Below are 141,403 nucleotides of genomic sequence, written 5' to 3'. Positions count from 1 at the left end.
CTTGTGGTTTTAGCATTATCATGGAGCCTGGTCTACCAATGAGTTCAGTTTATGGACTGTCTTGCTGTTCTGGGTGTGCTTTCTTTGTTCTGCTCCTGTTTGATCCAGCAGTGGAACTTGGCCCCATGATTTCTTGACTTATCCAACCATCATCTCCACTTACAGTGTGTATGCTATGGGGAGGTGGGTGGTGTAGGGGTAGTGGAAGACTTACTGAAGATTGGGGAGACATGAGGGGAGTTGAAGAAATGCAAATAACAGAATCTTGCACATGAAAAAAGTATTTTAGCCATTATGAAGTTACTCTGCCTTCTGTCTCTTTTCTTTCTCTTCTGTCTTCTCTTTTTCTCCCCGACTTTTTCCATACCCCTAAGTGAATTTCTAATGTAGAACAATCTTTGTTTATACTGCCTCTTGCTAATCCAAGTTCTCAAGCACTGTTCATAACAACATGTCTATTCATAATAACTCATCAAAGTATTTCCGTCTGAGAAAAATTCTAGTGCCAGCTGTTGAGAAATTGGTTTAACTTTACTACGGTAGCAAGGCATCTTGGAACCAGGGTAGGGTTCTGAGGATAGGCTTCGATCAGATGAGATGTAATCTGACTTACCCAGGAAAGGAAGGAGTCCAAAGCTGAGGGAGGAGGGAAATGAAATAGAGAAACCAAGATCACTTCCAAAGAGTAGTATAAATATCAGACATAAGTGGTGAGTGGGAGGTTGTAAATAAAAGAGGTCAGGGATCTAGAATAAAGAAAATCAACCCAAAGAGCTATATTGTAGACTCTTGACTTATTGTGAGGAGAGATTATGTCTTAACTGTTTTTATGTATGCATCAGTTAATACAGTGTTGAACACAAGGAATGTTTGACAAACTGGACCCTAAACCTCATGCCATTTATGAAATATGATTTTCTTTGTGTTCCTGGGACTTTGCTGTTCTGATATAGATCAATCTACTATGTCTGAACAAATCAAGCAGTATTGGACTTATTTCTAAGCAACCCAGGTAAAAGACTAGAGATCTCCTCAAGAAAGTTAGAGATACCAAGGGAATATTTCATGCAAAGATGGGCTTGATAAAGGACAGAAATGGTATGGACCTAACAGAAGCAGAAGATATTAAGAAGAGGTCACAAGGATACATAGAAGAACTATACAAAAAAGACTTTCATGGCACAGATAACCATGATGGTGTGATCACCCATCTAGAGCCAGACATCCTGGAATGCAAAGTCAAGTGGGCCTTAGGAAGCATCACTGCAATCAAAGATAGTGGAGGTGATAGAATTCCAGTTGAGCTATTTCACATCCTAAAAGATGGTGCTGTTAAAGTGCTGCACTCAATATGCCAGCAAATTGGGAAAACTCAGCAGTGGCCACAGGACTGGAAAAGGTTAATTTTCATTCCAATCCCAAAGAAAGGCAATGCCAAAGAATGTTCAAATTGTGGCACAATTGCACTCATCTCACACGCTAGCAAAGTAATGCTCAAAATTCTCCAAGCCAGGCTTCAACAGTATGTGAACCGTGAACTTCCAGACATTCAAGCTGGATTTAGAAAAGGCAGAGGAACCAGAGATCAAATTGCCATCATCCGCTGGATCATTGAAAAAGCAAGAGGATTCCAGAAAAACATCTACTTCTTTATTGACTATGCCAAAGTCTTTGACTATGTGGGTCACAACATATTGTGGAAAATTCTTCAAGAGATGGGAATACCAGACCACCTAACTGGCCTCTTGAGAAATCTGTATGCAGGTCAGGAAGCAACAGTTAGAACTGGACATGGAACAACAGACTGGTCCCAAATAGGGAAGGGAGTACATCAAGGCTGTATATTGTCACCCTGCTTATTTAACTTCTGTGCAGAGTACATCATGTGAAATGCCAGCACAAACTGGAACCAAGATTACTGGGAGAAATATCAATAACCTCAGATATGCAGATGACACCACCCTTATGGCAGAAAGTGAAGAAGAACTAAAGAGCCTCTTGATGAAAGTGAGAGGAGAGTGAAAAAGTTGGCTTAAAGCTCAACATTCAGAAAACTAAGATCATGGCATCCAGTCCCATCACTTCATGGCAAATAGATGGGGGAAACAATGGAAACAGTGAGAGACTTTAATTTTTTGGGCTCCAAAATCACTCAGATGGTGACTGCAGCTGTGAAATTAAAAGACCCTGTATACGAGACAGCAAAAGAGACACTGATGTATAGAACAGTCTTTTGGACTCTGTGGGAGAAGGAGCGGGTGGGATGATTTGGGAAAATGACATTGAAATATGTATAATATCATATATGAAACGAGTCACCCGTCCAGGTTCAATGCACGATACTCGATGCTTGGGGCTGGTGCACTGGGACGACCCAGAGGGATGGTATGGGGAGGGAGGGGGAGGAGGGTTCAGGATGGGGAACACATATATACCTGTGGCAGATTCACTTTGATATATGGCAAAACCAATAAAATATTGTAAAGTTAAAAAAAAAAAAGACTCTTGCTCCTTGGAAGAAAAGCTATGACCAACCTAGACAGCATATTAAAAAGCAGAGGTATCACTTTGCTGACAAAGGTCCACTAGTCAAAGCTATGGTTTTCCAGTAGTCATATATGGATATGAGAGTTGGACCGTAAAGAAAGCTGAGCACTGAAGAATTGATGCTTTTGAACTGTGGTATTGGAAAAGACTTGAGAATCCCCTGGACTGCAAGGAGATCAAACCAGTCAATCCTAAAGGAGATCAAATCAGTCCTGAATATTCCTTGGAAGGACTGATGCTAAAGCTGAAACCCCAATACTTTGGCCACCTGATGTGAAGAACTGACTCATTGGAAAAGACCCTGATTCTGGGAAACATTGAAGGCAGGAGGAGAAGGGGATGACAGAGGATGAGATGGTTGGATGGCATCACTGACTCGATGGACATGAGTTTGAGCAAGCTCCAGGAGCTGGCAATGGATGGGGAAGCCTGGTGTGCTACAGTCCATGGGGTTGCAAAGATTCAGACACGACTGAGTGACTGAACTGAAGTGTATTTCACATGTTCTGTCTTCAAAAAGACCTACACTATTGCTAGTTTGTATCATGACAAAAATGGCAATAAGCAACTGTTAATGCAACCACCATCATTTATCAAATGCCTACTAGATCTAAAGTACAGTCAGGTATTTACCTATGTTCTTTCCTGTACACCTCATATAGAAAACTTGGTATTGCCTAGTATATGCATTGTAAAGATGAGGAGCCTGTTGCTCAGAGAAGTTCTCTTTCCTTAGGTCATGATAAGTGGCATGGTGTCTGGCTTCAAAACTCCTGACTTCGGTAATACTGGCCTCTGTTTTTTCCTAACTCATTGCGCTGGCACCAGTCTAAATCTTTGAGTTCTTTACATCCCTTGCTTAAAACATTCATTGTTTCCTCATTTGCTCCTGAGCAGAGTCTGCAATATTTAGTGTGGCATAGTTTATTTTTCACAATTCCTGAAGTGACATTTATTGCTGTTTCCATGTATGTACATTGAGTTCCAAGCATTTCAGGTTCCTAGGGACATCCCAAGCTCCTCCATGCTTCCCAGATTTTGCACGTTTCCCTTCTTTCTAGAGTGCTCTTCTTCCTCAACTTGCCTGGGCTTTAAAATCAGGAACACAATTGCTAATCAGTCTTTCCTGGAAGACTTCATAATCACTCTTAAGTTTTAAGTCTTCTATTAGTAAATTGAGACTGTATTTCCTACATTTTGGAAAGAGGTTATCTGGGATGAATTGTGGCTTTGACACTCGCTGTATCATCTTGGGAAAGTTACTTGACTTCTCTAAGCCTCAGGTTCTTTTCTTCATAAAATAGGATAATGAAGGTTATCAGAAACAGGGCCTGACACAAAGTAAGTATTATTATTTTATCACTCTCGTGTGAATTAAATAAAATTAACACACATAACATTCTAACACAATAATTGTTAGCATACTGTGCTGCCTTTAGTGACTTCCTTGTCACCCTTCAAAATTCAGCTCAAATTCACCTTTATAATGCTTTTCTGGAATCATTCTGTACATTCCTCACATGGTTAGCCATTTTCTTAATTGAACTCACAAATCTCTAATTTTACTTATTATATCCCTTGTAATTATTTGTTTAACTTCTTATCTCTGCCAGTCTGGACTCCTTGAAGACAAAGACCATTTTATAATCCAGCCAAACATAGCACGAATAGGTGTTTTATATACATCGGTTGATTGAATGAATTAGTACATACATTAATAAACAAAAATGAGTCTCAAAGAACTTGTAGTTGGTAGTAATACTACCAATAGTACTACTACCAGTGTATAATGTTTATCAAGTATCACTTGCTCAATACTGTCCTAAGCTCTCGGAACTCATTAGCTCATTTAACTCAACAATAGGTCTGTTAGGTAATTATTGTCCCCATTAAAACTTTTCAAAAACAATGAAACCTAATTGCCATTTTATAGATAAAGTAACTGAGGATCAGAGAACATAGTCAAAATTAAACAGCTAGTAAGTAACATGGGGTTTCCCTGGTGGCTTGGTGGTAAAGAAAGTCCACCTGCAATGCCGTAGATTGCCTGTAATGTAGAAGATGTGGGTTTGATCCTTGGGCTGGGAAGATCCCCTGGAGAAGGAAATGGCAACCCACTCCATTATTCTTGCCTGGGAAATCCCACAGACAAGGGAGCCTGGCTGGCTTAGTCCATGAGGTCTCAGAGTCAGACACAACTTAATGACTAAACCACCACCATCACCAGTAAGTAATATACTCAAAATCAAACAGCTAGTAAGAGGTATAGAAAAAAATGTCATGTTTCAGTAGAAAACTTGGTATTGCCTACAAGAAAACTTCCAGGTCACCTTGCTCTTGCTTTTCATTGTCTTGGAACTATTGCACATCCTTCTGAATTATCTGATTGTAGCCACTTATCATCTTTGCTTCATTTTACAACTTTGAATAAATATGTCTTTTTTTTTTTAAGATTCTCTTTTGAATAGGTTGTAACATCTGCCTGGTTCCTTCACTGAACGAGTTAAATAACATCTTTAACTTGTTTGCTTTTCTGTCTGAATCAGTCATGATTTTACTTTTTTTTCTGAAAATCATCTTTTAACAGAGATACAACTGGAATGCAACTCCCACTCACAATGACTTCAAAGCCCATTTCTGTACCTCACAAGCCTCCAACTTCTCTGTGCTTGTTTTCAAGTTGCAGAATTCTGAGTTCCACCTCAAGAGAGTCTGATTCTGTAGCATTTTGTTTTTAACGAAGACTCCTATTATGCTGTTGCAGGTGGTCTGAAAAGCACTGCTTTGAAAAACTATATAATATTGTTTTTTTTTTTTTTTTTAGTGAAAGTGTTAATCATTCAGTCTTGTTCGACTCTTTGAGACCCCATAGACTGTAGCCCACTCGGCTCCTCTGTCCGTGGGATTCTCTAGGCAAAAATACTAGAGTGGGTAGCCTTTCCCTTCTCCAGAGGATCTTCCCAACCCAGGGATTGAACCCAGGTCTCCCACATTGCAGGCAGACTCTACCATCTGAGCCACCTGCAGGTTTTTTTTTTTTTTTAGCAGGATGAGTAAAAATACAAAGCAAGGTACAAACTAAGTTTCAAAAAAAGAGAGAAGAAGAGAGAAACTTTGTCTGAAAGAAACACTAAGTTTTATGAAGACAGTAGCATTTGATCTGGACCTTAAACTAGGGAAGCTTTTGACAGAAAGATATGAAGACAAGATGTCTTGTTTTGAAAGCAGTATGAGCAAAGATAAGGAGGGAGGAAAATGCACAGCACTTTTGGGAGAATGACTAGTGGTTAGATTTGACTAAACTGAGTGAAAATTTAGGGGGATGGTATGAACAATAAGACTAGAAAGGTAAGTTTGAGCTAGAATGGAGGATTTTGATGCCATGCATTTACTTGAAAGGCAATAAAGAGTAATAAAAAGCTTTGACTGGACATAAAAGGATAACATAATCAACAGCAAGTTAAAGGAATCCTGAAGAAGCATGAGGTTAGATGAAGAGAGAGGCAATCTAATGAATGGCCAGGAAAAGAAAGATGAGAGATCACAAGGATATGAAGTCTCTTCTGTAATTAATGAATATTTACTGATGGTCTGCCACATGTGAAATATGTGTTATTAAGCAGTGGGAAGGAAGCTGTTATCCTGGTACTTTGTGTGTAAAGGCTCAAAGAGGGAAGATGTCAGAGAGACATCAGAGGTTAAAGAAGGTATATGGGCCTAAACTTTGGTGAGTGAAAGAGGAAGGGTGCAGGACATAAACATATGAACAATTAGAGAGTAGAATTGTTAGAATTTGGTGTCTACTTGGATACAGAGGGCTAAGTAAGAGAGGAGAGTATAGGAAAATTGAAGTTTCTGGGTTGGGTGATTAGGTGCATAGTTAAGTTCAGTCGCTCAGTCATGTCCGACTCTTCACGACCCCATGAATCGCAGCACACCAGGCCTCCCTGTCCATCACCAGCTCCCGGAGTTCACTCAGACTCACGTCCATCGAGTCAGTGATGCCATCCAGCCATCTCATCCTCTGTCGTCCCCTTCTCCTCCTGCCCCCAATCCCTCCCAGCATCAGAGTCTTTTCCAATGAGTCAACTCTTTGCATGAGGTGGCCAAAGTACTGGAGTTCCAGCTTTAGCATCATTCCCTCCAAAGAAATCCCAGGGCTGATCTCCTTCAGAATGGACTGGTTGGATCTCCTTGCAGTCCAAGGGACTCTTAAGAGTCTTCTCCAACACCACAGTTCAAAAGCATCCATTCTTCCGCGCTCAGCCTTCTTCACAGTCCAACTCTCACATCCGTACATGACCACAGGAAAAACCATAGCCTTGACTAGATGGACCTTTGTTGGCAAAGTAATGTCTCTGCTTTTGAATATGCTATCTAGGTTGGTCATAACATAATGACTCCATAAACTGAGAAAAAAGAGCATGGGGAAGAAGAGGGGATAATGAGTTATGTTTTATTGCATTTGAAGAACCTGAGAACACATAGTAGGACTTTGGGAATGTAGGTCTGGAGCTCAAGAAAGAGAACTTTAGATAACTATTATGGAAACAGAGTTGATAACAGGTGTACCTTGGTGAATTGGGGAAATAGGGAGATGAGATCAGGTCCAAATTGAATGAGGCTGTCACCTGGAGTGGGTGGAAATGAACTAAGCAAAAGGTTAATTGCAAAAATCAGAGCTCAGAATTAAAGCAGGAAAGCCCATATGTTGTCAGGCTATGCAGAAAGTTGTCTAAACTTGGAGATGAAAAGGTCAAGGGGTCAAGAGTACAGGAGTTTACTGAGAAATAAAAGCAACGTAGATGAATTAAGTTAAAGACTGTTTTCCCTAGGACTTATTTTAGGATTAATGCTGTATTTGTTTGGAAGAACTACTTTAGGTAAGCAGTGAAACGCCAGGGATTTTAAGAGACTTAAGATGCCCACTCAATTCTCATGTGAGGAAAAAGGGAGAGGAACACAGAGCTGTTTCACAGATCATTTGACTCCTCAGGAATCTCTTCAATTTTAAGTTGAGTTGGGGAAAACCATGCAATTCTTAGAGGTAATTTTCTATGAAAGCTAGAGGGAGGGCTGAACTCTGGGTCCAGGGTGTTGCAGGGCAGCAGGAGTGTCAGTGAATTAATTCTTTGTGTTTTTATGTTGATACCCAAATTCAAAGAATGATTGGTTTTTACTGTTGTAATGGTTATTACAAACCAAAGAAGGGTGGATCTACCATAAAGCACATCTAAATTATTGAGGAGACATGTGGTTTTAAACTTTAACTCTATTTGTTTGTCCTCTCTCCCTTCCAGATCAATATGTTGAATCTAGACAGTTGTTTTTAGCTGTTGGTTGTAGTTAGTTTTTTCTATGAATTCTTGTATGGCTTGCACTCAGAATTTATGCAATTAAAAATATTTATTCATTTATTTAACTGCACCAGGTCTTAGTTGCGACATGTGGGATCTTTTTTTTTTAAGTTGTGGTATTCAGGAATATTTTAAATTTGGTTAAATGTGACATGTAGGATTTTTTTTAAGTTGTAGCATGCAGGGTCTTTAGTTGTGTGGCATGTGGGATCCAGTTCCCTGACTAGGGATCAAACCCAGGCTCCCTGCATTGGAAGTGTGGAGTGTTAGCTACTGGATAACCATGGAAGTCCCAAATTTATGCACACAGAGAAATGGTTTGTTTGTTTATTTAAGACAGATGTAGGGCAGAAATACACACCTGGAGAGAAGGAGTGTGAGTGTCCTTTCTAATGAGGAGAAGCTCAGTAAGTCCAAAGCTAAACAGAGATACACACTCAGACAGGAGTGTGGGTGTCCAGAATGAGGAGTGTAGTAAAAGGTGATTTAAGTCACTTTTATAGGACAGTCTTTCTGGGTCTTTATTTACCGTTGGCTCTTATCTTATTTCTTTCTTCACACCTGCATGGTCCTGGGACCCACCCCAACATGCACATGCAACTTTTTGTTAAGATGGATCCTCCTGTAAAGGTCTATGGGTGCATGTTCACACTTGTTATGGGGTTGGGCTCCTTCCCTTTCTAACGCCCAAGAAGCCTTCCTGTGCATGTGCAGACAGGAAAGTCTTCCTTGATCTCAGAAGTTGGCACCTTATCTCTTTACTTTAGCAGAGTTCACCATTTGCCACTAGCTTTGTGCTCAGAGTGTCTGAGTGAGAACAAAGCTTCAGTTTTATTCCACTTGACAAACATCAGCTGTCCAGCCCAGGGGCCCATCTATCTCCTACCTCATTCTAACCTAGGTGGCAATTGAGGTCGATTAGAAGATGTGGGAACAAGACTGGAACAGAGGAGACAGTTGCTGTAATGCAGATCCTGAATCTTCTGTGGGGCTGGAAAGGAGTCCAAGGTGTCTTTCAGTTGCTGGTGGATCATGTTGGCCATGCAGAGAGATAGAGAACTACTGCAGATAATATTCCCTCTGCCAACTGGTTATTGCCAAATATCCAAATTCCTATGACCTCACCTTCTATCTATAAATGTTTAGAGGAAAAGTGAATTTCATGTCGACATCAAAAGAAATAGTTTCTATGCTAAAAATTTTTAACATTTCAACTTGGTATATATATGATTTTTGTGAAACCCTTGATTTGTATTTGACTGGAGGAAGAATTCATAGATTAAATTAAATTTCTTTATCCTGATGATCTTTTTCATCATCGATATTATAGTTTCTAACATGCTTTGAATAAATAGTATTAATAGTTAAAGTTTTCCTTACCCCACAATTCATTTCTACCTACTTTTTGGCTATTCAACATTATGTTAGCATTTTGAGACACTCCACATTTTATTATGGGATATATTTGAAAAAGTTTGAAGACACTTAATTTAACAGTCTTTCAAAAATTATTTCTTACCTCATATTTTCTGGCAAGGAGAATTTAAAAATTTGTGACTAGAACCACACATTTTCTGGTGGAAAAAAAATTTCCAATGGATGATTTCTTTTTTTATTAAAGCTAGATTGGCTTCTTAGTATATTACAAAGTATAACAGAAGTATTTTGAAAAGAGATGATATTTTGAAACTGTTACTTACTGGAGGGCAAAAATGTTTTATTTTTCTAAAAGGCAAAGAACACAGGCCTCAAGATTAAGTGGCAGATCAGAATGTTTTCTGTTTTTGTAGAATGTAATGTTTTCAGAATATTATTTTCTATAAAAATAATAATTATAACTGTCATTCGTAATGCTTCTAACTTCTTATATAGAGTGCCTAAAACAGTCACTTCAGTTAGTGATGAACACAGTTTAAATTGTGGGTTGATTATAGTAATACTATCACATGAATGGGCTTCCCTGGTGGCTCAGTGGTAAAGAACTGCTGCCAACACAGGAGATGCAGGTTTGATCCCTGGGTCAGGAAGATCACTTGGAGAAGGAAATGAGAAACTACCCCAGTATTCTTGCCTGGGAAATTCCATGGACAGAGGAGCCTCACAGGTTACAGTCTATAGAGTCTCAAAGAATTGGACATGACTTAGTGACTAAACAACAACAACAATCACATGAACAAAAATCATAATGACATTAGGAGATCAATTTGATTGGGACATATAAGGGAGATATTATGTTTGTATATTAAAAAAGTACTGTCATGAAAATTGCTTATTTTTTAACTTTAGTTACTTTTAGGATAGTTTATATGACCAGTGCATATGAGCATATGACCAATGAAGTAGTTGAATTATATCACTACAAAATTTGATTCTTTTGGAACTGAATATATTTGACAGAGGATGGAGCTAGGGTAGGAGATGTTTATACTAAGGAATATTTCTAAATTCTAAAATTATATTTGAAAACTATGAAAACTACTTATGAATAATTTATCAACTTATTTTTTAAAAAAACATGATTGTTCATAGCATAAGGATAAGGAACATACTGATTTTTATCATACCAATATATGGGTTATTCGTATTTCAAAACAGCAAGCATGAATTTTAGTATGTTGATAAGCAGTAATACTCTAATGTTATCTTCTTAAGATCTGTATGCCTTGTTAACAAAATGTATGGGATATAGAACTTAAAGAAAGACACAACTTCATAAATGTCCCATTTTTTCCCTCAAAATGATGCTAGATAGAGCCACTCTAAAGAGAGTGTAGTGAGAGAATACTGAGAAGGTAACATAACAATCTGTGTATGGATGGGATGAGATTGGTCAGTTGTAGTTTGCTTATCTTTAATGAATGAGGGCCATTTATAATGTTTAAGGGTCATTTTTATATTTCTTTTTATATCTCTTGTCAACATCCTCTTTTCAGGGGGGATGGTTGCAGGTCTTTTTTTCTTCTTAATTTCTAGAAGCTTCATATTATTAAGGAGATTAGCTCTTTATCTGTGATTTGAGTACTAGATATTTTTTCCCTGATTTGTAATTTGTATTTCAACTTTGCTCATGTTATTGTTATTAGTTTTTGCCTTCTAGTAGTTTTTATTTTTAGTTAGATTTATTAATATTTTATGATTTCTAGATTTTGAGTCAGAGAGGCCTTCCCATTCCAAAGTAAGAAAAAAATTCACTTATATTTTCTTAGAGTAGATTCATTTGTGTTCACAGTTTATATATTTGACCCATTTGAATTTATCCTAGTATACAATATGAGATACAGATTTAAATTTATTTTTTCCACATGTTATCTATTTATTAAAAATTCATTTTATACTACTGATTTGAGATGACCCATGTATTTGGGTCTGTTTCTGGACTTTCTATTTAGTTCCATTAGTATCTCTATTCCTATGGCTTATGCCAAAATATTTCATTATTGAGGTCTGCTAGTATTTTTTAATATATATTGGAAGATTTTTTTCCTTTTCAAAAGAGTTTACTTGCTTACTTATTTTTTTCCTTTTCAAAAGAGTTTACTTGCTTACTTATTTTTTTCCTTTTCAAAAGAGTTTACTTGCTTACTTATTTTTTTTTCTTTTCAAAAGAGTTTACTTGCTTACTTATTTTTTTCCTTTTCAAAAGAGTTTACTTGCTTACTTATTTTTCCATATGAACTTTAGAATCAGCTTGTCCTATTCCAGAAAATAGTTTCTTTTGATTTTCATTGACACTGCAATAAATTTAAAAATTAAAATTTTTGGAGAATTGACATACATTGACTTCCTATTTAAGAACATGGTCTGTCATTTCATTGTTTGACTTTACATTTGGGTCCTATAGGAATGTTTTAAAGGTTTTCTCATATAAGTTTTTCATGTTCCTCATTAAATTTATTCCAAGGCACTTGATATTTTTTGCTGCAGTTACAAGTGGAGGCTTTTCTTTTATTTTATAAGTGGGTATTGTGTGTGTATACACATATCTATATATATCACAGATTTTCACAAATTAATTTTATATCCTCCTCCCATACTTAATTTTCTATTGTTTATATTTTTCAGTTGATCTTCTTGGAGTTTTATAATTACTTAATCATAATATACAAATAATTACAACTTATTAGCCTTTTTCTCCCAGTAGTTACTGTCTTTACTTTCTCTCTTTCTCTAGTACCTTTGACTGATACCTCTAATACCACTGTATTAGCAGAGGAAGAGTCGCCACCCCTCTTATCTTCCTCTTGACCTGAGCAGGAATTCTCCAGTGTTTCCCCATTAAAGTTGAAACTGGCTTTGAATCTTTATAAATTTCTAGTCAGATGTTACCACTTACTCTATTTGGAAAACTGAAAATTTGGTCCATTAGTAAGGTCTATGCCAAAGCCTTTGACTATATGGATCACAATAAACTGTGGAAAATTCTGAAAGAGATGTGAATACCAGACCACCTGACCTGCCTCTTGAGAAACCTATATGCAGGTCAGGAAGCAACAGTTAGAACTGGACATGGAACAACAGACTGGTTCCAAATAGGAAAAGGAGTACGTCAAGGCTGTATATTGTCACCATGCTTATTTAACTTCTATGCAGAGTACATCATGAGAAACGCTGGGCTGGAAGAAGCACAAGCTGGAATCAAGATTGCCGGGAGAAATATCAATAACCTCAGATATGCAGATGACACCACCCTTATGGCAGAAAGTGAAGAGGAACTAAAAAGCCTCTTGATGAAAGTGAAAGAGGAGAGTGGAAAAGTTGGCTTAAAACTCAACATTTAGAAAACTAAGATCATGGCACCTGGCCCCATCACTTCATGGGAAATAGATGGGGAAACAGTGGAAACAGTGTCAGACTTTATTTTTGGGGCTCCAAAATCACTGCAGATGGTGATTACAGCCATGCAATTAAAAGACACTTACTCCTTGGAAGGAAAGTTATGACCAACCTAGGTAGCATATTCAAAAGTAGAGACATTACTTTGCCAACAAAGGTCTGTCTAGTCAAGGCTATGGTTTTTCCAGTGGTCATGTATGGATGTGAGAGTTGCACTGTGAAGAAAGCTGAGTGCCAAAGAATTGATGCTTTTGAACTGTGGTGTTGGAGAAGACTCTTGAGACTTCTGGTCTCCAGAAGACTCTGGTCTCCAGAGACTGCAAGGAGATCCAACCAGTCCATTCTAAAGAAGATCAGTCCTGGGTATTCATTGGAAGGACTGATGTTGAAGCTGAAACTCCAATACTTTGGCCATCTCACGCGAAGAGTTGACTCATTGGAAAAGACCTGGATGCTAGGAGGGATTGGGGGCAGGAGGAGAAGGGGACGACAGAGGATGAGATGGTTGGATGGCATCACGGACTTGATGCACATGAATTTGGGTGGGCTCCAGGAGTTGGTGAGGGACAGGGAGGCCTGGCGTGCTGCAATTCATGGAGTCGCAAAGAGTCGGCCATGACTGAGCGACTGAACTGACTGACTAAGGTCTATAAATGTCCAACAGTAAGAGATCAGTTAAATATATTATGATATATCCATTGAATGGGATAGTCTGAGCAATTACAAAATAATATGTACTATTTTAATTCTTCTTGCTGTTTAAAAAATCCTAAAGTATATGTAAGCATGCATGGAAAAGTATCTGGAAGGATAGTCAACAAACTGATCTAAAAGTTATAAACATATACGTGAGCCAGTGATTGGTAATGTCTATTGAATTTTTAACATTTTTTTACAAATTTATGAAAATATAATATTTTGGCACAATAAAACAAAAAATTACAAATTTAAGAAGAATAGATCCATGTTTTTCCCCTTCCTCTGTTTTGGATCTGTTTCTGTTAATTTTTTTTAATCACTTATTCTTTGCAAAGTAGCACTAAAACAATAGTGTACAAAGAGGTTTGCAAGATATAAGTCACAGAAGAAAAGGGGACAAGAGAAAAGTACACAGAAGATGAGAGATCTCAGTAAAATGTGGAAAGCACAAGTTGGATGGAATAGAGATGCAGTCATCCCTTGATATCTTTCCAGGACCTCCCTTGGATATCAAAATCGTCAAATGCTCGAGTTCCTTACATAAAATGCTGATGTACAGTCTGCCTTTCCTGGGTCTGGGTTCTATATCCACAGAAATTACAGGCCAACTATATCTGACTTGGCAAATTGGGAGAGAGCCCCTTCATGGATCACAGCCTTGTCGTGGCGAAGGGGCTTGCATAACTCAACGAACCCATGAGCCATGCCGTGCAGGGCCACCCAAAGAGGATCATAGTGAAGAATTATGACAGAACTGGAGGAGGAAAAGGCAAACCACTCCAGTACTGCTGCCTCAAGAACCCCATGAACAGTATGAAGAGACAAAAAGATACGACACTGGAAGGTGGGCCTCCCAGGTTGGAAGGTGTCCAGTATGCTACTGGGGAAGAACGGAGGGCAGTTGTTAATAGCTCCAGTAAGAATAAAATGGCTGGGCCAAAGCTGAATCGATGCTCAGTTGTGGATGTGTCTGGTGGTGAAAGTGAAGTCCAGTGCTGTAAAGAACAATATTACCTAGGAACCTGGAATGTTCGATACATGAATCAAGATAAATTGGGCCTGGTCAAGCAGGAGATGGCAAAATAGAACATTGACATCTAAGGAATGAGTGAACTAAATTGGACAGGAATGGATGAATTTAAATCAGATGACTATTATATCTACTACTGTGGGCAAGAATCCCTTAGAAGAAATGGAATAGCCCTCATAGTCACCAAAAGTCTGAAATGAAGTACTTGGGTGCAGTCTCAAAAATGACAGAATGATCTCAGTTTGTTTTCAGGTCAAACCATTCAGTATCACAGTAATCCAGGCCTATGCCCCAAACACTAATGCCAAAGAAACTGAAGTTGACTGGTTCTATATAGACCTACGAGACCTTCTAGAATGAACACCAAAAAAGATACCTTTTTCATCCTAGGGGACTGAAATGCAAAAGAAGGAAGTCAACAGATACCTGGTATAATAGGCAAATTTGGCCCTGAAGTAGAAAATGAACCAGGGCAAAAGTACACACTGGTCATAGCAAACACCCTCTTCCAACAACACTAGAGATGACTCTATGCATCAACATCACCACATGGTAAATACCGAAATCAAATTGATTATATTCTTTGTAGCCAAAGATAGAGACGTGCTATACAATCAGCAAAAACAAGACCTGGAACTGACTGTGTTTCAGATCATGAGCTCCTTATTGCAAAATTCAGGCTTAAATTGAAGAAAGCAGGAAAAAGTACTAGGCCATTCAGGTATGACCTAAATCATATCCCTTACGATTTTATAGTGGAAATGACAAATAGATTCAAGGGATTAGATCTGATAGAGTGCCTGAAGAACTATGGACGGAGGTTTGTAACACTGTATAGGAAGTAGTGACCAAAATTATCTCCAAGGGGAAAAAAAATGCAAGAAAGCAAAGTGGTTGTCTGAGAAGGCTTTAAAATAGCTGAGGAAAGAAGAGAAGCAAAACACAAGGGAGCAAGGGAAAGATGTACCCATCTGAATGCAGAGTTCCAAAGAATAGCAAGGAGAGATAAGAAGGCCTTCTTAAATGAACAATGCAAAGAAATAGAGGAAAATAATAAGATGGGAAAGACTAGCCATCTCTTGAAGAAAATTGGAGATATCAAGGGAACATTTCATACAAGGATGGGCATGATAAATGACAGAAAGAGCAAGGATCTAATAGAAGCAGAAGAGATTGAGATGGCAAGAATACAGAGAAGAACTATACCAAAAAGGTCTTAATGACCTGGATAACCACAAGGGATGGTTACTCATCTAGAGCCAGACATCCTGGAATGTGAAATCAAGTGGGCCTTAGGAAGCATTGCTACAAACAAAGCTAGTGGGGTGATGTAATTTCAGCTGAGCTATTTCAGATCCTAAAAGATGATGCTGTTAAAGTGCTGCACTCAATATACCAGCAAATTTGGGAAACTCAGCAGTGGCCACAGGACTGGACAAGGTCAGTTTTCATTCCAATCCCAAATAAGAGCAATGCAAAAGAATGTTAAAAATGTTGTAGAGTTGTACTCATTTCATATGCTGGTAAAGTTATGCTCAAAATCCTTTGGGCTAGGCTTCAGCAGTATGTGAACTGAGAACTTCCAGATGTACAAGCTAGGTTTAGGAGGACAGAGGAACCAAAGATCAAATTGCTAACATCCATTGGATCATAAAGTGAGGGAATTCCAGAAAAACATCTGCTTCATTGACTATGCTAAAGCTTTTGACTGCGTGGATCAGAACAAACTGTGGAAAAATCTTAAAGAGATAGAAATACCAGACCATATTACTCTGAGAAGCCTGTATGCGGGTCAGGAAGCAACAGTTATAACCAGACGGAAAAACCGATTGGTTCAAAATTGGGAAAAGAGTACAACAAGGCTGATTTGCCTATTTAACTTCTATGTGGAGTACATCATCTGAAAGGCTTGGTTGGATGAGTCATAAGCTGGAATCCAGTTTGCTGGGAGAAATATCAACAACCTCAGATATGCAGATGATACCATGCTAATGGTAGAAAGTGAAAAAGAACTAAAGAACCTCTTGATAAGGGTGGGAAAGGAGAGTGAAAAAGCTGGCTTAAAACTCAACATTCAAAAACAAGGTCATGGCATCCAGTCCCTCACTTCATGGCAAATAGAAGGGGAAAAGTGGAAGCAGTGACAGATATTATTTTCTTGGGCTCTAAAATCACTGCAGACAGTGACTGCACCCTTGAAATTAAAAGACACTTGCTCCTTTCAAGGAGAGCTGTGACAAACCTATACAGCATATTAAGAAGCAGAGACATCACTTTGCCGACAAAGGTCCATATAGTCAAAGCTATGGTTTTTCTAGTAGTCACTTATGGATGTGAGAGTTGGACCATAAAGAAGGCTGAACACTAAAGAATTGATGCTTTCAAATTGTGGTGCTGGGAGAAAACTCTTAAAAGTCCCTTGGATTGCAAGGAGATCAAACCAATCAACCTAAAGGAAATGAACCCTGAATATTCATTGGAAGGACTGATGCTGTAGCTCCAGTACTTTGGCCACCTGATGCAAAGAGCTAACTCACTGGAAAAGACCCTGGTGCTGGAAAAGACTGAGGGTAAAAGGAGAAGAAGGCAACAGAAGATGAGATTGTTAAATAGTGTCACCAACTCAATGGATATGAATTTGAGCAAACTCCTGGAGATAGTGGAGGACAGGGGAGTTTGTCATACACAGTCCATGGGGTTCAAAGAGTCAGACACGACTGAGTGACTGAACAACAACAAAAACAGTCAACAGTCTGCCCTCCCTACACCTGGGTTGTACATCCACAGAAATGGCAGACCAACTGTAATTGACTTGGAAAAATGGAAGAGGGGTAACCTAAGTGCTTAGCATTTGGAGGTACAGTGTAACACAGAGGGCAAGGGTGAGGTAAAAACCTGAAAAAGGGAGGTTGCTGAAGGTTGTTAACAAAGCTCTTGGACCAGTAAGTCCATACTTCACACAGCTAGCCTGCATTCTACCACTGTACCACTACCAACACAATCCTTCTGTGAAATGGGAATATATATATATATATATATAGAGAGAGAGAGAGAGAGAGAGAGAGTTTTTGTTTTTTTGGATGGAGAGTTCCCATAATGAAAGAGCTAATCAGAGAATGGGAAAGAAAAATATGTTTGAACTAGAAACTTTAGAAGGTTGGAAGATAAAGTTAAGTAATTCTCCTCATCCAGAATTTCTCAATCTTGGCATGACTAACATGTGGGCTGGAAATTCTTTGTTGTGGGAGGCTCTCCTGTGCATTCTAACATGGTTAGCAGCCTCCCTGGCCTATACTTACTAGATGCCAGTGCATGCCCCTTACCCTGTGGTGACCAACAAATATATCACCAGACATTGCCAAATGGCTGGGGTGAGGTGGGGAGAACCAACTCTCCCTCTTCCCAATTTAGAACCCCTGTCTTAGACAGTAGAAAAGAAAGATGAACAGATGATCAATAAAATAAAAGGACAAAAATTTAGAGAATAATATTAAAGTCCCATTATATGGAAAACTCAGCAGTGGCCACAGGACTGAACAAGGTCAGTTTTCATTCCAATCCCAAAGAAGGGCAATGGCAAAATATGGTCAAACTACTGCACAATTGCACTCATTTCCCATGGAAGCAAAGTAATGCTCAAAATTCTCCAAGCCAGGCTCCCAACAGTATGTGAACTGAGAACTTCTAGATGTTCAATCTGGATTTAGAAAAGGCAGAGGAACCAGAGATCAAATTGCCAACATCTGTTGGATCATAGAAAAAGCAAGGGAATTCCAGAAAAAATATCTGCTTCATTGACTACACTAACACCTTTGACTGTGTGGATCACAACAAACTGTGGAAAATTCTTCAAGAGATGGGAATATCAGACCACTGAACCTGCCTCTTGACAAACCTGTATGCAGGTCAAAAAGCAACAGTTAGAACCAGACATGGAACAATGGACTTGTTCCAAATTGGGAAAGGGGTACGTCAAGGCTGTATATTGTCACCCTGCTTATTTAGCTTACATGAAGAGTACATCATACGAGATGCCAGGCTGGATGAAGCACAAGCTGGAATCAAGATTGCTGGGAGAAATATCAGTAACCTTAGATATGCAGATGATACCATCCTTATGGCAGAAAGTGAAGAGGAACTAAAGAGCCTCTTAATGAAAGTGAAAGAGGAGAGTGAAAAAGTTGGCTTAAAACTCAACATTCAAAAAACGAATCTGGTCCCATCACTTAATGGCAAATAGATGGGGAAACAGTGACAGACTTTAATAAAGAAAGCTGAGTGCCGAAGAACTGATGCTTTTGAACTGTGGTGTTGGAGAAGACTCTCTAGAGTCCCTTGGACTGCAAGGAGATCAAACCAGTCAGTCCTAAAGGAAATCAATCCTGAATATTAATTAGAAGGACTGATGCTGAAGCTGAAGCTCCAGTACTTTGGCTATCTGATATAAAGAGCCAACTCATTAGAAAAGACTGTGATGCTGGGAAAGATTGAAGGCAGGAGGAGAAGGGGATGACAGAGGATGAGATGGTTGGATGGCATCACCAACTCGATGGACCTGAGTTTGAGGAAGCTCCAGGAGTTGGTGAAGGACAGGGAAGCCTGGTGTGCTGCAGTCCATGGTGTCACAAAGAGTCAGACACGACTGAGTGACTGAATAACAAGTTGAAGTCCCAATATCCTACTAACAATAATTCACAAAGGGAGAACAGAGAAAATGGGAGGGAGGAAATTAGCAAAGAAATAATGAAAGGGAAAAAATACAGATAAAGTCAAAAGAACCCTTGAGTATCTAGCACAATCAATGAAAATAGAAACATTCTAAGGCACACCACTGTGAACTTTCAGACTGCTAGAGACAATGGGAAGATTCTAGAAGGAAAAATAGGTCAGATACAGAGAAATGGGAACTTGAAAGGTATTAGATATTTCAACGGCAATGCTGGAGTTAAAAGACAATGGAACGATTCTCTTAAAAAGCAAAGGGAAAATGATCTGCAACTTATCCAAATGATCAGTCAAGGATGAGAATAGAAAAGAGACATTTTCAAACAGTCAAGCCCTCTAAAAATTTACCTTCCATGCACCCCTTCTGAGTAAGTGACTGGAGTCTGTGCTTTAGCAATGTAAGAGAATAAACAACAAGTCATGTATTTGGGCATTAGAAGATAATGTTGATGGCATTTGATAGATGTGTAGAAGCACATGGGTAAAATTCAGGTTAGATTAGATACATTTTTTAAATGTGAAAAAACAAAGCATTTAACTCCAGAAAAAGCAAGAGGTTTTCAAGAAAGCATTATCCTGGTACCTTACTTGATTCAGCAATACCCTGTATTGACCAGTATATTTTCAAGATGATATAAACCTTAATTACTGACTCGAATGAGAGTTGTGATGTGTCTATGTTAGAAGGAAAGTTGGGGACAAAGTGAGTGGTGGTGTGGATAGGAGCTAAAAATCCTCAAATATATGACAAGAAGTCAATAACTAAAGTCTAAAACTGAAAATCAAGAAACCTGGGTATAGGTTTATCATTTAGGAAATGTAGAACACCTAGCAGGTTGTGTGGAAATGGGGTGAAGCGAGGTGTTCTAAGGGGGTGAAGCTAGGTGGTGGAGAAGCTGGTTAGGGGACTGATAGAACTCTTGGGTATTTTTTGTTTAAAGCCTTTAAGAACCACTTGAATTTTCACTTAAATGTATTACTTTCATTAAAAACAAAAATTCAAACAAAGTAAGACATATATATATATAATGGGAAGAAAATTTCATAAAATAAGAGAAACAAAAAGAATACAAGACAGAATCTCATCCACCCAGAGATAACCACTCTTAATATCCTGAAATAGTTTCTTCTTGAAAAATTCTGAAAAAGAAATGAAAGTACAAAAAACCTTACACAAAAGTCTTAATACACTAAAACTACCAATTAAGAGAAAACCTGTAGGTGGGAATAGTCATTACTGACTAACTCAACTTTTCTGATCAAAATGTTTGGTGCCATTTGGTTTTATCTTCACTAACAGAGCAGAATGGAGAATTGAGGAAGTCTCCCCCAAAGTACTTTTGCTTTAATTATCTTGTTATTTCAGGAAGAAACAGCCTTTGGTCTCAGTTTTCCAAACAATTGGCTCTAATTAGAAGTTTAGGAATTTTTGGAAACAAATTTATCAGGAAAATTTATCTGAAAAGAATTTCAGTATTATTTATTTTTCTTTTTTTTTTCAGTGTGGATGGATAATTTCATTTCTCGGAACTGTTTCTTGGAACTGTTTCAGTGAACAAAAATATAAAATGTGCAATCCAGCTTTGCAACCTCATATTCAAAATGCAGAAAAACTTCAGGGTGGTAAAGACAGAATTTGGGGGAACTGTCCTTGAAAAAAATAGTATTGGTTAAAAAAAAAGTTAAGAATAGCAATTAAAGATCTAAATGTAAATAGTGAAATGGATATTTTTGAAGAAATTAAGCTGCATTAAAACTTTGAGGAAAACTAGTTAATGTATTCTTCTACCTCCTGAAGGTCATTGAGTTTTAATTAGTTTAAAAGCTTAAAAATTCAACTAGTATTTACTGAATTCCTCTCATATCTCAGGCCTTGTCGTTGATGTATTCACTTACATGCTCTCTATAAACAATCCTGCAGATTTGATGATGCATCAGTAGAGGCTTAACATGAAGGAGTATGGGGGGACTAGAGGATACTGGATTTCTGCAGGTTTAGATGGCGTTGGCTCCTGCTATGGTGTTAGAGAATATGCATATCAAAGATAATCATGGTGTGTTTATCAGGAAAGGGCAGAGCAACTGTCATGTCACTGAAGACAAGCACAGGACAGAGTCTGGAGGAGTAGTGTTAATGCAGATTCCTGAGATGATAGGTGTCCTCTGTACTGGCAGGGCTGATCGCACAGGTGTGCACAACCATCCTGCCTGTGGATAGTTATGAAATACCCGTGTGCGTATGGGGCAAAAAAAGTCGTCAAGGGCTGTGCACATTGTGAAACAACTGTGACGGGACACGTTGTAGTCAAAGGGCATTGGTGCGCGGGTGTGTCCCTAGAGCCTTAGAGAGAAAAGGTGAAATGTGTACTGGGGGCCTGCAAGATCTTCCCTGTTTGACTGCAGGGCAGGTTTCTGTCTTTTCTATGTCAGTCTGCAGTCCATTTAGCTAGACACTTCAGAGGTGTCTATGAATTATTATCCCGATTATACTAAAAGATGAAGAAATTGCGCCTCAGTGAGGCTCTTTCTAAAAAAATGTATTTGTGATTTTTTTTGGTGTGCAAATTATAACAACCAGAATGTATTTATTATTGTTTTATTCAAAACAATTTTATCGTGTTGATCCAGGACACTTGGAAGTTTCTGAGGCCATATTTAGCAAATCAGAAGAGCTACTGTTTATTGGCAAACTTCTCAGTTAGCTCCCCCTAGAATTCCAAATCCTACTTCCCTGCCCTGACAGCAGAGGGACTCCGCATGGAGGAGGTGTTTTTCTTGGATTCCAGAGGAGGCGGCTTCCAAAGCACTGGCCTTTTCCACAAACGCCCCCTACCCAGTTTGGAACGCACCTGCAGCCCCAAACGGAAACGGCGAGGAACGCGACGTGGCAGGAAAATCAGCAATTGCCCTTTCACCTCCTTTCTGATCGTCAAACCATGGGCTTCATTCACGCAGAATCTGGACAACTAAAGCAGAACATAAATTTATAATCTGAAAACAATGTTGGTTAAGTGGCGAGCCCAGGTACTGACCGCTGCGAGAACGGACTCAGACCGTAGCCCCACTTGCTAGTTCTGTTACTTGCTTCGGAAAGACGCGGAACCGAACACTGTTTCAAGCGAGGTGTGCTCTTGCAGAATCCCATCGCAGCCCGCCTCGCGTGCTCCCGTTTTGAGCTCTTTCCGGGACCCAAGTTCCATCACCCAAAGGTCGGCCCCACCGCCCGCCTCGGGGCCCCGCCCTCTTTGGCCGGGGGTCGGAGTCGCGGGGAGCCGTAGCCGTAGCCCGAGCGCCGCGGCCCCTTTAAGGAGACGCTCTGCGGTAACTCGAGCCCGCAGTCCGGGCGGCCGCGGCGGCAGCAGTAGCCTCCGCTGCTGTTCCAGCGGCCCGGAGCCCAAGGCTCCCCTGGCTCCCGCCGAGCATCTCGCGGGACGGCTCTGGCCGGCGCCAGCCCTCGGGCCGGGCCGGATGACCAGGCTCCTGTAACCACCCGCCGCCCACTCCCGGCCCGGCTCACTGCCGCCCGCGCGCGAGTCGCCCCGGGACCCGGCACAGGTGACGCGGTTTGGAGAGGGTTCGGAAGGAGGGCGGGCTCGCTTTGCCCAGCGGCTCTCCGCGTCGCGGAGCGCAGCCCGCGGGAGGGGCTCCGCGGCTTCCCGCCCCCGGCCTAGTGAGGCCGAGGGCTCAGGCGCCCGGAGGCTGGGTGGGAGTCCCCCGCGCAGGAGGCGGCCGGGGGTTCCAGGGAGGGCTCCAGCAGGTGTGTGCGACCGGCGCAGCATCATCCCGGCGCGGCGGGCCGCTCTGGGCACAGATGGTGTCCCCGGGCCCGCGGCCCCCGCGTCGCCCGGACGCCCCGCGTTCCAGTCGCGTTTCCCGGGCGGTGTGATTTGGGCTGCTTGGGGCTGCCTGGCGGTGCCTTGGGGTCTCAGCTCAAAGGGGCAGGTGTTTGGGCATCCATGGAAAGCTTTCTTGTTAGAGGCCAGTACACGAGATCAGGTGCATCAAGTAGGTAAGTCTCCCCGGACTCTCACCTCCCCGCTACTAAATAAAACAAGAAGCTTTCATTTACCCTTGCAGTTCTCAAGTGGGTCCCATTTTTAGTCAGCGAGTGCTGAAGAGTCTAGTGGGAGAGGGACTGGGGTCAAAGTCAGAGGGAGAAATTGGTTTCTATTTCCAGCTCTACCATTATATCCCGGAGCAAGTTTATTAAACTAAGTGCCTCCGTTTACCCAGCTATGAAATGGGACCCGAAATGCTAGCATTTTCCTATGGCCCTTCGTGAAGGCACTTTAAGTTGTCTATGTTCATGAAAGGGTCGCTGTTGATGGCCAGTGTTTTCTTAGTTGTACACATTCTAAGTGTGAATGTAGTACACATTTTTATACGAAATTATAAAATTATCCTTAAAGAGTGATCTTTGATAATGTTTAAATGAATCTGATTCCAGTTTGGGGACAAGTTGGAAGAGTCTGTGAGGATGTTATGAGTCGGTATGTGAAGTAGGGGGAAAAAAAAACCCGTCACTTTAATAAAATCTTCACCCAGTCATAAATGGAGCTGAGAAAAATGGATCTTAGATTGTGTGTTTTAAGTGAGATACTGCTGTGTGAGCCCAGCAGGGTATAGTTTGGAATGCAGCCTCATCTTTATGTAGCCAGTTAAGATAATATATTACAGAATCCCAGTCCCTTTTTAACTGAGCTGTGTGAAGTAGAGAATTTTCTCCTTGTTTATCTGTCCTTAAATTGGTGAAACTGTATTAGAAAAGCAGACTCTTGCAACACTAGAAAATTTGCAAGATTCCTTTGAGGAAGCATGGATTTTAGTTTACTTGCATCCTCCCTCCTGTGCTGTAAGGTGATCCTGAGGTTAGTATATTTTGAGCCTGCTTTATTTCTCCTTACCCCTGCAACTCCTTTTTGCCACATTACCTCCCTCCAGAGTTTGAATCCTTATTGTGTGATCTTGCACACCTAAGGGCAGATGCTGCAAACCATGCTGCTCAGTCAGTAGTGATTTTTTACACTGTTTAACTTTCTGTTCTTGTTCCTTTCACCCTTAGCCTTCTTTATCTTGCTGGAAAGAAAAATGACTCTTTGCAACTCAAGCTGTATGCTTAGCAGTCCCTAGGAATGGCAGGGATCAAGGGGCTGAAACTTTATAGTAAGTTCCTAAAAAGCAAGTCTTCCACGTAGACCCTAGAATGTGGATTCAAGAGTTTGGCCTGTCTTTTCTTTGATTTTCTAAAATCTCCATCCGAGAGAGATTCATTTGATGAGCAAGATAAACAGAGGCCTCGGGCAGGGAGCCATCAGAAATCTAATTCAGGACTAGATTGATTCAGAGCTTCTTCAGCTAGGAGTAGGGGAGGAGGAAGGGACGATTTGGGAGGGGCTGGAGGGCCCACCCTCCCCAAAACCAGGTGACCAGAGAGATGGTAAGGGAGCTCTGGATTCCTGACTGAGAAATGGGAAAAGGGCCGGGTCACGGAGAGGGGGTTGTGGGGCAGCAAGGAGAATTCTGGAATGTGCCCTAGATGTGACTTACCCTTTCTCCCTTTCACTTTGCGAGTGTTTCTTGCCCTTCCAAGCCTAGCACAGCTGTCCTGCAGTTCTCAGACCTGTTCACCCCCTCCCTTGGTGCTCAAACTGACGTCCCACATGTATGATCCTCCCTCAAAGCTGGCCTTGCATGTGGGAAAGGAAACCGAGCAGTTTGCTTCACAAGAAACCTTCAGACCTCAGTGTCTCTGTGCACCCTTCTTCTCAAACGAATGTCCCACATCCTACAGATGAAGGACTCATCTGGCTTTGTTATCTCTTGGAAGGCTATAAAGTGGGATACCTAGTTTGATTGAGAAAAGTAAACTGGATGATCTACAGGAGGATTACAGAGAATGAGTTTTTCTGTCGAGGAAGATAATGCGTGAATTGTCTCTGTGAGAACTGTGGGCACTTGGACAAGAGAGGGCAGGCCCAGGGTGGCGTTGTGCTGGACAGCTTGTGCCCTCGCCCTTGAGAGAGGAAAGGAGGCCCACGCTCCCACGGTCACCTGGTGATGCTTTCTCTCCTTCCATTTGCTTTGTGAGAGGAAGAAGATAGCAACATGGAGGTGGGCTAGCCATCTGTTCTCAAGGATGGGAGACAGACTTTAATTCAACAGGAGGAGTGAGCTGTAGTCACCTGGCATTGGTATCAGGCACTGTATGTGTTACACCAGGGAACACATTACATCAGGAAAGTGAGGTTACTTTTGTAAGAAAATCTAAGGTTATTTCAAGAGTGACTTTGGTGATGTTTTTTTCCTCATTGGAGATGAAAGGTAGCATACAAAGAAATGGAGTCCTGCTGCTCTGGGTTTGTTATTCATAGTGAAACAGTTGGAGATATTGCTAGCAGATCCCAGACCTGAAAAGAGGGCCTAGAATACCAAAGGTGTGTGTGAACATTGGTCTGATCAAGGAGAAGGCAGTCCCTGGCTGGATGAGAAGGAGCTTGTGAGTCACTGTAAAAGGCCAAGGTTTGTGCAAACAGCCGATGAAGAAGACAGCTGGCAGTCTGTTCAGAGCTTGGGGCCGGCATGGAGAAAGCAGTCGCAGCGGGCCCAGCAGCAAGGGGGTGGGGTCTGACTAGATGGACAAAGGCTTGTTTCAGGCATTTTTGGATTACAACACAGTACAAAATGAGCAGTACAATTTTCACATTGACTTAGGACATGAGTAAGTATATGTGTATGTGAAACAGGTTTCATGAAGCAATATGTACCCTTACTGAGTATTGCTTCTATTTTCGTTTCTATTTCTACTCTATTTCTGTTTCTATTCTGTGTCCTGAAAAACTCATCAACTATTATTGGATCACAGTCCACTATTTGGAAACCATTTGTCTAATGGATGGAAGAACAGGATTTCCCAGGTGCCACTAGTGGTAAAGAATCTGCCTGCCAGTGCAGGAGATGCAAGAGACACAGGTTTGATCCTTGGGCTGGGAAGATCCCATGGAATAGGAAATGGCAACCCTCTCCAGTATTCTTGCCTGGAAAATTCCATGGAGTCAGTCAGGCACAACTGAGCAACTGAGCACACGTTTCTGTTTCTATTCTGTGTTCTGAAAAACTCATTAACTATTAATGGATCACAGTCCACTATTTGGAAACCATTTGTCTAATGGATGGAAAAGCAGGTTGCAGTGGAGTGGGCAGGGCATTGGGCTTGGAGATACTAGAGAGGGTAGGGATGTATAGACGTGGTTGGGAGATCTCTGGACCAGAAGGATACAGGGGGAGTATGGGAGCTCATCTCTATCTGATAGACACCAGACTCATGTTAATGGAGGGCAGCTGGATGGGAAGGTGCAAAAGTAGAACTTCATACCAGTTCTGTCTGCTTCAAAGCAAAACAACTGGTTCTAAGGGAAAAGGAAGTGTGGAAGGAGTAAACTAAGATTTGAAAGTAGTGTCTTTAGATCAGTATGTTTCTCTCCTTAGGTTAAATAAGAAGGCAAATGGACTCAGAACAAGTTGGCTGATGGACTAGGTCACTTTCATCAGCTGGATAGGGAGCAAAGGGCCTCGCAGTGTGTAGTGGGTGGGTGGTTAGGCAGCTTTGGGAAGTTCTTACAGAAGCAGTGGATAGATGTGTTGTTTCAAAACCCCATTTGCTGATCAAACTCCTTAGGAAGTGGCTGCTTGCCTCACAGCAAGTTGGAGAAGTATTCTCATTGCATTTTATAAAAGGGTTAGATTATAAGACTTCCTTTGACATCTATTTCAAGATCTACAATCAAACTGGGATCATTTTCACAGTCTTTGGGATTGCCAAAAAAGCTTTTGGCGAAATAGGTGAGCCAGCACCTTGGAGCTATTTCCACTAGCTCTGCCCTGGTGTTTAATCAAGGGCAGAAGTGATCTGCATGCCTTGGATTTCCTTTTTATAATAATTAACATTTGACTCCAACACCTAACGCCCTCACCAGTGGACAAATACAAAGCCAGGAGGAAGACGTACATAGGTATCAGAGATCAGCCGAGTCGCTTGCTTACTGCTTGCTTTTATCATCTACACTCTGGCCTAGTTGAATCCTTGCTTTCACCCCTCTCTGCCTTGTTTGATTTTCTTACCTTGTTGTTTAGTTGCTAAGTCATGTTTGATTTTTTTGCGACCCCATGGACTGTAGCCCACCAGGCTCCTCTGTCTGTGGGATTTCCCAGGCAAGAATACTGGTGTAGAGTGGGTTGCCATTTCCTTCTCCAGGGGATTCTTCCTGACCCAAGGATCAAACCCATTGATCTCCTGCATTGGCCAGCGGATTCTCTACCACTGAACCACCAGGGACGACCCTTTCCTCCCTTAGTTGATGTTTTCAGTGTCTGACTTCAGCTCTTCTCAGCTTTCTGCTATCTGTCTAATGCTTTCAACCTTGGTTTCTCTGACATCATCTGTGAGGTACAGACATATAGTCTCTACCTGACTGTTCCCATGGAGCCCAGGCTTGGAGTTCACATTGGATCCAGGCCTGGGCTATGTTAGTGTTCACTGTGACCTGCCATGGTCACTTTAGAAGTAACTGGTACATCGGTAGATTTATGCTTGTGGGACTTTGATTTAACTTTAAAATTTGGGGGACATAGAGAAACTATCTTCGTCAAGTTAATTTATTTAAAAGCCTTTCTCCAAATAGGCTTTTAAAAAACCTTTAAAAAGTACAGTTTGAAGGTATAGAAGACCTCTTGTTTGGCAGGTATTTATTTAGTGGAAGAGGAGGAAGAAGGAATTTTCATTTGATAAAAAATTTAGAACAAATTAAAAACCCCTCTTTACAAAGTGTTTCATTTTTAGGGACATATTTCCCCATACTCATGTTACTCAGTTAACATGGTTTTCCCTAATACATGTGAAAATATTGAACCAATTATGAATTTAAGTGCTCTATAATTTGTTACATGCTATTTTGTTGTTGTTGTTTAGTGGCCAAGTCATGTCTGACTCTTTCGACCCCATGGACTGTAGCCCACCAGGTTCCTCTGTCCATGGGATTTCCCAGGGAAGAATACTGGAGTGGATTGTCACTTCCTTCTCTAGGGGATCTTCCCGACACAGGGATCGAACCCAGTCTCCTGCATTGGCAGTTGGATTCTTTACCACTGAGCCACCAGGAAACCCCACATGCTGTTTAAAGGACTTATAAATTCTACAGCTATGTTCTGATGGAGAAAGATTTCTTGCCTTTTTGTATTTTGACAACCTGTATGGGTGTTACTGAACAGATCAATTTCTTATATACTTTGTGCAGAAATCCAGGGCAAGATAAAGTCTACAGGGAGGAAGGCCCCCGTTGCAGGAAGGGGAGGCCTGGCTGCTTGCAGCAAAGGGAGCGTTTTGGGAGTATCCCAGTTTGGTATCTCGCAACAAACTCTTAAGACATTAGGCATTTTGAGAATTTGAGAGTGCATTGTAGCCTCAAGTCTCTAAATGTTTTATTCAGTGTTTTTAATTTTTAAATCACAAGAGTGATACTTGCACATTATTAAAAAATTACAATCAGCGTTCCAGAGAATGAAAGTTCATTTCTTCCCCCCTCCCCCAGCTCTTATCCCACCCGCATTTTGCCTCCAGCCTCAGCCAGTTATCAGTTTGCAGGGTGTAGCTCTTCAGGCCTTCTTTCTGTACAAATACCAGAATGTGCCCAGCTATCTATTTTATGAAAATGTATCATTTCGCAACAGCTTACCATTCCTTTACACTTTGTAGTATGCGACGGACCTTCTTTTTTACCCTCCTGTTCATTTCAGGGTCTGTATAACTTGGAATAGTGTCTTGTGCGTGTGTATTTAACCATGTCCCTATCATTGGACCTTGAGGTTGCTTCTGATAACTAATGCTAAAGTAAACTGTTATATGTGCATCCCTTCACACTCATGTGAATTTGTTCTGAGGATAAAGGATAAAATCATAAGTATATTGCTTGTTTCATAATTCAGGTAACATAATGCTATCAAAATGTACATATTCTGCTATTTAATTCCCCAAATATTTATTGAACAGTAAAAGCACAACACTAGACACCATAGGGATTTTAAAGTGGGGCAACGCTCAGCACTTACTTACAAGAGCTCGCTCTCTCTAGAGTGGGGGGATTAGGCATACACACTGATTATTATGTCTTTAATTATATCCCACCCTGTTCCAAAATGACTAGGGAAGGCTTACAAAGATGTACACAATACGACAAGATAAAGTGAACTTAGGATAAGTAAGAAAAATAAGTGAAAGGAAAATAAGATGGAGGTATGAATGAGGCTGGCAAATGTACTTTGAAGTGCTGTTCTATTCTTCCTGAAAGTTCTGGCCATCAGATTTCCAGCAACCAAAGAGAAGAGGCCAACAATCCAGAATAAGCTCTAAGGTGTCCAGAAGAGAAACCAGATTGGAGAAGCCCATCTATTCCTAATTCGAGGAGGTGAAAGAAATTTCTCCTTTGGATTTGCGTTAAGAAAATGCTGCACTTGCAGCGGCCAGCCTACTCAACCGCATTCCTGGTATCTTACAATAAAACCTAGCGCCCTTGCTTTATGATGTCTTTCATATCATGTTCCTCCGTTCTGGCCAGGGCTGTTATGCTTTAGCACTGCCAGTGAAAAGTCATTAGGGTGAGGTGTAAGTTCATGGGTTTAATCCAGAAATAGCTTTAAGAGGATACATGTCCAATGAAAACAGCCATCCGATATTGTTCTTGGACAGTTTTTTTTTTTTTTTTTCCTGCAAAGTAGTAGAGGATATATAATCTTAGTGGAAGTTCTAAATGTAGTGGAATTTTAGTAGAACTCACTTACCCAAGAATACTAGGCTTGCAAGTTACAAAGCAAGAAGTGAGATGTTTTCGATGACACGGATGTATTTGAACCATGACAAAGATGGAAGAAAAAGTTTTTCTTTAAAACAAAAAAGAGCAAAACTCTGCACTTGGTCCATGCAGGAAGGATGGTAATTTGCTCACTGATCAGCTCCACAAATTAGAAAGGGCAGAGCTACAGTTCCAAGAATCCTTGAGAGCATCACCAAGCTTAGCATTGTTAATAGGTTGCAGAATGAATGTTTCTGGCAGTAGAGAACTACAAGCTGGGGTCGCTTGATCCTATTTTGTAAAGCTGGGGAAAGTTCAACTTTCCTGAACCACCTGGATCTGAGCTTCCATAACCTCAATCACTTAAGCCTGGTCTCATGAACAGTGACCCAGAACAGTTCTTTGTTACCAAGTCTATGGGCCAAGCTTAGGTATTTTATAGGACTTACTTCTGTATTTAAACATGAGGTTTGTAATAAATGTTAAACTTGAATTCACCTGAAGCCACATCAGATTTGTTTTGCACATCATCAACTCTCTGATCTGTGAAATGGTTCAAAGAAACACATCAATGCATTTAGATTTTTTGACTACCTGAGAGTGTCAGATCAGATACTGAGTCAGATAAGTACCATGTTTATTGGAAAAAAGTGCAATTGGGAGCAATTTGAGGCAACAGCAGTGTTATGGCAGGAAGTAAGAAGAGAAACCACTCTCAAAGTACCGTGGGTAGGGATTAAGTGGCTCTTAGGTAACAGGACAAAGGTCCACTTAGAGAATTTAGTAATTCCTTGGTTGTCTTCTCATTGAAGCCACCAAATTCCCTAATCAGGTCATAGGTGTAGACAAACCTCAGGGTCCCTAGGTTAAGGGAAGGGGGAAATGATCACGTTGCTTAAGATACAGAATATCCTGTCCCTGTGTGACTTGGTGCCGTCAGAGAGATAGTTGTAAACATTTCCAGTTAGGAAAGAGTGGTAGTAATAAATGATATCCTTTATTGAGAGGTGTTTTGATCTATTGCTAAATAGCTAGCCACTCCCAAACCTAAGACAGTTTCTTTCTTCTGATTCTGGTTGGTGGTTGAGCAGTTACTCTGTTGGTTATAGGTTCATTAGTGTGTCTGCATTCAGCTGAAGGGTCAGTTGGGCTGGAAGGTCCAGAGTGGACCTACCAGCATGGCTGGTAGTTGGTATTGCATATTGGCTGTCAGCTGGGCAGCCTCAGTTCTCCACATGACCTCTAATCCTCCAGTAGGCCAGACAGGTTTCTTTACACGGCAGTCTCTGGGCAACTCTCCAGGACAGTGAAAGGCAGATGCTACAAGGTCTTTGGCGGCTTCCCTAGACTCTGGAACCCTCTCCTCTACTGTATCTGTCATCAGGTGCCAAGGCCAACTCACATTCACAGGGGACAGAGACAAGGACAATATACCTGTGAATGATGGGATGGTAATGCCACATTACAAAGGAATTTATGATCATTAAATGACTTGCTGCAAGTGGCTGCATATGCCAAGCACTGTGGGAGGCATGTTTAACTCATTTCATTTCTGCCACATAACTGTCTTGCACCTTTGGCACTCTTATCCCCATTTTATAGATCTTGCAGGTCATAGTCTTCTTGCCCAAGACCACTTGATGAATATTAGGATTAGGATTTGATTCTAGCTCTCTCTCAGTTCAGTTCAGTCACTCAGTCGTGTCTGACTCTTTGTGACCCCATGGACTGCAGCATGCTGGGCTTCCTTGTCCATCACCAACTCCAGGAGCTTGCCCAAACTCATATCCATCGAGTCAGTTATGCCATCCAACCATCTCATCTTCTGTCATCCCCTTCTATTCCTGCCTTCAATCTTTCCCAGCATCAGGATCTTTTCAAATGAGTCAGCTCTTTGCATCAGGTGGCCAAAGTATTGGAGTTTCAGCTTCAGCATCAGTTCTTCCAATGAATATTCAGGACTGATTTCCTTTAGGATTGACTGGTTGGATCTCCTTGCTGTCCAGGGGACTATCAAGAGTCTTCTCCAACACCACAGTTCAAAAGCATCAATTCTTTGGTGCTCAGCCTTCACTGTGGTCCAAATCTCACATCCATACATGACTACTGGAAAAACCATAGCTTTGACTAGATGGACCTTTGTTGGCAAAGTAATGTCTCTGCTTTTTAATATGCTGTCTAGGTTGCTCATAGCTTTCCTTCCAAGGAGCAAGCATCTTTTAATTTTGTGGCTTCAGTCAACATCTGCAGTGATTTTGGAGCCCAAGAAAATAAAGTCTGTCACTGTTTCCATTGTCTCCCTATCTATTTGCCTTCAAGTGATGGGACTGGATGCCATGATCTTAGTTTTCTGAATGTTGAGTTTTAAGCCAACTTTTTCAGTCTCCTCTTTCACTTTCATCAAGAGGCTCTTCAGTTCCTCTTCACTGTCTGCCAGAAGGGTGGCATCATCTACGTATCTGAGGTTATTGATATTTCTTCCAGCAGTCTTGTACTTCATCCAACCCAGCATTTTGCATGATGTAATCTGCACAGAAGTTAAATAAGCAGGGTGACAATATATAGCCTTGATGTACTTCTTTCCCAATTTGGAACCAGTGTGTTGTTGCATGTCCAGTTCTTGCTGTTGCTTCTTAACCTGTATACAGATTTCTTAGGAGGCAGGTGGGGTGATCCGGTATTCCCATCTCTTTAATTTGGCTCGAGAACTCAACAGGTGGGAGAAATTTGCCCAGTTGTTCTTCAACATCTCAAACCGATTTAATACAATCTCCTTTTTTCCTGTGGAGAGCAGGCAAGAGAAAAATAGAAGACAAACAGGCAGGCAGGCAAAGCCCTGCCACAGTCCCTTTCTTGCATCTTGAGCCCTTCCTCGGGGGTAATCAGGTGGATAATTTGGAGGTGAGAAGGCCCTCCCTGTCTCCTTAGATTCTGAAGTTCTAGGTTGCTTGGCAGGTGTCCCAGTGATTTCTTTTCTTTCTTTCTTTCTTCTTTTTTTGAAAAGAACAAAACACAGTTGGAAAACTTGCTCTGTCCAGCTTTTCCTGGATTTCCTAGTGTTGGCAGGAAGCCAGTAGTTGTCCCAAGCCAAGAGGTTCCTGCTGTGATCCCTCCAGGAAAGAAAGAGTGGAAATCTGAAAATGAGCACATCAGAAGCCGGGAGAGATGGGATGCAGAACCGCCTCTTCTCCCAGAGTCCCCCAGGTTATGTGGGCCCACCTGGTCCCTGCTTCACCTACAGAGCCTCTCATTCACACAGACCCCATCTAAGGCTCAGGGAGTGCATTGTGTTTGAAATGTTGAGTTCCTTAAAGATGGGTCCTCAAATTCCAACCCCTTACTTTTTGCTTGCATCAGATGCTATATTAGTGTGATCTTCTAATTGTTTCTGTCTTCTGGCTTAAGGCATTCTGGTTTATCCAAAATCTAGTGGCTGTGGTTGGAACTTATAAGTTTAAAAGGCAGACTTCTTTATGAAAGTTTTTGAGTGGAGTAAGATGCTAGGAAGCAACATTTATCAAATAATTGTGCCATCTATGCACTGAGCCTTAAGACCCTGGAAAATATACTCTTGAATTGCCCAAGGAAAGTATTCTTCAGTGGGTTGGGAGCTGGAAAAGAAGGCCTTTTTTGTATTACAGCCTCACTTCTTGTTAGGCATTATAAAAACAAATCCCAAGCCAGGAGTCAATGTAAAATGAAATAAAAATGTTTGAATAAGAACAACAGAGAAGTTGTCATGACATAGATTACCCTGAATGTTTTGCCTGGCAGTGGGTGGCTCTTATAGCCAGTTTTGGGGAACAATTTAGCCTTCTTCTGGCCCTAACACTCTGTGATTGTAATTATTACATATAATCTTGGGGGTAATAAAGGTCAGTTAGAAATGTATGGACATGTAGCCTTACATATTTCATCCTTTGTTTTCATTAAACAATCTATATTCAAAAAACAAAAACCTGTTTCAGGGGATTAACCATAGCCAAGCTCTGTAACAGCAGAATAAAACAGTTTCTCTTTAACTTGAATTCTATTATATGTTCTAGGAAGAGAAAGAGTTGTAAGTATAGGAAAAATGTAAAGGATACCCTTATTCAAAGTTTAGGGTCTTAACTGACAGGGAAGAACTATGGAGCAATCTTTTCTATAGTAATGAGCAATTCCTTCTTAAATCTTAAGTAACATCATATCCTCGAAAAGGAGTGTAACTTATAGGGTTCTTTAGCCTTTTCTGGTTTAGTCTTCATTTCTTTTCACTTGCTTCAGTTTAAAAAGGGATACCATGAATATTGGAGGATTTATAGAAATTAGGTTGACATTTATGCAGCTGGGGTTTTAGACTTTTCCAGTGCTAATGGTTCTTAAACTTGAGCTCAGAAGAAAAAAAAAAAAGAAGTAGATTCTCCTACCTTTTTTTTCATATAGTTCTTAATGCAGAATTAGCAATAATAACAAAACAATAACAAAAGCAGTGACTGCAGTTAGCCAAAAGCTATGTACACATTTGATTAGATGCTCAAATTTTTACATGAATGAAAAGTCAAAAGTGGGTAGTGGGTAGTAGATAAGTTATTCTTTACCAAGTGGCTTTAATGTCTCTGGTTAATTATTGACATTTCGTGAGCACTGAGAAAGATGATTGCAATGTTCCAGCCATATGAAAATGCAAATCAAACCAGAATGGGTGGGGAGCAGGTGTTTCTTTGGTAGGATTTTTATTTGTTTGGTCTGGTGAATATCTCATTTTTTATTGTCATGTGTTCATTTACAGATGACTTACAGTTTGTTAATAGAGACTTTTAAAACACTTTTACATGTTAGGGCTGCTGCTGCTGCTGCTAAGTCGCTTCAGTCGTGTCCGACTCTGTGCGACCCCATAGACGGCAGCCCACCAGGCTCTGCCGTCCCTGGGATTCTCCAGGCAAGAACACTGGAGTGGGTTGCCATTGCCTTCTCCATTGTGTGAAAGTGAAAAGTGAAAGTGAAGTCGCTCAGTCGCGTCCAACTCGTAGCGACCCCATGGACTGCAGCCTATCAGGCTCCTCCATCCATGGGATTTTCAAGGCAAGAGTACTGGAGTGGCTTGCCATTGCCTTCTCCGATATTAGGGCTACTGATAGATAAATTGATAAATAAGTACTTCTGTAATTGGAAAGAATATGAAAACACAGTGCAGATTACAGTTAAATGTACTCTTGAAAACTTGAGAACACATGTCACACCTTGGTTGGAATAGACACCAAATATCATACTGTTGTGGTGTGAATGTTTGTGACTCCCCCACCAAAATTCTTGTGTTGAAATCCTAACCATCAAAGTGGTGGTAATAGTAGGTGGAGTCTTTAGGGGTAATTAGGTCATGAGGGTTGATCCCTCATGAATGGGATTAGTACGCTTTTAAAAGAGATACCACAGAGCTTCCTCGCCCCTTCCATCACATGAACTCTGTGACCTAGAAGAGGGCCCTTCTCCAATCATGCTGGTACCCTGATATCACACTTCTCACCCCCCAGAACTGTGGGCAATAAACATATGGTATTTTAAAGTCTCTCAGTCTGTAGTGTTTTGTGATAGCAGCACAAATAGACTAAGGCACATGCTCAATATTAGTTTGTTTTGTAGTGTTGGTACTCTTATTTTGGATGTTTGGAGGTGAGGATCCTTTTGCAGTCAGTATGTGTTCATGCTATAACACTGCTGCTGCTAAGTCGCTTCAGTCATGTCCGACTCTGTGCGACCCCAGAGACAGCAGCCCACCAGGCTCCCCCATCCCTGGGATTCCCCAGGTAAGAACACTGGAATGGGTTACCATTTCCTTCTCCAATGCATGAAAGTGAAAAGTGAAAGAGAAGTTGCTCAGTCGTGTCCGACTCTTAGCGACCCCATGGACTGCAGCCTACCAGGCTCCTCCGCCCATTGGATTTTCCAGGCAAGAGGACTGGAGTGGGTTGCCATTGCCTTCTGCGCTATAACACTAAGGTTGTCAATTTAGAAAATTCTTATTTCCAGTGTTCTGATTGTACTGGCAAAATGAGGGACCTGTAACTTTGCATTTTACAATGCAAAGCACATGTAAGAATATGAATGAATGTTGTTATCATTATTATATTTCATAGACATTTGTTGAGTGCATCCTGTGTGGCATGGCACTGTGTTAGATAAGAGGACACCATGGTGGGGGGAAATGTTCATGTTTCCCACCCTCATGGGGCTCATATTCCACTGGGAGAGATGTTCATTTAAATTGCATCTGTAAAAGAGAGGGATGTGATGCCATGCAAGCAGACAAGGGGGGGTTTGCTCCAACAAGGCTTCCCTGAGGAAGTGAGGATTGACCTGAGCCTTATTGTGGCAGTGGAGGGGCAGGGTGGGAGTGGGAAGGTAGGCTATGCAGAGGCCTTGAGGCTGGAGGGAACATGGCATCTTTAAGGGACAGAAAGAAGGCCACGTCGGCTGAGGAGGGAAGCAAGTGAGGGTAAGTGCCTCTTGAAGCTGGGGAGAGCAGAGCCCTCATCAGAGGACTGGGTGCCCAGTGAATGTTTTAGGTTGGGGGTATGTGAGGAAGTGTATGAACAGAGACAGCTTTTAAAACTAATTCCCCTGGGGTCCTCCAATCTGTCTTCCACCCTAAGGAGACCAATTTGGAGACAGTCCAGAAAAGTGGTGATAACAGGTTGAGAAAAATGGGTGTTTGTGAAAGTTATTTAGGAAGGGAAAGGATATGGTGGCTTAGTAGGATGGTGTGGAAATCAAGTTATCAGGGATGATTCCTAGGTTTCTGGCTGTCAAATGGGAATGTATGGTGGTACCATTCACAGAAGAAATGAAGAACCTAGAGGAGGAGCAAGTTTGGAGATCAGGCCCTGAGTGGGGTTTGAAAAGCTCTGTGGTATTAACAGCCAGGCAGTTATGTCAGGAGCTCAGAGGGCGACCTAGGGTGGAGTTTAAACTTGAGGTTTTTCTGCATATAAGTGGTAACCAAAGCCACAGGTATAGGTGAAATCAAGTAGAAGAGAGGCAGGGACTGAAACTTAGGGGATTCTATTACTTAGTTTCTGGGCAGAAGAAGTGTGGTGTCTAAAAACAGGGAAGGAGAAAGTGTTTCAAGGAGAAAGTGGCCCATAGCGTCTAATGCTGCAGAGGTGTCAGGGGAAACAGAGGCCACACGCAGAAGCCGTTGCTGATGTTAGCAGAACTGTTTCAGGGGAGTAACGAGGGTGGGAACGAGAACGAAGAGTAGAGAGTTGAGGAATGGCGATATTTACAAACCTTTCTAGAACTTTGTCCTTAGGAAGAGGAAAGGGGAAAGGTTAAGAGATTACACTGGAAAAGAGGAGAATGAAGAAGAGGTGGTGGGTTTATTGAGTTTGTTTTTTTCTGGGAACTTGAGCCTGTTTAAAAACCAATAGCAGGGGCTTTTTTCCCTGGGGGTCTAGGTGTTAAGCCTCTGCCTGCCAATGCAGGGAACACGAGTGCAATCCCTGGTCCAGGAAGATCCCACATGCTGTGGAGCAGCTAAACCCATGTGCTGCGACTATTGAACCCCATGCACCTAGACCCTATGTTCTACAAGAAGCCACTGCAATGAGAAGCCCACACACCACAGCTAGAGAGAGCCCCTAGGCAGCAATGACCACCCAGTGCAGCCAAAAATAAGTAACTAGCTAAATAAAATAAAATCTTTTTTAAGAAACCAATAGTTGAAGAGAGAATAGAGGATAATGGGAAAAAAAGTTTCCCAAGAAGACCAGAGAGGATGGCCTCACTCGCACAGGTGAGAGAGGTGGCCTTGAGAAGGGAGGAGAGATGGGTAGTTTGAATGGTTGATGTTTGGCCAAAAAGTTCATTCAGGTTTTTCCATAAGATGCTGTGGGAAAACCTGAATGACATTTTTCGCCAACCCAGCGTGACAACATACTTTTTATATGTTGTCTTCTATTCTTCTGTGAAGTAGGATGGGTATTTGTTGAAAATGAGGCTGTATGGCTGGAGGTTTGAAAAGAGGAGGGGCAGTTTGGAAAATTAATTGTGCATAAAAGGATTGGTTGGCAAGGGCAATGCATTGGAAGGGCAGAGCAGGATGGAGAGCTGTTTGATCTCTCTGTAGTTTCACACTCACCAGCCTCAGTCTTCTCTGTTATATGACTTTTTCCAACAGTGCTCTGATTGTTTGGGGCTTGTCACTGTGTAAATTGTTGGACATATCCACCGTTGGAGTTTTGCCGGCTCTTGGCAATAGAAAGGGAATGTGGGATGTTAGAAAGACTTATTGAAATGATGGGCTCTAGGATCTAAGCCGATTAAAGAGGGGCATAAACAGAGGAAAGGGCTAGTGGATTGAGGAACAGCTGAGAGGTCAATGACCTTGAGAATGTTGTCATACTAAGCACACTTGAAGGAAAGTTCAACAAAGAATTCTTGAAATATTATTTTGGAGGCAGAAAAGTGATGGATAAGAGATGACAAACAAATGAGTGAAGTCCCATTCCAAATGAAGATTAAGAGACATACTGTATATCACAGGGAACTCTGCTCAATGTTATGTGGCAGCCTGGATTGCAGGGGAGTTTGGGGGAGAATGGATACATGTGTACGTATGGCTGAGTTGCTGTTGTACACCTGAAACTATCACAACATTGTCAATCAGCTGTACTCAAACACAAAATAAGAGGTTGAAAGAAAAGATTAAGGGATTGAGTTGTTAAGGAAACTGGGTCTTCTACATAGGAAGTCACTCAGGATGATGGTGGGGTTTCCCAGGTGGCTGAGTGGTAAAGAACCCACCTGCCAATGCAGGAGACTGAAGAAACATGGGTTCCATCCCTGGGTCGGGAAGATCCCCTGCAGCAGGAAATGGCAACCCACTCCAGTGTTCTTGCCTGGAAAATCCCATGGACAGAGGAGCCTGGAAGGCTGCAATCTGTAGGGTTGCAAAGAGTCAGACTGAATGACTAAGCATGCATACACACCGGATGATGGCAGGGCTTGAGGATGTAAGTGAACCAGGACCAAAGTTTTTGAATGGGGGAAATGTTCAGGAGGTTGGAATATGATATCACTACGGAGTGGGAGAGAGTGTGAATGGAAGGACCTAACACCCTGGTTGTCTGTGGGAGGTGAGAGAAGGGAGGAGAGAGGCTTGAAGTGAACCATGAGGAGTAAAGAGGATGTGGGGTCACTCCTGACCCTGATGGATGAGGGCCTGGGCCAGCTGAAAGGATGCAGAAGAAGACGGTGTCTTCAGAGCAGGCAGAGGAGAGGCCATTGAGAGAGCACTGTTTTCTGGGTGTAGGCCTTCACTTTTAGGGGGCTTGTGGAAGCATGTGGGAGGTGGAGGGGCGATGGGCTGGGTCAGGTGACCAGAAGGAACATTGGAGCATGACAGTGGATAGTCCAGTGGAGGCTAGATTTCTACAGTGGGGCCACCTGCGTTTTGAGTGTTGACTAATGTAAAGGGGATGAGTTAGAGAAAAGAGCCCAGTGGTCAGAAACTGGTCTTATTTCCCTTGGCTGGAGTGATGACAGACCCAGGAGATGGACAGTAGTGGAAGCGTAAACAGTACTCTAGTGTGCAGCACATGCCAAGTACTGTTCTAAGCACCGAGCGTTCCGTGGTTTATTCCCCATGTCAGATTAATCCTGTCCTTATCTCCACTTTCCAGATGAAGACACTGAAATGCAGGTAAGGCAAGGCAAGTGACTCGTCCCAGGTCGCACAGCCAACAAGTGGTGGAAGTGAGGCTCAGACTCAAGTCTGTGACAGGACCTGTGTGCTTCCCACCGGGTAGTACATGACTGCTGTTTTTTTATGCACGTAATTTTGATTTTGTAAAACATAAGTGATAGACTGTTGAGAAGCTAATACAAAATTAACCTTTTAGATGCCAATTCAGTCCTAGAATTCCAGAATCTTACTTTTAAGTTCTTTAAAATTTAGGCTTGTGAACCAACCTTGTGGTCATTTTACCATTTCCATGATGATATTTGTGTGTGTGTTCAGTCATGTCTGACTCCTTGTGACCCCATGGACTACAGCCCGCCAGGCTACTCTGTCCATGAAATTTTCCAGGAAAAATACTGGAGTGGGTTGCCATTTCCTTCTCCAGGGGACCTTCCCAACCCAGGGATTGAACCCACGTCTCTTGCGTCTCCTGCATTGCACTTACCACTATGGCACCTGATGGATGCTTGGGTACTTCTAAATTGTTAGAAGATGCTTCCTTCAGTTAAGGTGAGCTCGTCCCTTTCTGTAATTTTTGCACATATGGGTCATCTGGAGTAGCGCAGAGTAAGTTCTCTCTTTTACTTTTCTATGTGACACTTCTTTAGATGTTCGCAGAATGCCCTTCAGTCCTCTCTAAATAATCTTGTTTCTAAGCTGACATCTCTCAGCCCTTCAACTCTTTATGATATGATATGTTTTCTAAAAATCACATCTTAGTTACACTGCTCTAAAGGTACTTTGATATGTTGTTAATTCAGAGTAAAATAGGGCTGATATTTCTTGATCTAACTCTCTGATTATAAATGGTTCTAAAGTTTGTTTTTGTTATTAGTGTCTTCATTACATTATTATTTCTCATTGGTTTGTGCAAGTTAAAATGGTAAGATTTCCTCCATGTGTATTTGTGTGTATTATGTCACTATTATTCTAAGTCCTATACTTGGGTATTACCTTTTAAAAATGTATTCCTGTTTTTCTGATTGGGATTATTATTTCAGCTTCTGAAGATAATTTTGAAACCAGAATCTGTTAACTAATTATATTAGCTATCTTTCCCAGCTCTGTGTTATAAGCAGAGTGAGTAAACATATAAATATTTATAAAATATTTCTGAAAGAGATCAAAAAGAGAGAACCTTATGTGATAGCAGGAGATATTTCTCAAGTCTCCTTCAGATCACTGAACTTCATGCTGGTTCTAGTTTTGCAACTAACTCTGGAATTACTTGTTAATCAGCCACAATTTTTGTGTTGTTCATAAGGCTCTCAAGAAAAATTGTCAGAACTTCCCTGGAATCACGTTGCTATTCATTTGGTATTCTTCAGTCTCCCAGGACTTGGCAGTTAACTGTGGGAGTAAGAGATAAGGAGTCCGGGATGAGAGAGCTGCTCTAGATTGAAGGTGGAGAGGTGTCATGGTTGATAATGTCCTTCTCTGAGATCTGGAACCCTGGGGGAAGGACTGGAATGGGTTTAAGTTCTGCTTTGGGCCATGTAGATGCTGGGGGTCTCCAGGATGCTCCTATGGAGCCATTGAGAGGGTAGCTGACCATCCAGGACTGGTTCCTTGGGAGATAGTGGGGTTTGGTTGTACACAGTGTAAGCCATGTTGAAAGTGTGGGGCATACACCCCTGCAGAATCCATAGTGTGCAGAGAAGAGCTTCTGGGTTGGGGTGAGGGGAGGTGGTAAACATTGCCATCATCAGAAGTTCACACTTGAGAGCCTACATTTTTTGGTGAATTGGGAAGAAACCTCATCTATTGCAAGACAGGGAGAACAGGAGGTTTGAGAGCAATCAATGTTTGGAATCAGTGTGGGAAATAGGAAAGGGAACTTACTAGAAATGGGAAAAGGACTGCTAAGCATGTGTAGAATGTTCTTCCCAGCTTCCTCCTTCCTTGTTGCCCTTAAAGACAACCACACAAGGCCTTTCCCCCTGGTTTTAAGGATTTTTACTGCTAATCAGTACAGCAGTGGTTTTATCTGGAAGTTGTATCAGAGAATGAAGGAGTGTGGTATGTATGTGTATTACAGATTGGAGGTGACATTGGTGATTCCAGCATACTCCCTAAGGAATTCTTTGTGTTACAGTGGGATAATGAACATGGGGAATTGAGAGCAGCTGTTGCATTTCCAGGTAGTTCGTTCTAGAGTCAGCTGGTGTAACTGAATCTTTTTGGGCTTCAGCCTTAAAGCGTCTTGTTGGGATTTTAGTAGAAGAGAAGATATTCTCTTGGTTTACCCTGAGTACCACTGGATATCTCCTCACTGTTTACATATCACATCTGCTGGGTATTTATTCCCTGGAAAGCAAAGAGTGCCCCCTGAGCACCATGCATTTACCTCTTTGTGTGGGGATGATCAGTCTGTTGCTTACCTGCTGGCCCATGAGCATGTCTCCCATTTTGTATTTGGAGTTGCATCACAGTGCCTGGCGCAGAGTGGACTCATAACAGGTGTTGGGTGAACTGTTGGCCAAAGACTGAATCAGCCTGGCCAAGATGTTTCTAGTGGTCCTGCCTCTGGGAGTCCTCTTCCTGGAATTCTCACAAGTTGATGGTTGAGAGGCCTTCTCCAAACCTTTTCATGGTTTTCTCTACCAAGAAACCAACTTGAATTAAAATTTATGGAACTATCTTAGGAGAAAAAGTACAAAGATCTCTGTATCCAGGAAGCCTCTGGAAGAGTTTCTTTGGTGTCCATAATTCCTGTGAAGCAAGATGGGCTAATTAAAGTTCATGTCTAGACACGCCTCTTGTAAATTGCCACAGAAATATTTCCTGTTCTAGGATAGCTTGTTGCTCTGTTATAGGATAGCTCTGTTCTACCAGCTATTTGCCACATGTAAAGGTGTAGGAACCACGTCTAATACTTTTCTGCTTTTACTGTGTGTTCCTCTACTGAATAACCACTGAACTCTAAAAGGTCTTTAATCTGTGTCAGTGATGAGCATTATTTGGTTTTATCCATTTTTACCATTTTCTTGCCAGATTCAGTGAATGAACAGAGACAGTTGCTTCCTACTGGAAACGTTGGTTTCCTGGGGAATTTTTTTAATTCCTTAAATTAGTCCTTGACTTGGCATGACTGATGAAGCAAGCACCTGCTTAATAAGAAGCAAAGCTGGGAGTTGAACAATTTAATTAGCTTCTGTCTTTGAGCCTTTAATGGAAGCCATAACTTGATTATGTGGAGCTTTTTAGTTTTAAAAGTGGAACATTTTTGCAAAGGGAGAGTCTGAACATGTTCCCTAAAAACCCTAGTTAACCAAACGTCTGTTGAAAATATATGATATCCAGTATAGAAAAATAGCAAAAACTTAATAAAAAGTAACTTTTTTTTAAGGAATGAGGAATTTTTTTTAATGGTGAATTGTTTGAGTGATTTTTTTAATGTTACTTAAATTAACAATTCATAAAATGGATAATGTTACATGACGCCTTCTATGTTTTATAACTTTTAGCAAACACTCATGAAATAAATGCTCATTGTATACATTAAATTTTAACTGAAGTAAGTAAGCAGCTCTTGCCTAGCCACCCTCCAGAACCTCCAGGGAACACACAAAACCCTTAAGGACAAATCTTCACATTTAAGATTAGAGTTTCCGCTAGCTTCTTGTTCCTGGTTTCATTGTCTTTGTTTTTCTGCCCACCACATAGAAGAAAAGCTATGACCAACCTAGACAACATATTAAAAGGCAGAGACATTACTTTGCTGACAAAGGTCCATCTAGTCAAAGCTATGGTTTTTCCGGTAGTCATGTATGGATGTGAGAGTTGGACTATAAAGACAGCTGAGCGCTGAAGAATTGATGCTTTCGAACTGTGGTGTTGCAGAAGACCCTTGAGAGTCTCTTGGGCTGCAAGGAGACCAAACCAGTCAATCCTAAAGGAAATTAGTCCTGAATATTCACTGGAAGGACTGATGCTGAAGCAGAAACTCCAATACTTTAGCCACCTGATGCGAAGAACTGACTCATTGGAAAAGACCCTGATGTTGGGAAAGATTGAAGAAGGGTATGACAGAAGATGAGATGGTTGAATGGCATCATGGACTGGATGGACATGAATTTGAGCAAGCTCTGGGAGTTGGTGATGGACAGGGAGCCTGGTGTGCTGCAGTCCATGGGGTTGCAAAGAGTCAGACACAACTCAATGACTAAACTGATCTGCCCACATGGGATCCATATCCTTACTTGCTTGAATCTTAGAAAAACATTTTCCTTTTCATATCTCACTTAGCAAATTATGATGACATTAATTTATGTATGCAACTTACTTTTATGTATTATTTGATTAATATCAGAGAAGGCAATGGCACCCCACTCCAGTATTCTTGCCTGGAAAATCCCATGGACGGAGGAGCCTTGTAGGCTGCAGTCCATGGGGTCGCAAAGAGTCAGACACGACTGAGTGACTTCATTCTCACTTTTCACTTTCATGCATTGGAGAAGGAAATGGCAACCCACTCCAGTGTTCTTGCCTGGAGAATTCCAGGGATGGCGGAGCCTGGTGGTCTGCCGTCTATGGGTTCGCACAGAGTCGGACACGACTGAAGCGACTTAGCAAACTGAGGCTAAAAGACCAAGATAAATTAAAACTAAAAAGTTTAATACCCAATAAACATTTCTTGAATTAAAAAAATTAAATGAGGAATGAAGTTAATGGAATTTCACAGAGAAGAATTGTGATATCATTATTTTTACTGTGCACACAGGCCAGAAAAAAAGAATGAGGAAGGAATTCATTACAGACACATGAATTCAGTCAGAAGGGGCCCTGTGGGAGACCAATTCTTATTATGATATCCTGGTTGGAAGGGAATGAAGTAGGGTTATTGCCAGTGTAGTCAATGACTTGATTTTTCTCTAGTGAATTGGCTTCAGTAGGTGACTTTATTTCTTTACATTATGCAGCTGGAAATGTGTATTGATTCATTTCCTTTTCATTTGAGGGTCAGCTCTATCAAAGATGGAGTCATAGAAATGCTGTATTTGCTGAATATGAGCAAATGATTTATTGTCTTTTTGGTCTGAATGTTCCTAAGATTTTTAGGAGCCAAATAAAGTTGAGCTCAATGAGATAGAAAATATACTTTGAATGTATATATATGCATATTACTATTCTTTCAGTAATTCTGTCCCTAAAACCTGGAGCGTTTTTATAAAAATGTTTTATTTTAGAGATAAAAAACCATAGAGGATTTTTGGTTCAAGGATATGTGTGGTTGAAAATATTTTTTTTTAGGTTAAATACTATTTTAAGCAAAAACAATGGTATGATTATTTTCCAAGGTGGTATTATTCTTCTTAAGACTTTAAATGTTTGTCCCATGGTACAGTTATTTTTTATTAGATGATTGTGTTTTGTTTTACTATTGCAGATAATGTTCTATTCTTATTTTTGGTATAATTTTTTCTTAGAAATTATCTAACCAACTTTCTCATTTTTTAGATGAGGTAGCTGAGGCATAGAGAAATCAGGTGATTTGTTCTTGGTTTAATTAAAAATATTACTAAAATAATATCTTCAATTACAGTATTTGAAACTCCCTCATAATGTTAAACTCTAGACTTAGATAATTTTGAATACAATGGTGTTAAATTTATCTCCTGACATTTATAATACCGAGATCTTTAAGACAATAGATTTTTCCCTCTTTTAGGTACAAATATGAGATACCAGGACAGATAGCTGGTGAAGGTTTGAATTCATACAATTTCCTTATACTCTTACGTTTGTGCTAAAGTAAATTGCAAAAAAATACAACCACATACTCTTTTAAAATTAAAAAAATAATTTGGGTGTGTTACAAGCAATTTAAAGGAATTTATAGCCATCATTTCTTTTAACAGGTTGAAGAAATATGGATACCAACACCATACTGCTCATCAGCACTTGTTTTGCCAGCTTTTTCACCTTTCAGATTATTTTCCACGTTGTAAGTTATTGGTTTTCAGCAAAGATTTCTCCAGGTTTTAATAACCTCAACTTCAAAAAGAAGATTGAATGGAACTCAAGGTAAAGCATATATGAAAATGTAATTGATTAAAAAAACAGTCTTATGAAACAAAATTACACATTTTAAATATTTCCAAAAATTCTTTTTCACTTAGTGTTTAACAAAATCTTAGGTCAAATTTTTTGTTTGACATTAGAAGTAAAAGGAAAGAAAAGTGGATAGATCTTATACAAGAAACAGTTTTAAATTCTTATTCTGAAAGATGTTAGGGAAAGTTTAACTCACTAGGGAAGTGGTAAGTAGGCTGTGGCTAACTGTGCTGGAAGGCACTGTTTTGCATTCTCCTCCGAAATATTTATGATAACAAATACATGTTCTCTGGAAACGGTAACGAAAGTAATAGTAGTTGGGACTGTGAGTAGCCTATATATAGTATTGGCTGGTTTAGCCCAACCTAAGGCATTAAACACTACATACCAGAGAACCTGGTATACAGTTAGAACATCTGTGTCTCTCTTTTAATGAACTTTTCATTATAATTCAGAGCCCTCCAGAATCTATTCTTTTGTTATGTAATTTTAAAGTAAAACTTGCTTATAAAAATGTTTTTTAACAAAAAAGTAAGAGGAAAACAAGACATCGAAGGATGTAGAAATCTACCAGTTTTAGTTAGTTGGTTTGCAAATTGTTTGTGTATATGCAACTTGTTAATCTCTCGTAGAGTTTCAAGTGGGAAACGACTTTGATGACTGGCTCACTTGCTTTAGAGCATTTCAGATGCCCAAAGACCTCTGTGCATTTGCAAACCTCAGTGAATTAGAGCAGCTATGGGATACTTCTTATTGTTCCTATTTAGTTGAAGTTAATGCTAACTAGGAAATGAATTCAGCAGATCTCCAACATTGCTATAATTATTTTTCATTGAAATTTCCTTTTACAATTAAAAACTTCTGCCAAAGTCTATTTATTTGAGAGTGGCCTTACAGGACCTGAAATGCCCCATCTTTGTTTGGGCCAAATTGTTTTGCAGGCATGCACTTTTATAACTCAGACTGGGAATAAGGCTAGTTGTTTTTCTCTGCATCTTACACTGATTGGTCTTGTTCATACATGTTACGGCTCTTCTCCCCAAAAGTTAGAACTATTTCTCCACATATTTTTGAAAAACAAGAGGTATGATTCTTTTGTCTAAAGAATAGCACTGAAATGTTGTTCAAATGTAGGACACAAAAGACACCATTATTTTGTAAAACCATTTCTAATGTGAAGATAGAATGGAAAAGAAAAGGATAAGAGATGGGGGGAAGGGGGCAAAAGATAGTGGGAAAGAAAAGGAAAGCAACATATAGGAGGACATACATTTTCTGTGATTAAATTTTGAACTATTTTCATTTTATCTTCAACATGGTTAGGGTGAGTAAACGCATTTGAATCTTGGGGAGCTGTAAGCCAAAGAAATAGGGAGGTTTCAGATAGATTGAAGCAAAGATAAAAAAGAAATAAAATAATGAAATGGAAAAATACTTAGCATTATTCAGTCTTATCACTGCCATTCTATGAGACATGGAATCACTGTTTGGGAAACTGAGTTCCTATTTGAAAAAAAAATCTGGAATTATCTAAGATGCATTATGCTATTCAAATGGTATTCTTTCTTCACTCCTGTTTCCCACTCCACCTTAATTTACATGGGACTCAAGCTGTAAGGTGGAGAATGCAAAGAAAGAAAAACAGTAGGTTGCTTTCTGAGTATGTGTATATATATACACGTATATATATATGTGTGTGTATATATACGTGTATATATATATATATATCTTGAAAGACTTCACAGGTGGCGCTAGTGGTAAAGAACCTGCCTGTCAGTGCAGGAGACATAAGGCACATGGGTTCAATCCCTGGGTTGAGAAGGTCCCCTGGAGGAGGGCATGGTAACACACTCTAGTATTCTTCCCTGGATAATCCCATGGACAGAGGAGCCTGGCAGGGTACAATCTGTAGGCAGAAAAACTCTCCATAAAATTCACACCTGAGAGATAACAGTTTAATTAATTATAAGCGAGAAAATCTTATACATAATTGTTGCTTTTTCTACAAAGATGCATACTTATTGATATTATTTATATTTTATAATTAAATGAATTCATTATTTCCGCTTGCTTTCCTATGACATGAAAAGTCCTGTTATGCTGAAATATTCCTAACTTTTAAATCTTCGTCTTTAAAATATAACTCTTCTGTCTGATGGAGCTATATCATTTCTATTGGTTATACTCATACTACTTGTGAGTGATTACATCAGTAACTTTAAATTGCTATTCTAAAATGGTCATTATTTCCTTAAAGAAAAAACCCACAAACATTTCTTTTTAAATTTCTTTGAAAAAATTTAAGTATTTTATTTTGGGTAGCATCTTGGTTTTTTTTTTTTTTTTTAAGACCTTGAGGAATCTACATTCTGCTTTGCCAGGAATCTGGTTTTAAAGAATGAAATATGAAATTCTTACTAATAGAAGTTTCATAAGGTATAGGCTTTTAATACAGAATAGCATATAAGCATAGGGTGTTTGTTTCTTCTGTTCATTGTAGTGGGAGCTATTTGATCCAAGTACCATGTAACTTTTCTCTCATGAATTATATGTCATTTCCATCAGTTGAGGGCTTGCAATTCTTCCCTTTTACCATGAAACATCTCAACAGAGAAGAGAATCTAAGGCCTGAGTATCAGGAACAAAAATTTAGATTTTTTTTCAAAAGGGAACTTTTTGATACGGTTACCAGGCACTACCATGGGTTAGTAAGAAGTTATGCTTTTTCCTTTAGTAGAATTTTTGAATGTCAACAGAAAACTGGTTGTATGATTATTTAGATGGAGTGCCTTACTTGACATCAAGGAACTTACATTTTTATCTTGCTATGTTCAAGTGGAATACAAATACTTGATGTGAAGATTCCAGACTTGTAAACCAGGTTAATTGGGTTAATTATCACATTTCAAAATGATATTTTGGTATTACAGAGGACTCAATACCTTTAACTTAGTGAGACTCTTCAAGCATTTAAAATATGATTTGATTAATTTGATATTCTTGCTAAGGATCACATCATTTATTAGATCAACTATATTGATTTTTCAAATTGCAGTGAAATTTTTTCATATCAACTTTTATATTGGTTGATATATTTCACTTTGAAAGATTTGGGGTCATACTGTAGAGAGATTCATTGCACACCATTAATTTCTACTCCTGACACCTGTGCTGCACTCAGTCATCCAGCTCCTTATGACCCCATGGACTGTAGCCCACCAGACTCCTCTGTCAATGGGCTTTTCCAGGCAAAAATACTGGGGTGGATCACTGTTTCCTACTCCTGGGGATCTTCCCTACCCAGGGATCCAACCACATCTCTTCTGTCTTCTGCATTGACAGGTGGATTCTTTACCACTGCAATTAATTTCTAAAAACTTTACTATTCCTCTCATCTTTTATTCTAATGAAGAGAAGAGAAACTTCACTACTCATAAATGTTTTTGTTTTGTAAGTAAGTATATAGTGTCCTGTATACAGTTCTGTAAGTAGGGTATCTTAGAGCTTGGTTAAGTCATTAAATGTTTAACAAGATACGTTCAAAGAAATTGATGTTTTTCAGCTAAATGCTATTCTTTCTATAAAGAAAATTTGATCTGGATCCTGTGAACATTTTGTTTTCATTTGGGCATTTCTTTTAAAAAGATTCTTCTGAATGAATTCATAGCCCTCCACTTTCATAACAGTGATAAAGAGACACTAATAATCAATAGCTGCTGTAGCTATCTCACATATTGCTTAAAAGAATCAAGTACAATAATGTGTATATTAAAACTCCAAGGGAATCTCCAAGGGAATACATTTTCACTTCATAATCCATTCCAATTCTGACCCATGGTTGTAGAGTTCATTAAGGCTAGTAGATTTGAAAGTCCTTCAGGACTGATTGGAGCAGGAAACTACTCTCTCAGTGATGGTGCTGGGGATGAAGCAGGGTGCAGGATGGTGTGCTTACCAATTGCCACCTCTTTGCACAAGACTGTCAACTGTATCATTAGCTATTCTTCCCCTTTAGACCCTTTAACCAATAAGTGGTTCATCAATAGTCTAGAAGGAAATTGTAGACCTAGGCATCCTTCTTGTTATCGATTCTAAAGTAAAGTTATGGCCCTTGGATTTCTAAATAGCCATTTTGTATTATACTCTCTGATGTACTGCAATCCTATATTTAAATGCTTCCAGATTTAACTTCTTCAGAGTGTTAAATGTCTTGCCAGAATTAGTTAAAATTCATTGCACAGAATCTAAAATCTTTGTGTGTATTTCATCTCATTTCAGGGTGGTATCTACGTGTCATTCTTTGGTGGTTGGGCTTGTTGGCTTGTACATTTTCTTGTTTGACGAGGCTGGTATTGCTGATCCACTTTGGTAAGCTGTTTCTTTCTAATATCATCAATTTGATTTATGTTTTGATATTAATTATTAATAAGAACATCTCTTTACTGTAAAACAGAAAGCATATTGATGGTGTATGGTTTATTTAAATGCTTGTGTTCAGACTTGTTTCAGCAAGGTGCATTAGAATGATTTATTTTAGATTTGAATACAAATAATGAGGGCCATTTTGCATTAGTGTTGCAATTGCCATCCAAAACAGAATATGATAATTATGTAAACATGTATACTGTATGAGTGAAATCAAGTTATTATAACCACTGTTTTGAGCAAAAATGAGTTGTTATTGAGATAGAATAGTCAACTTGGATAAACAGCACTTTGTCTTCAAATTTATGTTTGACCCATCCTTCAATTTCAAAGATAGAAAAATGAGAATTATAGATGTCCTTGTGAAAGGAGTTTAATACCGCATGAAATAATTTAAAGCAAGAATAGTAACTGTGTTCAGCCATAATAGGATTATTTGTAAAGTGTTCTTTTTGGAGAATTTAAATATCTTTCCAGTGGCAGAAATTTTACAAACTGTAATTCCTGGCACTATATGAGAAGCTTTAGTTCAGCTTAGTTTGAGAGACTGTGTTTTGAGAGGGCACTGGACAAAGATGTGATAGTCATGGCCTCTGAGGGATGTGGGGTGATTTAACCAGGTCTTTTGATTGTTTCTATTTGACTGAAATGATGTTGTTTTTTATTCACAAATATGAAGTTATGCTAATCAGAATTACACCAGTTTTGGTAAATTTTCATTGAGAAGATCTTTTTCAAAGTGAATTAATTTAGTGAATTTAATTCTTTGACCAGGTTTTAATGCAATCTATCTAAACAATTGCTACTTTTTTCCCATATTTTACCAACACGATTGTCAATAGAACCAGTTCTTTTGTGAAGTAAATTTTATAACACAGATTTGATTCATTGACCAATTTGTCCTGAACAAATTTTTACCTATTATATGTTTTGATATTTTAGCATTTTATTGGTACTGTAGTTTATTCCAGGTCTAATTTTCCTGGATCATATTTACAAATGAAAATTTGTAAAGAAGACATAACTTCTACTAAATATTTCCATTTGTAGTTTAGCTGTTATCAGTTTTACTTAATGTTCATTTTACCAGTAATTCATCTTATAAGTCAGATAAAGGACTGATAATTTGTATTTGTTCCTTGGAACCAAGGTTAGGGCAAAAGGGTTGAAATAACAGGATTAAATTGTCCTGTTCTGACCATTTTCTAATGTATGCATGCCCAGTTGCTCAGTCATGTCTGACTCTTTGTGACTCCATGGACTATAGCCTGCCAAGCTCCTCTGTTTGTGAAATTTTTTCGGGCAAGAATATTGGAGTGGGTTGCCATTTCCTCCTCCAAGGGATCTTCCCAATCCAGGGATCGAACCCACGAATCCTGCATTGGCAGGTGGATTCTTTACACTAGCACCACCTGAGAAGCCTTTCTAATATGTGCTAATAGGGAAATCTCTCCAGTCCTCAGAAAAGTGAGAATGCTAATAGTATGCAATATATTGTCTGTATATCAGGGCAGGCTAGATTATTTCTTGAGCCTGTTAAGCCTCTGATTCAAAATAGGAATCAAAACAACAACCAGCATCTGGAACTGCATTTTAGTCCTTTCAAAAACAAATCATACAAGAACATACTTATAAAATGTTGTTTATTTTCATAAAACTTTTGGCTAATAAGTATAAGAAATTATGATCATTGCAATTAGAAGTATTATCATAGCTAACATTAATACCTTGTGCAAATGATAGGTTACTATTTGCTACCTATAGAAAGCATTTATATTTAAATCTCAATAGAAAAATTAGTAGCTGTCATCTATAACCATGTGCTAAAAAAAGAAACCTTTTTTTTTTTTTAATATTTATAGGGGTGATACATCTCTTGGGAAAGTGAATGTTGCTATTGCTTCAGGCTATCTCGTTTCTGGTATGTGATATGTTGTTCATATCTGTCCATTTCTTTTTAAACTGCTTATGGAATTATGCAAAGAATACAGAGTCAATGCTTTAGGTTTGGTTATTTGAGAAGTAGCTTTTAGGACCCATACTGAGGGAAAAAAATGTCTGTTCTGATGATAGGATATGAAACATTTTTCATGGTGGCTCTGTAGTTCTCAAAGATTAGAGCTGTAGAGTGAGGCTTCAGTTAAACCTGGAGTATTTTTTTTTTTTTTTTTAGACTAGTGATTGTCCCTGTTTGGACTAAAGTTGCTCAGGTGCAATGACCATGAAGCTAATGAAATCTAAGCCTGAGAGTCCTCATCTCACAGGCACTTGAGATGTGCTTCCATGGTCATAGTTTTGTGTTGTTTTGGTAAAATCTGCAAAAGTAAACTATTTTAGTTGTAATCAGTTAAGATCATGGAGTCTTTCTACTTCACATTTCCGTCTGTCATATTCCATCTCATGTTGGATGAGATTGGAGTAGTCTTTTACAAATGAGACAGAGGGGAAGTTAGATTGAGAATATGCCATTTAAACTGCTTTTTGAAAAGACATTTTGGACTGCCTCAATAAAACTAGAGAGAAATAACAGATCCCTGACTTGGACATTTAGGTAGGAAACACTGTTTTGTAATTTTTGAACTCAATAAACAGCTGAAATAAAATTGAAATAAAAATAATAGGATATGAATCAAAAGTGATAAAGATGAGTGATGGTCTTAGAAAATGTTTGCCATCAAGAAGTGAATTGTAACCAAAAAATTAGATTAAACCCAAACACAGTAATTTATTAAAAGGAAAAGATATATTTGGGGTAGAAATAATAAATAAGCTATTGGATTATTTGATGGGCCAATTAAAAGAAGAGTGAATCATGTGGACACACTGGGAAAATGTTTGCCCATTTGGCACAAAATTCTGTCACTAACAAGGTTAACACAAAATTTATAATATGCTTCATACACTGGTTAATGACTGTTGTCAATTCAGAGAGTAGTTACCCAGGAAATCTTACACAAAAGGAACTTGAAAAAGGTTTACTCAAATAAGGTAATAATTCAAAACACTTAAAAATAAGGATTATGAACTGAAACAAAATTTTTATACCAAGCTGGATGAAAGTGAATTATTTTATTCTCTCTATAGAAAATATTATAAAGTCATTATCTTAATATAAATTGGTGATCAAAGAGTATACAGCTGAAATATAGGGAAAATGCATTTAGAGACGTATAAAGGGCAGTAAATTACTAACACTTTTCAATTTTCTTGGTTTCCACATTTAAGGTACTTTTTTTCTCTCCTGGAAATTTATAATTTGATAATTTCTTTTATCTTATGTATATAGTCACACCTAGTTTTGTGCTGGTAATTTTTATTTTTAGAAAAGAAGCTCTCCATGCTATAAGCTCCAAACCCTTAAAACCTGGTTTCCATCCATGATAGCCATTTGTTTCCATGTCTAAATTTCATGTTTAACCATTTGGTAAAGAAAATAGTTGTGTTCAAATTTTGAGAAATTTCTGTTTTGTTAAAGGAAACAATTTTCTGAATCACAGTGCTGATTTAGAATTTAAAGAAAATCAATGCCTTGAGCTCTTTTTAAAGATCTCTTTTTAATAGCTATAGGTATTTGTCCTTTTTTTTTTCTATTCTGAATTAATATTTAATCACATTCTTTGTTAATTTTTAAATTTTTTTGCTGAATTTGTGTTATAAATGAGTTGGTCATTTTATACCTTCTGGGACCATCTTAATCTCTGAGTTATATACTGATAAAAATCAGTAATTTAAGCTTATTTTACAGTTATTTTTATTCAATAATATTTTTGTTTTGTTTAACCCTGGAAACAAGTTATTCATTTATACTTTCAACAAATACATTGTATAACTATATGCCAGGCACTGTGATGGACGCCCCACTTGGTGCTTATCCTAGAGGAGTCGCAGTAGTGTGAGGGAGATAGCCCCTGGAGGCACAGGCTTTGTGGTAAAAGGGTAGTTGATCTCCTGATGTATGAGGCAAGTGCTGAGGGCTCAGAGTGGACTGTGGTGAGCTGTCAGGAGAAAGAGTTAAATACATTTGAAAAATGATGAAGCTTTCTTCCTATGTAATATCTTACTTTTCCTTCTTACAGATTTGTTGATTCTCATTTGGTATTGGAAAGTGATTGGTGATAAGTATTTTGTAATTCACCATTGTACAGCGCTGTATGCATACCACTTTGTACTGGTGAGTGCTAGGATTTCCAGCAGTCTGACAAACAGACAACACGGAGTAATGACTCAAGGGTGACCATAAATCTAAACATACAATCCTTAATTTATAAAGGTCAACTCCAAATGCATTCAGGGATCATCTTGTGATGTTATCTTGTATATCAACAAAAATAATACCTTTACTTGTGTATTTGTATTAGTGTGTATATCTTTGGATTCTTAAACTTTGAAAAAGGCAAATGATCCCAATTTCTTGAATGTTCACTGAAAACCTTTAGGATCATATGGCTCTTAATGTTTGTCTTGATGTTTGTCTGTCTTTCTAGATGCGTTTATGTTTTAACAGCCAGAGCTACATATAGATTCCTATATAACCAGCTAAAATATTTCTTTTCTATTTAATCTCATGTATAATTCCATGTAAATGCATGAAGTGAAGTGAAGTGAAAGTCGCTCAGTCATGTCCAACTCTTTGTGACCCCATGGACTAAATAGTCCATGGAATTCTCCAGGGCAGAATACTGGAATGTGTAGCCTTTCCCTTCTCCAGGGGATCTTCCCAACCCCTCTGGATCTTCCCAGAGATTGAGCCCAGGTCTCCTGCATTGCAGGTAGATTCTTTATCAGCTGAGCCACAAGGGAAGCCCAAGAATACTGGAGTGGGTAGCCTATCCCTTCTCCAGCAGATCGACCCAGGAATTGAACTGGGGTCTTCTGCATTGCAGGCAGATTCTTTACCAACTGGGCTATCAGGGAAGCCCTATAAATGCATAATTGCACTTAAGTGGCCTAGAGAGTGGAGTGGGAGTGAGGGGGAGTCTTGCTCAGAGACTTCAAGACTGACCTAATAGAGGATCCAGCAAATCTAATGTAATGTCCAGCACTAATGTACATTTTTATTTCTAACATTATTTTTCTACATTATACATTTGTAAATTAGCAGTTTTATATCCTTTGCATCTCCTCAGTCAATTATTTTTTAGCCTAGATATACCACCAAACCCAAGATAGGTATTAGGAAATAATAGACATATGTAAACTAAAATAGTATAAATTTTATATAATACATGTGGTATACACTTCCATGTTTTCTCTGTTTTAAGACATAAATGTAACCATTGGCTTTTTTTTTTTCTTATTTGGTGTTACTAAAATATGCATATTAGTGGACATTTGCAAGTGTTTTGAGGTTTTTTTAAAAAACCTCATACAAATGTATGTTAATAACATTCTTCCATTTTTCTTTATATTGCCCTACACAAAGATAGCTGGTAAATAAGACATCAATTCATCATTCTGCAAGAATAAGATATAGCAAAGCATCTCTTAATATCACCCATTTGAAGTCATGAATCTAAATAATTAATGTAAATGTTTTAAAAACTATGCTGGTTTTAATGTTGTTTATAATGCTTATATATCCCAGTAGGTATCCACAATTGCCTTATTTTCTGAAACAATAGGTTTTTTTTTGCTGGCATTTCCTAATGTTTATTTCCTTGTCTTCCTTTTTAGATTTTAATAGATTAAGCAATTACAACATGTAGGCTTCTACTTTTTGCAGGTCTTAGTTGGAATATATGCACTTTGCTTCCTAAACACTTTTGCTAAAAAGACATGAAAACTGACTAACCTAATATTGGTTAATTCAGGGAAGAATGTATGTGGGTACCTGTTTGAGTTTAATATCATGCTGTAGGTTAGAAGTATGGTTTCTGAACATAAGTCACAAATAATCAGTGTGCTATGAGAAGAACATGGGTTGGTGAAGGATAACAGGTCACTTACATGCATTTGTAAATGTGACTAGTATGAAGTGTTGTTCTCTCTTGACTACTGAAGAAGTCACAAGCTTGGCAAGTGGCTGACTGTACATGGGTTGGCAAGCTGAATATTTCATTATGTGGGATGAATGCTGTGTTCTCTTTGAACTTTTATGCCTTTATAAAAAAGTCAATGGCATAAATGCTGGATTTTTAAAAAAGAAATTAACTATTGCCTTTTTTAGTAAAATTGATGATTAACAGTAATATTTTTCAAGAGATGGTTGCTTTTTTGATATGCCTTCCTATGTTCTATTGTATGAAATAAATGAATGGTATGAATTAAATTTATCTAATTAAAGTGAATCTATTCATAGGGAAAGAAAATAGAAACAAAATTGATGAACTAATACATGTTTATAGAGATCCTATGTCATTTATAGATCATACTTTTACTATTTGAGTATAAGGAAAATTTTCCATGTGGTGAATTCTCAGATCACTTGCTTACATTTTTAAGTAAAGCTAACAAAATGCCAACAGCAAGTACTACTATTCTTATTTCATATAAACTTGTATGAAATTGTTACCCCTTATGCAATGAGATGGAGAAGGCAATGGCAACCCACTCCAGTACTCTTGCCTGGAAAATCCCATGGACAGAGGAGCCTGGTAGGCTGCAGTCCATGGGGTTGCAAAGAGTCAGACACGACTGAGCGACTTCACTTTCACTTTTCACTTTCATGCATTGGAGAAGGAAATGGCAACCCACTCCAGTGTTCTTGTCTGGAGAATTCCAGGGACGGGGGAGCTTGGTGGGCTGCAGTCTATAGGGTCACACAGAGTCGGAACGACTGAAACAACTTAGCAGCAGCAGCAGCAGCATGCAATGAGAATTGGTACTTGGAAAGCACTTTGACTTGATACTTCTGAAGCTATTTAAGCTGTTTTTTTCCCAAAGATTTTCTAATTGGAACTAAATGAAAAAGTGAAGAATGGAGGCTAATTACCTGTAGGTTCTAAGTGTATTCTGAATAGTTATGTAAGTAACAATTTTACTTTATCTGATATGACAAAAGTCAGATTGTCATGAATTTAGTGTATTGTAGGTGCCATGGATGGAGGAGCCTGGTGGGCTGCAGTCCATGGGGTCGCTAAGAGTCGGACACGACTGAGCGACTTCACTTTCACTTTCCACTTTCATACATTGGAGAAGGAAATGGCAATCCACTCCAGTGTTCTTGCCTGGAGAATCCCAGGGACGGGGGAGCCTGGTGGGCTGCCGTCTATGGGGTCGCACAGAGTCGGACACGACTGAAGTGACTTAGCAGCAGCAGCAGGTTGTAAAAAGGTTTAGAGTTTAAGAGGTTTTCTCTCTTTTGCTTACATAGGCAGGTAAAAAAATTCTATAGTTTTTTTCCTGATATTCAACTTTCATCCCTTGGGCAGGATACTCATAATCAGGGAAAATATGACAGGTTCTCTTATCATAAAGGAAGTGACACATTTATGCTTTAATATCCTATTTTTAGGGGTAAACCACCCTCTTTGTACTCCATTTCTGACTTCTTGGGTAGCCTTACTTTTCTTGTGTTCTTTGTGAATCACTGCCTCCCCTCAACAAAACCAATGAGTTATAGTATATTTGGAAAACTTTCAAACTTGATACGAAATGACTGAGTCTATGCATACTTTGCCAGCTCTTCTGCATCATTCCACTACCTTAGGATCTAATCATTAAACCATTCTACTGCAATTTAGGAAGAAAATTTGGTTTCAGATGTCATTTGTTATATTTATTTCATGATTGTGTCATACTTCAAGGGTGAGGAATTTTAGTTTTTCTTTAACATTTTACCCCAGTATCTATATTTTAAAAACATATTGCCAGCAATTACATATGAAGTGGTTTTGAAAAATGAGATCTAGTGTTTACGATAAGATAAAGTTGTAATTTACATCAGGAGACAAGAAGTAGAAAAATACTGATCTTATATTTAGTCTAAAGAAAAATTTCCCCAATGCCATGACTCACTAACATTTTATAATTAACAGTGTTTTAAAAAAAACTATTGTTTTTGAAGATTATTTTAATAATGTTGCCTATTCTCAATTCTTTCTTTTCCAGCTGAGCCACAAGGGAAGCCATTCTCAATTATGGAGTTCCCTGGTGGCTCAGAAGGTAAAGAATCTGCCCACTGCCTGCACTGTGGGAGTCCTGGCTTTGATCCCTGGGTCAGGAAGATCCCCTGGAGAAGGAAATGGCTACCTACTCCAGTGTTCTTGCCTGGAGAATTCCATGGGCAGAGGAGCCCGGTGGGCTACTGTCCACGGGGTAGCAAAGAGTAGGACACAACTGAGCGAATGAGCACATCAAATGACTGAAGTAAAGTTAGGAGGAGGAACTAATAATGTGTCAGGTGATGTATTTTATATTTAAATGTTTCAGGCTGGAATAATAAGCTGAAACAAATAGATGGAACTTAATAGTGAGCAAATGAACTGAACTGAACTGAATAGTGATGAATGTCAAGGTTTGCATTTGAGTTTGACAGTGTATAAAAAGAGGGAAATGACCTGGAAGTAGCAGATGACCACAATTGTAGGTGTACCAATAGCGTGTCCATCTGCTAAAATAGAAAGTTGTTTTTAAATGTGTACTCTATTAGGGGAGGTTTGGTATCCAGTTCAAACAAATTACAGTTTCTTGATTAGACCATACCGAAAGCCTCTGGAGTCTCTAAAATTGCCTATGTCCAGAGGTGAGCTGCCAGATAGCTGTAGAGGAGAGATTAGATTAGGTAGCTATTGTCCCAGAATAAACAACTGAAGGACCCAGAGAGGTCAGCATAGAAGAGATAAGTTGTAGGACATCTATGTGGTTTTGAAATGTCCTTAGAAATGTGAAACGACTATTCAATGGAAGAGGAATTAGACTTACTCTGGTTTAACTCAGACATTGGAACTAGGACCAAAGGGGATGGTAATGAGAGGTAGGGGAGACTTCTCTTTTATGAGAGACATCCCCAATGAATAGAAGATTTTAACAACAGCCTTTTAAAGTGATTCTTCTCCATAAGGTATCTTCAATCAGATAGGTATAAAAATGGATCTAATAAGCAGAAGCTTTAGGTAGGAGCTTGTAATAAATTATCTTTAAAATTCTATTCTAATCTGAGATTCTGTGATTCAGTTGTTTTGATGAAATTATTGGATTTATTCCTAATATGGAGAGCTAAGCACTGGGCAAGTAAGAATAAGGTACATTTTGTCACCAAGTTCTTAAGTAAGGAAGGGGTGCAAGCAGCTGGTCTGTAAATCCATTCACTTCCTTGGAAGAAAGGGAGGGGGAGAAAGAAGGCAAGTGACCCAGGTCTAATCTCCTGTCAACTGGAACTTTAACTCTGAAATGACCTTAGCCTATTCCTGGCTAAGGATTCGCTGTAGTAAAGAGAAGCCAGGCTCTGTGAGGCCTGCCTCCTTGGAGAATGTCATATAGGCTCTACAATATTTTTAGAGGCATAAGATAAGGACGTTTTATAAGATAGACTCCTATTGCTGTGTGAAGAACTTTGTAAACCTCACCTTGTAGAGCCTTCACTTCTTTGGGCCAGAACTGCTTGTTCAACACAGGAAGGACCTGGCTTGCCAACTGCCCTTCATATCCCAAACCTCTCTCTGCTTCCTCTGCATTAATCTGATAGTCTCTCTGCTTGTAGCAACTAGTAAAGCTTAACTCTAGGTAAGATCACTCTTTCCCATGAGCCTGATTTGGCAACCTAGTCCAGTGTGTTACCTCAAACCATCAACTCTGCCTTGTAAGTAAATCATCAAAAACTTTAAATGATTAAAGTGAAGCAAACAGTAATTGAATACATGGTAGAATTTGTTCCCAAATCTCATTTCTATATTGATGGTGCTTTAAAAGGGTTTTCTTAGATCATGGAAATGACCTTAGATTCTGAGTCAGTTCAAATAGCCTAGAAAAAGTACCTCCTAATTGCTACAGTAGAACATAGTCAGTTTTATACAAAGCCCAGTTGGGATGCCCATAAATGACCTCACACCAATTATACTGCCCTAGTGGTGGGAAAATGTGTCCATCCCACTCCACACCATTGATAGTGGCACAATATTTAGCATCATACTAGCTGTAATAGGTGCATAATAATTTTATTTATCTTTCTCCCTCACCTTCTGAATTCCTGACCCTAGCAGTTCTTGGCTATTGGAAAATTAAATTTCTCGTGATAAGAAAATCCAGATTTTCATAATCACTGGCTGAAAGAAGAATTTTCTTTAAGCTCTAGAAGGGATCAGACAAATCTTATTTTGTTTTCTCTCACAGAGTCATGCAGAGTCCATGGCCAGTATGAATTCTATTATAGACAAAGCGCCTTAAAGGTAGATGCCAGAAGTAGAAATACCATATTGACCTATATAGCAAAGAGAGTTTACTCAGTTGTGAGTTTGCTATAATTTATTACAGTAAAGTATCAAAATGTGTAGTTTATTAGATCTGAATTAAATCTGTCCTCTTAATAGCATCTATCTGACTTATATTTTAGTAGGTTTTGTTGATGGGGTAAGGATAAGGTAACAAGGAATTATACGTAACCTGAACCTTATTTAATGGCTTCCTCTGCCTGTGGAAGCCTCTACCACACGTGATGCTCACTCTCGTGGGTGGATTGTATTAAACAGATGAAGAGTCATTGATGTACAGGATTAGAAAATATGGAAGCCAGGCTACTGAAGCATAGCTCACTGGCTCACAATGGTTTTGAACTAAGGAGTTGAGGGGTAAGGAATAAGAATAAGAATATCCAGGGTAGATAGCTACCTAATTAAATACCACAAGTTGCAAGATTTAAATATATGAAACTATTTTTAAACATTCAAAGGACTTCCCTGGACCTTATCAACCTTGTATTTTTCTTTTCACAGAATTGTTGTAGGACCTTTAGGCAAAAAAATAATTTGATGCAATTTACATATTTAGAAAGATGAAGCTGGAGGTGATACGTAGGGGGAGAAAAGTTTTGTGTGGAAGGATCTCTTTGAGGAGGTTATTGGAGTAATGTAGATGATAGATTATGAAGAACTTAACTTTGGTGGTTTTATTAATGAGCAAATTCAGTTTAGTTCAGTTGCTCAGTTGTGTCCGACTCTGCAACGCCATGGACTGCAGCACGCCAGGCTTCCCTGTCCATCACCAACTCCTGGAGCTTGCTCAAACTCATGTCCATCGAGTCAGTGATGCCATCCAGCCATCTCATCCTCTGTCGTCCCCTTCTCCTCCTGCCTTCAATCTTTCCCAGAATCAGGGTCTTTTCAAATGAGTCAGTTCTTCACATCAGGTGGCTAAAGTATTGGAGTTTCAGCTTCAGCATCAGTCCTTCCAATGAATATTCAGGACTGATTTCCTTTAGGATTGACTGTTTTGATCTCCTTGCAGTCCAAGGGACTCTCAAGAGTCTTCTCCAACACTGCAGTTCAAAAGCATCAATTTTTCGGCGCTCAGCTTTCTTTACAGTCCAACTCTCACATCCATACATGACTATTGGAAGAACCATAGCTTTGACTAGGCAGAACTTTGTTGACAAAGTAATGTCTCTGCTTTTTAATATGCTGTCTAGGTTTGTCATAGCTTTTCTTCCAAGGAGCAAGTGTCTTTTAATTTCATGGCTGCAGTCACTACCTGCAATGATTTTGGAGCCCCCAAAAATAAAGTCTCTCGCTGTTTCCTTTGTTTCCCCATCTGTTTGCCGTGAGGAGATGGGATTGGATGCCATGATCTTGGTTTCCTGAATGTTGAGTTTTAAGTCAACTTTTTCACTCTTCTCTTTCACTTTCATCAAGAGGCTGTTTAGTTTTTTGCTTTCTGCAAAGGGTGGTATCATCTACAAATCTGAGGTTATTGATATTTCTCCTGGCAATCTAGATTCCAGCTTGTACTTCATCCAGCCCAGCATTTCACGTGATGTGCTCTGCATATAAGTTAAATAAGCAGGAAGAAATATCCATAATAATAAATAAGCAGGAAGAAATAATGAGGAAGAAACTAATCTAAAAGCAACATTGTAGTCAGTAGATCATGGTGACTAATTTAGATTTCAGAGAAAGAAGGGAAACAAGAGGGCAAAGTGACCCAGGGCACTAGAGGGGGAGACCCTAAAGGAAATGGGAGAACCAGTTTGGGCAGAAATGTGTTTGTATATTTCAGGTTTGTGGTGATACATGGTTATTCCAGGGGAAAAGGGCTCATATGCCATTAGAAATAAGAAGTGTCCTGTCGGTGCAGGGTAATCACAGTCAGGGACCCAAAGAAAGTCAGTCCTCTAAAAGAGGCAGAGGAGAACTTCAGAAGTGCAGAAAGAGAACCACAAAAGAATACATTTGGTAAACAGTGGTTAAGGCAACACTATAATTTAAAAAGCTATGATAAGAAATGTTGGTGCAGAGCTATTTGAAAAAATTAATTTGTTCGCTCATTTTTATTTGAGGATTAGGAAATATTGACAAGCAAAAAGAGAAGCTAATGCTCAATCTCACAACCCAGAGATAACTATTTATATTTGCTTAATCACCATTTACATGTAGGAATATATCCTATCTGTGTATATGAATAATTAAAAAATACTCTTCTGTATATGAATATATATTACAAAAATAGGATCAAACCCCAAAATTTAAAATTTGTTTTACATATTGAAGCATTGCATACAACAAAATAAGGTAATCTGTCAGAAAGCAAGGAACCTATCAAAGACTAATAGGGTTTTCTCAGAAGGACACCGGAACTAACACAATGGCTATCCCATTGGTTAAAAATGTGACAATTTGATCATCAGTTAGAATACTGACTTAGGCCAGTGAAACCCATTGACTCACAAGTTTTTAATTATATTAAAAAAAATGAAGGGAGGAAGAAAGCTGGGTGGTCCTTGCGTGAGGTCTCATGTGGGTGCTGTTAGGTAGCAGTTGAGACTGAATAATCTAAAGGCTTGACTGGATTGAAAGGGGCTCATTCAAGTAGCTGGTAGTTCATGCTAGTTCCCTGCTGGAACATCAGTAGGCTCTTTGCCTCAAGCTCCTGTATGTGGCCCCTCCATGTGTCTTGAGCGTCTCACAGCCTGGCTATTGTGTTCCAAGAGGGAGCATTTTAAGAGCAAATATTCTAACAGACCCAGGAGGAAGCTGCATGGCTCTTTGAGACCTAGCTGCCGAAGACCAGAACTTCATTTCCTCCGCGTTCCGGTGGTCAAATGAGTCACTGAGGCAGCCCAGATTCAAGGGGAGGAAAGTAAGACCCAAGCACATGATCTGAGGAACACTGTGCACATGCAGGAAGGGACAGAATTGATGGTGATCACTTAGGTGACTGTAAGCCACGTCTTAATTGGTCAGTGTTAGATACCATGTATTATCTTCTTGCTATGGTGGGTAAGAATTTAACTCTCTCACCTCTATCTCCTTTCCCTTCTTTCTTCCCATGTAGTTAAAGTAATTTGAGTTCCTCTCACAGTTTCTTTGAAAACTTTATAAACATTTTTATTTTGGGTTTGTAGCACCTCTTGATCCTTTCAGGTGAAGATGTTTATGCTTCTGTCCTTCCAGTTTCTGTCATTTGTATGTGAACTTTTGTATCACTAAGATTTAACAATATTTGCCTTATATTCTATAATCATATTGCATTTCAGTTGATTCTACACAGAGAAAATGAAGTGTTTCTTATAACTGTATTAAAATAGTTCCCTGAACAGCTAGGATTATTTTTCCTGTCTAATTTTTGCTTAGACTATTTGCCTTTTTTTTTCCTTGTAACATATGCCTTTATCATATATTTGAATTGTCCCATCTCTTCAGTCAAATTCCCCAGATACCTGCCCCTAGAGCTCTCCATTCTCCTGCCCTCTAGGTGTGCTTGTTAATGTCCCAGGCTTCCTGCCATTACTCTTCTGGTTTGAGGCCACTGCTTCTTTACCCCATATCTGTCTTGGTTTATTCACTCATGCTATAGTATATCCTCAAATATTTTCCAAGAAAGGGGGTAAAGGAGGTATACTCTTGAAATCTTCAGCAAGTTCTGAAAATGTTTTTATTTTCAGGCCATCTAGTTGCATCATTATCTCTGTGGATGGCATATAGATAAACAATCGTATTTAATCAGTTTTCTATCTTTATGTGTTTTTTAAGTTTTACTATTGTATATAACTTGCATAAACATTCTTATGTCTTCATATTTGTGCCTATACATAGTTATTTCAAAGGTTGGTTTTGTGGGGTTCCTGGGCAAATAGTATTTACATTTTTAAGGATAGTGACCTGTTCTACTAAAATTCTCTTTAGAAAGGTTACCCAGTGTCCTCCAAAGATGTATATGTGTATGTGATTGAATTGGTTAACATGTAGGAGTGTTATGTGTAAATGGTTCTTTTCATCAAGAGATTGGTTGGTTTTGTTGTTGCATCTGTTTGTTTTTGTCTTGTGAATGCTGGCAGTACATAGGGCTAAGGAACTCTGAGGAGGATAGGCCAGAATTTTTTGTGCAGAGTGGAACTGATACCTATGAAGAAGACAGACAGGTACTTGGACAGTCATTAAATATTTGAAGGGTTATAATATGAAAAGAGGGGCTTCCCTAGTGGCTCAGGCGGTAAAGAATCTGCCTGCATTGCAGGAGACCCATGCTCAATCCCTGGTTTGAGAAGATCCCCTAGAGAACAGAATGGCAACCCATTCCAGTATTCTTGCCTGGAGAATTCCATGGACAGAGGAGCTGGGTGAGCCGTAGTCTGTGGGTTTGCAAAAGAGTTGAACACAACTGAGTGACTAACACTTTCACTTTCATGTGAAAAAGTGATTTTGGATAGCCAGAATCTGGAATAGGACTAGTGGGTAGATGTCAAAGAGGATACAGATTAGTTCTGGAACTTTTGGAAAGCAGCTTTAGAAGATGCTACTCCTCTTAACACAGAGTTTTCCATGCTAAGGGGTAAACTGTAAGAACTTTTGTAGAAGGGATTTAAGAAATCTGTGGGTAACTGAAATAGGCAATCTTTAGAGGCCATCTCAATCTCACCACATTTTGATGGTCATAAGCATAAACTTGTCATGAAGAAGTAAGTTCAGCTTGGATGCAGTATAGTTGTACAAAGTGAGGTATAAAGTTGATACAACCTACTGGGCAAGTAAAACAGGTGAGTCTTCTCTTAGAAGTACTTATTTTCTTTTCCAGCATGAATATTTTTTCTGCAGCAATTAGAAAGTAACATTAACTACTTTTTGAGGAGTGATTATTGATATATAGTAAAATAGCAGTAGTGAACCTACATTTTTGTCCTAATTGTGATGATGATCTGTCTTTCCTATCATCTGTTCATTGTCATCATCTCAGGCATGGCCTTTAGTCTTGTGTAGTCATCCAGGGATCAATGACTAGAGTTGAAGGCTTGTACCTAGGCAGGAAAGAATACATCCTTTCAGAACTTGTTCAAACTTAATCTTCTTAATAGCTGTGGTAAGAAAAAGTACCTGGTTCTATTTCACTTTTAACCTTAAAAAAAGTGCTTTTTTGCAGTGCTTTTCTGTTTTAGTATTTTTCCTGTTTGCCATTAGTATGCATTGTGTCTTAGTCTCATATCAGCTCTGTCATAAGGATGGTATTCTGCTTGTTTTACACATGGAGAAACTGAGGTTTTGGTCTTCTTTGCCCAAGGTCACCCGGGAGAGCTACGGTTCAAATCTTGGTTTTCAGACCACAGGCCCATAATCATTCATTAACTATCCTTGCCTCCTTAAACTTAACTGCTTAATAATCATCATGAATTGCCCAAAGAGGATAATGTTTTGCAGACTTTCTAAGCAGTCAGTTAGCCTGTAAGTCTTCATGGAAATTCTATCATGAGTATTAGGATAAAGAGGTCATGGCATCCAGAGACCTCTCATCTGTCAGTTAACTGTAACTCTGTCATTCTGTTTTATAAAGTGATGAAGATCATGGTGGTGGCAGTGACAGCCATACACTCCTAACAACAGCTCTGGTACAAAGTATTCCTCATATTTCAAAGAGATCTGGAAATGGGGTTAGGGAAGTTCATCAGTAGACAAGAGGTCATGGGATGATGAGGGACTCTGCTTGTGTGCTCATTGAGAACCTGCTTCTAGCTCTTTTCCTTCTGATTGGTAGCTATTACATAGGTCTCAAGTTCCCCTACCTCTTTTAGTTGCCTGCCCACTTTTCCTGTCTTGCCTTCACTAACCTGAATGTATCAAGGTTTGGAGATTAATCATCTATCTTTTTTTGCTCGTAGCAAGTTTATGATAACCTCTAATGCTGCTCTACCGATCTCTTTAAAGAAATTGAAATTGAGATATTTTTCTGTTTTCATTTTCGGGTGGAATACTAATGTTCTCATCAGGGTGCAGTGACCCGCTCAGAAATAGGTCCGAAGGACTCTTTTAGGATTTTGATTTTGGAGGTGATTCTCCTTTACACTGGTTAGCAGGCGAGGCTCAACTCAGGAAACAAAGCCAGGCGCTGCACTAAGCTTTATAGATAGAACAGTAAATGAGAAACAGGGGATGTAGGTATTTGCAGGAGGCTAAGTACAATAACAGACAGGAAGGGGTCAGAAGAAACTTTTCTAGTGGAATGTATCAGGTCCACCTAGATAATAGTTGCAGGTTTTGATGAGGGCTTTTGTAAATCTTCCCTAATTATGATTTCAGAGAAGTAGGGAGCTAGTTTCCTTAGGACTTCAATCTCTAGGTAGGACAGTAGCTCTTTAACACTAGTGTATATGGGAATCAACTAGAGGACCTGTTAAAACTAGATAATTGGTGTCACCCCCAGGGCTACTAATTCAGTAGGTCTGGGATGGGGTCCAAGAATAAAATATGCAAATTTAGCAAGTTCCTGGGAAATGCTAATGCTGCTAGTCTGGGAACCACATTTTGAGAATCTTTGGCTTCCAACTAACTGATTCTCTTTAGAAAGAGGTAAGAGAAGTTAAGAGAAAGGTCAGGATGTTATGCCCATTTTTTTCAAAGAAAATCTAGAGGAAATTTTTCGAAATGTGAAAAATTTGTATTTTGGCCATATTTAGATAAAAACAATGTACCAAAAATACTATTTTTACTAGTAACTTTTAATACTTAAAGAATATCATAAAGTCAGGTTTAACCTGATATTTGATATTTGATTAATAGGTATTTTTAATTCTGTTCCAAATCGAAAGGAGTTGGAAGAAGTAATCTTTTAAACTCTCAAAAAAGTCTTAGACATAGTATATGTCATGAACGTATTTTTTTGTTTTTAAAAAGTTAACTAGAGAGTAATTCATAGAATTCTCTTTTAAGGTTTAAGATTAAGGGTATTGCTACTATTATCATTTCAGTATTTTACATGACTATGAGGTGTCTTTTAAATATTTTTGAAGTTGCATAAAATTCAAATTAAACAAAAATAAATTTTAGAATTGGATCTCATCTTTGGAAAAACTGTTTATTTGAAAGACACAGTGAGTAATTAAGCAAGGATTTTGACTGACCGTAGGAGCACGTTAACTCACAGTACAGCAGTATGGACTATCATATTCTCTAAACATTGGATACACTTTTCTAGAATAGCATAGACTTAAAAAAACTAATCAAAGAAGAAGAAAATCATTAAGAATAATGGATTGAATGAGGAGCTGCCTTTAACTGAGGAGGGAAAGGCAATGTTATGAATGAGAGAATTTATCTTTAAGAAAAGTAGGAAATGTTTATTATATATCTGAATCTATTATAATGAAAGATTATACGAGTAAAAATATTTCCAAGATTTTTACATCTGGTTCAAGTAACAATCTTACTAAAATAACTTTTTTCATTTCATTTTCTGTCCTCTGTGGCCCCAGTCATATTGTTTGTAGCTTTATACTATTTGCAAGGCTTTTCTCCCTTAACCTATTCACTACAGAATTCAACTATGGAAGGAGAGAAAAGAAGAGCATTTCAACTTCAGAATTTTATTTGAATGGTTTGTCATTGAATACAATTTCTTATTTTTCTGACCTTTTCTTAATTTAACTATTCTGACCACTTCTTTTGAAAAAACTCACCTAAACTTGAAACAAATCACTCAAACTAAAAATAAGCCCACAAACTATCCAGGAACCTGGAATATGAGTGAAATTTTTTCTCCTTTTCTCTTTAAAGTGCTTTTTTTTTTTTTTCCTGCTGGATGACTTAAGAGAGGCAAGATGCTTGTTCTTTATTCATTTCCACATCTCCTAGCTGGGAATGTGATTCCTATTACATATTAAAATGAAAACATTCACCTGCCATTTGGAATTCATTATAATAAAATTCATAATAAAATAAAGTTAGGAGTGGCCTGCCTATGTCTATCCTGGTTTTACCATTTTACCATCAAAAATCCTACATCTCATGAAACCCCTCCCTGTGATGCAAAAAAATCATGGCAACCATGATTTGCAGTTCTCAATAATGGTTCATTTGTTGTCACATCACTCTGAATGATGCAACTTAAGTGTGTTGTAATCATGAACCATAACAGTCATCCTTGACTTTGCCCATTGGATTAATGCTGTATTTTTTTGAAACAGTGTTAGCTTAATTTATTAGCACTGTACATATTGTGACCGTTTTTTCTAAGAGTAGATAATGAAAATGACAACAGTTATGATACCACCAAACTGCCACAAGCATGACCAAGAAAGAAGGTTATAGTAGTTTTTATATATGGAAATATACATAGTATATATTATTGTGTATAGTGATATGTTATCATAGATGGATAGAAAAACAATTAGGAAGTTGGATAACCAAGGCAGAACATACTGCACAATATGCATAAAAGAATTTTGAGTTGAATTGTGTCCCCTGCCCCACCCTCACCTCAAATGTATATGTTGAAATCCTAATCCCCAGTACTTCAGAATATGACCTAATTTGGAAATAGGGTCATTACAGAGATAATTAGTTAAGTGAAAATCAGGCAAACTTGAGTAGTATTGGTCCTTAATCCAATATGATTGGTGTCCTCATGAAAAGGGGATTTGGTCACCAACATGCACACAAGGAAAACGTCATATGAAGATTGGAGCTGAGCTGCCAGAAACCAAGGAATGGTTAGAATCTAGGAGAAAGGTCTAAAATAACTTCTTCCCTAAAACATTCAGAAGGAGCATGGCCCTGTTGATCCTTGGTCTTGGACTTCTGGCCTCTAGAACTGTAAGATAATACATTTTTGTTGTTTAAGGCATTCAGTTTGCAGTACTTAGCTATGGCAGCCCTAGCCACCAACACAGGCCTGCTGGAGAAGAGGATGTAAAAGCACCTGAAGAGACCAAATCTCGCAGGTCTGGAATAATACAGGCAGATACATCTTAATCTGTGCTTTTCTCATCTTGCAAAAAGACACCAATGCTCAAATGAAAATAGCAGGCATTGACTTAGCTTGGATACTCCACATGAATGTACACATTTTATCCCCTTGATTGCTCTGTGAAACTGAGTAAAGCTGGATTTCCTGATTCAGAAGGTGCAACTAAAATATTCTGTAGGTGAAAGAAGGGGGAAATTTTGGTAACAGATGTGATGGCTTCTTATATAGAGCTGATTTGTCAGATCTTACCAATGATCATTCTTTCTGCAGTATATCAAATGATTTATTGAATCACAGCAACAAAAAGGTGTCCCCCTCCATCTTTGGTATTTTGATTTGAAAAATGGATTTTCAAACTGAATTTTTGATTTCTGTGAAGATTATAAAGAAACCACATAAAACATGAAAATTGTTGATATATAAAAACAAGTTAGATTTTGCTCATCTATCTACATTTTATAGCAGACAGTACTATTGTCAACTTTGGCAAATTTCATTCAGTCTATAAACTTCTTACCAAGGAAAGTGAAAAGATATTTCCTGCTAGATGTCTTCTACATCTTGTATACAATCCTGTTAGAGGAACGTGATTTGCTTACCTGTGACACTGAAGCTTTCATAATGAAAGTTCTTGTTCATCTTTCATTTACTCAAAACCTGAAGAAACACTTAATGAGATATTTGACTTTATGGAGATGGAAGGAGATAACCTTTGTGGACAAGAGCCTACAAGTAGCTATGACTGCTGCCAGCAAATGTTGGTCTGCTCTGCAAGCATATGTTCAGAGTGTGAGGCAAGAGGAATGTCCTTTAGTTTGGAAATAGATTGAGGATGAGAATGCATAAAAATGTTGCAGTGAAACGGATATTTATGTACTGGTTCTCCAAAATGATGATAGTTGAAGAGGCCATAAGGAGCTAGAAAATGGTGAACTATCAGTCCCTGCATCGTTTGATGTTATGTGCAGATTGTGAAATTGCATACAACGAAATGAGAAAACTTATGCAGTGAAATACTGGCTCAGGTTTTTGGAAATAAGACTGCCTCAGAACTCAAAAATGTTACCAGAGAAGAGTAGCTTCATTAAATAGAATTTTTTTATACTAAAACTATAACTTACTGGAATTCATTGAGTATGCTCTAGGGTATCTTAAAATGATATGTGTTTTAGACATTTTAGAAATAGATGGCATATATGATGAATTTATGCATACAAATGATCTTGCAAACTGCTGGTCTACCAGAACAAGCCTGTAGCTACAAAGTGAATGGATATTGTTAGAGAGCTGGAAACTGAATTCTTATAACTCTAAAAGCCTGCTATTGCTAATAAGTACATTTTTATGTATTTTATGCTTAAACAACTTTATTGAGAAAATATTTAGCTTGAGATCATCATATTTGACTGATACCAGTAATGTGGACCTCTAAGAGCACAGTTAGAAGTCAAAGTAAATTTTGTATTTAACTGTAGTTGTTTTAATCCTGCAAAAGATAAGGATATCCTAAAGGCTGCAGACATTTCAGAAAGGTACTATTGGAAAAGGAGATAAAGAGTGAAAATATCCTACTATGTCATGGATAAAAAGATATAATTTTTTTTATTAAATATGGGTAACAACTGTTTAGTCCTATTGTATTTGCATTCTTCTTTTAAAAAGTCTTACATTTATGCTTCTGAAAACATTATATAATCTACTAAATTTCAATATCAAAGAGAAACAAAAGATCAGAAACATTATAAAAATATATTTTTCCACAATTTGATTTGTTTGATTAGCCCCACTATTAATTACTAGTTACTGATATTAACTAGTTCTATTATTTAAATAAAAGCATTTACTGTAACAGAAAAGTAAATAGTGCAGAATAATATAGAATCTCAAATTCACACATATTTCTGTGTTAACGTAACAACACATGTGGATAGTTATTTCCCATGGATTGTCATGTGTTTTTGAACTGCTGTGGCTGTGTCCAGTCACCTCTAAAATGTTGACGATCATCTTCCCCATTACCTTCCACATGCACAGACTCATCTTGGCTATTGTCTTCATCTCTCTGTTGTCCTTTCTTCTTCCTCATAACCCATTTCAGTTTCACTAAGGACAGCGAGTTTGAGATGATGAAAAATTTTAGTTTTAGATTTGTCTTGGAAAAACTAATTCTTGCAACCCAGCTCTCAATGTATAACCCCTAAAATAACTTACATAGAGAAGAACTGAGACTCTTCAAATAACAAGTCCCATTCATTATCATTTTCTAAAATATTGCTTTATATTGTTCCCATTTGGAAGGCAGTGTGCTATAAACAGTGGGAAAAATGTTTCTGAAGTTGTATATCTCATGTTTTGAGGGCATGCATGCTAAGTCATTTCAGTCGTGTCTGACTCTTTTGCAAGCCTATGGACTCCAGCCTTCCAGGTTCCTCTGTCCATGGGATTCTCCAGGCAAGAATAATGGAGTGGGTTGCCATGCCCTCCTCCAGGGCATCTTCCCAACTTTGAAATAAACCCATGTCCCTTATGTCTCCTGCATTGACAGGCAGGTTCTTTACCACTAGCACCATCTGGGAACATTTTGAGGGCAGGTGGAACTATTTCTTTTGGTGTATAATCATAATTCTGATTTAATTGGAAGTGCTATAATGATTCCATTAACCTAGTAACACTTTTAAAATTACATAACATTTTTGGAATGTATACTTTTGGTTTTATTTCTAATGGTTATTAACAGTATTATACTTTTCTTGTTATTAAATTAGTGAAATGTACTAAGCATTATGTTTCTAAATTCAGAAAGGTCCCCAAAGTATGTGTTTTAGCTATAGGATCTTCTGATTGACAAATATATTTTTCAGGTCAAATATGATAGATAAGGTTTAACATGTGTTGTTACATTTGGCAAGTGTGTGTCTGCTCATAGGCTTTTATTGTTATTTAGGAAGTGAAGCACACTCTGGAAATTTTTAAGGTGTGTCTAATGGATATAAAACTACATTCCTATTAGATATTTAATTCCTATAAAATTACTCAACTTTTGAAATTCACACTACCATGATCATTATTTCTATGGTAATTTGAGAACGCTGTTACTCATGGCTATTTGCAGAATTCATTAGTTCAGCATGAGACTACTGCTTGAAATCTGTCTGAGTGAACATTATGTACGTAAATGAACATAAGTGTGCAATATGTTGTCTTTAAAAAATACTGTAGAATTCTAATGACATTTCTAAGTTTTCATAAAGAAGATCACTTTAGCAGACTTGGTTTGTGTTTATATTGATCATTGTTTTATGCCAAGAAGCTGTTGAATGTCTCTTCAATGATTGGAGATTTTGATAAGAATGTTAACCCTGACATGATGTTTTATATTTATCACCCAGAATGATGGTGTGCTGGTGTATGTTGGGAATTTCCGCCTGCTTGCAGAACTTTCCAGCCCTTTTGTGAATCAGCGGTAGGTTACTGATATCATTAATTATTTTATACTTGGGTTGTTTAGTTTAGGGAAATGTTTTCCTCAAGATCCTAGCTATAAAAATGAGAATATGTGATATGAATTATCACCATTGTACAAATGAGGAAATTGAGCCTTGGAAAGGTGAAGGAAACTAAGCCAAGATTGGTGGTGACCCTGGCTCTTGAACCCAGCTCCCTTTGTGGTATAACAATACTTTGTTTTACTGGATTTATCTTGGGTCCAGTGAATATCCCTGATACCAACTTCCTCCTGTTCCCAAATTTTGATACCAACATTATGTTGTCCCTCTTTTAAAAGAATCTTTTAATTTTAGATTTACAGAAAAGTCACAAAAATTACACAAAAACTCCCACATACCCTTCACCTAGTTTCCCCTTTTGTTAATATCTTACATTATTATCTTACATGGAACATTTGTCAAAACTAAGCCAGCATTGACTCATTATTACTAAGTAAACTCCAGACTGTTGGATTCCCCGAGTTTTTCTATTAGTGTCTTCCTTTTGTTCTGTGATTCAATCCAGGCTGCCACGTTGCATTTAGTTGTCAGTCTTCCTCCCCGATCTACCCTGGTCTGTAACAGATTCTTAGTCTTTCCTTGTTTTTCATGACCTTAACATTGTTAAAGGATACTCTCCAGTTATTTTGTAGAATCCTGCAGTCTAGATTTACCTGTTTTTCTCATGACTAGGCAAAGGTTATAGGTTTTTGAAAGGAGTCCTATAGAGGTGAAGTGCCCTTCTTGTCACTTAAAAGCTGGCTTAAAACTAGCTGGCTTAAAACTCAGCATTTAAAAAATGAAGATCATGGCATCCAGTCCCATCACTTCATAGCAAATAGATGGGAAAACAATGGAAACAGTGACAGACTTTATTTTGGGGGACTCCAAAATCACTGCAGATGGTGACTGTAGCCGTGAAATTAAAAGACACTTACTCCTTGGAAGAAAAGGTATGACAAACCTTGACAGCATATTAAAAAGCAGAGACATTACTTTGCCAACAAAGGTCCATCTAGTCAAGGCTATGGTTTTTCCAGTAGTCATGTGTGGATGTAACAGTTGGACTATAAAGAAATCTGCATGCCGAAGAATTGATGCTTTTGAACTGTAGTGTTGGAGAAGACTCTTGAAAGTCCTTTGGACTGCAAGGTGATCCAACCAGTCCATCCTAAAGGAGATCAGTCCTTAATACTCATGGGAAGGACTGATGCTGAAGCTGAAATGCCGATACTTTAGCTACCTGATGCGAAGAACCGACTCATTTGAAAAGACCCTGATGCTGGGAAAGATTGAGGGCAGGAGAAGGGGATGACAGAGGATGAGATGGTTGGATGGCATCACTGACTCGATGGACATGAGTCTGAGCGAGCTTGGAGAGTTGGTGATGGACAGGGAAGCCTGGCGTGCTGCAGTCCATGGGGCTGCAAGGAGTCAGACACGACTGAGTGACTGAACTGAACTGCCCTTGTCACATATCAGGAGCTGTATGATATCCATGTGACATCACTGGGGGTGTGAATGTCCACCGTGTGGTTGAGGTGGTGTTTGACAAGTTTCTCTGCTGTGAAGTTTTTCCTTTTCCTTATTCTCTTCTTTGAAAGCAAGGCACGAAGTATGTAACCCATTCTGGGGAGAAATTAAGCTCCATCTCCTGGAGGGAGGTAGTTGTCTCCCTACCTCTCATTTTGACAATGGCTTTATTATTTCTTACCATTTATCATTTCTTACCATTATCTTGTCATTTAACAGGGTCTGCTGTAATTTTTTCTGTGTGATGTTTAGCTGCTCCTTTCATTCCATACGCATGGTCCTAGTTTAGGGCCGTTAGGATCTCGTGGGTGATTGATAGCGGTCTAACTGACTTCCTGACTCTCCATTCACCCACTCTCCAGTCCTTTCCTCATAGTGCCTCCAAGTCATCTTTCTCTTGTCCCACTTTCAGTGCCTTACTTTCTTACTAAATGCTGTGTCTTCTTTAGAGTCTTCTCTGAACTTTTGAAGCTCTCTGTGATGTGCTCCATGTCTCCAGCCTAATTTCTTACCACTCATTAGAGTTAGTTTTATACCTTTAAACTGTCTCATGCACCTGTGGATTTTTCTCACGTTTCCTCCTTTATTCATATCCTCCATTTTCCCTCCGTCTTTGAAAAATTTGCCTATCTTTCAAGTTTTAGGTCAAAGTCCCAAACCCAGGGAAAGCTCCCACGATTACATGTAGCTTTTTGTATCTTAGTGCAAAGATACCTCAGAGAATTGAGAGTCAAATCAGACTCATGTGCATTAGGGAGCTTACCCTGTATCAAGCCTTACTAATAATCCCAAGGATACAAGTAATCATGAGACACTGGCAAAGCATGATAATGTTCAGGACCATCAGCAAGGCTCCCTAAGTTTTTTTTGCATTGGGCACGTTCTGGAATGAGGTTACCTATGAGGTCTCTAAGTGATATGTATGGTTCATATTGCTGACATAAAGTAGCTGTCTTGGTTATGAAATATCTCCATTTAATATTCAAATAGTTACATAGATTATGTAACCTTCCGCAGGGAGGTCAGACCCCATATATCTGTATACTCTAGGTTCATTTATTATAAGCAACTGTAGACTACATGTATCCTAAAAGCATTCCAAGGATGAAGACTCTTCTGCTGCAAATACCATCATTATGCTTACCAAGCAGTTAGCCTCATCACTTGTTTTTTTTGCCAAAGGTGGGAACGATGGTCCTTCCACACCCAAACAGAAGAAATTAGATTACATATCTGCTGCTTAAACTTTTCTTTCCCAGATAATTATGTACTGTCTTATTTTGTTTGTCAGTGTTTCATATGTTTTAATTTTTATTTCTTCAAGAAGACGCTAAGTTCTTTAGCCTTGGCCATTTGAAAATTTTAAAATAAGAGTTCTTCCGCAATTTTTAAAGACTCTGATGACGTGAAAGTATAGAGAGCAAAGAACATGTTCTTTGAAGGCAGGAGACCTGGATTCAAATCCAAGCTGCCCCGCTTCCCACTGTATGTAAGTGGAAAATTGTCTCATCTTTCTGGGCCTCTGTTGTTTTTGTTTTTTTACCTATAAAATGGGGATAATGATCCCTATCGGCCTTACAGTTTATTGTGAAGATTCTTTGTGGTTGTATGTTTGGTTGTATATTTACTTACATGTGTAAAGCACCTGACCTAGTGCTTTTCATTCACTACATATGCAACAAGTGCTAAATGTAGTGTAGATTCAATATGCTGAAATCTAGTCAACACTGGAAGTGCGTAGTTTATGTTTGCCTTCTCTACTTGGTTGTATCTTTTTTGTTCTTTAATGCATTAAAACTAGGCTTCCTCTTCTGTCATTTTGCTAGAATGATTTCCTTAGAGGTACCAATGACTTGCATGTGCGAAATCCAGTGAACACTGTTTGGTGCCTGTCTCATTGCATCTCCCTGTGGACTTGATACTGTTGGCCGTCTCCTTCTAATGCCACAGCTCCCCTTCTCTTTCATGACACCACACTGGTTCTTGCAGTGCTCTGGCCATCCTGTCTCAGTCTTTTATGTAATAGTTCCTAAAATGCCGGTGTTCCTCTGGGCCCACTGACCTTCTTCGTGCTTTCCCCTGAGTGAATTGTGCTTTCAAGGTTTCAGCTATTACCCATTTGCTCAGTGTGGCGTAATGAACTATGTCAGAATTTTAGAATCATAGAAACTCAAGTTGCAATTTAACCTTGCCACTTACTTGCTCTGACCTTGGCCAAGTTATGTAATGTTCCTGTACTGCAGTTGCTTTATCTATAAAAAAGCATATTTAATATTGCTTACTTCTTTTCATTGTAGTCAAGTGTTTTCTTCTCCCAGGTGGCACATCAGAATCCACACGTCTGAAATAGAATACAACACATTTCCCTCTGTGTTCTCTTACATGCTCCTGTTCAGCTTGTGACCTGGCCATTCTCTCCGTTATCTCTGCTCAGCATGTGGGAATCCTCTTTGACTGTTTCTCCCTCACCTGTATTTGGTGCATCCCAGGCCCTGCCACATCACCTCCTAAATGGTTCTTGCCTTGGCCACCTCCTCTTCATCTCTGCTGTCAGTGCCCTAGCTCATCATCTCTTGTCTGGGCTCCTAAACTAGCTGGTATACCTGTACTGTCCAGTAGAGGAGCCACAAGCCACACATGTGACTATTTATATTTAATTAAAATGAAATGAAATTAAAAATTCAGTTCTTTAGCATGACTTGTAAGATTTCCAGTGCGTCATAGCCCTGTGTGTCTACAGAAATGAGTAGAACATCTGTGGACCATTTCATTACTGCAGAAAGTTCCTTTGAACAGTGCTCTTTTAGACTGGAGTCGGCAAACTAAGACTTGAAGGCCAAACCTGCTGCCTGTTTCTACAAATAAAGCTTTACTGGGGCCCAGCCTAGTGTGTTTGTTTACCATGGCTGCTTTCCCATGACAGCGGCCAAGTTGATTAGTTGTAACAGATATGGTATGGCTTCCAGAGCCCCTTGCTTTGTGTTCACTCTCTGGCTTTTTAGGGAAGAAGTTTACTGATTTCTGCTCTAGGCAGTCTGCCTGTCTCTAGTCCTGTTCCCCTTTCCTTCTCTGCTGTATTATTACCTTCCACGGTGATCTCCACACAAAAATGAGCACGTACCGCCCCCCTGGTTAGATCCTCTGAGTGATTCCTCTGCTTCCAGGATAAACTCTGAGCTCTGTAATGTGACATAGAAAGCTCTGCAGGTAGAGCTGTCTTCTTTCTTTATGCCGTATTCCCCTCAAATTCTTCTTTTGCCCCACTGTCCCTATGCTGGAAAGGTCTCCTGGATCCTTGCTCTTTCTTTACAAGTCAGCCCAAGAGTTGTTGTACTGAGCACAACAAGAAACCCCATGTCTTCCAGGCTGGGTTGTGTGTCCCTTACTTGTGTGGCACAATAGCAACACACAGTTTTAGCATTATGATTAATTATTGTAAAGTAAACTTTTTCTTTTTACTTATCTCTGTGTTTTGTTAGGTCAACAGCCAAACTTTGTTGAATTTTGCATCGTCCAGTGTCCTCCTGTTGTCTGGTACTTAGTAGCCATTTAATTGCTTTTTGAATTAATGGTTCCCAAGAGGTGATCAGTTTAGCTTTAGCAATATCTGTATCTTGACAGTGATTCGGATTTGAGATTTTAAAGCAGGAGGAACTTATCTTTGACACTTAAAGGAACTTTAATGTTTTTGTTTGAAACTCTTTTTGAGAAATCATAATATTAGAGATAATATAACTTATTCTTTAATTTTATAGTAAAAAGCTATGCTCCACCTTTATTTAAAATCTTTGAGTCTTGAAGAAATTAAGGACTGAGAAATGGGGTTGGAATATGAGCTAGAAATGGTATAGTGGAGCAGCAAGGAGATTATAATGACATTTTCCATAGTTTTTTCCTTTGGTTTGTGATATTTTTGTTCTCTTCATTCCTCCTGAACTTAAAATATCTCTGGGACCCTGTAGGTTTCCCAGAGCTCACACTTGTGACTCTCAACTCCTAAAATTCACCAAACCAGTACCTTGTTGGTGGATAGATTCTTGGTTCCCATCCTCTTTTTTCCTTTCTTTGTCTATCTGAAAGTAGTTCTGGCTCATCTTTCCAAATGTGAATTATACCCACTAATACCTTGTTTTTACACTGAGTGTGCTTAGTACCACACAGTGCATAATTCATTCCTAGGAAACTTGAAAAGTCCATGTGCATTTAGAAGAACAGAGGGAGGAGGAAGTGCTAAATGGTCAAAGATAGATTTTTCTGTATGGAGTTGGGGAGGGTTACAAGCACATACAGTCTATCATCTTTTCTCCTATACCCATCTGAGTAATAGCTGTGGCTGGTGGGGAAAGACAGTGTGTTCCCACTCTCCTTCCTTCCCCCAAGCATATCTTCTGCTTCCTCCTGTTCCTCTCCCTCTCAACATCAATACATATATTCAAAAACTGTTAGCCTATATATGTTGGAATGAAGGAGTGTTCTACTTAGGTAAAAAGAGGTACATTCCAAAAACATAAGGGGTTCTTCTGACGTGAGGAAGAGAAAAACAATTATATAAATATTATTTTATCCTAAAAATTAATACATGAGTTCTTTCCTGTGAAAGAGACTGGCTTAAAGATCAGGCACCAGTCACATGGAGAAACTGGCTGAAGGTAAATGCGATGATTGTACAGTAAAGCCAAAGCACATGTTCTTAAAGTCCAGATTTGTAGATAATCACCTTTCCAGACAACCAAAAATTTGGAAAATGTGTAAAGTGCTGGAGAATAGGAAACAGTCTAGGCTAAATACAATCTAGGAGTTATGAGATCAAAGAGAAAAGGCTAGAAATATAGGGTTACAGGAGACCAGTTGGGTTATTGCATTCATCTAGGTAAGAGACACCAATGACAAAAATTATAATGGCAACAGGTGTAATGGAATAAGTTGGAAGAGGATTAGGAAGAATCTTAGGAGATAAGATGAATAGGGCTTGGTTCAAGACTAGGAACAGTCTAGGGTGACTCCAGGTTTCTGACTTGGCTAAGTTGATGATGATCCCATTGATTAATATTGGGAGATTTCTGTGGTAGTGGTCATGGAGGAAAGGGAGATTAAGCAAAGAGTAGGGTATTGGTTTTAGGTGTGCTGGGTTTGAGGCATATTTGAGAATGTGTGATTTGTCAGGTAAGGATGCTCAGCAATAACTGAGAAATATGGAACTACAAGTAGAATATAAGAGAGAACTTGAAGCCAGAGATTTGTGTCAGGGTGTTTGAGCCTTTGAGGAGGAAAATGTTTTCCTCTACTAGTTTTGGTTCTTTAGTGGATCTAATAATCAAATTGACATAAGGCAGATTAACAGGAGAAAAAGCAGATTTAAGTACATATATATGGGAGTGCCACAGGACAATGAGATCCAAGTTCAAACTGGCAATAGAGGCTTATAAAGCTGTCTTGAACTAAGGCATGGTGTAGGCATCTGTGGAGGAGGATATTCACAGGATGATAAGAGAGCAGATAGTTGGTAATTAGATGTTTGTCCTGCCATACAGATAGGTCATTCAGATGAAAAGTTATCTCTTGGTAATAGCTCTCTGTGTGGCTGGGTCACCTGTCTGAAATCTCTCAGGTAGTTAAGGGAGAGGTAGGAGTTTTTCTTGAATCTGCTGGGTCTTAATTTCTTTCAGCTCTATTTTTGCCTGGAGAATTCCATGGACACAGAAGCCTGGTGGGCTACAGGCCATAGGGTGATAGAGAGTCAGACACGACTGAAGCAACTTAACACACACGCACACACAAAATATTCAGCATGCCATAGTGGTGGCACATTTTGGGAAACTTGTTCTGAACCCTTTTAGGCCCCTGGGAATAGATTCAATGGCCTTGGTACAGCATATGGAAGAAGTGTACTTGGGAAACACAAAAATTTAAGGGAAAGGCAGAGGAAATAGAAACTGAAAAACTGTAGCTCTGGAATGAAGAGGAAATAGTATGGAAACCAGGAGAGGAGAAAGGAAATGTGATGATCGACAGTGTCATATGCTACAGAAAGGTCACCTGGGATGAAGGCTGAGATGAATCCACTGTCTTGTTATGGAGCTGCCACTGGTGACCCCTGCATTCTTTTGTAGGGGAACGCAATCATATGTGGAGAAGGCAATGGCACCCCACTCCAGTACTCTTGCCTGGAAAATCCCATGGATGGAGGAGCCTGGTAGATGCAGTCCATGGGGTCACTAAGAGTCGGACGCCACTGAGCAATTTCACTTTCACGCATTGGAGAAGGAAATGGCAACCCACTCCAGTGTTATTGCCTGGAGAATCCCAGGGACGGGGGAGCCTGGTGAGCTGCCGTCTATGGGGTCGCACAGAGTCAGACACGACTGAAGCGACTTAGCAGCAGCAGCAGCAGCAATCATATGTACTGGGTTGTGAAGTTATAGCAAGAATGTCTGTGAATACACTGTTGATGTCTCTTTTTAAAAGTTTAATAGGGAAATCAAGCAGAGGAGGAGAGATTTTTGGATTAGGAAGAATTGGGCATGTTGGTAAGAAAGAAGGAATCAACCTGTAGATGGAGAGCTGGATGGAGCAAGAGGAAGGGGATAATTGATGGCCTAAGGTTGCAGAGTGTAGGTGCAGAGCAGTTGGCCTTGGAGACAGCAAGAGAAACCACTTCTGAATGTAGAGGAAGATGTGCCTGAAAAGATTTGAGGTCTTGAGGTCAGAGTTTGAGGAATCCATGGTTGATGGACTAATATCTTAAGAGCAGAGGAGGCCAGTTCCTCTGGGATTGAGAGGTAGAGTTAAGTGAGGAAGGAAAGTGACTTCATTGGTGAGACAGAGGTTTGGAGGCAATTCTATGGAGAATGTCAAGTTAAGTAAAAGGAACATGAAGCAAATCTGAGGATACACTGGGCAGTTCAGATCTCTCTATATTTGTGCTATTTATCTAATGTCAATATTGGTGAGTAATAATAGCTATTGATTGAGCTCTTTAGTTCAAGGGAGTTCTTACTATGTATTATAACAACTTCATTGTATAAGGGGGCAGAGTGCTATCATTATCCACCATGATCTTTGTAGATCAAACTGAGACAGAGAGGTCAGTAACAGAGGTAACACAGCAGCCAAGTGGAAGAAGGAGATTTGAGCCCAGCCTTTCTGACTGCAGAGTGTAGTACCTGCCTTCCCTCTCTTTTCTGCTTAAGGAAAGCTGATTTGATGAGAAGTTGATGATAGGCAGGTAAGTATGATAGATGAAGTGGCAAGAGCGCTGAGGATGCCAATGTATGTCCTGAAGGTAACTGAGGTAGGTAGGAAAAGAAGTGAATCAGAGGCTGATAGTGACAAGTTTGGGAGTGGAAGTCAATGAAGAGATTTAGATGGAATTGGATAAAATGAAATATCAGGTATTATGAATACACTTAGAAGGGAATGGGTTAGGACTTCCCTGGTGATCCAGTGGTTAAGACTCTGCATTCCCAATGCACAGGGCCCGGGTTCAATCCCTGGTCAGAAAACGAGATCCTGCATGCTGCAGCTAAGAGCCTGCATGCCTCAACGAAGATCAAAAGTCCCACCTGTTGCAACTAAGACCTGGTACAGTCAAATAAATAAATTAAAAAAAAATTTTTTTTTTTAAATACGGGGGTGGATTATTTAAGGTATAGCATTTTTCATTAAAATTGAGGCTATATAGTCACAAAAATGAATGACTGAGGATCAGATGGGGAAAATCTTTGGAGTAGAGAAGGCTGGAAGATAGGAGATTGGGATAGAGCAAAAAATCTTGATTTTACTGCTACAGTGACATTTTTCCTATTTGTGATACTATTTTATTAATTTGAGCATGGCACCCCACTCCAGTACTCTTGCCTGGAAAATCCCATGGATGGAGGAGCCTGGTAGGCTGTAGTCCATGGGGTTGCTAAGAGTCGGACATGACTGAGCGACTTCCTTTTCACTTTTCACTTTCATGCATTGGAGAAGGAAATGGCAACCCACTCCAGTGTTCTTGCCTGGAGAATCCCAGGGACGGGGGAGCCTGGTGGGCTGCCGTCTATGGGGTCGCACAGAGTCGGACATGACTGAAGCGACTTAGCAGCAGCAGCACCTAAATTGCTGCCTTGACTTCCTTCTTTTTTCACCCAACATAGTTATAAATTGTAATATCTCTCTTATCCTACAAATTATTTCTGTTTCATATTTTAATTTCTTAGTAAAATATTTTAAGGTCTTTTTTTAACAGTTTGATTTTTGGTTTCTGAGATTGAGCAGTTTCTAGTTTGCTGCTAGGTTGCTTCAGTCGTGTCCGACTCTGTGCGACCCCATAGACGGCAGCCCGCCAGGCTCCCCCGTCCCTGGGATTCTCCAGGCAAGAACACTGGAGTGGGTTGCCATTTCCTTCTCCAATGCATGAAAGTGAAAAGTGAAAGTGAAGTTGCTCAGTCGTGTCTGACTCTTCGCAACTCCATGGACTGCAGCCTACCAGGCTCCTCCATCCATGGGATTTTCCAGGCAAGAGTACTGGAGTGGGGTGCCATTGCCTTCTCCAGTTTCTAGTTTAGTCATGACTAATTCAGTCAAATTGAATATTAAGATCCATGGATATATTTCACTCCATTTTATAATTCAACCTCTACAATATAATGAAGCAACATTAGGCAATATAGTTTCTTTAAGGAGGAAAAAGTAGAATAGAGCAAATATTTAATTTTTGAAAAATATGCTTTTTACTTGAGAATAATTTTAGACTTTCAGAAAAGTTTCAAGGAGGGTTCAAAGGATTCCTATATACCCCACACTCAGATTCTCCTAGTGTTAATATTTACATTCGTATGGTACATTTGTCATAATTAGTGAATAAATATTGGTACATTATTATTAACTAATGGCTATAGTAGTTCAGATTTCCTTAGTTTTTACCGAATGCCATTTTTCTGTTCCAGGATTCTCTCTGAGATACTACATTACATTTAGTTGTCACTTCTCTTTAGACTCCTGGTTGTGACAATTTCTCAGATGTTCATTGTTTTTGATGACCTTGTCAGTTTTGAGAAGTCCTGGTCAGGTATTTTGTAGAATATTTCTCAATTTGGATTTGTCTGATGTTTCTCTTGCGTGATTAGATTCAGGTTATGGGGTTTTCTGGAGGCTTCCCTGGTGGCTCAGTGGTAAAGAACTCTTCTGCCAATGCAGGAGACACAGGTTCCATCCCTAGGTCAGGAAGATCCCCCAGAGAAGGAAATGGCAACCCACTCCAGTATTCTTGCCTGGGAAATCCCATGGACAGAGGAGCCTGGCAGGCTGTATAGTCCACGGTGTCACAAGAGTTGGCCATGACTTTGCAACTAAGCAACAACAATGGGGTTTTTGGAGGAAGACCACAGAAGTAGTGTGCCATTCTCATCCCATTATGTCAGGACTATGTGAATAAACGTGGTTTATCACTGTTGGTGTTTACCTTGTTCACCTGGCTGAGGTAGAGTTTGTAAGATTTCTCAGTTTTTAAAGTTACTATTTCTACGCTACTTGCCTTCTACACTGAACTCCCTGGAACAAAGTCATTACACATAGTCCCCTCTTGAACAGTGGAGAGTTATGCTTCATGAACTCTTTGAGGATGCATCTACATATTTTGTTTGCAATCATTCTGTACAGAGTATTTATCTTTTCTTCTCTATTCATTCACTCATTCATTCATTTATGTTACCATGACTTCGTGGATATCAACTTTTTACTTTGAGTTTAAAACCAATACTACCTATATTTATTTGGTTCAAATTGTTATAACTTTTGCCATTGGGAGCTCTTTCAGTTGGTTTCTTAGTCCCTTTGAACAAAATAACTTCATCATTTTGTTCTTTGAGCACTTATTTAGTTTCTGATACTAAAAACAGTATTCTGGATTTTTATTGTATACTGTGTCCCCTAGAACCCACCTTTTCTTAAGGAGTCTTTTTTCCTTTTATTGGAGACTGCTATTAGAAACCAAAATGTGGGCCCTGGGTGTGCTCACTGCTCCTGGGGAATCATTATTCCTATGTCCTCCCAGCTGACAACTTGGAAATATATTAACCTGTATATACACACATGTCTATAATTATTTCTCTCTATATATCCATCTATATCTGTATTAAACTAAGTATGAGTTTATACTGAAGTTTCCAACTCTAATCCAGGATCATATGGATCAATCTAGCCTTTTACACTCAATTTTCTGTAATTTCCACTCCAACAATGAGAAATCTGGTCCCTACTGCACCATAGACAAATTTATTTGTTAAATCCCAATATACATGCATAATGGTTTCAAAATTGTTAACCTGTTCCCCCTTGAGATAATAGTTTTACTAACTAGAGTACAGTGCCTATATAATGTATAGGGTTTTTAGTCTTACAGTCTATTTTCAGACTGGGGTCCCCTGGGAGATTTTATTTATTAATTTTTTTAAAAACTTGCATACATTCTTCATGCTGTTCTGTGAGTTTTGACAGATGCATATTGTCATGTATCCACCACTACAGTATCATACAGAATTGTTTCACCACTCTAAAATACTGCCCACGCCTCACCCATTCTACACTCTCCTTCTCTCTCTCAACCTCTGGCAGTCACTATTCTGTTTTGTCTTTATAGTTTTGCTTTTTCCAGAATGTCATATAAATGGAATCATACAATTTTCATACTGGCTTTTTTGATTTAGCAATATGCATTTAAGATTCACCTGTTGTGTTACATAAATTGATAGTTTGTTCCTTTGTATCGCTAAATAGTATTTTATTGTATGTATGTACCACAGTTTGCTTATTTGTTCACATACTATGTTGTGAATAATATTGTGAACCAACCTATAACATTTGGTTACTTCCAGTTTTTGGCAATTATGAATATAATTGGTGTAAACACTTGCATGCTGGTTTTTGTGTGGCTATATATTTTGAAATCAATTGAAAAAAATACCTAGAAGTGTGATAGTTAGATTGTGCACTGTGAATATGATTAACATTTTAACTGCAATGCTGTCTTACAAAGTGGCTTCCATTTTGCATTCTCACCAACAATGAATGAGTATTCCTATTGTTCCACGTCCTTGCTGACAATGCATATTGTCAGATTTTTGGATTTTAGTCATTCTAATATATGTGTAGTAGTATGTCTTTGTTTTAATTTACATTTTTCTAAGGACAAATGATGTTTAACATCTTTTTTATATACTTTTTTTCTTTTGTTTATCTTCTCTGATGATGTATTTAAGATCTTTTGCCCATATTTTAATTGAGTTGTTTCCTTATTTCTGAGCTTTAGGAGTTCTATATATATTTTAGATACGTATTTTATCATATATGTATTAGTAAACAATCGCCCAGTGTTTGGATGTCTCTTCATTTTCTTTTAATAGTGCCTTTCACAGAGCCCATTTCTAATTTTAGCAAAGTCCACCTTATTGATATTTTTTTCTATGGATTGTGCTTTTGGTATTACATCTAAAATACTATCATCAAACCCAAGGTCATGCAGATTTTTTCCTGTTTTTTTTTTTCTAGAAGTTTTATAATTTTGCATTTTACTTTTAAGTCTGTGGTCCATTTCAGGTTAATTTTTGTGTAAGTTGTGAGGTCTCTGCCAAGGTTTATTTTTCTGCACGTAGCTATCAATTGTTCCATCACTGTTTGTTAAAAAGACTGCTTTTTCTCCATGAAATTACTTTTACACCTTTGTCAAAAGCAAGTTCAGTATATTTGTGTGGGTTTATTGGTGGACTCTGTTCTATTCCACTGTTCTGTTTGTTCGTTTATCAATGTCATGCTGTCTTAATTATTATAGCTTTATTGTAGTTCTTGAAAGTGAATCTGTCAACTTTGTTCTTTTTCAGTATTATGTTGACAATTCTAGGCCCTTTGACTTGCCATAGATTGGGTTGGCCAAAAAGTTTATTTGGGTTTTTCTATACCAGCTTAGGAAAAACCTGAACAAACTTTTTGGCCAACCCAATGAACCTTGGGCAGGGGTTGGGGGTGTTCCGAATTTTAAAAACTGTAAACTAGAAACCATTAATCCTCAAAGATGCAGAATAAATGAGATGTTTCTTTTAATTTTTTTCCCAGATGGTTCTTTGAGGCTCTGAAGTATCCTAAGTTTTCCAAGGCTAACGTCATCAATGGAATCCTTATGACGGTGGTGTTCTTCGTAGTGAGGATTGCCTCGATACCTCCTTACTACGGCTACATGTACTCTGTGTTTGGGACGGAAGCCTACATGAGGCTTGGATTTTTAATTCAGTTTTCCTGGATTTCTACTTGTGTGGTTTTGGATGTGATGAATGTCATGTGGATGATCAAAATTTCAAAGGGGTGCATCAAAGTCATCTCTCTCTTAAGACAAGAGAAAGCCAAAAAGAGTCTTCAGAATGGAAAACTTGACTAAAAGCGGGCTATCGATAAGCATACTTCATTACTACCCACAGTGTCTCTTCTGATAGGATAAATTCTTGGCATGTTCTTGTGCTTCTTTATTAATTATACTTGGTATTCATACTTTCAGTGTTTTTTTATCTTAACCATTAGAAAAGAGAAACTAAAACAGTTTTTTTTTTCCTCAAGATTTATTTTCTAATTTTCTTCTGCATTATAAGCATGGATAAAATCTTAAAGATTAAAATAAAAATGTATAACTATTGATTGTGAATCTTTTTGGAAATCTGTTCACTGGCATTGGTACTTTTCTCTGTGAAAAGATGACTATGCTAATTTGGTGCACTTGGTTTTATGTCACTGATTTTGCTGAGAGAATGGGAACTGCCTTTAAGTCTGTAAACAGCTCTCCACATTCTGATGCACTGTGCTTATTTCTTACTATGGCTGTCAATTCCTGAAGTAGAGTTTGATTTCCAAATTATTGAAATGTTCTTTTTCTTAGACTATTAGATGTGATGTCTTTTTCATTTCAATTTGCTATCATCTACTAATAATGAAATATTTTGCTTACTTTGGGAACCTCTAATTAGTTTTCATGGGAAATATTTCCTACAATTTTGGATTTTTCTGACATTATTGTATCTGTTTTTAACATTTTATCAAATTATTGCTTTTTTCTTAAATAGGAAAGCTTAAGACCAATCTAATAGAGCTCCTTAAGAGATGAATTCTTCCTACTAAACACGCATGTTCTAGATGACTAGTTAGACTAATACGAGGAGTCATTAAGAAAAAGGCTTTAACACTGCTGTCTCTGCTTCCCTTGCATTTTTTTCTTTGAAAACTATATTATTTCTATTTTCAAAACCTCCCATGAGTTCTGAACCCAACATCTTTTAGCACCATAGTCTTGTGCAATATATATTTATCAGGCTCCTAAAGTAAGCCTCTTCTTGATGAGACCAAAACTGCAAAAACTAAATAAATAAGTCAGTATTCATATTTTACTCACAATTTACACCCATGCTTGCTAGCATTTTGAGTGCTTTGATTTTCTGTTTTTCTTAAAAGACAGGCAAAAGATAGATAATTTAATCTAAGTATTCTGATTATCACTATTATTATTTTATGTGAGGATAAATGAATGGTGACTTTTTTTTTCTGTTTGTGTATGTCGGTATATGTTTGCTTTTGTTTTGGTCCTTACAACCCAAATATAAAATAACATAGTTAGCTATTATTGTCTTTATTATTGTCTTTCTTTTTCTCAAGTACTTGACTTTAATGATCATTCTTACCTAAGGAAAAAAATTAATCAATGGAAAATACTTGAATTTAATTGAACCCAAACCAAAAGATCTAATCCATTCAGTTTCTCAGTTTGAATGAGAATGTGCTACTCATTCTCATTGTCCATGTTATGGTGATGAAGGAAGGCTAGCTGGATATTTCAGGACTTTTGATTTAATGTGATTTGATTTGACTCAGCTGTCCAATGCAGATAGGGCCTGATAAGTTATAGAACATTTAAAGAAGGTAATTGAAATCTCAGTCAGTAACTAAATGATAAATTGAAATCGATTGGCTTATACCAGTGCACTTATTTTTGAAAGGCTAAAAGTAATATAAAATGTAAGTATTTGTTTTCAGATTTACTAATATTACATTGATAATTTGTTATTAAATTTAGTCCCTTTTACACATAGGCACTTAGACATGTATTGGTTGTTTAGAGGGAGTATGAAAGCATGTGGTTTTATCTTGTTCCTTTCTTGCTCTTTTGCAAGAAAAATGGCTTTCAAAAAGGAAAACACTTATATTGGAAAGCTATTTTGGAAATTCATTCCTTTAGAAAGAAACAAAATGTGAAATAAATAATTTTGACTATTCAGATATTTCTGTGGTTTCTGAACACAGATTTTAAACCCATCATCAATATGAAGAAAATATAATGCTATATGATATGAGTGAGTTTCCATATAGCAATTTCAGTTTTTATAGTTGTTATTTCATGCTTAAAACTTTATTTTTACTTTCACCAACAGCACCTTTCAGTAGTATAGCCCCCGACTAAGTAAGTATAATTAAAATATCAATGTGTTGAACTAAAGTTTGTTATTCCCTTAGTCAGCAATTCTTATTTTATGCTGGCTGCATGACAGATAATTTAACATTCAGATTAAATATCCAAAATAGATTCTATGTACTTCCTCATACAATAGATATGAAATGAAAAAGACACTATAAGCTGCCATGTTACTTTAAGTCAGATCTTTACAGGAGCTATACTTTGCTGTTCTGTGATTTTATCCACCTGCCTAAGATACAAGTAGTTAAAGACAAAACATTTCATTTATTAAATAATGAATTTTTCATTTATTAAATGACAAACTTTTGCTAGACATTTTACATATTAAATATTTTGACTACATGGATTAATTTAAATGATTCTATTGATATTAGACATTCTGATATTAAACAACTGTTAAAATATTTATAGAAAATGAAAACAAATTGGTATAAATTTTTAAGCAACTCTATTTTTGTAGAAAAAAGTTAGTGACAACCTGTAACTATATAAATGTTCTCTGAACATGTAGTACTCTAGAAAATAAAAAGTTCATTCAAAAATTTGAAAATGAGTAAAAATCAACTAAGTATCATGCAAGATCATAAACTCTGCATTAGATATTTTATTGGGGAGAATTTAAAAACTATGAGCTTGAGTTTATAGAGTCTGCATTATTGTGTCTAAAACCTTTTTAATGAATATCATTTGCATTTATTTAAATATCAGTATGAATCTGAGTGCAGAGAAATGAATTCCTGCTTAAATTGTGTCTTGATATATCATAGTAAGTTGAAATTCAATATTTATTCCAACTGTTAGTTTTGTTATTTTATGGAGTAGTCTTTGTTCAGAGAAATAATGATGTTTTTATCATTCCTAAGGGTGGCTTATATACTGTGGATGACCCAGTACTGTTGTAAAGGTCTAGTTTTAAAAACTGCCTAATTTATAGGTGTTTGAATCAAATTCTTTTCTAAATTTTAATGACCTATTTGACTTAAATAAAAATTTTGCTGAAAGTATCAGTTTTTAAATTATATATTTTCTCTGAGGTGCACTAGGCATTTAAAGAGTGGTTCTTCCCTGTATTGTTGGGTACACCAACATTGTAATCATGTGTTTAGAAATATTCTTCTCATGGAGATATATAGGGGGGAAGGTATGTTGTAATATTCATGTTTGTTCTACTTCAGTTTTAAGGAAAATAAACATGTTCCAAAAGACACTACTAAAATAAGTGTTTGAATAAATTTCAATTTCTAGGTTTCTCTTCACTCCAAATACGTAAATATACATTTCAATTGGCTTTAAGTGGTTTAATCTGTTAAATGAAATTTGAAAGTCCATGTCATTGTTGACATCATCAATTATACTTCATAGAAAATTATGTATTTATGTGTTTTGGATTCTGTAAGAAGCAAACTGGTATAATGTTATCATAATGTGGCAGAGTATATCTCAAAAGGTGCAAACCAGTATAGCCCGGAGACCCTCCTGTGATGAGAGGCCCCGGGCGCACACACACCTTCCTAGCCTTAACCACAGCTGGTTAATGACAGACACACTAAGGGTACTGAAAGCAAATTCTGACGTAAAATGTGTGATATTAGTGAGGACAAGGAAAAGCCAGCAAGACCTAAGGTTGGAGGAGATAGTATGACTGCTTTGCCCTTAAAAGCCATGATGTTCCTCCCTCAATCCAAAAGTTTTCTCTCTGAATATTTTGAGCCCTTCCCTCTCATCAGCACCTCCCTCCTTTATGTCATCTTTCTATGCCAACTTTTGAGGCCTCCCCAGGTGGCGCCAGAAGTGAAGAACCTGTCTGCCAAGGCATGAGATGTAGGAGACATGGGTTCCTTCGCTTGGTGGGAAAGATCCCCTGGAGGAGGGCATGGCAACCCACTCCAGTATTCTTGCCTGGAGAATCCCATGGACAGAGAAGCCTGGAGGGCTACAGTGCATAGGGTCACAAAGAGTCAGACATGACTGAAGCACATTAGCATGTGTGCAAATGTGTAAGCTTCCCAGCCCCTTGTGGCAAATTTAGACGTTCATTAGTATCTTCTTTCATTGGGGGAAAAAAAAACATTGCTGTAAGCTTCAGTAATGAATAGACAAGCCATAATTTATTAAGAGGCTACAGGAAGCCATTTAACATTTAATAATACTTATTTATAACACCAAGCAAAGCTTATAATGTTATAGTTTTATTGAGAAACATCTTTAGGTGTCTTTTCCTTAAACTGGTTTAGCAATAAGAGCTTTATAACATGTTTCAGCTAGGGATTCACTGCAGGCCCGTAAATTATCTAAATGTTCTTCTTTAGACCCTCTGACAGGTGAGGGAGGAACTGAGGTAGTTCTGTGTTATGAGGATGTTATGAGGAGGGTGTGCTGATATGTTGCAGCATTATTGAGTCTTGCTCTTTAATCAAGCAAATGTAGTCACAGTCCTGTTTCCTTCAAAAGTGAGCGTATTGTGAGTGAATTACTCAGGGTGTTTTCCAAAGTACAACACCCAAGGATTTGAGCCCTGTCTCTTTTTAGCCCAGACCTCAAACTACTGCTTTGTAAGGTCATACCTTTCTTGGAAGATATTTTGGCAGTGAAACTAAAGATTGGTTAGTTTGCATAGAAAGTGTTTACACTGATTCCCTCCAAGGAGTAGACAGTTGTAAAATCTTAAAGATAAAAATACCTCTGGCTGAAAACTCGTTAATTGTCATCTGCATGTTTTTTCTTTTATATCTTTATGTAATTCTTGCTGTAATTATGCATTAAGGTATTTGCTACTTGTTGGTTAATGAAGCACTAAAAATATAACTAAATAAAATGTGCTATGTATTTTTCTGTTTCTTGCTTGGTTTGCTTCTAGTATGATTATGTCTACTTTTTACTCAAGTACTTTTTGCACAGATAATACTATCTTACTAACGTGTACCTGGGATGAGTTATGAGACTATTTTGGTAATTATTTGATTTTGTAATAATAACTTTTTGACATAGATTTAATTTGAAGAAGTTACTTGAAAACTTCAGTAGATGTGACATCTATTGTGATATACAATTTTTCTCTGAGAATATATCACATTAATATATAATTGTCAAAGATTTTAGAAGTCTTTCAAAATACATTTATTAACATTTTGAGAACACACCTTCTAATGTATTTCCATAAAGCTGAAGAACTTTTATTTACAGAATGTGTAAGACTTGGTAATTTACAAATCAATGTTACTCAGATTTATCAGCAATTAAAATAGCAATTTAGTGTTCTTTTTTGTTTCTGGTTGTGCTTTAGAGGGGTTTCTGGACATCTTTGTGTATTTCCCTTAAAAATTTGGAATGTTTGTATACTTAGTATGTGTGCCAGTTTAAAGTAAATATATGCAAGTTATAAGCAATAATCTGCATGTTATACAGGGTTGGCATTTCTTTGTCATGGTAATTTTATTATTTTAAGAATGTATAAAATCAGTATCCTTATCAATATTTATATATAAATCACTCCTCTCCCCCAATAAAAAACATTGGGATTTTCTTGTGGTAGAACACTAATATAATGTGGTGCAAAGCTTTGTATTTTGTGAAAAAAATAAAATAAAATCACAGTTATTTAGTGGAAAAGTTTGAATCTGCAAGGTGTACACTTGAACAATAATTAATGGATGATAAAATGACTTTTTTCACATGCCATCATCTCTAAGATGCTTATGGAGCTTGTTCCTCCCCATCTCTCCCCACAGTCCCAGCACATCAGAAGATGCAGCAAACATTTCAGTCCTGCTTGCTAATGGAAAAGATGGTGCTATCTAATCAATAGGCTTTTTTAGATTAAGTAAAACTTTGACAGTTATTTTTTTCATCTCCTTTTCTTTGTCCCTGCGGCCTCTCATGTGGTCTTTAGTGTTTGTTTTTTTTTTTTTTTTGCCAAATGTCTTGGCTGAAATTCCTACCTTCTCAAATTGCCCATGGTCTTAATCTTGCATCTTACTCCAAGAATATCCAATAGATCAGGAAGCGGAGCACTAATTGAATAGAATACTGAGGTGGCTTGGCCTTTGCAGAGTGGGATGAGTCATGCTTCAGAACATGCCTAAAATGTTGTGTCAAGACTGGCAAAGGAACAGCTGAATTTCAAAATTAAAATAGTAGGCACAGCTGTCAGTGGAGGCAGGCCACAGGTAAAATTCCAAGGATTCAGATGTCCTCTAAACGAATATAAATGGACTTGTTCTCCCATTCATCAGGCCATCTCAGAGATGAGTCACCCTTTATTCTCCTATTTTCTGGTCTTCATCAAAGCCTCTTTACTACTTTCCCTTCCTTTCAGTGGCCCTTATACATGCACAGAGTAAGTGATGATGGCAGGTTTGCAAATTTTGCCCCTCTGAGTAACTGATCATCTGACAGTTGGTCCACAGCAGATGTGATGGATGAGCACGGAAAATGTGGAGTAATAGGAATGATGATGGCTTTTGGTAATGACAGGTCAGGACTTGGGGTCTCTTGCAGGCTCAGGCAACCCACTAGGGCCACTGCCCCACAAAGGCCACCCCCTCATTCCAGGCTCCACAGTGAGGCATCTGATTGTTGGCAGTGGGTGAAACACTGCTAAGATATGTTCTCATGTATGTACACATAAACGTGTGCATGCACACACACACACACACACACACAACACAATATCCCTACATATACACAGAGAGAGGCATCTAAAATGAACAATGTGTACATTACCTCTAAATACAGAAAAGATGTAAAAATTCTTATACCACATATAGGAACTTCACTATATTTATTTTTCTTGATAATATTTGTGTCACCCTATACAATGGACACATACATAGCATTTTCTTTATTCTTTTTATTCTCTGAAATCCTTTCTCCTTCCTTGTCTGTGTCATTCTTTTCGAATTTTCATCTGTCCTCGAACTTTTATCCTCAGTAGAAATGCAGCCCATCATTCCTATGACTTTTCCTTTCTCCCCACAAGTCCCCTTCTTTGAAAATTCTGGAAAGGTAATTTTGGGAGTGGTATAACTGAATATGTGGTAAAATGATAAGACGAGATGTGGCTGTAAAATTTGGCTGGAGATAGATGTAAAGAGGAAGGGGCTGTTTGGCTGGGATGAGGAGTACCTAGGAGCACTGTGCCAAAGCAGCCATGGGCTCCTCAGGCAGAAGGGGGTGCACAGGCTGGAGACGAAGACTCTAATTTGGGGGGAGCATCCAGGAACATCTGTCAGATGATCAGTTACTCACAGGGGCAAAAATTGCAAACCTGCCATTATCACTTACTCTGTGCATGTATAAGGGCCACCAAACGGAACCATCTCAGCCAAGTGCATTCACCTTGCTGGTGTTTGTTTTTTTATCTGTAAAGTGAGGAGTTAAACTGGGTGAATTGAAGGCCCCTTTTCAAATTTCAAATTCAGATTTCATCATTCTGTAGTAATGGTAATTAGAATCAGGGTTAGAGTTTAGCCCTGGGTAGAGCAGACTAGCAGACTACAGTTCTAGTATATTGGTTGAAGTGTATGTTTTGGGAGGCAGCTTAAATTTCCATTTTAATTGTGATTGCATGCCTTGAGTGAAGCCCCTTGTTTATGATTCCATCTTCCTCACTTGCAGAGGAGATGGTATCACTTGCAATTGATGAACCTAGCCAAAAAGGCCGAGTATAATATTTGCTGAGTGCTTCAACATATTTAGGGGAAAGAGAAAGTTTTAATGATATTCTTTCCCTCTATATTTGAAGCCAACTTGATTTTTTAATGCTCTTCCTAATGTTAACCTTTGGAAGATATAAGTATCTTGATCATGGTATCCAAATACAGAATCCATTTTCATTGTTTCCCACAATAAAATATCATCAGAAAGGAAAATAGGTGACTAATGAAAATGTAAATAGCAGTTATTTATTCCTCTTTCTCAAAAAATAGCAAGGAGGGGAAAGAAAACCTTCCTCAGAGATCAATGCAAAGAAATAGAGGAAGACAATAAAATGGGAAAGACTAGAGATGTCTTCAAGAAAATTAGAGATACCAAGGGAACATTTCATGCAAAGATGGGCACAATAGAGGACAGAAATGGTATGTACCTAATAGAAGCAGAAGATATTAAGAAGAGGTGGCAAGAATACACAGAAAAACTATATAAAAATATCTTCATGACCCAGATAACCATGATGGTGTGATCACTCACCTAAAGCCGCACCTCCTGGAATGCGAAGTCAAGTGGGCCTTAGGAAGCATCACTACGAACAAAGCTAGTGGAGGTGATGGGATTCCAGTTGAGCTATTTAAAATCCTCAAAGATGATGCTGTGAAAGTGCTGCACTCAGTATGCCAGCAAATTGGGAAAACTCAGTGGCCACAGGACTGGAAAAGGCCACTTTTCATTCCAATCCCAAAGAAACACAATGCCAAAGAATGTTCAAACTACCGCACAATTGCACTCATATCACATGCTAGCAAAGTAATGCTCAAAATTCACCAAGCCAGGCTTCAACAGAATGTGAACTGTGAACTTCCAGATATTCAAGCTGGATTTAGAAAAGACAGAGGAACCAGAGATCCAATTGCCAATATCCGTTGGATCATCAGAAAAGCAACAGAGTTCCAGAAAACATCTATTTCTGCCTTATTGACTATGCCAAAGCCTTTGACTGTGTGGATCACAATAAACTGTGGAAAATTCTTCAAGAGATGGGAATACCAGACCACCTGACATACCTCTTGAGAAATCTGTATGCAGGTCAGGAAACAACAGTTAGAAATGGACATGGAACAACAGACTGGTTCCAACTCAGGAAAGGAGTACATCATGGCTGTATATTGTCACCCTGCTTATTTAACTTCTGTGCAGAGTACATCATGTGAAATGCCAGGTTGGATGAAGCATAAGCTGGAATCAAGATTGCCAGGAGAAGTAGAAATAACCTGAAGTATGCAGATGACACCATCCTTAAGGCAGAAAGTGAAGAGGAACTAAAGAGCCTCTTGATGAAAGTGAAAGAAGAAAGTGAAAAAGTTGGCTTAAAACTCAACATTCAGAAAACTAAGATCATGGCAGCTGGTTCCATCACTTCATGGCAGATAGATGGGGAAACAGTGGAAACAGTGATAGACTTTATTTTTCGGGGCTCCGAAATCACTATAGATGGTGATGGTAGCCATGAAATTAAAAGATGATTGCTCCTTGGAAGGAAAGCTATGAACAACCTAGACAGCATATTAAAAAGCAGAGACATTACTTGCCAGCAAGGGTCTGTCTTGATAAAGCTACAGTTTTTTCGGTAGTCATGTATGGATGTGAGAGTTGGACTATAAAGAAAGCTGAGCACCAAAGAACTGATGCTTTTGAACTGTGGTGTTGGAGAAGACTCTTGAGAGTCCCTTGAACTGCAAGGAGATCCAACCAGTCCACCCTAAAAGAAATCAGTCTTGAATATTTATTGTAAGGATTGATGCTGAAGCTGAAACTCCAATACTTTGGCCTCCTGATGTGAAGAATTGATTCATTTGAAAAGACCCTGATGCTGGGAAAAATTGAAGGCAGGATGAGAAGGGAACAGCAGAGGATCAGATGGTTGGATGGCATCACCAACTCGATGAACATAAGTTTGAGTAAGCCCCGGGAGTTGGTGATGGACAGTGAAGCCTGGCATGCTGCAGTTCATGAGGTTGCAAAGAGTTGGACATGACTGAGTGACTGAACTGACTGAACTGATTCAGTCTTTCCCAGCCTGAAGGTGTTTTCCAATGAGTCAGTTCTTCGCATCAGTTGGCCAAAGTATTGAAGCGTCAGCTTCAGCATCAGTCCTTCCTAGGAATATTCAGCATTGATTTCCTTTAGGCTTGACTGGTTTGATCTCCTTGCTATCCAAGGGACTCTAAAGATTCTTTTTCAGTGCCACAGTTTGAAAGCATAAATTCTTTGGTCTTCGGCTTTCTTTTTGGCCCAATTCTCACATCCATACAAAACTACTGGAAAAACTATAGCTTTGACTATATACACTTTTGTTGTTAAAGAAATGTTTCTGCTTTCTAACATGCTGTCTAGGTTTGTCATAGCTTACCTTCCAAGGAGCAAGCATCTTTTAATTTTATGGGTGTGGTCACTATCCACAGAGATTTTGAAGCCCAAGAAAATAAAGTCTATCACTGTTTCCATTGTTTCCCCATCTATTTGTCATGATGTGATGGGATCAGATGCCACCATAAGTGCTAAGAATGAAATAAAAGACAGGGGTGACGGGGTGGATGTGTTTTAGAAAGTCCACTCTGGAGGTAATCCTTACACTAAGGGCAAGCAGAATCTGTAAATATTGTGAAGAGTGTTCTAGGCAGGGGAAAATAGCAGGTATAAATCTTCTGAGGTGAGAATGCTTTGGTGTGTACAGTCAAAAGGCAGCCAATGTGATAGGGGGTGGGGTTTGGCAGTGCATGTTAGTGAGGAGAAGAGAGAGAAGACTTGTTGAGAGGTAAGTAGGTGCCAGACCACATTGGGCCTTTAGGCCATTGTGAAGTGTTTGGCTTCTCATCATGCTTAGAATAAACATTCCAGTTTTAAGGATTCCAGGTGAGAAATGGTGGGGGCTTAAGTCCACAAGAAGAAACACATTTTTTTCATGGTGACTCGGGACATTAACACATACTCATAAACAAAAATTTCCTGAGACAATACTCTTACCATGAGGGAGGCACCCTGAGATTTTCTATTCAATTTCATTGTAAAAGAAGAAATATTGATTGTCACTGACCAAGTGATTTCATAACTACCAAAGAGTTGCAATTCACAGTTTAAAAAATGCTGGTTCAAACTAAAGTGCTGACAGAAGAGATGGAGAAGAATGAACAGATTCAGGATGTATTTTAGAAGAGTTGACCATGATTGTTGATGGACTTGAAGGAAAGTAACCAGAGAAGCCTGGCGAATGATAATGATTTCTACAATTTTGGTTTGAACAAATGGGAACATGGTGGTCCTATATCATAAGATGGGGAAGAAAAAAGAAGATTGTTTTTGAGAGGTGGAGGGGAAATTGAGCAATCTCTTAAATACTTCAAAAATCTTTGATCATAGATGTTCATATGTATAAGGATTTGTAATATTAATTGCTCAAAACATTGTGTGCAAATGCTCAGTTGCTCAGTCATGTACAACTCTTTGTGACCCCATGGACTATAGCCTGCCAGGCTCCTCTGTCATGGAATCTTGCAGGAAAGAATACTGGAGTAGGTTGCTATTTCTTTCTCCAGGGGATCTTCCCCATCCAGGGATCAAACCTATCTCCCATGTCTCCTGCATTGGCAGGTGGATACTTCACCCCTAAGCGACATGGGAAGCCCTGCTCAAATTATAAGCTTACACTAAAACAATCTTTTTATGTAAACTCTTAAAATTAAAAACACTTAAAAAATATTAATTTTATTTTTACCATAGAAATAAAACCTGCTTACTAAACCAAAAAGGAAAGAACTGTGATCCATGGGCTAGTTCTGTCCTCAAATGACAATGGTTAATTTTTTAATATTTCTTTAATGTAATTTTTTCCATGCATATTTTTTGATCATTGTCTAAACTTTTATAAAGATAGTTGTTTAGAATTGAAATTACATAAGCAGTTTAGAGATAATCAGTGGTTTTAGAGGGCAAGAAGTTTATGATCACTAATGCTTAGCAAGTCGTTTCACTTTTGTAATAAAATAATTTTAATGAGAAACGCAATTATTCAGTCCAATGTTGTTCAAACTTTAAAAATCCATGTGTATGATCACATCATAATTTATAACCAGCTTTGAATATGTGCTGATATTTGCACATCTACATTCATCCTTCGGTATCTACAGGGGATACGTTCCAGGATCTCCTTTGGATACCACAATTTGAGGATGCTCAAGTCTCTTCTTTAAAATGGCATGGTATTTTCATATAACCTACAAACACCCTCCCACATACTTAAAATTGTCTGTTACTCCTAATACCTAATACAATGTAAATTCTATGTAAATAGTTGCTGGCCCACAGGCAAATTCGTTGTGCTTTTGGGGACTTTCTGGAATTTTTTTTCTTAAATATTTTCAGGCTGCAGTTGGTTGAATCCATAGATATGGCATCCATGGGTATGGTGGATCAACTGCACTTCACACACTCTACAACATCCATCTTTGTCCCCACTGAGAATTCTGGATACACAGACTTTAAGACTTTTCAATTATAAAGTAATTAAATATGCTTGTCTGAATTACGTGTGTTCTTTCTGGCCTCCTTCACTTCCCATCTGATGTTGTTGTTTAGTTGCTAAGTCATAGGTAACTCTTTTGCAATCCCACGGACTGTAGCCTGTCAGGCTCCTCTGTCCATGAGGTTCTCCAGGAAAGAATACTGGAGTGGTTAGCCATTTCATTCTCCAGGGGATTTTCCCTACCCAGGGATCAAACCCAGGTTTCCTGCATTAGCAGGAAGATTCTTTACCAATGAAACACCATTTTTCATCCTTAAAGAGCCACACACTTCTCAGCCTCCTCCAAGACTTCATTCCTCTATGACAAGTGATTTCATCAAGTCCAGCTGGGCTTTCATACAACAAAACTTATTTCACACTTCTGATAAGACTGTTAGATATCCTGTGCTAATCTGAAATCCAGAAAAGTATTTTCTCTTACACTCAACACATTAATCACTCTGAAGCATTGTCCTAGGCTTTATGTAAACAAATATAAGGGAGAGCATGGTCTCTGCCCTCAAGAAGTTAGAATCTATCTCATTGCCAAGCAACTTGAAAGAAAAAATCCTTTTTAGTTTAGAGCAGTTTAAAATCTACTTTAAAAGTCTAAAGATAGTACAGAGTCCCCGTATACCCCAAACTGTTTCTTCCAGTATTAACTTTTATATTAGTATTGTTGGGGGATTGTGCCATTTCTTCGGTTCTGTCTTGTCACAACAAAAATTTGAAGTGACAGACGTTAAAGCCCTCAGCATGTCACAGCTCTCGGACAGACCGTGTCACAGCTCTAGGATAGATCAGTGTTACAGCTCCGTGTTACAGCTCTTTTATTTAGAAAATAAAGGGAAATACATCCTCGAGGCGTGAGGGCATGCCGACCCAAAAGACTCGAAGAGAAAGAGAGAGAGAGACCCGGCCCTTTGTCTCCTTTTTTTATAAGTTTTTTCTATTCCCCCCCCCCACGCCCCCCACCACAGGCCTGCCCTATGTAAACTGGGCTAGCCAGGAGCACTGCTTGTTCTGCCTGAGGTCCTCACTCTGGTCCCCGGACCTTCCTTTGTTCTATTTTCGTCGGCTTTTCTCTTCCTTGTCTTTTAGCCACCGCCATTCTGGATTCCTTTTCCCTATTCTCACTACCTAACAGTATGGTGCATAATTTTACAGTCAACTTGAATCATACCATTGATAAAATTTTGAATTCTGACCTTTTCACTTTATTCACTTTTTCTTGGAGGATCCCATGGGCAGAGGAGCCTGGCGGACTATAGTCCACGGGGTCATAAAGAGTCAGACATGACTAAGCTACTAACACTTTCACACTGTCAAGCATTGTTTCTACTTAAACATAAATTCTGGCCAGATACTCTGGATATTACCTGTAATAAAGGTATTATTATTTTATTTATTAGATAATGAATTGGAGACACAGAGAGACACTATGTGTTTTTGCTAACTTTGAACCCACAAAAAAGAAAAAAGGATTCATGAACTTAAGTACCTTGATACCATTTGGTTTGAATCCAAAAATTGCTGGAGATGCATGACTGTCCCACTATAGGAGATAAAAGAGATTGACAAGAGCTGCTTTGCACTGCCAGTATTGTCTGAGCAATGGCAGTTAGTCAATAAATGTTTGTTGAATAAGTACTTACATGTGTGTATGTATGAGTAGATTTTTTTGTTTGTTTGTTTGGCCAATTTTGGCCTAGTGGCATGTGGGGTCTTAGTTCCCCAATAAGGGATCAAACCCATGCAACTGCAGTGAAGGCTCAGAGTCTTCACCACTGAACTGCCAAGGAAGTCCATTTTGTTTATTTTTTTGTTTCAGTAGGTGGATGGTTGCATTATTGGATATAACCCCATGGGCCCCAAGAAATTCTCCAGGCAGAATACTGGTGGCTAGCCATTCCCTTCTCCAGGGGATCTTCCCAACCCAGGGATTGAACCTGGGTCTCCTAATTTGAAGGCAGATTCCTTACCATCTGATCCACCAGGGAAGCCCACACTACACTTTCAAAGGTGGATGGATACATTACTGGATGGATGAGTAGATCTTTTTTCTGAAGCCCTATATTCAGTACATTGCAGAAAAGATGCTGATGTACAAGTCAGTGAGTGAAAATTTTCTCTGTTTAACTTGTAGATATAAAAGTTTCACTCCAAAGATTTGTTCTTATTATGTCCTCAGAAGACCTTGAAAGTTCATCAGGGCTTTGTCAGTAATTTATATCTTAGTGTGGCTATTAATAAGAGCTTCAAAACTAAGGATATAATGAAGGCAACTTTCTGGGGTAGTTTGACTGCAGTGTATCCCAGCACAATTTGTATATTACCATAAAGCATAAAAATTAAAAGAGTAAAACAACTTGGGCTAGAATCCTAACTTTTAGTACTAGCCATGTGACACTGGATAATCATTTGGACACTATGGGCCTCATTTTTCTCATTATAAAATAATCTATACTAGAAAGCTGTATCAGCTGGGAATCTTGTGAGTTACAAGAAACAGAAATTCTTAACCAATTTATTTCAGACAATAAAAAGACTGTATTTTTGGTTTCCATTCAGTTCAGTTCAGTCACTCAGTCGTGTCTGAGTTCCCATAGCATCTTTGCCACCCCATGGAGTGCAGGACTCCAGGCCGCCCTGTCCATCACCCACTCCTGGAGTTTACCCAAACTCATGTCCATTGAGTTGGTGATGCCATCCGACCATCTCATCCTCTGTTGTCCCCTTCTCCTCCTGCCTTCAATCTTTCCCAGCATCAGGGTCTTTCAAATGAGTCAGTCCTTCACATCAGGTGGCCGAAGTATTGGAGTTTCAGCTTCAGCATCAGTCCTTCCAATGACTACTCAGGACTGATTTCCTTTAGGGTGGACTGGTTGGATTTCCTTGCAGTCCAAGGGACTCTCAAGAGTCTTCTCCAACACCACAGTTCAAAGGCATCAATTCTTTGGTGCTCAGCTTTCTTTACAGTCCAACTCTCACATCCATACATGACTACTGAAAAAACTGTAGCCTTGACTAGACAGACCTTTGTTGGCAAAGTAATGTCTCTGCTTTTTAATATGCTGTGTAGGTTGGTTATAACTTTCCTTCCAAGGAGTAAGCGTCTTTTAATTTCATGGCTGCAGTCAACATCTGCAGTGATTTTGAAGCCCCCTGAAATAAAGTCAGCCACTGTTTCCCCATCTATCTGCCATGAAGTGATGGGACCGGATGCCATGATCTTCGTTTTCTGAATGTTGAGCTTTAAGCCAACTTTTTCACTCTCCTCTTTCACTTTCATCAAGAGGCTTTTTAATTCTTCACTTTCTGCCATAAGGTGGTGTCATCTGCATATCTGAGGTTATTGAGATTTCTCCCGGCAATCTTGATTCCAGCTTGTGCTTGATGTACTCTGCATATAAGTTAAATAAGCAGGGTGACAACATACAGCCTTGAGGTACTCCTTGTCCTATTTGGAACCAGTCTGTTGTTCCATGCCCAGTTCTAACTGTTGCTTCCTGACCTGCATACAGATTTCTCAAGAGGCATGTCAGGTGGTCTGGTATTCCCATCTCTTGAAGAATTTCCCACAGTTTATTATGATCCACACAGTCAAAGGCTTTGGCATAGTCAATAAAGCAGAAATAGATGTTTTTCTGGAAGTCTCTTGCTTTTTCAATGATCCAGTGGATGTTGGCAATTTGATCTCTGGTTCCTCTGCCTTTTCTAAAACCATAAATCTGTCATAGGCTAAGGAGACATGACAACTAAATATGTGGTATTCTGGATGGCAGGCTTCCCAGGTGGCTTAATGGTAAAGAATCTACCTGATAAGCAGGAGATGTGGGTTTAATCCTTAGGTTGGGAAGATCCCCTGGAGAAGGAAATGGCAACCCACTCCAGTATCCTTGTTTGGGAAATCTCATAGACAGAGGAGCCTGGTGAACTACAGTCTACTGCTGTTGCTAAGTCACTTCAATCGTGTCTGACTCTGTGACCCCATAGACGGCAGCCCACCAGGCTCCCCCGTCCCTGGGATTCTCCAGGCAAGAACACTGGAGTGGGTTGCCATTTCCTTCTCCAATGCATGAAAGTGAAAAGTGAAAGTGAAGTCGCTCAGTCATGTCTGACTCTTAGCGACCCCGTGGACTGCAGCCTACCAGGCTCCTCCATCCATGGGATTTTCCAGGCAAGAGTACTGGAGTGGGGTGCCATTGCCTTTTCTGAGACTACCGTCTACGAGGTGCCAAAGAGTCAGACATGACTTAGCGACTAAGCAACCAAGAGTATTGAGTAAAACCATAGCTGCAGGGCCTCCAGTGTCACATGGCTGCTCCTTATCTAGCAGGGAGAAGACATGAGGATGTAGGAAATGCTTCGTGCATTCATTCATCTAAGTCACTGAGAGCCTGCTGAGTATCAGATATTATTCAGGAGATGGGGAAGAGGCAACCGAGTTGCTCAAACTCTACCCTCTGTGAGCTGATGTTGTAAATGTCTTCCAATTGAGATCATAGGGTAAAAGGACATTGAGTGTCTCCTTACTTCAGTGAAGTTATGAGGGCAAGTTGTAGTGGGGAATGGAAGCCTAACATAATTTCAGAGGGTTGGTGTGGGAGGCTGACTAATGGTCCCCTAAAGATGTTCACATCCTAATTGCCAGAATCTGTGAATGTGCTGCCTTACATAGCAAAAGGGACTTTGCAGATGCGATTATCCAGCTGGACCCAGTGTAATCACAGAAGTTCTTATAATGAAGGGAGAGGCAGGCATGAGAATCAGAGGAGAAGGGACAAGAGATATGGCTGGCAGTGATGGGCTCACAGACTGGAGACCAGGAGATAAGGAAAGTGGGCAACCTCTTTCCTGGAAAAGGAAAGAAACAGACCTCCTGGGAACCTCCAGAAGGAAGGTGGGCATACCAATGCTTTCATTTTAGCTCTTTAAGACACATTCTGGACTGACCTCAGGACTATAAGAGAACAAATTGTGTTGCTTTAAGCCACTGAATTTGAGGTAATTTGTTACAGCAGCAATAGAAACTAATAAAGTTGCTAAATTGGCTATACAGAGACTGTTTTTTATTTTAAAAAGATTATTTATAAACAGAAAGGTTATTAAGATTATATGTGTATAGACTGTTAGACTCTAAGGTTTATTTCTGCTCTATCTAATCCAATAATCTCATTTTTTAAAAGGAAAATACTGATGAGAAAAAGTATTGCCAAGATTTTCCTTATTCAAACTGATTATTAGAACTTTTGATTAGAAGCTATAATGCAGCAGCAGGATTCTTAACAGCCTCAAAATAACCCAAATGTAATCAATGATAGAATGGAGAATGGCTTTATAATCCCACAATGGAATACTATATAGCAATGAGAGTGTTTGAATCACAATTATAAGTAAATATGGATGAATTGCATGAACTTGTTTTTGAGCAAAAGAAAGTCCAATACAAAAAGTCAATACTACATGATTCTATTTACCTAAAGTTCAAAAACAGGTAAAACTAATCTATGATGTTGAAAGTTACCTTGGAGAGGGGTGAGAGTAATACTGAGGAAGGGCTGGGTGAAGGCTTCTGTGGAGCTGGCCTTGTTCTGTTGCTTGATTTCAGTGCTGGTCACTGGGTGACTGGTCACCAGTCACATGGGTGAGTTTGCATTGTGAAACTCATGTGGTTTGGACAAACTTCTGTATGCTGTACATCAATGAAAAACTTACTTAAAATAAAACTTATGAATGTATGGCCCCAAGGGTTGTTTTTAACCATAGTTTGATTTAAATACTAAGAGCTCTTAGCAGGAAAATAATGAGCACCCCCCACCCACCCCGTTGGTCTCTTCTTGGATCCATCACCCCAGAGCAAAGCCTACAACCCACCCTGGCTTTAGAATATTACATTTAATAATTGGCCTTAATGCATCTGAAACACTTGCTTTGTATTATACTTATTAACCTCTCTCCTCCTCTTCCCCTGGAACACATTATTTCCAAGCTAGGGTTTAAAAATATTGTTCAATTATTGGTAGGTAATCTAGGCTGAAAGGAGAATCTTTAATAAATTAATGATAATCAACAATTGCCTAATTATGATTCTATGGAAGAACAAAGCCTTCTGATGTGCTTGCAATTGTGTCTACTTGGGACGCCCCTTATTCTGAGGGGGCTGCAGGTAGAAAGCTAAGACTAGAGTCTGACTAATAAGACCCTACACACTAAATATTCTGGAAGGAGAATTTTTACAAGGCTGTTTAGTTCCTTTATAGAATAGTGAACAACTTAAATACTAAACCATCTGTAGATTAAATGGTTTAAATAACAAACAATCAAGTAATAGATATCCTATAGTTTCCATGGAAAAAGCTAATTTCCTATAACAAATATGATTTCCAAGATATGGGATCCTGACATAATTTTTGATTTCCTGGTAAGTCATAGTGAATAGTTAAATATCTTTGGGGAACTTCTTGTTCTGTAGCAAACACTGAGGAGAACAGCAATTAAATACTTCTTTACTTCTCCATGCTACTGTTCCTTGTTTATTCTGTTTTTGAGGTCACTGCAGTGTGAGTATTCCAACGTCCTCTTATCTTTGCTGAGGGGGAGAGCCAGCACCCTGTTTAGAATTTTCAAAGTACTTATATCAACAAGATTACTAAGGCCACTGTGACCTCCAGCATTTCGGTAATTTTACCTAAAGGCTGAAAGAAGATTTGGAGGGTGCTTGTAATTTTAAGTCATGATTTTAAGGGAGCCAAAATCATAAACTTGTGTATTGACTTAATACAGTTTATTTTTGGCAACTAACTTCCTACCAAAAGGAAAAAAAGAAAATGAAAGTTTATGCTCAACTCTGATGGAGAGTATTAACAAGAGAAAGAACAACAACTACATTACCTTAAAAACATTAAACAAATATATAAAAAACACAGTGCTAACTGATAGCTAATACAGAGAAAACAATGATGTCCTTAATTTTAGGTCAAAGCTGGCAGCATTTTATGTCAAATTAGTCAAATAATAAAAAAAAATTATTTCATGCACTACTTTATTCATACTAGTACTTATGTTAAAACATTAGGAGAAATTTTGTGACAATGATATGCACTATTAGAGAACAAAGGAAACAGGAGAACATCAGGGACTGCATAAAATTAATACATTTTAATTTAAAAAATATTCTCCTTATCATCTCCTCACTGTTAAAGTTCTAAAATACTCATTGATATTCTAGTGTAAGAGCTTTCAAAATAAGATTGCCTTCCTTCTACCTATTCTTTCTCTCCTTCAGCAGTGAGTGAGGTGTGGTACTGGACTCAGGCTCTTCTCAATATGGATACAAAACATCATGGATTTCATTCAAATACAGATTCTCAGTAGGTTTGGGATTGATCCAGTGTTGGTCCTGGAGTTGGTTAGAATATGTGCTTCTAATAAGCTTCTAAGTGATGCCAATGCTGGTCACCTTGGACCACACTTGGAGTAGTAAAATTCAGAAAGAACAGTCCATCCTTAAAGGATTCATAGTCTACTTAGAGCCACTTCTATCCTCCACTGTAGTTCAAAATTTTCAGCCTATTTTTCATATTATGTATACAGCCCAGATGGCATCAAGAACTTTTTCCTCCTCTCAGGATCTAGATAACATTAGATCAAAACACATTCCTAATTCTATAACCTCTGAAAACCCAGAGACTTTCCCACAATTTATGGAATGAGCCTGGAAGTGAAACTTGGTCCTTTTATAATTTCCACAAAAATGTCATTGTTTGTAGACAGCATTCTGAGGACACTATCTGTTTATAAAGACAGGGCAAGACAAGGGAGGAGTTGAACTGTTACAAGTACAAACACTCTGAAAGGAAATGTGGGTTCCTATGTCTACAGCATTAGTCCCACATCTGGATCTTTTTATTACCTGAAGTGCTGTGTTCATCCTGCTCTACATGCCCTTGGGCCACCTGTTAGTTCATGCTTCCTAAGTTACGGAGGGAGCCAATATTTGAGCTGAATCTGATCAGGCCAGAACATACTTGTGGTTGAACAGGTTGGGTTTATCACTCATGACAGAAAAGAAGGATGCTCACAACAGGGGACTGTGCCTCTCAGTAAGATGGTGTTAGAAAGGGCTTATTGTAGGACTGGAGTTTGGGTTGATTTCAGGAGAGTTTGAGGAAGTGGGGTTTTCTTGAGAGTGAATGTTGTCAGGAAACAGGTAATTCTATGATTGGATAGGATTAAGAAATCTTAACTCAAAGGAAAGAAGACCAGTTGGAGGCTAGACTGAAATGGGTAAAGAAGCAGCATTCACTCATATCAGCCAGGGTAAGAGGATGTTAGGCCATTTTTGTGGTTTGCACACTGTTCATGTTATGTCTCTGTGCAGATATGGTTATCCAGTGGCCTTGTTTTTGTCCTGACCCAGCACAGTCAAAGAACAGCCTTGTCTCTTGCTGATGTTTTATGAAACTGTGCTCAACGGTAGAGCTCCAGGGTGCAGCTGATAGCAACAGGCCAGAGCCTAGGGGTCAAGGGCTGGTTCTCCTTTTCTCTGTGAATTTTAGAAGAAAAATATCATTAGCCTTGCTTTTTTTTCCTCTGAGAAGTGTAACATGGGACACTGTTCAAGATACACTACTGAGAACAATAAGAAAATAAATAATGAGTTTTAAGCTGTAAGGCAACATGATTTATTTTAGAATCATGTGTGGAGAATGGACTGTCGAGGATGGATTGGAGGAGGAAGACTAAAAGGAAGGAGCAAAAGTTCATTTTTATTCATTTATTTCTTCATCAGCATTAGTCACTCAGTTGTATCTGACTGTGATCCCGTGGCTGTAGCCCGCCAGGCTCCTCTGTCCATGGGATTCTCCAGGCAAGAATACTAGAGTGGGTAGCCATTTCCTTCTCCAGGGGATCTTCCCAACCCAGGGATTGAACCCAGGTCTCCTGCATTGCAGGCAGATTATTTACTGTCTGAGCTACCAGGGAAGCTCGTTTCTTCATCAAATTGTTATTAAATCCCTACTGAGTGCCACGCACTGTGCCGGATTTTGGGACTGTCATGGTGAATGAGATAGCCCCTCCCTCAAGAGCCCTCTTGAGAGTTCTTGAGAAACAAGAACGGGGTACACCATGATGAGCACTGTGATAGGGCAGCTCACAGGAGAGGCTGCTAATCCAGAGTTGGAAGTGAAGGAAGGCTCCTGGAGAAACCAATTATTAGTTGGAAAAGACAGATGCGAGGAGAGGGAAAATGGGAAGCATGTTTCAAAAAGAGGAAGGCGCTTATTTGGGCAGGTGTAAGACATTAGGCTGGCTGAATTTGCTCAGTCGTGTCTGACTCTTTGCGACCCTACAGACTATAGTCCACCAGGCTCCTCCGTCCATGGGATTCTCCAGGCAAGAATACTGGAGTGGGTTGCCATTTTCTCCTCCAGGGGATCTTCCTGACCCAGGGATCGAACCTAGGTCTCCTGCATTGCAGGCAGACGCTTTAACCACCAAGCCACCAATTGCAAAGTCCAGGCAAGAAGCGATGAGGGTCTGGATTAGTGCAAAAAAGGTGGTAAACAAGAGAAGGTGCTGAGAAAAGGAGAGGTGAAATGTGGGAGGTGATGGAAATGGGGCAACTGAGAAGACTCCCGTATTTCTGCTTGGGATAATGCCGCTAGTAAAGTTAGGGGAATAAGATTTTTGTGGGTGTGTTAGTGTACTTTGGGGAAATACAATCATTTTTGCACAAGCTGTGTTTACAGTCCTATGAAACACCTAGATGAAGTTTAGGAGGCTTTAGAGGTAATAGCTCAGAATGCTTTGTTCTAAATAAAGGTATGGGAGACATTGGATAAAGGCAATAAGAAAGCTACAGGCAGGATGAAATTATCTAGGTGGGGTACAAAATCTTCAAAAAGCAGCAATATAAAGGGTTAGGTAGAGTGAGTTAAACTTGTACAGCTGGTGTGACCATCGCAAATTTAGGGTACAAATATGATCACATCTTTTGCTTAACAAATTGATTGAGTCCATATTAGCAAGGATTTCCCTGTCATTTTCATCCTCAAAAGTGTCTATTAATGTCAGGTCCTGATTTAGCCCAAGGATCAGGAGGTTTGTTGGTCAGTTTGCTTCCAAGCATCAAGTGGAGAGCGCATTGGAGTCTGATAAGTTCTTTGCCTTTGTTTCTTCAGTCACAGGGTATTACCACTGAAGACTAATCCTGAAGTTTGATTGATGATGTTAGGATGCCCTTGCTGGCCTGTCAGATGATGGTTCAAAACCACAGTGTTGTGTATTAGGGTCATTTGTTGTTGTTTAGTTGCTCAGTTCTATCCAACTCTTTTGCGAACCAATAGACTGTAGCCCTCCAGGCTCCTCTGTTCATGGGATTTCCCAGGCAAGAATAACTGGAGTGGGTTGCCATTTCTTTCTCCAGGGGAACTTCCGGACACAAGGTTGGAACCTGAGTCTCCTGCATTAACAGGCAAATTCTTTATCAATGAGTTATCAGGGAAGCCCTATTAGGGTCCTAGATACTTTTAATTCCCACTTAAACTTGTTAATTTTCCCCAACGTGCAACATCACTGGCAGGATGGCTGGAGAAAAATTCTTCCACCCTGTGCTGAAGACAATGTACCCACCTTCTACCTCCATGAATTCTGAAGTCCTTACATGACTGTATCTTATTTTCCTGGTATATTCATCTCTTGGAATCCTTGGTCACGACTCCTCTAGCAGTCTTTAATCAGAACTTTTTGATGGATCCTTACAGATTTTTCTGACTTGGAGATTGGACTTTGGGGCTCTGATGTCTTTTTCTCAAGAAGGCCTTGAGTTCCTAGAAGGTTCTGAGTCACCTCTTCCCCAGTGTCCAGCTCTGCACATCAATGGGAGAGACAGTTTTTGCTAAGACAAAAAAGTAAGTCATTTGTTCTGGAATGATGCTTGTGTACTTGCTGTATATTTGCATAACTAAGTGACACTTTTCCAGACCAAGAAACCCAGATTCTATCAAATTGTATAAAGGTAAAAAAAAAAAAAAAAAAAAAAAAATACTGGAGGGTATTAACAGTGGAGAAGGGAAGTTAAGAGAATAGGACAGACTGTGGCAAGGAAATTGGGAGTTTTAAGGAAGAGAATAAATCAATACTTTTCATCTTTACCAGATTAAATAAGTGAAGACTGAGAAGGATCCATTGGATTGGACTTGGAATCATTGTTGGGTAGACACATGGCTGCAGTGGTTTGAAGAGTGAATGAAAGTAGAGACAGTAAGTCTACACTTTTTTTTTTTTTTTAATAAGAACCTTGGTTGTGAAACCAAAGTGAGGACAGGTAGACTTCCTGAGAGCCAATGAGGGTGGATCCAAGGAATTCCAACCTCACTTTATGTAATACTTTAGAAATTTTGAGTTAACTGAAGGCCTGGTGTTATGTGATCAACTATTGAAATGCCAAAATGATAAAATGAGTTGTTTTTTTTAAATAAACTTTATATTTTAGAATAATTTTTGTTGTAAGCTCCCATCCAAGAAACACAACATTTTGTCATCATGTCTCTTAGCCTTTTCTTGGCTTTGACAATTCTTGGATGTCCCTAGATTTTGATGAACTTAACAGTTTTGAGCAGTACTGGTCAGGTATTTTTTGTAAAATGCCTAGATCATCTTGGATTTGTCCAGTGCTTTTCATAGTTAGACTAGGGTTGTGAGTTTTGGAGAAGAAGACTCCAGAATGTCATTTTAATCACATCATGTCAAAGGTACATACCATTAATGTGACTTATCACTGTTGATATCGACCTTGATCACCTGAATGAAGCATCATTTTTCAGGTTTCTCCCCTTTTAACATTACTCCCTGTATACCCCACTCCTCATACAGCCCTATTTGGATGGATATCACTATGCACAGCTTACACTCAAGGAATGAGGAGACAGGCTCCATCTCTGTGTGAGTAGAGTATCTACACAGATTATGAAGAAATCTTCTGACCAACAGCCTTTTCTTTCCAAGGTAAGTGAATTTTTAGTTTTCCTGTAAAAGACTCAATTATTTCATGCCTTGGTTTCTAAGGTTAAACCTGTGAGATAGATTTCATTCAGGAAGTTAACTATTTGGTTCATATTTTTCAATACAGATTAATATGCTGACAGTAGCAGAAGATGAGAGCAATGAAGAGCCTCACAAAAATAACATTGCAAGTGTCTTATGCACATATTTCTTGTACTAGTCATTAACATTTCCATAGGCCAAGAAAAAAGTCATTTAATAGGAACTGCTGATAACTGAGTGATTTGAATAACATGAAGCTGAAGGACTGAATCAACATCTTTGGTGCTTTTTATTTTCTAATGTCTAAATAGAACAGTTTGAAAAATCAAGGTTAGTTTCACGTCCTTATAATTAGCCCTGAGAATGAAAGAGAAACCACAGAATAAAACAAACCGGTTGTGTTAGGCAGCGGTAGTAGTTTATCTAGTCCTGTCACTTACTAGTTGTGTAAGCTATGGCATATTACTTAACTTCTGTAAGCCTCAATTTTCTAAACTACAAATTAGAAAAATAGTAATGCCTACATAATTTTTGAGGTTTAAGTTACACAACATATCTCAAAATGTATTTGTAACCTATAAAACTGCACTAGTTTGCTCAGGCTACAAATTCCTGGGGCTGACACCCAGCCATGGTGCACTGTATAGACTTTTACACCTAATGTTTATTAGGTTGGTCAGAACCCAAGCTGCACTGCTGCTGCTGCTAAGTCGCTTCAGTCGTGTCCGACTCTGTGCCACCCCATAGACGGCAGCCCACCAGGCTCTCCTGTCCCCGGGATTCTCCAGGCAAGAACACTGGAGTGGGTTGCCGTTTCCTTCTCCACAGGCTGCACTAGTGTTGATTATTTTGACTGTCACCACTGCTAGCCACTTGTGAGCTGCACAGAGATCCTGCTTCCTCCTGGCCCTCATAGTCATTTACTTATGTCCTGTTGGGACAACCACAGTATCTGGACCTTGCTACCTGTGAATAATTAAGATGCTGTGTTGCTTAGAGATCTGGGGGTGAGGATTTTGAAAGGTAATTTTTCCTCTTGCAGAACATGTACCTGAAATGTTGAGTCAGAAGCCAAGTCTGTATAGCCCTTCCCAGGCTGTGGCTCGGTGGATCCCCATCTGTTGGTATGAACATTTAATGCAGTGGACAGATTTAGTGTTTGGCAAAGGTAGTTTTGTTCATTTCCTTGGCTTCTTTTTGTTAAAATGTTACCCAAAGTACTGTACACATGAGGGAAATTATGTCCCTGAATAATTTCTTAAGTATAAGCAAGTTAGATATAGAAAGCAAACAAAAATTCCAAGCCAGGGGACTTCACTGGCGGTCCAGTGATTAAGACTTTACCTTCCAGTGCAGGGGAGTGGGTTTGATCCCTGGTTGGGAAGCTAAGATCCCACATGCCTCTTGCCCAAAGAAACCAAAACATAAGAAACAGAAACAAGATTGTAACAAATTCAATAAAGACTTTAATAAAAAAATTTTCCAAGCCATATTTGAACTGAGTTAGGAAATAGCTGCTCCAGGAAATTACATGACACCAGTAAATAAGAATAACATTGAAGAGCATCTCTTCAAACATGTTACGTATAACTTGAAGTCACTTAATTGAATCAATTCCATTTTTGCTGGAAAAAAATGCTTAATGGTTTTGGAAGAAATATTTAATAATATAATTTTCAATCACATTTCATGTTTTGTTTTTCCAAGTCAGCATTTGTCAAGAGAGTTTAGTTTCTGATTTGTAAAATTGTACCAATTGTCTGAGGTTGAATACACAAATATTTTTTAACAATTGCAAATCACTTATTAATGTGGGTTTTGTTATTGTTGTTGTCATTATTTTTTTGTCATGCTTTGTGACACAGAATCTTAGTTCTCTGACCAGAGATGTAATGTGGGCTATGGCAGTGAAAGCACCAAGTCCTAACCAGTGGATTGCCAGGGAATTTCCTTAATGTGTTTATTTTTAACGTTATCACTTTGGGGAAAAAGTCATTATATATTGTATTTTGGTATTAAAATTTAAAATCAATAGTCCATAAGGAAAAACAAGAACATTTCCATGTCCTTCTTATTGCTTAATGTTAAAAATTTGATTTTCCTTTCAAGGATGTATGCTGCTATTTGGGGGTAAGAATAAAAAACTCAGTTCACCATTCCAGAACCTGATGATTTTCCTTCCATGAGTTACAAGTCTTATAGTATTAAAACTATTCTGAAGTTGTTACTGGATAATGTTTGGACTATCAACTTATGTTTTTATATTATAACTAAGCTTTTTAAACTTTAAGTGTCATTTAATTTTCTTAAGCATATCCCTTGATAGTATCAAATTTTAATTTTATTAAGGAAAAAAATTGGAGTTGAAGCTAGCCATGAAATCCACTGAATGGGGCTTCCACGGTAGCTCAGGTGGTAAAGAATCTGCTTGCAATGCAGGAGACCTGGGTTTGATCCCTGTGTCAGGAAGATCCCCTGGAGAAGGGAATGGCTACCCATTGCATTATTATTGCCTAGAGAATTCCATGAACAGAGCATCCTGGTGGGCTACAGTACATAAGATTGAAAAGAGTTGGATATAACTGAGTGACTAACACTATGCCACTATGAACCAATGCATTATCTGGCTGTCTTTAATTTGTGCAGGAGCCCAAAATTTTAAAACCAGAAACATTCTTAGAAATCATCTTGTACCTATAATAGGAAAGAATCTAAAAAAAAATTTATATATATGTATAACTGAATCACTTTTCTATACACAGGAAACTAACACAACGTTGTAAGTTCACTATATTTCAATACAAGTTAAAAAAAAAATCTTGTAATTTGCATCTTATTACAATCAAGGAAATGGAATTCCATCAGAGTTAAGCAACTTGTGCTTAACCACAGAGCTGCTCCTGGGAAAACCAAGCTGGTTCAATGTTCTGGGTTCTCTGTGCTGTATCCACAGCTTCCTACCTGTGCTGATTAGGATACTATTTAATCCCAGAGAGAATCCAGTGCCTCCAGGGCTGCTGGTTGTAACTGAAACAGCCAGCTTCAGTCCTTGTGCAGTTTAATGAAACGAGCCAGCAGGACTTAAACTGGCTGGCTGTGTTAGAAGTAATATTTTATTATTGCAAGTAATATGTTTAAATGTATTAAAGCTATGAATGATTATAGTAGTATGTTTTTTGTTGCAAGTGATAAAATCCCAAATAGAACCAAGGCAAAAGGAGGATGATGTTAGAATTCCGGGGTATTGCACATGATTGAATGAAGAAGTACATCACCAGATCAAGGACGAAGCTGTCTTTAAGAACAACCTGAACAGAAATTGAATGCTGCTGAGATTCTTGTCTTTCTCTCTTCCCCTTCTATAAGCTTTCACTTTGAACTTGTGGGAATGGGTGGGGAGGGTAGGAGGACAGGCAGAAGAAGAATCTGCTACACAAAAATCAAGAACTTTAAGGGGGGATCAGTCAAAATGAGGTTCAGATTCAGTTTTGCAAGCTTAACTTGGGTTATCTAACAGCTCAGAAGGGATAAAGATCTGCTCAATAGTAACTCTCAGGCTTTTTGGGGTAGAATTACATGTAATGAGGTATGTAAGGCACTTAGCATAGCAGCTGGCCTATAGTAGCTACTCAGTACATAGTATTGTTATTATTATAAATTTAAGACATTATTTGATGAAAGTATTTCTTGCCTGCTATTCAATCATCCTCTTAGCTGAAAAGCCAGCATACAAAAAGTGCAAAGGTCAGCTTTAATAGATTTTAAGATGCCATTAACTATGAGTCATTATTTTGTGTACTGCTGCAAAAGGAAATATGCTGCCAATCTACTATGGTTCACTTTTTTATTACTTGAAGTTTCTATTTTACAGTTCTTACAGAAGTTTTTTTCTAGAGTTATGTATGTGTACATAATCAAGTATCACTCTTGTGCACATATAAACAGGAAGATATAACCTGTTTATATGTGCACAAGAAATAACTCAAGCAGTCCTAGAGTAACTCACATTTTGTGTCTGTCAATTGTGAATCATATATCAACCCAGAGGCATCGGTGTCTGTTTTTCCACATATGTCATCCTTTGTTCCAACAAAAGCATCAGTGAGACAGCATTTCTTTAAAAAAACAACAACGATGCTACACTAATATTAGAATTCTCGACTTTTTCCAAGTTGCTAATACCTTTTCTGACATTCTGCAAATTTTGATACTGCTACATTCATATCTCCACCAGAAATCAAGTCCAAGGGAAATAGCCAAATTTATGCACATGCAAGCCACATTAGTCTTGTCTGCTGCCTGGCCAATGGCCAACAGAAGGTGCTGTCTGTGGTGTAAAGCTTTTTTATTTCAGAGATGATTAAAATGTAAAAAATAAGGGCATCTCAGAACAGTTGTAGAAATGGTAGATGGTCTACATCATTACAAGTTCCTCACTTAGCAAAAATACTCATCCTAAAATTATTTGTATAGAGAATTCATTGAGCACATTAAGATCTTTGAATAACCACTCATTAGACTGTATAGAATGAGGTATACTTGTACCAATCACATTTTCTTTTTTACATCAACAGACAATGGGTGGCTGAGCTTTTAGGCTAAAAACAAATTGCCATGGGTTAAGGGATGGTTTTTTTCATTTTTATTAACAACCTACTCACAGAGAGACAAGTCAGTGCCATTTAAAGACATTTGAAAACTGCAACTTTTTCCTTGCCAAGATTTGTTGTTATACCTAAAAATTAAGCAACAGCAAGGTTTCAAGGTGTTTTAAAAGAATAATTCCCTTCAATTTTCAACTTGAGAGCATAGCTCAAATTCAGAAAAAAAAAATCTTATAAAATTTTATAAACTTACTTTCTTTCCTCAAAATACTCTTTTTAAAAAATTGATACACTATACATAGGAGCTACCCCACGCCCCTAAGCCCGAGGTCAGGGGCGGCTGGGAGGAGCTACCCCACGCCCCCACGCTGAGGCCAGGGGCGGCACCGAGAGGAGTTACCCCAAGCCGTGGCTGGGCGGGTGCAGGAGGGCCTAGGGGAGCTATCCCACATTGAAGGTCAGGAAGGGCGGCGGTGAGGAGATACCCTTCGTCCAAGGTAAGGAGCAATCGCTTTGCTTTGCTGGAGCAGCCGTGAAGAGATACCTCACGCCCAAGGTAAGAGAAACCCAAGTAAGACAGTTGGTGTTGCAAGAGGGCATCAGAGGGCAAACACACTGAAACCATACACACAGAAAACTAGTCAATCTAATCACACTAGGACCACAGCCTTGTCTAACTCAATGAAACTAAGCCATGCCCCTGGGGCAACCCAAGACGAGCGGGTCATGGTGGAGAGATTTGACAGAATGTGGTCCACGGGAGAAGGGAATGGCAAACCACTTCAGTATTCTTGCCTTGAGAACCCCATGAACAGTATGAAAAGGCAAAGTGATAGGATACTGAAAGAGGAACTCCCCAGGTCAGTAGGTGCCCAATATGCTACTGGAGATCAGTGGAGAAATAACTTCAGAAAGAATGAAGGGATGGAGCCAAAGCAAAAACAATACCCAGCTGTGGATGTGACTGGTGATAGAAGCAAGGTTCGATGCTGTAAAGAGCAATATTGCATAGGAACCTGGAATGTCAGGTCCATGAATCAAGGCAAATTGGAAGTCGTCAAACAAGAGATGGCAAGAGTGAATGTCGACATTCTAGGATTCAGTGAACTGAAATGGACTGGAATGGGTGAATTTAACTCAGATGACCATTATATCTACTACTGCGGGCAGGAATCACCTCAGAAGAAATGGAATGGCCATCATGGTCAACAAAAGAGTCCGAAATTCAGTACTTGGATGCAATCTCAAAAACGACAGAATGATCTCTGTTCATTTCCAAGGCAAACCATTCAATATCACAGTAATCCAAGTCTATGCCCCAACCAGTAACACTGAAGAAGCTGAAGTTGAACGGCTCTATGAAGACCTACAAGACCTTTTAGAACTAACACCCAAAAAAGATGTCCTTTTCATTATAGGGGACTGGAATGCAAAAGTAGGAAGTCAAGAAACACCTGGAGTAACAGGCAAATTTGGCCTTGGAATACGGAATGAAGCAGGGCAAAGACTAATAGAGTTTTGCCAAGAAAATGCACTGGTCATAACAAACACCCTCTTCCAACAACACAAGAGAAGACTCTATACATGGACATCACCAGATGGTCAACACCGAAATCAGATTGATTATATTCTTTGCAGCCAAAGATGGGGAAGCTCTATACAGTCAGCAAAAACAAGACCAGGAGCTGACTGTGGCTCAGACCATGAACTCCTTATTGTCAAATTCAGACTTAAATTGAAGAAAGTAGGGAAACCACTAGACCATTCAGGTATGACCTAAATCAAATCCCTTATGATTATACAGTGGAAGTGAGAAATAAATTTAAGGGCCTAGATCTGATAGAGTGCCTGATGAACTATAGAATGAGGTTCGTGACACTGTACAGGAGACAGGGATCAAGACCATCCCCATGGAAAAGAAATGCAAAAAAGCAAAATGGCTGTCTGGGGAGGGCTTACAAATAGCTGTGAAAAGAAGAGAAGTGAAAAGCAAAGGAGAAAAGGAAAGATATAAACATCTGAATGCAGAGTCCAAAGAATAGCAAGAAGAGATAAGAAAGCCTTCCTCAGCGATCAATGCAAAGAAATAGAGGAAAACAATAGAATGGGAAAGACTAGGGATCTCTTCAAGAAAATCAGAGATACCAAAGGAACATTTCATGCAAAGATGAGCTTGATAAAGGACAGAAATGGTATGGACCTAACAGAAGCAGAAGATATTAAGAAGAGATGGCAAGAATACACAGAAGAACTGTACCAAAAAGATCTTCATGACCCAGATAATCACAATGGTGTGATCACTGTCCTAGAGCCAGACATCCTGGAATGTGAAGTCAAGTGGGCCTTAGAAAGCATCACTACGAACAAAGCTAGTGGAGGTGATGGAATTCCAGTGGAGCTATTCTAAATCCTGAAAGATGATGCTATGAAAGTGCTGCACTCAATATGCCAGCACATTTGGAAAACTCAGCAGTGGCCACAGGCCTGGAAAAGGTCAGTTTTCATTCCAATCCCAAAGAAAGGCAATGCCAAAGAATGCTCAAACTACCACACAATTGCACTCATCTCACATGCTAGTAAAGTAATTCTCAAAATTCTCCAAGCCAGGCCTCAGCAATATGTGAACTGTGAACTTCCTGATGTTCAAGCTGGTTTTAGAAAAGGCAGAGGAACCAGAGATCAAATTGCCAACATCCGCTGGATGATAGAAAAAGCAAGAGACTTCCAGAAAAACATCTATTTCTGCTTTATTGACTATGCCAAAGCCTTTGACTGTGTGGATCACAATAAACTGTGGAAAATTCTTCAAGAGATGGGAATACCAGACCACCTGACCTGCCTCTTGAGAAATTTGTACGCAGGTCAGGAAGCAACAGTTAGAACTGGACATGGAACAACAGACTGGTTCCAAATAGGAAAAGGAGTACGTCAAGGCTGTATATTGTCACCCTGCTTATTTAACTTATATGCAGAATACATCATGAGAAACACTGGACTGGAAGAAACACAAGCTGGAATCAAGATTGCTGGGAGAAATATCAATAACCTCAGATATGCAGATGACACCACCCTTATGGCATAAAGTGAAGAGGAACTCAAAAGCCTCTTGATGAAAGTGAAAGTGGAGAGTGAAAAAGTTGGCTTAAAGCTCAACATTCAGAAAACGAAGATCATTGCATCCGGTCCCACCACTTCATGGGAAATAGATGAGGAAACAGTGGATTCTGGGCTCCAAAATCACTACAGATGGTGACTGCAGCCATGAAATTAAAAGACGCTTACTGCTTGGAAGGAAAGTTATGACCAACCTAGGTAGCATATTCGAAAGCAGAGGCATTACTTTGCCAACAAAGGTTCGTCTAGTCAAGGCTATGGTTTTTCCTGTGGTCATGTATGGATGTGAGAGTTGAACTGTGAAGAAGGCTGAGTGCCAAAGAATTGATGCTTTTGAACTGTGGTGTTGGAGAAGACTCTTGAGAGTCCCTTGGACTGCAAGGAGATCCAACCAGTCCATTCTGAAGGAGATCAGCCCTGGGATTTCTTTGGAAGGAATGATGCTAAAGCTGAAACTCCAGTACTTTGGCCACCTCATGCGAAGAGTTGACTCATTGGAAAAGACTGATGCTGGGAGGGATTGGGGGCAGGAGGAGAAGGGGACGACGGAGGATGAGATGGCTGGATGGCATCACTGACTCGATGGACGTGGGTCTGGGTGAACTCCAGGAGTTGGTGGTGGACAGGGGGGCCTGGCATGCTGCGATTCATGGGGTCGCAAAGAGTTGGACACGACTGAGCGGCTGATCTGATCTGATCTGATACATAAAATAAAATGCACAGTTCTTAAAGGTATTGTTAAATGGCATAAACTCATGTAAATACCACCCCAATCAAGAAAACAAATGTTTCTATCTTGACAAAAAGTTCCGTGGGCCTCTGTCCAATCAATCCTCTTGTCCCTTTCAACATAATCTATCTTTGAACTTAAATCATGAGTTAACAACATATTGGAGTATTAGAAAAAGAAAAAAGAAGAGAATCTTCATAAGTGATCATGAGTTACACAGTCAAAAATTTGTGTCAAAACTTCAAATTAATTACTATGGCTATGTTGTTTTATACAATACCCTATCTTCAAGTGACCTTTTTATTTTTAAAATGATTAATATTAACCTGAAGAATAAATAAAATATATACCCTAGTCACAAATTCAGGTGGAAATATGATCACTTTCTAGCCAGACTGGATCAGATACCATGTGGTATCTCATTTCAGTTTGGGACTTTTTCACTATGTAGATTTACTTACCACATGACTGACTTAGTATTGTGTATTAGCTATAATAATTACTTTAAAATTCATTTTTATTTGTTCATGATATAGTTAAGTAAAATAATAACTGTGGACTACTATTCCACTTTAAAAGTTACTGTCTGTATGAAACTGTGGGACTTCATTAGGAGTAATCCACTGTTTCCTTTGTCCTTTTGTGCTTTCTTTATTCCTCTGAATGTGATTCACAGGTAAAGACATGGGTAGTAATCTACTTGTTTGATGTTGATATATATAAATATACTCAAGGGTGAAGAAAACTGGTGGGAATTTGGGTAGAGATAACAAGTAAAACAAAGCACAATCTATTTACTTTGACACTACAACCACGCATTCATTCATTAAAAAAAAAAGGTTTATTTATTTGTATTTTTGCTGCAGGCAGATTTTTAGCCACTGGGCCAACAGGAAAGTTCCACATTCACTCATTTTTGATTTATTCTACAAATATGAGTGCTTTTGGTATTCTAGTCACTGTGCTAAGTAAGAGTCAGAGATACCTTCAAAGATGGAATAAAACACCCCCTCCTCTCATGAAAGTCATACTCTCCCAGGATCACAGACTCATGAGCAACTATTGATATAATACAGCCTGACAGGTGTGTGAATATTGTAGATGGTGGGGAAATAGAAGGGAGTTCTCAACTCAGCCTCAGGAGGAGGCATGGGTGGGATTCAGAGCTGAAGAATGAATAACAATTCACCAGGCAAAGAGGTGGGAAAGTATTTTCTAAAAAAGGAGAAGGAGCTAAGAACAAAGTATCTGGTAATAGGATCCCAATAGTAGGAACCCTTGCTATGCTTCTACTAGAAGTATAATGTTCCCTCTAAAAGCTTTTAATGAAGTTATAGTGAAGAAATTTCTGACCACCCTGTTTCAAAGGGCAATAAGAATCACATAAACATAGCAGGATTTTATCTGAAACAACCATAGACAATGTATCCTAGCCTAATCTTTTATTCTCAGATAGTTTTTATATTCCTAAGGAGAGAGACAGAGACAAAAAGACCCTTCCAAGTGGTAACAGTGCCACAAAAAAATATTTTTTCTGTTTTCTCAGCTTGATTTTTTTCCTCACTAAACACAGAGTAAAACAAGTAAGTGAAAACAAAAGGGAAATACAGAGACTCTACCACAAAGTGACTTTTGTTCTGATGCAGATTGTGATAGACACTGGCCAACCGGTGCTTCTCTGTTCCAACTGCTGGGACATATAGCACCTTCGTTGTGAAATTCTTGAAATGCAGGCAGGCAATCGTATCTACTTCCATGATTTCAACAGACTGCCCACTACCAGAAGTGTGATCTTTCAAGACCTGTCTCCCTCATTTCACTGCAACCACAGATTCCCCGGGATCCACTGTCATACTTGGCACAGAGTAAGGTGTTCAATAAATGCTTGTTAAGAATGAAAGCAGAGATCTACCTCCAGCCATCTCTGCCTGCAGTTTTCCTTCTCTTCCCCTTGCCCTGTGATGGGAGAACTCTAATACCATGGCCAAACCATGTTTTTCCTGGCCTGCCTCTGATAACCCTCTTGTCACCTCACTCATCACCCCATCCCAGGAAAAGCAGATGCCTCTCCCAGACTGGAGTTGGAGCTCTTGGAGGGTAGTGATTTGTCTTACTTGGCCATGGAATTCCTAAGACCTCATCAAGTCACTAGCATATAGTAGGCGCTCCATAATTCTGTTGAATAAGCAACGGTTATGAAGAGTTTATAAACTTTGCAGTGAGTTTATTTGTATTAGCAAATGTTATTGAATTCCTAATTTGCCAGTACTGTTTTAGACATGGAGGATGCTGAGGTGAACAAGACTGATAGGGCCCTGGCATCGTGGGAGTTATAGTATTCTAGTGCAGACAGACAGTAAATGCGTCTGACTCTGTTTTTGATGTGTGACTGCCTGCAGCTTTCAAGCCCTGCCCCACCCCCGGCCCACGCCCTCTGTTCCACCTCTGGGGAAGTGTGGAGGTTCCCTCCCTTGTTGACACTGCAGAAACCCACATGGTGCAGAGAACTGCAAGCCGGCCCCATCCCTTAACCATAGGAACACCAGAGCCGCTGGCCCCTGCCTTCATTCAGGTTGTTTTGAATTGCCTTGCTCCTCCCAGAAAGTCTCAGCTTGTGAGCCACAGACCCCATCAGACCCTCTTGGGGCCTGTGTGGCCTCAGCCTTCTGGACATATGAAACCATCTGGTGGCACTCAGGGGGAGGCAGAGCCTGCTCCCTGTCGGGCAATCATAAGTTGCAGGTCAGCAAATAAACCAGATTTCAGGTAATGGTAAATGACATGGGAAAAATACAATGGGACAGTGTGACAAACAGTAAGGGGTGGTGGGGGTTGAGGGGTGGGGAAAGGTGAGCTCCACAGAGTTACGGTATGTGACCACCTAACCTTTTGGCCAGAACTCAACTTCACGTGGAGACTGCCAGCTGTCTCCCAGGGCTGATTCCCTTTGTCCATAATGAGAAAGAAATGATAACCATAATACTTCACTTCTTCCTCTACCTTTGGTTGGGTACATGGCCTCCCAGAAATGACATTTCCTGGTCCCCCTTTTAGCTGGGAGCAGTCATGGGACTAAATTCCAGCCAATGGCCTGAGCCCCACTCTCCTGACCATGTGCGGACTTGGTGGCTAGGGCTCTGATGGCTACCCTGGACCACGGAACGACCGGTGGGATCCAAACCACAAAACAGAAGGAGTTTGGAGGCCTACACTGAGGAGCCCACAGCTCTGCCTGTCTCCCTCTGCTTGAATGTCTATGAGTAAACCTCTTGTATCTTGTGAAGGACACTGAAATGTTAGGTTCTGTGCTCTTCTCACCTGAACAAATTGTAAGTCATGCATTTGTTGCACCTATCACTAGAGAACCTGTTCTCTTCTTTCTTATGGCCTTCACCAGCTCAGTTCTTTCTACTTGGCCCTGGTTTTTTTTCTTCTTTTCTCTTCCCTCCTATTTTCCCTAGTCTTTCTTTCTTATTATGCAAATTTCAAGTATCTTGATAGATTATCTACCAGTAATATAGAAATGAACTTTCATTATAAAGAATATAAAATACATGAAAATAGAACAGTATGCCAAATCCTTCTGTACCCACAACTCCATCTCATCAGTTATTAGCCTATGGTCATGTCAGCCCTATCCATACCCCAGCTTCTTCCCTCATCCTACATTATTTTGAAGCAAACCTAGACCTCATACTATTAACAAATAAAGTTTCAGGACTCTCTATGCACAAAAAGCTGGCAAATAAATCTTCTAGAAATAAAGCCAAACTTCTAACCTATGATTTCCTTCACTTGATGAAAATCGTCCTTTCACATAGCATTCTGAAGTGTTGATCTTCCTAGCACACCTCTTTGCCCCTCCTCCTTCCTTTCTTCCTCCCTTTCGCCTCTCTCTGTGCCTAATACATTTTCTGCCTGTGGAGCCCCCACATTTTTTCTTATAAGGAAATTCAGATCTAAGTTTCCCAGTCACAGTTTTGATTCTTTGATATACTCTTTCTTTCAACTTTCAACCACCGAGAATCTATTTTGCAAGATGGCAGCATTGACTTATTTATAACTCCTTTACAAGTTTGGAGAAAAGGAGTTTTATAAAATTCACATATTCCCAAGCACCCGTCCCCCAATTCAGATAATAAAAACTGACCAAATATATAATGGGTAAATAAATACACATACAGTAGTAACCAAAATTAACTCTTGGGTCTTAGATAAAGTGTAAAACCCTAATGAAACTGAAGACTTCTTTTGATAACATTGATAAGGCATTGAACTTTTATGTAATGGACCTGGGTCATGGGGATGTTTTCTTACAAGGCAAGCTGAAACTTTTGATATTGCTGCTGTGTGAGAATCAAGCAATTTCTCACAGGCAGAATGTAACCAATTTTTTGGAGGGAGTACAGATTATTCGGACAAGGTGGAGGCAGATCTTTCCACAGAAGGGTATGATTACAGTGTCCATATCAAATTCTTACACGTTCTATTTGCTTTTGTTTTCTGGGTGAAAAATAAATCTGTGACTCGTACATGGTAACAGAACAAAAAGAACTATGGCCAGTCAACACCACTGACTTGATGTTCTTTTGGAAACCTACTATGTTCCTGAGCATTACAGACATATTTGTCCTCTGGGAAACTGTGGGAGGTACATGCTCCACAGCAGCCCTTCACGGTCACCAAACCATGACAGTGAACTTCACAGGGAATGTGGCATTTCTTGTTACCTCGCACGATGAAAGAACGTGTAATTGTTGCACGCAGGGTTTACCTGTCTAGACTCAAAACTGAAGAGAGCAAAGGCCTGCTGCTTTCATCTCTGTGTTTTAATACTCAGCTTGTCAAGCCAGACCAATAGTGCCCAAGAACTATGAATTAACTTATGAGTACTTATGAAGTAAGTAAATACAGAAAGCCTTTAGACAAAACCAGTAGCACAACTTACTGGAGTTCAGATTTACTTAGCAAGTTGGCATTTTTTTTTTTTTAAGCAAGTTGGCATTTAATGCCTCTTTTGTTCTTTACTTTTAGTGGTTCTTGAAAGCATTTTTACTTGTCTCATAGTCTTAATATGATCATTTTCCTTATCACACTCCCATTCACTTCAGAATTAGGAGTCAGAATTAGGGTCCTAGGACCCTCCCCAATATGCATGTGCAACTTTTTGTTAAGATGGATTTCCCGCCATAGAGGCCTGTGGGTGCATGTTCACACTTAATATGGGGTTGGACTCCCTCCCTTTTTGACCCCCCAGAAGCCTTCCTGCGCATGTGCAGACAGGGAGGTCTTCCTTGACCTTAGGAGTGGGTACCTTATCTCTTACTTCATAGCTTTTGCCACTAACGTTGTCCCTTAAGAGTCTGGATGAGAACAAAGCTTCAATTTTACTCCAGTTGACAAACACCAGCTGTCCAGCCCAGGGGCCCATCTGTCTCCTACCTTAATTTGACTTAAAATTGCAGACACAGAGTTGAATATTCCAGTCCACATACTACACATGATAAAGTGAACAGAAAGGTTTTCCCAGAAAAGTTAAAGAACTCTTTCTCATGGGCTAGTGGTTTTAACTGGAGGTGAGAGGTTTATAGCTTCTCCTTTGGTCTTGGGAAAGCAACTATTTAGGAAAGTTGCATATGCAAATATTGTTCTAGGAAAAGAAACACTGTTGGGGGCAGAGGAGTAGCGAAGGAGAGAAATAGATCATGCTCTAACTAGACATTTATCCACATGTCTAGATATCATTGCACATTTAAATATTTAGAATTTTCAGTAGCATATGAATCCAAGAAAATTTACTGCATTAAGGTAGGCTTCAGATATTTGACATGTAGCTGGTATTTTCATAGTGTGAGAAATATCAAGCTGACATTATGCTTTCTCTGTGATGATTACTTCAAATGTCAGAGTAGAAACTTATTCATAGGACTTGAGGGCCTGAGGATACTGTCAATTTAAAAGACATGCACATCGACTCCTGTTTTATTTAAACATGCTAAATGGAGTATGAGAAGCAGGTTAAGAAATCAACGAGGAAAGGAAAAGCAAAGAAGAAACCTATTGACAAGAAAATTTTACATAGATTGATGCACTCTTACATCAATTTCATGGACTCCTTGTGACAATAGGCTTCAGGGATGCCTCCTAATATTTCTGACAGCTGTAGTCTTGCTGTTAATATTATTTGACTCATATCACTTATATTGAATTCAGGAAATTAAAAATAAGATATGAACTACTTTTTTTTTTGTCGATTATCTTTAATAAGTAAGTCAAATAAACTAATATTTTCCTACCACTTTAAATACTAACATTGCATTTCAAGCTAAAATTAAAAATAATTTAATGATGTTTTAAATTAAAAATTTATTCTTTTGCTCACCAAACTCTTTAGCAGCTACTGAACCTACTGAACTGCTGCTACTTTGGAAATAACTCAAAGGAGTTATTATTATTAAACAAATTGGCCATATCAGAGATAATTATGCATTTAAATAAACCTTTGTCTTTTCAGTTATGTACACAGCAGTGCTCTTAATTACTTGGGGTCACTAAAACCCCACGGCATTCTCTGAAAGGCATTTCTCCTGCAGTTTATCTTGTTAAACTTTTTCTGTTCTCAGAAGCCAGTATCTTTTCCTTTTTAAGACCCCTTCTTAGTTGGAATGGGAAGGACGTTAATGATGGTAACATGAATTCAGTCGTTAAATCAGCCCTGTTTCCCTGACATCCATAGGTCAATGACAGGAGTCACTGTGTAGCCATCTAAATTCCCTGATTTATCTCACAAAATGTTATTTCTGATACAAACAAAAATCGTGGGACCTCTGTGAACTAGACCAGCTACTTTTTGGGTCTGCAAAATTTTAAATTGTTATTTGACAAACAAAAGGACAAGTCAAACATGCTGAAAAAACTACCACAGGGAATCACTGTAATCTTGTTCACAAAACCAACGTTGAAACAGAATGGATTAATTCTGTTACCCTATTGGTACGTGAACATTCTCAGATTTGAGTGGAGTTCAAGGATGATCATATTTCATTATTAAGCTTCAAGAATCACATTGCTTTGTATCAATCGAAGATCACAAAATGAGTAATGTTGAAAAGCTAGCATTTGTCACATTTACATACTTGATTGCACCCTCAAAGGCCCAGGAGTTCCACTTGCCAATTTCAGCAGGGCTGTCCCCTGTGATTTTTTTGTTTGTTTGTTTGCTATTGTTTACATGCTAAGCCGTGTCTAACTCTTTTGAGACCCCATGGACTGTAGCGGCTAGGCATCCTTTGTCCATGGGATTTCCCAGGCAAGAATACCCGGGTGGGTGGCCATTTCCTTCTCCAGGGGATCTTCCCCACGCAGGGACTGAACCTGGGTCTCCTGCGTTGGCAGGTGGGTTCTTTACCACTGAGCCACCAGGGAACCCTGTGAAGCCAAACAGGAACGTTATGACACTGCTCCCAGCACCTGGGTACACAGGTCCCCAGCAAGGGTCCAGGCCACCCCAGTAACACCCTTAGATTGCCAGAGCTGGCAGGTCCAACTCTCCCCTTCTGAACCATCGTTAGGAGAAAGAGAAAGAGGAATCCGGTCTTGGTCTAGAGTCTGAGTGCCAGTTACCGCTCAGCATCTGGAGGTTGTTCCTGCCCGGGAGGTTTTTCCGGGTGTCCCAGATCGCCTGAGTCTCTAGTACCTCCATGAGGGCGGAGAATCTCCTCTGATCTGTTAACTGCAGTGTCTCTAACACCTAGTTCACTTCTGAGCCAGACAGGGGCTAACCTCTTCTGGTCACTTCCCCGCTTTTTTTTTTTCCCCCCCTAACCTCTAAGTTCCCTTCAAGGACAAGTCTGGGAGGGAATGGCTAGTGTACAAAGTCCAGACTAAAGTTAGAGAATTTCCGGCTTTGCTAGGCGGCTTCCCTCTGTTAGAAAAGCAGCGGGTGAGATGCACGGTGGCCTCTGGCAGACACCCTGCCTTGGACCACAGGGCCTTCACCCTCGGAGAAAAGTCCCCCAAACGGCGAGAGTCTTCACGCTGCAGTCACGGAGCCGGAGCTTGTGGGCGGGGCGTCTAGTGGCATCCAGCCCGCGGAGCGCAGCGGAGACGCGGAGCGCCCCCCGGTGGCAGCCTGGCCGCACTGTTCTGGGACGGCCGGGGCGGCAGCGGCGGCGGAAGGGGCGGTGCTGAGCGTGCGAGGCGGCGCGGCCATGGCGGAGCCGGTGCGGGAGGAGCTCTCGGCCCTGGCAGCGATTTTCTGCGGGCCTGACGAGTGGGAAGTGCTGAGTCTCTCAGGTGACTACTTCCGCGCCAGAGGGAGCCGGACTCCCCACCACCCCGGCTGGGCTCACCTCCCCGAGCCCACACTTAGGGGCCGGGGTAGTTGAGTGATGGAATGACAGGCGCCGGGACTAGGCGTGTGTGGGAGCAGGCGGGAGAGTGCGGCGACCCTTAAAACATGACTAGTGTAGGGCCCCTTCCCGCCGCTCTGCAGTCGACCGAGAACACAACGCTCAGGCTCCTGCAGCCCGTCGGCCGGTCCCTGCTTCCTGCGCCCCTTCATCCACTGGGCCGTCTCACCCACTACACTCGCGTCCTCCACTCTCCCGTTCCCACCTCCGTTCGCCCCCCGCCCCATTCCTTGATTCCCCCCATTCTCCCGTCTCCCCCCCCCCCCCCACTCACCTATACATCCCCCTCAAACATACTCCCCCCGCCCCCGTTTCATCCCCTAATTGGCCTGAACACTCCTCAGCTCGCTGAGGGCTACCAGCTGCGCCCTCCTGGACAGCGTCCCCCACACTTTCCCTGGGTGTCCTGAACATATTCTTCAGATCTCATCTTAAAAAGAGGTCTCTCCTGACACCCCTAGTTTAAAGCCAACTCCCCCATCAGGGCACCCACTGAAGTTTAACTAAATGGGTATTTGGTTGTCTCACGTGGCAAGAAGGCAGGACCCTGTCTGTTTTGTAATCACAAAGCTGCAGGCACCTAGGTCAGTGCCAGGCACGTGGTAGGTATTCATAGTAAATTATTGTTGAATGAATTTTTGAATTCAACCAGCGCTCACTCAGAGCTCTCTCAGTTGGATTGTTTTTCTTCAGCTTTTTCTAGTTCGCTTAAAGGTGGTTGTCAATTACAGGCTCTTGGAGCGCATTAATTGTTCCGCTCACATTTGAGTCCCTGAAAACTCAAGGTTTCAAAGACCCTGTCCCCGGAGCTTACAGTGTAGAACGGTTCTTCTGGCTTTATTTTCATGATAGCGAAAACTTACTCTCTGTTCCTGTCTGTAGGTTCTGTTAACTAAAAAACAAAACTTCAGGTTATGAAAAAGTGCAGTGATGCAGATAATTTTCAATTTTCTCTTAGCTTTCAAATACATTATGTAAATTTTTTGGCATGGGATTTAAATTTCTGTCATGTTACAGCTGCTATTAAAATTGTCTTTCTGACCATAAATTGATTGACCTTTAAGAAGGTAGTCTAAAATGTCTAGGTGTTGGGAGAAAGCTATCAAGGGTTAGGATCTATTCCTCGTGTCCATGTGATGTGTTTTTCACCTTTGGAGGATTGCCTCCTTTTTATTTTTTTCTCTTGATCACCAGTCTATACACGTTCATTTAGCACTGTTGTGTTCTGGGCACCGTGAACCAATTTATGTGGTGAAGCTGCTTTCTTTTCAATGCCTAGTCTGTCTTGCAGCTTTCTGAAACAACGTTTAAAATCCTTATGAGAAGATTTACTCACTTTTAGTTTTTTTTTTGTTGTCACCTATCTTCTGATTGGATAGAATTTGTTATTCTTTATCATCTTGTTGTCTTTACTATTCTCTTTATTGATAATTACTTCATTACTTCTACTTGAGGCAGGCTATTTGAGGATATCATTAGTTTTCTTTAATTCCTTTATTATGGCTCACTTGGGAGTATCCTGGGAAAATGAACCTGTGATTTACCATTACACCTGAAAGAGGATGGATTGATAGTGGTCTGTGTCCTCAGCACATGGTTGAGCATATGACCCTGCTGATGGTTCAGAGAAAAGCAAAAAAAGTAAGCACAGGAAGAAAGGAAGCAATTTTTTGATACAAAGAACACTGTGGACCCTTTATCTGCTGTTAAATTGAGCATGACTTCAAGCCATGCCTCCTAATTAATTTAATTCAGTGTTCTGGCATCAGTAAGTAATTGAATTATAAAAGAATTCAGTGTAACAACTTAGGACATTTTGTTGCTGAAAGGTTCATTGGAGAATAAAACAATTCAGTGGTTGAGATAGGAATGTTTGATGTTCACAACTGGGAATTAAGGGTAAGTAAGAACTTCTTTAATAGACCACAGTAAACATCCAATGGGCTGCTGGCTACCACTCTCGTGGTCACTGTCAGCTCGGATTGGAGGATATAAGCTTAACACCAGAACATTCTGAATACCATCAATTCCTTCCTGGCCTTCCCCTCAAATAAGCTTCTCTTTGTTGCTCCTGAAATCAGGTTAACATTGGTAGGATTGCCCTTCTGGTAGGAGGTAGCCCAGGAAGGCTCAGGATGCCAACCCAGGGGTCATCTATTAAGGCCATAAGAGTGAAGAGTCTGAATAGTTGCATTCTTCTGGCTGGACTAATTTGTGCTGAGAATTTCACAGGACTTACATACACTGTGGCCTCTTTGTGATGGTTGTAGTAAGTTCATGGTAAGAGGCATCACCTGTAGCTTTCTCATGGGTGTAAATTCTGAAAGCTCTGACACCTGTCCACTAGGGCATGCCGTGGGTAGACCAAGTCAGGGGCATTCTGCTACTCCCTGTGGAGTGCAGTCAAAGTGCCAGGATTAATGGGGTCGCCTGCAGTATACCTGCTACTTTAAATGCATCTTATTTGATGAGAGGTATTCTGTTTTTTTGTTTCAAGATTTTTTTTTTTGCTTATTTTTCAAGAAGTATTTATGCATATATACATAATCTCTTGTATATCTGAGAGAACAAATGGTAGAAGAAGAATGGGCAATTTGAACAACGTTATTCAAAAGAAAGATAGGTAATCTTAAACTGTGATTAAGCAAATGAAATTGGCAAGGAATTATTCTCAGATACTGGGAAAACAGTGACAGAGAATCCTGAAAGACATTTAAAAGATGTGTCATGAAATTTAACTAAGTTAGAACACTAACATTTTTTTTCATGGGAACTAGACAAATCTAGGCTTTATTGGTGGCTCAGTTGGTAAAGAAAAAATCTGCCTGCAATGTGGGAGACCTGGGTTCGATCCCTGGGTTGAGAAGATCCCCTGGAGGAGGGCATGGCAACCTATTCCAGTATTCTTGCCTGGAGAATCCCCATGGACAGAGGAGCCTGGCAGGCTCCATGGGGTCACAAAGAGTTGGACACGATTGAGTGACTAAGCACACAGCACAGACACATCTAAAGAAGGAAACATTGTTAAAAATCTACCAGGCTTGTCATTAGTCCTGATGAGGGGTGCTGTTTATTTTACAGAGAAGATAACAGATGCTCAGGCTGATTTAGTAATCACTAGGCTAGAGTATCGGAGAAGGCAATGGCACCCCACTCCAGTACTCTTGCCTGGAAAATCCCATGGATGGAGAAACCTGGTAGGCTGTGGTCCATGAGGTCGCTAAGAGTCGGACACGACTGAGCGGCTTTCACTTTCACTTTTCACTTTGATGCATTGGAGAAGGAAATGGCAACCCACTCCAGTGTTCTTGCCTGGAGAATCCCGGGGACGGGGGACCTTGGTGGGCTGCAGTCTGGGGGTCGCACAGAGTCAGACACGACTGACGCGACTTAGCAGCAGCAGCAGCAGGCTAGAGTATACGGACTCTTGCAGTGCATCATGTTCCTTAATAGAGATGAGTTGCTGCAACAGGAAAACAGTTCTTAGCAAGGATTACAGTTGTCCAGAAAAAGAGAGCAAGACGACCACCCAGAGCAAAGAATCAGGTGTGGTCCAACTTATGTTCAGAATAGTTATGAAGGGTAATGTGTATGCCTGGCCGTCTGGGTACCTGTGAAGTAGGTGAGACTGGTGATGTTATAGATCTTCATTTTCTTGCTGAGGCAATCGGAGGTCACAGAGAGTATATCACCATAGTCAGTGCTCATTATACATTGAATTGTGTTTCTGGAAATCATCTTATAGATAAGCATGTTGTAAAATGGGAGGGTGTAAGACTCAATATCATATAATATGTTTGCATGGTAGCTTCAGAGTAAATTTTTGTATTCTGCTAACACTAATGTTCAGATTGCATTGGACCTTCCTGCAAAAGGAATCATTACTGTCACCCACTGACCCCTCTAAATCTGCTCAGCCCTGTTCCCTGCTGATTGTTGGTACTCTAAAACCAATTCAGCCTTGAACTCCACTTCTAAAGGAGGGATTGCCACTTCGAGCTTCTCTTATTCTTAGTTTTTTTTTTTTTGTAAACTACCTTTTAATACATATAACAGTCCAGCTGCAGCACTGGTGGATGTATACTTGTGGGGAGGCATCCGGGAGCAAGAGGGAAAAAGTCCTGTACAATGAAGTAAGAGAGGCTGTTGGGGACTTTTTGGTGGTTTTCTGAACAAAGTCTTACCCTGAGGACATGTAAATACTGCAAAAAAAAAAAAAAAAAAAAAAAAGCAAGTATAGGGAAAGCCAGTTGTATGTGGTATATGAATGATTTCTTCAGTTCAGTTCAGTTGCTCAGTCGTGTCCGACTCTTTGCACTGCAGCACTCCAGGCTTCCCTGTCCATCACCAACTCCTGGGGCTTGCTCAAGCTCGTGTCCTTCCAGTCGGTGATGCCATGATTCAATGATGCAGTGATTGCAATGATGCAATCATGATGCAAGGATTTCTTAATAGGCTTTAAATGAATCTTGAAGAATTCATCCTCTTAAATTTGTTTACATTTTCCACTGTCTTCTGTTATTGTACAGCATTTATTGAATTTCTGTTGTGTGTGTGTAGGGTGAATTCTTAAAAATAATAGTATGGAATTTGGGGTTTATTTCAGTTTCTCTAGTTTGAATTTCTCTTGTTTGGAGTGTAGTTAGGAGCATAATTTCTTTCATTTACTTGTAAGGAAGAATAAGGTTTGAAACCCCTATTTTGGTTATGAAATTGATACACTTATTTTAAGGCATAAAGACTTATTTAAAAAAAATCCAAACTAGGGAATAGGTATGTGAACTTTAACCAGAGGCTCTTGCCTCTTAAATCTTTTGCTAGGATCTTTAGGTGAAAATATTCTTGGAACTTATGAAAATTGTAGATTCCTAGGCAGGCATAAGTTTTCTGTGGCATAGATGTTTATTGAGAATGATGAGTTTGTGAATTGAACTTAATAACTAGAGTGTCTTGGTGCCAGGGAAGGCCAGAGATAAGCAGTAAGATATGGAACACCATTATTTTTCTGTTAATCACTCTGTTTCTAACCTGTTAAATAAACGTAAAGTAGATAGGAACAACCTTGTTTTCTTTTTTATGGAAAAATAACCCAAATCAGACTGACAGTATATGTGATTACATGAAAATTTCTGAGGCAAAAAGAGCCAGTTTAATTGCATGTACAAACCAGGGCAGATGAGAAAGGAAGGGTAATATACATGCTTCTAGAGTTTTAGGGAGAAAATGAGTTTTTAAAAGAATGTACAATTTTACTGCTGCATTAAATATCAGCAGTATTTGGGGTATGTTATTGGGATTTTCATTTTCTTACAGAGATAGCATCATTTTGTGTAAGTTCAGTTTGCAACTCGTGTGTGTGTGTGTGTGTGTGTGTGTGTTTGTGGAAGGAATCACAGAGAAAACCAAGTAGGAAGTTTGTTCAGTTCAGTCGCTCAGTCGTGTCCAACTCTTTGCGACCCCATGAATTGCAGCACGCCAGGCCTCCCTGTCCATCACCAACTCCCAGAGTTCACTCAGACTCACGTTCATCGAGTCAGTGATGCCATCCAGCCATCTCATCCTCTGTCGTCCCCTTCTCCTCCTGCCCCCAATCCCTCCCAGCATCACAGTCTTTTCCAATGAGTCAACTCTTTGCATGAGGTGGCCAAAGTACTGGAGTTTCAGTTTTAGCATCATTCCTTCCAAAGAAATCCCAGGGCTGATCTCCTTCAGAACGGACTGGTTGGATCTCCTTGCAGTCCAAGGGACTCTCAAGAGTCTTCTCCAACACCACAGTTCAAAAGCATCAATTCTTCGGCGCTCAGCTTTCTTCACAGTCCAACTCTCACATCCATACATGACCACGGGAAAAACCATAGCCTCGACTAGACAGACCTTTGTCGGCAAAGTAATGTCTCTGCTTTTCAATATGCTATCCAGGTTGGTCATAACTTTTCTTCCAAGGAGTAAGTGTCTTTAAATTTCATGGCTGCAGTCACCATCTGCAGTGATTTTGGAGCCCAAAAAAATAAAGTCTGACACTATTTCCACTGTTTCCCCATCTATTTCCCATGAAGTGATGGGACCAGATGCCATGATCTTCATTTTCTGAATGTTGAGCTTTAAGCCAACTTTTTCACTCTCCTCTTTCACCTTCATCAAGAGGCTTTTGAGTTCCTCTTCACTTTCTGCCATAAGGATGGTGTCATCTGCATATCTGAGGTTATTGATATTTCTCCTGGCAATCTTGATTCCAGCTTGTGCTTCTTCCAGCCCAGCATTTCTCATGATGTACTCTGTATATAAGTTAAATAAGCAGGGTGACAATATACAGCCTTGACGTACTCCTTTTCCTATTTGGTACTAGTCTGTTGTTCCATGTCCAGTTCTAACTGTTGCTTCCTGACCTGTATAAAGGTTTCTCAAGAGGCAGGTCAGGTGCTCTGGGATTCCCATCTCTTGAATAATTTTCCACAGTTTATTGTGATCCACAAGTCAAAGGCTTTGGCATAGTCAATAAAGTAGAAATAGGTGTTTTTCTGGAATTCTCTTGCTTTTCCAATGATTCAGCGGATGTTGGCAATTTGATCTCTGGTTCCTCTGCCTTTTCTAAAACCAGCTTGAACATCTGGAAGTTCACGGTTCACGAATTGCTGAAGCCTGGCTTGGAGAATTTTGAGCATTACTTTACTAGCGTGTGAGATGAGTGCAATTGTGTGGTAGTTAGAGCATTCTTTGGCATTGCCTTTTGTCCCTTCCAATTCTTGATAGAATTAAAGTAGTTTTCCTTTTAAACATAACTAATAATTTCACAATTTCCAAAGCTAAAGTCAGGATTTTCTCTCATTAATTTTCTATTTGCTGACTTGTTGTTTAGTTGCTAAGTTGTGTCCAACTCTTTTGTAACCCCATGGATTGTAGCCTGTCAGGCTCCTCTGTCTATGGGATTCTCCAGGCAAGAATAATTGACATAGAGAATAGACTTATGGACATGGGGATGGGCAGGGGGCGTGGGGAGGAAGGAGAGGGTAGGATGTATGGAGAGAGTAACATGGAAACTTACATTACCATATGTAAGATAGATAGCCAATGGGAATTCGCTGTATGTCTCAGAGAGCTCAGTCCAGGGCTCTGTAACAACCTAGAGTGGTGGGATGGGGAGGAAGGTGGGAGGGAGGTTCCAGAGGGAGGGGACATATGTATACTTAAGGCTGATGTGTGTTGATGTCTGTCAGAAATCAGCACAATTCTGTAAAGCAATTATCCTTCAATTAAAAAAGTATTTTCAATAGATGAATTTAAAAAAAAAAAAGAATACTTGAGTCAGTTGCCATTTACTCCTCCAAAGGATCTTCCCAACCCAGGGATCGAACCCTAGTCACTTATGTTTCCTGTGACTATTTGTTAAATGATGAATGAAGAGCTTTAAAAATTATGTCTCCCCCTTGAGAGGGAAAGTGGATCCTCTAGATGATTAGTGGAAGGTTTATTTAGTCTAGTGGTTACACGTTGTCTGTTGGTCTATTTATAATACCCATTTTATCAAGTGAAATGTAATGATCTTACGGACATCCAGGGAGCCTACTTTAATAGTAAAATATTTTTTTTAAAAAAAGGAGAAGTAACAGGATAGAATAAAGAAAGATTTTGAGAATCCGGTGATGGATTTTTAGGGGAATGCACTAAGTTGTTTGGAAAATTTTTCTTTATGCAGTCACGTTTTTCTTATGTAATACAAATTTAAGTTATATCATTTTAATATGATCTTTATAATGGTTACTGCCTGAGTTTTGGGGTAGTGTCCTAAAACAGCAGTGCTTTGCCTCTGATGCTAAAGATTCTACTAAAGAAAAACCTTGTATAACGGATGTGTTTGGTCCCGTATAAATCAATGTCTATAACCATGGCTTCTGAATACATGGAATCAGATGGCTAGAGAGCCATTTTAATGTTCAGTTCAATTCTTTAAAATGGGGATACATTCAGGTTTCCATTGTCAAAGCTGTTGAGCAGCAATCCAGGTATGAAAATGAGAATGATCTGACTGCCTGTCTTGTGAAGGAGAATGAAACAAGGGCTGTGGAGATAGAAGTAGGGTAGACGAAGGCAAGTTAACTTCAAAGAGCCTCCTCGGCACCCAGTCTGTTCTACTCTTCTCCTCTGATCTGTGTGCTTCTGCCCCCTGCAGAATGAATCAGCCTGACGTTTTATCAACTTGTGAAAAGTGGGGTGAAGTGGTGTGGAACACATCAGAGGGGTGAAGTGGAGCAAATCTGAAAGAGAGCAGAACGTTTCATCTTGTATCCCGTGTGTACTTCCCCCTCCTCACGGAGCCAGAAAACGGCTGAACTGACGGCTGCCCCATTTTAGTTCCTCTCGCTGCCTTCATGTTACGCTGATAGTAATGCATTTGAAGTGAGAAAGAGTGGGTCCAGGCAGTTGCTGTGTATGCATAGTCGTGGTGTTCTCTGCACCCTTACAACCACCACACGGGACCCAGTGTTTGCTTCTGCTCGGACTCACTGCAACATGATTTTCATTGGATTTAATGTATAGCTTTTAAGCTAATTCCTGATTTTATAAATACACGATACTATTTCTTTGAAGGTTCGTATGAGTTTATTAGGAATTTCCAGAATTAGCAACTAAGTCTGGGTAGAAAAAAAAAAATCATATAAGGAGAAACCTTTCTGGTGACCTTAATAAAAAGAGGATAATAGCAATTGTAAATGCCAGTGAAATCCTGGGTGCTGGTTGACCATGATTCTGTGAATGTATGTATGTATATATATGTGTGTGTATGTGTATATATATGTGTGTGTGTGTGTATATATATATGTATGGCTGAAAGAAAACACCTGTAAATCATGGCTTTCTTAGTGTGATGTGTCTCTTCATAAAATAACTTAGTTGTCACCTGAAAAATAAATTGACATCTGAAACCAAAATTTTCTCTTGTTAGTGTTCCATTCAAATTGAATTAGGTACAACTAATCATTATTTTTGGATGCTTTCCAGAGACAGATGGGGCTGTGTTCAGAATTCTCACGAAAGCCGAAGGATTTACGGATACGGATATACCCTTGCAGTTGGTATTCCACTTACCGCTCAGTTACCCGTCCTGTCTACCTGGTATTGTGGTGAACTCCAAGCACTTGACCAGGGCCCAGTGTGAAATCGTGAAGGAGAAGTTACTGGAGCAAGCAGAGACCCTTTTGTTGGAACCTATGGTTCATGAGCTGGTTCTCTGGATTCAAGAAAACCTCAGGCACATCCTCAAGTGCCCAGAAGCAGGAGGTGGCAGTGAAAAGTGCTCTTCTGCAGCAAGCATGACTGTGGATGATGGGTTGTGGATGACTCTTTTGCATTTAGATCACATGAGAGTGAAGGCTAAATATGTCAAAACTTTGGAGAAGTGGGCTTCTGATTTAAGGCTGACAGGAAGACTGATGTTTATGGGTAAAATCATACTGATTTTACTGCAGGGAGACAGAAATGACATCAAGGTGCCAAAAAGTTTGATGTTGAATGTGAATTTGGCTATTTTCTGCTAAAACGTTTTATAAGAATGGGACAGATGAATCATTAAAATATTTCTGCGTGCACTCTTACCACGTTAATAGATCTTTATTTTCTTTTTTAAAGACTGTCTATAACTTCTAATTACAACTACAGACTTGTAAAGCTTGAAGAATAAGTAGAAGATTATGTTTTAAAAATCATGCCACTTAATGAAAGTGATAGGTTATTAAAAAAGAAATCTCTATGGTACACAAATGTTTGTTTCTGTAATTAGCTTTGAGCCTAAACTTTATAAATCTGCACTAATTTTGTGCCTATTTATATTTCTTTCCTTGGTTAAGCACACAGCAATGTATGTATTTGTGGGTAAACCTGCAAATTTTAATTTGACAGTTAAAGATACATTCTGAAGCTTGAATTTGGTATCTATAGTACCTGGACAGAGGAGCTGGTCCCTCTTAACGAGGATTTAGTGTGAGTGGAAGTAGAATCATTAGGGCTGTCAGGTTGTCATCGCCTCCCTAACTTTTGCTTTCCACCTGACTTGTCTCAGCAGCTGCTTTCAAAATCATCATCTTCTTCAGATTTTTCAAGTTCTCATTCAATACACTTCTAACCTGCTTTATGTGGGACCAGACAAGGAAAACTGCTTATTATATGTTAAATCTTAAAAGAGCTACAAATCACTTAATAGGTTTTATGCTTTCAAGTGGGTTGGGTCAAGAATAATTACAGTGGAATTTTTTAAAACAGATTTATCTTTCATAACTTATTGTCTTAAAGGTTTCTAGGGTTACTACAAATTTGTAGGATTACATAGCTTTTTCATGATGAGATCTTAACACAAAACTTGATAATTGATAACATCAGTTAACCAGAGGAGTGCTAGGTTATAGTGTATAGGGACAACACATTTTCAGATTTAATACAGACTTTGGGTTGGGGTCTGACCAAGGAACCTAAGGTGATGTATAGTATATCTTGGAGAAGGAAATGGCAACCCATTCCAGTATTCTTGACTGGAGAATTCCTTGGACAGAGGATCCTGGCAGGCTACAGTCCATGGGGTTGCAAAGACTCAGACATGACTGAGCAACTATCACTCACTCACTCCTAGCATATCTATAAAGCTGGACTCTTCTGGGTAAAATACTGACTAACTAAATGAATGCTCATAATTTCTTTACTCATATTTCCCCAAAGGGCTCAGATGTTTCTTTAAGCCAGCTCAGGCATATTAAGCTAAGTGCAGCTGTTTTGCAGATATTTTTTACTCTGATTGGATCCATCGATTAATGAATATATATTTAATCATATGGCTAGACCTGTGCTAATGCAGAGAACTTTTAAAAATAGTTCTTTCTTTTTTATTAACTTTCCCTAAAATGCCATTTAATGTAAATATCTGTTAAAATTTTTAAGATTGTTTATCAGGATTGAGAATTACAGGTACATATTTATGGATTCCATCAATTTGGAAAGTTTGGTACTGTGTGTCTATTAACTTCACTCTGACCTTGAAGTAGTAAGAGTACTGTCATAATGGTAGCAGCTGGCTGTATTAAGTGCTGTTGTGCCAGGCACTTCTCTAAGTGCTTTGCACATATTAGCTCATTTAACCATCACAGCATCCCTATAAGGTAGCTGTTAAGAGCAAGCATTTTATGGAGTAGGTTACAGAGGCACAGAGGGTTTAGGTAACTAACCCCAGAATCAGCTCTAGTAGGCTGACTAGTCTAGATTTAAGCCTGTGTAGTTGGATCAGAACCTTCTTTACTCCAGCATTCACCAGAATGTTACGCTTCCAAGTACATAAAAACACTGTAACTCTCTTACTGCTTGATTCAGAAAGCGAGTACTCTGTCAGCATGCAAACAGGCCAGCAGATTATTTCTCCTTTAAAAGTAAGACTTTGAGATTCAGAGTAAGATATATATTTAACATACTGTTTTATCATTTAGGAGTACCTGATTCTTCAGAAAACTTGCAAAGTGGATGTGGACTCAAGTGGAAAGAAATGCAAAGAGAAAATGATTAGTGTACTGTTTGAAACAAAAGTACAGACAGAACACAAAAGGTATAATTTAGTACTATTGCAGATGGAAAAGCAACTGAATCGATAATTATACTCTGACAAATTTAGGCATATTCATGAGTTTCTCTTGTATAATGCAGGTTTCTGGCATTTGAAGTCAAAGAGTATTCATCGTTGGATGAGTTACAAAAGGAATTTGAAACTACAGGACTTAAGAAGCTTTTCTCTGAATGTGTACTTAGGCTGGTAAAATGAAGTTGAGGACAGGAATCTTTTAGTGAAACTACAGTGGTTTTTTTTGTTTTGTTTTTTTCTTTTTCCATTGGATTTTGAGAGTGGCTAATTGAAACTCATAAGGGAACAATTTTAGAGTTTCTCTGAAGCAGAATGACAGACACCATCATAACTTCAGGACAAAAGCCAATTCTGCTTATGGAATATTAAACAGTAAAAAATACCCATGTGTTCTAATTTTGCCAGTAAAAGCTGAGTTCAATAGATGGAATGTTATTTCAGAGATAAATATAAAAAGATGATGGTAAATGAGCCCTTGTGTTTATACAGAGGATTTGTTTGGAACTGTGCAATTTTCTGGCTAATTTTCTTGTAATTAAATGAATTTTTTAAAAGAGATTTGTTTTCATGTTTACTTTTTTCATGTTTACATTTTTAGCATTTGATAATGATTTTCCCTCATTCAGCTTATTATGTCTAATGTTTTAAGTTGAATGTTAAGAAAAATATAACACTGATTTCTTTGTGGAATTGAATAAATGGTTAGTTTAAATAAAAACCAAAGAAGTTCTATAGAACTTGATTTACAGTTGCTTTCTTTGGGGTCCCAAAATAGCATGGTGCTTACTAGTTATAGGAATGAAGAGTCAATTTAAAAGAAAATTCTTTTTTGAAAAATTTACAGTCTAGTTTTACAAGGGAAGAAATGTTTTACACAAAATGAACTTGACTTACCAGAGGGAGGAAATTAGATGGAGATATTTTTAGTTTCTGATGGAAAATTTGGTAAAGTCTGATAATCTCAAAATGTGTTTGATATAAGGAGAGCAGGAATAAAATAAAAGCTTGTGTTAAAATCTGTTCCAGAAGTATAGACAGGCATTTATTTAGTTTAAGGAAGGATATTTGTGTTCATGAATCCACCTGTGCTTTGAAATAAGGGGCCAAGTGATAGAAGAAAACTCTCTCACTGTAATCTGCAGTGATGTCATGATAAATTATAACTGATGGGAGGGATAAATAAGGAGACATGGCGGCACACCCAGTAGTGCTTCCTGAGCATGCTGCTCTGATTATGGCAGTCCAATCTGATTGTCTCATTTTCAGATACCCTTATAATTAAATTAGACCTACCTGTTGATCATTCTATGGGGCTGCTTTAATGAGGGGATTTTTGGTTCATTTTATCTCATTCTAGGGTGTTGGTGATGTTTTTCCTGGATAACTGGTAAATGTAGTTAGATTGTTCTGTGGGAGGTTAGTATTCTCAGAGTTCAGAAACTGCTAGGAGTCTGTTCCCACAGCTGCACTATTGGAGGGTGTTGTAGTCTATCCTAGATCTGCTTAAATGGTACTGCCTGGGCCAGAGCTAAGATTACTGACAGGTACTGTCTGTGGTCTGTTGGAGTTCAGAATCACTCTACCTCTGTTTCCCCTGAAATCACTGCC

At 39.2% G+C, this 141,403-nt stretch overlaps 2 protein-coding genes across 6 annotated transcripts; both read left to right on the top strand.

The window, feature by feature from the left end:
• Positions 1-22,068: 22,068 nt before the first annotated feature.
• On the top strand, positions 22,069-92,670 carry TLCD4 (TLC domain containing 4). 4 transcript variants are annotated; one of them, XM_070367633.1, is made up of 7 exons: positions 22,069-22,215; positions 45,615-45,780; positions 50,089-50,178; positions 52,098-52,156; positions 54,312-54,406; positions 72,945-73,018; positions 86,664-92,670. In XM_070367633.1, the coding sequence occupies exons 2-7, from the start codon at positions 45,626-45,628 to the stop codon at positions 86,980-86,982; spliced, it is 792 nt and encodes a 263-aa protein (XP_070223734.1). In that variant the 5' UTR covers positions 22,069-22,215; positions 45,615-45,625; the 3' UTR covers positions 86,983-92,670. The 4 variants fall into 4 exon arrangements, with proteins under 4 accessions (XP_070223734.1, XP_070223733.1, XP_070223731.1 ...); XM_070367632.1 differs by lacking the exon at positions 22,069-22,215 and adding an exon at positions 22,279-22,400; XM_070367630.1 differs by lacking the exon at positions 22,069-22,215 and adding an exon at positions 22,453-22,746.
• A 35,244-nt stretch (positions 92,671-127,914) lies between these two features.
• On the top strand, positions 127,915-140,513 carry RWDD3 (RWD domain containing 3). Of its 2 annotated transcripts, none has more exons than XR_011463664.1 (4): positions 127,915-128,068; positions 137,182-137,931; positions 139,647-139,762; positions 139,861-139,881. XR_011463664.1 is itself a non-coding variant. In XM_005908720.2 (4 exons), exons 1-4 carry the CDS (start codon positions 127,984-127,986, stop codon positions 139,973-139,975), a joined length of 804 nt encoding a protein of 267 aa, XP_005908782.1. In that variant the 5' UTR covers positions 127,915-127,983; the 3' UTR covers positions 139,976-140,513. The 2 variants fall into 2 exon arrangements, 1 of the variants encoding a protein (XP_005908782.1); XM_005908720.2 differs by having other exon boundaries at positions 137,182-137,669; positions 139,861-140,513.
• Positions 140,514-141,403: the final 890 nt, after the last annotated feature.

This window comes from Bos mutus, chromosome 3, assembly GCF_027580195.1.
Source record: "Bos mutus isolate GX-2022 chromosome 3, NWIPB_WYAK_1.1, whole genome shotgun sequence".
NCBI classification, from domain to species: domain Eukaryota; kingdom Metazoa; phylum Chordata; class Mammalia; order Artiodactyla; family Bovidae; genus Bos; species Bos mutus.
The sequence above is the reverse complement of the archived record's forward strand: the minus strand, read 5'-3'. Positions and strand labels throughout refer to the sequence as shown.

Excerpts from the sequence above, each read along its gene's own strand:
- TLCD4 (XM_070367633.1), top strand. The coding sequence starts at position 45,626 with ATGGATACCAACACCATACTGCTCATCAGCACTTGTTTTGCCAGCTTT. Across the intron at positions 45,781-50,088 it reads AAGATTGAATGGAACTCAAG|GGTGGTATCTACGTGTCATT; the intron begins GTAAAGCATATA and ends ATCTCATTTCAG. Across the intron at positions 54,407-72,944 it reads ATGCATACCACTTTGTACTG|AATGATGGTGTGCTGGTGTA; the intron begins GTGAGTGCTAGG and ends TTTATCACCCAG.
- RWDD3 (XM_005908720.2), top strand. The coding sequence starts at position 127,984 with ATGGCGGAGCCGGTGCGGGAGGAGCTCTCGGCCCTGGCAGCGATTTTC. Across the intron at positions 128,069-137,181 it reads GGAAGTGCTGAGTCTCTCAG|AGACAGATGGGGCTGTGTTC; the intron begins GTGACTACTTCC and ends GATGCTTTCCAG. Across the intron at positions 137,670-139,646 it reads GAGACAGAAATGACATCAAG|GAGTACCTGATTCTTCAGAA; the intron begins GTGCCAAAAAGT and ends TTTATCATTTAG.